We start from the raw sequence: 125695 nt of genomic DNA, 5'->3' as shown, positions 1-125695 counted from the left end.
TATTTACACCTTGTAGTACACTGGCATTTCTTTCATGTTTGAATTAAAAGTTAAAAGCATCTGTTTTTTTATCTGGTCACTTAAAAAAAAAAATCGTGTTTTTTTTTTCTCGTTATTTAACTATTTTCTTATTTATGGACTTTACTCACTCATTTTCTTTCAAGTATAGATTTAAAATATTTTATAACATTAGTCTTAATCACGAAATGGTTTAAATAGTATTATATAAGATGACACCACAGTAAATCAAGCAAATGATTGTATAGTCTTTCATTTTTTTTGGCATAAATGAACAAAAGGCTTTCCAATTACAATAAATCAATGTTTTTGAATAGTTTAAGGAAAATTTAATTTACACATGCGTTTAAAAAAGAAAATACTAAATAAACGGATTTTTGTTCCCTATTTTTTAAAAATTCTTGTGCGTGCTGTTTTAAAAATAGATACTTTACATACATTCATCAAATTGCACATGTATATAAAAAATATTTTTATCAGGCCAATTTTCATTTTTTATTAATTAATTCCTTCGTAAAAGCTTTAATTGATAAAATGAATTGAGAATGGTGGCTTCGACCGCTTTCTAGCTATACGTAATAAAGTATTAAAGCAAATGCAGTTGTAAAATGAACCCTTAAAAGAATACCCATTACATTAAAAGAAGAAATGCATTGTTTCCAACCAGTTATTGAGGAAGATTTTTTTAAAGATTATTTAATAGAAAATAATTTACTTTTATCTAGAAAGTAAATAATATAATTTAAAACTAAATTATTTCTCTTCAATTATTATTTTGTACTTTATAATAATATAATTTATTTTAGATGCTAAAATGGTTCAATAATGAATTTTATTAAAATTTTTCAAAAGGAAAACAAGCCTAAGAAAATGTATTAATTATATTTGTGATTCAGCATTTCTGGGGGGAAAAAAAGAGTACATTTTATTCATGTCCGAAATTGTTTAGAATTTCATTTAAAAGCATGATTTGCAGATTAATATTTTTTTTCTGGAAAATAGCTGGCAAATTAATCAATTATAGAAATAAAACTTGCCTAATAATTTTGAAATATATAAACAGAAATGACTTTAGTCATTTTAATTTTCTATGTCCGACTCATTATTTTCTATGGTTAATATATAAAACCTTAAGATTAAAGCTTTAGACTTCGCAGTTTAAGTAGTTGTAAAAGAATTTTTGTTGATTCCGGACATATGCTTCAGGGTAAGTGTTTGTTTTCGCAATTGTCGATTGAACTAGGCATAATTTCGGGTTAAGCCCAAATGATGACATTATAGTGATATTATTTGGAACAAACTTCAATAATCTAAATAGCAATGCACAGCAACTGCAGCTACATTACGACGAAATATAAAACTATATTAAACTACACATTAGATTAGATGTTTAACAGTTCAGGATTTTACTATCATTGCTCTTTGAATACAATTTTTTATTATGGGGGGGACATAAATGGATTAGATGGTCCATATTTAAAGCTCAAGGTTACTATTCTGAACAGATATCATAAAAGAAAACTTAGATGCTATTCTAATCAAATGACGAGATTGACATCTGAACTGATATGCTATAACAACGGCAGAATGTTTGACATACAACTGAATATTAAACGTACATCACGTTTTTCTACCAAACGATTATGATCCCATTAACAGAAGAAAAAAAATACAGAAAAGAGACTGAGAAAGAAGTTAGGAAAATCGACTTTTAAAGAAATTTGAATTCGAATTCCATAAAATTATTCGTTTTCATTTAGCAATATATTCCGTTTATTAAGAAGATATTGATATGCAAAAGGCTAATGCACTTTAGAAAAAAGAATTTTCGGATAAAAAATACATTATTTTGGTTTTATTGTAGTGTGAAAATGATTTTGTTTATCTATAAATGTTCTTGGAATAAAGGAGGGAAAAAATCATGTTGCTTTATGGCTCTGTAACTGCTGATTTTAAAACTAATTGCTATAATTGTCTGAAAACTGACTAATTTACTCTGCCAAATAGAACAATTCCCTTAGAGAAGTGATAACAACGTCGATGCCTGTTTTTGTTATAGGCAATAAGCTCATAATCTGTTTACACACTAAAAAGTGGAGAATTTACATCTACTTTTTTTCATTCCAAGTGCAATTATGAAACAAATATATAATCACTTTGATTTAAGTAATCGAATAATAATGTTGTGACATTTTCTTGCTTCAACATCATTTATGGTGGGCTGTATGCTCAGATCGGTTCATACATTTAAAAGACGTGTATACATTTTAAAGATTTAAATTCCCTCATTAAGTGATCAAGAAAATCTGAAGCGAATCGATTTGAAAAATCTTTCAAACATTGAGATTTTATGTAAAACTAAGATGGACAATTATCTAAGTTTTATATAGCTTTTTAACTTTCACATATAGTTAACTAAATTTTACACAATAGTGAATTGATGAATCATGTAAATGATTTACAGCCTTTCTTTTGTAGCAACATAGTACAGAAAATTATGATAAAAATCTGTCTTGTCTTTCTAAAGTAAATTTGGGCTTATCAAATCTTAATATCCTTTTCCGGTTTATTTAGTTCATGCTGGGAAAAGACAAAATTCCAGAATGAGTTTCAAGCTTTTAAGATCTATAGAATCAAGCCTAGTTTGCTTAATAAAACAAAAACTTAAGCTTACAGTTGTTGAAAAATATACTACAGAAGGCATCTGAATGCTCAACAATGGATGTTTCTTTGGTACTTACTGCTTTCAGTCAACATTATTATTTGTTTTATTAAAGATTTTGTTCGTGATGTAATACTAATTCGTTACTCCAACGTAAAAAATATGTAATATTACTAATAAAATACATTTTAGCATTTTTCAAATTCTTTAATTACATAGTAGGGACTATTTACAACTAATAATAACTCTTGACGAATAAAACTCTGAGAAATACCACCTTTGAATCCGAAATTGCATTTGCATAGATTTTCTGTAGACAAAATGCTGTATGAAGCTAATCTTTGCTGAAATTATTGAATAAAAGTTGTAATTACTCTGTTGGCAAGTAAGACAAAGAAAAAAATAATAAAGAAATGCGTGCTAATAAATAATCCAGAAAAATAACAGCTAATATCATAATAATTATATAATGGATAAAGATAAAGCAAGATATAAATAATGATTAATTATTATAAGCATATCTATGCCATTTTGTTTCTTTGACGTATCATTATACAATTATACAATACTATTATACAATTTAGAGAAGAGTCAAGCTTCACATGTATGAGAAAAAAAAAAAGGAATATCACGACATTTTCCCGTAAAATGAGCATGAACTTTTCAGATCGGTTTGTATAGAATGTAGTACTGTCATATGTATTTATATATAAAAATAACAATTAGTTCTTTAAATATTACAAGAATAAGAAGAGATTCGTTATTAATTGATTACAAAACGCGCTGAAAGGATTAATCAAGGGAAAAACACTTTTTTATTAGATTTTAAATCATAATTCTAGGGAAGAAAAAAATATTAGTTGTCTGAAACCTAATTATCTAAAATTTGAACTGATATTCTAAGTCCCAGTGTTCACAGGTTTTCATGTTTGGGACTCAGTTTTATCAATTTTAATCAACAGTTCAATGAAATTTATTAAATTCCTACTTCAATCAAAACCTTTTTAAGTTAATTGTTTGAAATGATTCATTTTTAATATAAAATAATTTTAATAATGTATATATTACAAAAATTCTTTTGGTGGACCTTTTTCTGTTCACTAAGTATTAAAGAGCCTATTTCGTTTACAATTTGTGGTTCGTATTAATAAAATTAAAACAACTTTTGAGTGCTGTTCGTAAACTTCTTACATATTTATGACTAAAAAGAAAGAAAAAAGCAGTTAATTAAATAATGTCTAAAATTTGCCATCGTATTATAAAAAAATAATGAAAATAAGCATTTATAAAATCCTTGAGAAAGTTGATTTATTTATATTTTATTGAAGATGTAATAATAAACAAAGTGATTAATAAATACTGTAAAATTCCAGAAAATGAGCAATAATTTTAATCGTATAGTAAAATAATTTATCTCACTTTTTCTGCGATTTCCCACTTTTTATTAATTCAGACGACTTTTTGTATAAAACAAAAATGTAGAATTATTTTAAAGATGAAAGTCAAAGGTATAATGGTTAAAGAACTCATCGAGTATAGATTTTCTGCAGGCAAAAGTTTTAAGTAATTAAAATGCCTTAGTTTCATATTAGAGTGTTTACTCTTTTCTATTTTGTATATGCAAGGTAAAATTGTAAAATATTTATAACGGTATTATTTATTAATCAATATTTAAGTATTGTACTTTCGAATCTCATTATATCGTTCACTAAGTATTAACGAGTTTATTTCGTTTACAACTTATGGTTCGTACTAATAAAATTAAAACAGCTTTTGAGTGCTGTTCGTAAATTTCTTACTTATTTATGACTAAAAAGAAAAAAAAAAGTAGTGAATTTGACTATATTTTTTGTTGTCAGAAATCTGTTAACATATTTCACATTGCATAAGAACTAGAAATATAAATAATTTTCATACTTTACAGTAGATGGCGCCACGAATTAGAGAAAGTTTGTTTGCTTTTGCTCTACTACGAAGTACGAATCGATAAATCTCAGCCGCTCCGGAGAGTCCCAAAATTCAATTTTCTCAAAATACTTTCAGCGTGTGCATTTATCATTAGTTGTTTTGGGTTTATTTTTTGTCTGTTTTGAGTCCAATACTTTCTGCCTCTGATTGAATATTAATTTTCTGAAAGTTTTAGTATGTCGTAGTCGTGCGGAAACTATGATATAGAATTAAATTCGTTGGCTACTTAAAGGCATCGTAAATCTTATGCCATTAGCATTCAAAAACCTATTTTTAAAACTTTTGATTGCGGAAAACCTTTTTATAGTAAAACAAGTTCTATGTTCATAAGTTAAAAAAAAAAAAAAAAACTAGTTTAGTAAATGAGAATGCTGAATTTAAAATAAATACTACTCTACAAAATGAAAATTATAAATTCCAAGAATAAAACTGTTCTTTTTCTTGTAAAGCACAATTGGACTTTTTAAGTCATTTAAAAAGCAGTCATTTAATTGGTAGTAACTAGGAGGGGAAAACATTTCAAACTTATGAAGGTAAAATTCTTATTTTAAAAAAAAAAAAAAAAAAAAGGCTAAAATGAGTAAAATCAGAGCAGAACTTTAAGAGAGTTGATTTTAATGCTTATTTACTTTTTTAATGAGAAACCTTATTATGTGACATGATGTTGTAAATATTGTATATATTATTATTATATACACAAATAATATTATATTATTATTTTATTGAGATCATTGCCTAGTATATATTCAATTTTTTCTTTATATATTTAATTACTACAAATGTTTCAGTGTTCTAAAGTGTACCGGCTTAATCTCTATAATTCACATGTATTTTAAGATAAAATTAATCGATTTTAGAATTAATGGTAAAATTTGTCAAACAAATGTAATATGATTTGATTCCATAGATTTTATAGATAATTTCCACAGAGCTTATTTTTTTCCAAGAATTATTTGTTTTATTTATTGCATACAAAAATAATAATTTTGACTTAGAAAAAGAAACAACCAAAGGCTGATATTAAAAAGCCATTAAACTTTAGATTAATAAAAATGCTAGATAAATATAAAAGTAGAGATAATAAATCATTGCAGAATGAAAATTTATATATATTCATAAACCAAAAGTTTTTAACTTCTTTCTGTGAATGTTTTCATTGAAAATTTACTAAAAATAAATAAAATTTAAAGTGTATATACAATTTTGTTTTAAATATATTTTTTTCTTGTACTATATATATATATATATATATATATTTGGATCCTTCTATTTTCACAATTATATTGGCAATTTATATTTATTGTATTGGTATTTATTTATTTTTTGATATTTCTAATTTATATTTTTTTATTTGTATGTACTCTAATGTATAAATCAGCTCTGTACATATGTCAGCATATATTTATTGAAAGTCTAGTCCATTTGGAATCTTTAGGAATGCATTGAATTTCGAATACAGTAAATTTTGAAAAGTAATCTGCAACTAAACAATTAGCATGTATTTGTCAGTGATGAATCTTGCAACTCAATCACTTGCATGTAGATTTTTTCCCAATATTTTTTTTAAATAATTATCATCTTATTAAAAATATTATTAAATAAGCAAATACTATTCTTTGAAAAAAAATACTGCAAATTGACTATCTGTTTTCAGTATTAGCTACTGGTATATATATATATATATACTTATGCATGTATTATGTATGTTCAGTAATTAAAGCCATTTTTTATATTTATGTTATTCCTGTTTTAGAGTTTGAAGATTGGAAGGAGCAATATGAAAGGTTTACAAAATCTGCCTTTAAGATTTTTTAAGTGAAGAAAACGTTGAGTGGTACACAAAAGCATTTTATCTGCAATCGCTGAGGATCATTCACTTCTCAATCTACTGGAAAACGTGGAATAAGCATATCAGAAATCAGAAGATGCAAAATATCAGAAGCATGCAAGCATATCAGAAATTGAATTTAATTGCCCAGCTTCCATCAAAGTCCATTTAGAAGAAAATTCATCAGTTGTCAAAGCTACTATTTGTAATCTTCATTATGCTCATGATAAAGAAGGTAAGTATCTTAGAATTTTTAAAAGTAAAAGAACACTAATTGCTAACTAATTATCATTAGGTATATTACATTCCCTATTCAGAGAAATTTGTATACTTTATACCCATCTGAATTGCAAAGACAATATTCAACAACAAAAGTCAATTTTAAAAACATTGCCAAAGCTTATGGAATTAATAAAATTAAAAAAAAAAAAAAAACATTTTGCTGATCCTCCAAGTGTCAAGGCTTATGTAGAGGAAAATATTGAACAACAAGGAAGTATTTTTCTCTCTAAAAGGCAGGGTGAAACTTTTTTACATTATCTCCAAGAAGAAAATAATACATTAGAAAATGAAGATTTTTGCCTTAAGGATAATGACTGATTTTCTGTACCAAATGTAATAAAAATTTGGTGATAATATTACATGTATGGATGCAACTCATGGAACCATTTCACACAACTTTAATCTCATAACTATATTAGTTGTCAATGAAATCAAAGAAGGTATTGCTGTTGTTTGGTTGATATGCAACAGAGAAACATTTGAAGTGTGGTGAATTGCATATAAGCCAGTAACAGCGCTTCTACCTGAACAGCTGTTTTGGTATAATCGAATCTTTACTGGACTGCTAACCAAAAGGTCCCAGGTTCTATTCTCCTGCTTCTCATACCACTTAAGAAGCATTAAAGTTTTTATCATCATTAAAGAAGAAGCAAGTAGGAGATATAAATCCAAATGTCATCATGACAGATAAAGCTCCACAGTATTATAACTCATAAACCAATGTATTTGAAGGAATGCCAAAAAAAAAAAAAAAAAAAAAAAACTTTTGTGTCACATGCATGTCCATGATTGGTAGATAAACCTTAGTATAATAAAGAAGAAAAATCTGCTTCTTATGTTTATAAGGGCTTATGCTTATTGCTAGATGAGTTAGATAAAGATAAATTTCTCTCTTTTACAAAGATGCAGACAAGATTTGGAAGAAAATGAAAATGGCCTTGAATTTTCAAAGTATTTCAAGGCAGAAGGGGGGGGGGGATTACAGAGCAGTGGGCTAAATGCCATAGATATGATTCTGAAATTAATACGAATATGTATTTGGTGTATTTTCACAAAGCTTTCAAATATGGTGAAAATTATTATAAAGGAAAACAAAGAATATATATTGACAAATGCCTTTATACCTTACTTCAATTGGAGCAAGATCTTTGTTGTTAAATTAGAAAAAGGGAAATGCAGTTAAAAAATAATTGACATAAATAATCATCAGCAAACTGCCTTATGTCTGCCTGCAACTTGAGTAAAGCAAACTAGTCCAGAAACCTGGTTAGTCAATTCTGAGAAGTCTTTGACTTCCAAAACTTCATCTGTATATGTGGTAAAAAAACAAACCGAATGCATTAAAAACTGTCAAATAAAATGTCAGTATTGTTGTATCTGCCTTCATTCATATGCATGCAATTGTCCAGGTGCAATAATGATGACTACAATTTGCAAGCATATACATCTTGTTGTTTGATACCAAAAACCAGAAAGTAATGCTACATATATTATCAGATAGAACATAATATGAGCAATTCTGAATTTGAAAATACAAATGAGGTCAACAGTAATAATGAAACAAGTATTATAGGGTCTGATTAGATTGATAATTATGGAAATAATTCTCAATTGCAGTCAACTAGTAATATTTGTGAAAGAAATTCTGAGTTGCAGTCAATTAGCAATGCTAATGAAACAAATTCTGAGTGTCAGAATTTTGATAAAGATTATACTTTCAAACTTATTAAATCAAATTTAAATACAATTATAACAGAACTACAATCTAATTTATTATCTAAATCAATGACTTTATATGATTTAATAAAAAAACTGTAAGTCTAAAGATTTACTTTTAAGAACAAGAGCACATATTAATAATATTACTTCTATGTTAAAACAAAAACCTAATACAGAAGTTACTTTACATTCAAGTGATAAAGTGAAAATAATTCCAGCTAAAAGAAATGTGGAAAGGCAATTTAGATTTCATTCAACAAAGCAAAAAAGAAAAAGACCGAAAGTAAAATTTTCTAAACCTACAAATGATCAGATAGTGAAACTTGAAAAAGAAATTTTTCATGATTATCATAAAATCAAACATAATAATTATTCTTATTCATGAAAATAAATAAATATTCTACTTATAATTGATAATTAAATATTAATACAAAATTAACTATTAAAGCTGAAATATTTAATTTAAATACATAAAAGATATAGTTAAAAATAGTAATAACAAGAGACTTTTAAAAATTATTCTTTACTTTTCTTTTCAAATTCTAATTTAAAATATTGGCAAATATAACCTTTGATATAATTTGAATTGTCAGTTATTATATTTATATTCTATGCTCTATTCTATTCACCTGCTCTTATTTGCTGGTGCTTTTAATTATCTATTCTATTACAAAGTAAATAAAGGCAATATAAAAATATATAATTGTATCATTACGTTATGTTTATTAATTATTTATAAAAAGTTTGATTAAATGTAAGCAAAAGTGTTTATCAGAATATGTGTTATAGATATAATATACAATTATTTATTTTTGATTTATTGGAGATAAGGTTAAGGTATGGATATATTTATTTTCATGCTTATCTTTCTGTTATAAATTAAACTTTAAAATATATTTAAAACTATTTTATTCATCTTTAATTAATTTATTATTAAATTAATTAAAGCCTATGAACCCTATGAGTACATACAAATGGATGAGCATCAAAAATAATGTATATGTTTTGCAACTAAAATCTTCCCTGGGAAGTAGATTTTTATAATTCTGATAAAGATTATAAGAATCTGCTGAAAAATATATGTAAATTGCTGTTAAAATATTTATGTATTACATTCTGACTAAAATGTTATTGTTTTTTCTCAAAAAGTGAAATTTCTTGTTTATGATCCTACAATTATGAGGTATGTATGCCAAATAAATTTCTTTTTTGCTTGTAATCTGAGTCATTGTTTAAAAAATCCTCAAGAAGGTTCATTCAAGTTTCATATTTATATAAATACCTGTATGAATCTATGATTTATATATATTATTACAGTGATATGGAAAATGAAAAATTTCATTATGAATTGACTGGCCAATGTCTGATATTTTCTTGAATATGGATGACTAATTTATGAAATTATATAAAGCAATTTTGCAAAGTGAAGAAAGAAAAAACAGTGGACAGATTTTGATGTATGATTTTATTTATCACAGTGTTAGTTCTATTTCTGTAACTATTATTAAAAGATAACTAAAAAAATATTAAATTAAGTCCGATAATTTAAATGTATTAATCTCAATCATCACTTTTTGAAGCAGGGCAAACTTTTATAACATGTTGAATGGCAAAACAATTTATTATTTCTAGGTTTGCTGTACATTTAATAATGCAGTCAAATTGAGTACAGTTTAGATCATAAATCAATAGTTTTGCATCAGCATATAAAATTTTTTCCAGAGATTTCCAGCAAAAATAGCATATGTAGTGTTCATTTCAAATACATCAGACATTGGTCATATCTCTCGATCAAAATGTAAAGTATCCAAATTTAAGATTTTGTTTTGTTTTGTTTTGCATAACACACAACTTACATTGATTCTCTATTATTTCTCAGGGTGGGAATAGGGTAATTCCTCATATGCCTTGTTTGCCTGTTTAAAATTAGAATGGTCGTTCCAACTGTATATTTAATTTTGTCTAACACTGTAAGAAAAAAAAAAAAGAAGCCTGAAGCACTATCACTATGAACTGAAAGGCAGTATCAATGTAAACATTTTCTAGCAAATATTTGGGAAAATAGAAGGCTTACTTTTTTTTTTATTGTTAAATAAAATCTTTGTAGTCAATTTTTATTTAGTAGCAGCATTTGCATCATATTTTTTAAAAATCTTAATTATATTTGAATATATAAAGATTTACTAATTAACATATTGATTGCCTGATACATCTTATATTTGGCATTATGGATAAGAACCCCCATAATGAATTATTCCTTAGAAATTTTAAGAAGATTGCAAAAATTAATGATTATTTAAGGTAATGATTGCTAGGAAGAAATTAAAAAATCAAGCTTGTCTTACTTACTCAAAGAGAAAGTTTATTAACAAATCAAAATTAAATATAAAAAAATTAGCCATTTTGCTTGTTAAAGAAGACTTTCTTATTTTTGAAATATTATCTATATTACATTTCAAGTTAAAATAATCTGACTGAATTAAATTGGCTTTGGAACTGGAAACCTGAAATTTAAATTGGCAATGAACATGTAAAAGTTCTATATCTGAAGTTTAAAGATTTAAAACAGTTTTCGCTTAATAAAAGTAAGTAAATAAGTATTACTTAAAATTGGAAAGTAGATACAAAGAAATATAATTAAAATAAAATGAAATTAAGAGTAAGTTTTAACTATCAAATGAAGAATTTCTTAATCAAATATCTTTAATTGAAATTCAAATCACATTGTAATAAATTGTATGCTAAAACTATTTTCAAAATATTTAGAAATATTACTCTTGATAGTAAAAATTGGTAAATGTGTTTCAATCACTTTTAATAATTTTTTTATCATCAGGACAAAAAGAGTTAATCTTATTGACTTAATATAAGACAATCCCTTATGCCCAGAAAAGGAAACATGTATCTCATATTACTGCATGCAATACTAAAAAATTAGTATTTATAGATGATATGATGTAGTACCTTGTAGGATGTAGTACCTTACCATCATTTTTTTTTAAGTTTTTCATTCACTTAATTTATCAACACTAGATGGCGCTACCAACCTTGTTCTTTGCTTGTCCCCTGATACTAGACTCCGATGCTCTGGTGCGCATGCATAAATGGCAATATGAGAAAACTGGACTTTGGGACTCCGTAAGGGTTCAGATTTATCTATTCATCTACAGACTTGCTCAATATTCAAAGTGAATATAGGGATGACTATGCAACGGAAACTCACAAGCAATGGCGAGTTTTCACAATATCAGACCACAGGCATTGAATTATTCTGAGGCCCCCTCCTTGGTAAACTCTATAAATGAGAAGAAAGTAGAATGGATTAGATTCATTTCAGTTTATGACTTTATCTTTAAGTTTATTTTTTGACATCATTACATAGTTTAAAGATAATTCCTAATGCATCTATAGTTTTTATTTCTGATTTGCACATAGAATATACCTTTTATTGACACAATTTATATACTGTGTCCTTATTTTAAATACTTTTAAATACCAGTATATATATATATATATATTGATACACACATTCCTAAAAATCCATTTCAATAAGGAAATGAGGTATAAACATATAATATATTTGTGAAAATATTAGGTAAACTTAAATAATCAGCAATATTAACAAGAGAATAATAATAATAAAATGTACAACATAAAAATAATTTTCTGCAGAAACTCAGTTGATTGTCTCTATTTGATATGAAATGTCTCTAGGGAATGCTTGCACACAGTGTCCTTTAGTAGTTGAAAGCTCTCCAAAATTATCAATTTGGGTATAAAATGATAGAATAGTAAATTGAAATCATACAATAATATAATATCAACATAGTTCTGATTTTATATAAAACATTTAAGTATGAAAATAATAAACATGAAATTCAAAATACTCTTATTATAAATATTAATATTGAAGCAAATGACATAAAAATGTGTAATTTTGAAAAGAGAAATATTTGTCCCACTAGTTAGCTAATTAGTGGGTGACTAATTAGACCTTGTCTCCTAGTGGGTGACACTCAATGGCCTAAAAATTAGGACATCAAAAAGTAGGATGTACTTCGTATTCTCTTTCTACTCCTATTCAGAAATATTCATTTCCAAAGAGAGCAAAATTTCTGGGATAAAAACAGAAAGAGATAGAAGTTAATTGGGAGGTTGACCCTATACTCATGTCTCAATTAAGACTGCTATGTTTGAATACACAGCATCATCATGAAGAAAAAGAAAAAAAAAACTCTTACAAGCAGAGACAGTGGGCCAACCTAAATTGGGGTTTATGTAAAAAAAAAAAATAAAGTGGGGGGGATAAAGGATTTTTTTAAATTTAAATTATTATTCGTGATTTAATAACTTTGGGTAATAGGTTCTTAATTTTGACACATGGACAATATCAGTAGCTTTGTTTGTTAATGCATTTGATTTAGTTATTTCATAATTTACAACTGAAAGTTTACTTACTATTTCATATGGACCTGAAAATATTGGAGATAATTTTCCTTTGATTTGAATAGTTGAATTTCTCATACATTACAATGTCACTAGGTTTGAATGGAGAATCTATGAATCTAGCTTTATATCTTATTTTATTTTTTTCACGATATTTTATGGTATTATCTTTGGCTAACTTTCTAGCTTCTTCTACTGGAGGCTAGAATTGATTTTGAGCTAAGGGAGGAGACTAAGGTAAAATGCCAAATAACAAATATGCAGGAGGAAATTTTGTAACAGAATAGAGTATTAAATTATATTCATTGATTACTTGTTTTAAAAGTCTAGTCCAAGGAATTTTAGTTAAAGAAGAATTGACCTTACACTTTAATTTAGTTACTATTGACTGATTAACTCTTTCACATTTCCCATTAGTTTGTGGATGATGTGAAGAGGTTAACAGATGCTTGGCACTGTAATTTCTGAGGAAATGCTTGCATTTAGGTGAGATAAAAGCACCATTTCTATCAGTCATTAATTTGGAAAACCTGCTTTAATATATTAATATAAGTTTCAGAATTTTCATTTTTGGAAGGAAAAGCCCAAACATATCTAGCTGCATGATCAATTACTATATGAAGAAATTTTTTAGTTGAATTGTAATAATTAAATCCACCAACAGTATTGACAATAAGACATTCAAAAGGACGATCTGCGGGGGACACAGCCTGTAAAAAGCCAAATCGTTTTTGCCTTTTCTTTTTATTTAGTTGACAAACATCTCAATATTTGACAAATAGTGCAATATCTTGAGTAATATGGGGCCAATAATATTGAGGAGTAATTAAATTTATCATTTTTTGAATGTCTGGATGCCCAAATTATTCATGAGCATTTTGTAAAACTTTCCTATTAAGAGAAAAAGGTTTAACTATTTTAAACAAATTTTTCTTTTTAACTACATGTACACAATTAATATTTTTATATTTAGTATTGTCCAAATTGTCTAAATTTTGATAGTATTTTATATCATCTAAACCCAATAAATGCATAGAATGCTGGAGATACTGAGCAGTAGAGTGCCTTGATAACATATCATCTCCAATATTAGATGTTCCTTTTAAATATTTAACTTCATAATCAAACATGCTTTGTTTTAAAGACCAACGAAATAATCTTCCCTTTAAATTTTTAACATTTTAAGCCAAACAAGAGTAGCATGATTAGTATGAATTATGAATTTTTTCCCATGTAAATAGCAATAAAATTTATCAAGAGCATCTGCTATTGCTAAATATTCCAACTCAGTTATACAATACTTTTTTTATAAGAGCATAAAGTTCTTGAATGATGAGATATAGAATGTAATTTGGCAGAACAGCTCCAATGGCTACCTGAGATGCATCACAAAAAACATGAAGAGGTAAATTAGGGTTATATAGATGGTTTAGTTATCAAGTTATCGTTTAATACTTCAAAAGCTTTGTGACATTTTTCTGCCCACTGCCACGGTGTATCTTTTAAAAGAAAATTATTTAAGGGTTCTCTAATTTTCCTAAAAATCGGTAAATTTATTGTAAACTTTTGCAGAACCAAAAACACCTTGAAGTTGTTTAACATTTTTTGAAGGTTATAATATTTTTATACTTTCAATATTATGATTATCAGGAGAAATGCATCCTTCTTTGACTTCACATCCTAAGAAATTAATTTTATTTTGAGCAAATACACATTCAGAAAATTTTAATTGGATATTTTCTTTTTCACACATTTGGAAAATCTGTTTCAATTGTGTTGGCAGTCTATCATCAGAGAGACCTTCCAGAATCACTTGTGGAAATCACTGTCTGCCACAATTTAATTTTTTATGAAAATAATCAATTAATTTATCATTTTTTGTGTCAAACATATTAGGAAAAGTCAGCAAAATTTACACTGTTGGACTGAATAAATTGCTCAGTTAAAACACAGCATAGATCATAAAAATTATCAATATTTAAGCAACAATTTATATAATGAGTTAGAGCTGACCCTTTAAGAAATGTGTCAATATTTTTAATTTCCCGCAAATCAGTTTTGCCATTCTCTCTACAAATTTTATTGAAATATTCCAACCATAATTCCATTTTCATCCCATTTTCAGAATTAAAAGGGATTATGGAGGATTCTTAGGCTATTTGCTCATTTTCTTCGTTATCATTATCAATCTTATTTTCTGAATTTAGACCCTGAGGGTTAGACACATTTGTTTTATCTGAATCAGTCATTGTTTCTGATCTTAAAAACATTAAGGTAAATTTCAAACAAAACACATTTTAAATTTATGCATAAAACTTTGAAAATAAATTTGGTAAAAGTCTCAAAAATTCAATATTTTAAATAATACTATAAAAAGATCATTTGCAATAGTACTAAAATTTAAATATGCAATTAAAAATAAAATAAAAATACCCAATATAAATCTTGAATTTCTGCAAGGTATAATAATATTATTGATGAATTTCCTTATTATCTTTCAACTGTTGAGTCAGGAATTTCTAATGGAGAGTTATTTTATTTATTTTTTTTTTTTACATTAATCACTTCTTGATGAATTACAGGAAGGCAAAATTTTCAGCACTGGATGTAGAGCAACACTTTTAAACTTGAAGGAAGGTGATTATTATCATTGTGGTGAGAACGTAACACAAAATGATATCTTGAGAATTCAGATGGCTCATTTGCCACAGGCAAGGCTGAATGGAACTTCTGTAAGATGAAAAGGAACATATCAATGCTCAAGCATTCGAATTTTATATTAAACAGGAACGAAATTTAAAAAAGATTCTTAATAAATATACCATTTTTGTTCATTTAAGTTTTAAAAAATGGAAATTTATTCAATTTAATCAGCTGTAATGGTCACCCCAAAACTTTCTAGTATGCTCTTCTAATAAAGATGTCACCCCCTCATCCCATAAAATCTTGAAATTTGGCAATTCCGTCAACGCTACATGTGCTCAGTTTTTTATTTTCAGGCAACCTTATATGACAGTTTTATGCTTCATAATATAGGAAAGAAAATCAAATATGCATTGTGATTGCCTTTTTTTTTTCAATCGATTGAAGTCAAAGAAGAACAGATCAGCAGATGATCAACTCTTTGACGGATTTAATTCAAAATTCAAGCCTTATCTTTAGATGCTAATTTTATGTGCTAAATTTTATTCATATAGCTATTTACATTTTGCATTTTTCGAGTTCACTTGTAACTCGGACAGGCAGACAGATAGACTTTAAGTCAATGAATGTCGTTCAAATTTTATAGAAATCTAGAAATTTGGTTAAGGACCACACACCTTATTTCATTTTTGTAGCACAAAGCGATTTTGAGCTAATGTACTTACAGACATATAAACAGGTATAATTCCCAAACTATGCTGTACGTACTCAGGGTCTGCGATTTGCCAAAAATCTAAGGTTCGAATTTTTTTTATGATGACAATATTTTGTCTTGGCATACTTCGTTATAAAAGTAAGTAAAAATAGACCTGAGTTCATAAATCACTAAATGTTTTATGAATGATAATAAATTATATTATGAACAGAAAACTATAAAGGGAAAATTTGATATGCTTTCTGAACTACGAGCTAAAATAAACATCGTCGATTTCATATAACCCGAAGATTGAATTGCATATTCTGTATTCCAGCGTAATTTCTGATAAAGAAAATAACGATAAATAAACATTTTTGGAAAAAAATTATGGAAATATTAATGCCAAATAAAAAACAAAAAATAAATTTTAAAGGAAGATACAAAAGAGTATATTAAATTCGATTAAATTTATACTTTTGATAAGGTAGTAAAAGAAATGAAAAAAATGAGGGCAAAATTTTGCTAAAAACAGCTATTGAAAAGCATCAAAATACCAAAATATCATTTTCCTTACTTTTAATTGAGGTGAACTTATCTATAATTTTTTGATAATCCCATTTCAATAAATAAGCAAGGCAGCTGATTTACACTATTCCAGAAATAGTTCTTGACTATTTTAAAACAGAAAATGATTTCTTACGCCTTGTATTACAGATTCGACATGGCCCTAGATCTAAATTTAAAGAAAATTAAACAAAAAGCAATTGAAGAAGTTTTTACTTAAATGTTTAATTACCATTTGTAACTTATTGCATTTAGATTGTTTCCACAAAAGAAAAATAAATGTTACGAATTTACTCTTCCTAATTTAAGTAATCTGACATTATTTAAATGGAAGTACCCGGCATCAGCAACGATTACACTTTTGGAAGGAAATTCTAGCAGGAAAAAAAATCGTCCTGTAGCACTAGAATTCGATGATTAAAGTAAATGATTATTACTCAAAATTAATCTCTTTCATTGGTTAAGCAAAAGACTGATCAATGTTCTTTCTGTTTTAAAAGATAATCATTTTCGGCAGACAGCTGTTCGCTCATCGTACAAATAGTAATAATTTAGGCATGCCAACTAACTTTAATCAACTGCATTTTACCGTAACAAATAAAAATAATATTTAAAGCATTCCTTCACAGTAAACATAGAGCATACTATACTCACTGATTAGCTGTGCATGCGAAGTGGTGAAATTAATTGGCGGATAAAACTAACATAATTGGTCTTGTTGCTAAAGGTGAGAGCTACGCTGTAGTTTTATTTTGAGATTACTTTCGAAATGGGAATGGTAGGGGCAGGAGACAAGCATGCTTCATGATTTGTCTAGGGTCCGTGATCATTCATGTGAAACAGAAATTAGCGAAATCGAAGCAGTAATTGAGTCTGGGTGACTGATTAATTTTTTTCTTATTATTTTAAATGTATAGATTGTTGATTTAATAATATCGTTTATTTGTCTTATTTATATTTTAGAAACTCCTTGAATACTACGATTTACGAAATCATTTAGTGATTTTGTTTTTTTCTATTTACGTCAGTATCCCTCCTCCCCACATTTCATTTAGTTCTTTTTGTTCAATTATTTTCTTTCTTACTTATTTTTTCTTTCAAAAAATAAAATAAAAAATTATGAAAATCAAACCGAAGAGGAGACTGTGAACAATTTAATTTGCCGCAGGCTTAGCACTATGATATACGTCGAAATAAATTTTGAGGCCTCTATAAATCTCGAGGAACGAGACGACCGCCTCCAATACCTGTGTGGAAAACTGCAATCGATCACAAAACCCATTCAACCAATCAATATATTGGAGATTTCATATTTTGGTATCGGAATACAACAAGTTGGATAATTTATGAAGAAGCATGTTCATTCACAATGAGAAAAGGAGGAAATTATCCCAATATCCAAATCCTTTCAACTGCTATTTCAATTGCTAAGTTTTGCACACAAAAATTTAAGACCATTATTCATTTCATTGCCAGTTTATTTACTTGGTTAATTTCTTTGAGTTTAAAACAAAAAGTGGTGCTATTAGTGATTCTTAGTTCAGATTTATAATTTGCCAGACAATACGCTTAAACCAATTTCTACAGGCATTCGCACAAAAAAACTATAAGTTACAATACGCATTGAACATTTCAAAAATAAATTCAAATTTGAGATTTTAAAAGCATCCGCAAGCTGCAGTAATTAAAAAAAAAAAAAAGAAATTCAAATATTCATGAACATCACCAGATAGCGTGTAGAAAATTTGAGGATTTTGACCGAACCGGAACTTTACTCCAGTTTATCAGCGAAACAGAAAATTAATTCATATATTAATAAATAAAACAAAAAAAAAACTTGTCTCTAGTAATAATCTATGCAGTATTAAAAGAACGTTTATGCTTCTTTTTATCGGAATACACTTGGTTGTTTATAATATCATAATGGCAATTGTATCATCAACGTAAGCTTTATCTTAAACAATCACCTAACAAATCATTATTGATGTTAGTACAAAAATAAATAACTTTGATCTCTAAAATCTTTTGTTCAAGGCTCTTATAAATTTTTGGGGACTACAGCCGAGAATTGTTTAAAAGCTATTGAATGTGGGAAGAATCCTTCTTAAAGATATATTGTCCATTAGTAACTAAATGTGTGCAAAATCTGATAATGAATAAATCTTGCAGAAAAGAAATTGCATGCAAAACGAGACTGCGGCAGCATGATGGTAAGGTCTCGGTTGCAGGATTGAGGAACTTCAGTTTCAAAACCTGAATCCACCCAGCGTAGACACCATCTTTGTCATCTAAGTGTTGCTAAAAATTGCGAGGATCTGTCTCAAAATAACCTTAGTGTTGCTTCAGAACGGAACCTTAATCTGACTAAATTTGGTATATGCTCTTGAAAATCCGACCATTTTTATTTTGAAATTAAATTTTCTGAACCAAAACTTTTTCTTTCTGCATACTTTTACAAAATTCTTCCTTTAAGTACGAGAAGAAAAACGAGTACGTCATTTAGTTACTTTGTTGACTGTATTCATTAAATTTTCTAGAAATTCGACATCTTTATTCTACTGTCATCCTTTATACGACAAAAAAACGAAATGATTTTCTGAGAAATTTGTTTCATCACAGAACTTCATGCCACAAACAAACGGGACAAAAAGGACTTCATAATTTATAAAGCCATTTCACTCCTAATCCTAAAGTCAATGCAAAAAAAAAAAAAAAAACTCTGTTTTTAGCGCCTTTTATCCTTGATTCATCTATACTACAAATATACATCTATTTCAAAAAGTGTCTGTTATTGTACATTCAACAGCCAATGAATTTTTTCTTAAATGCAATCTCTCTTCCCCCCCCCCTTTACTTTACAAATTTGAATCTTTAGTGTAGATCCACTTGGGAAAACTTTCATCATTTGATTACCAGACTGGTTTCATGGTTTATTACGGTAATTATCGGTAATCGGATCCAGAGCTATATAAGACTTTCATGGACTTTGGCCAAATGTACTTTCCACTTTCTTATTCAAGAAATATAAAAATAGTGAATGTTGTGATCGTCAAAATATTCAAGCTCGAAATTTTGACGAATCTCTACGTTTCAGGCTTACCTACGTTAGAAAAACATATTTTTGGAATTATGTTTGTCTGTCGTGAACACGATAACAGAAAAACTCTTTGAACTAGATGTATGAAATTTGGTATTTATAACATATTTATAGATTTCTATACATTTTCTACGAAATCCACTTAGTAAAATCCTGTTTGTCTATCTATTTACGAATAAACACGATAATTACAAAACGTAAAGAGCAATATTGATGAAATACAATGCACAGTTTTTGCATCTAAAATACAGATCCATATCAAATTTTGAAGCAAATGCGTCAAGATATTGACCGGCTATACATTTGCATGCATGTAAACATAATAGCTCAAAAACTCAATGCGTTAGATGAATGAATTTTGGTAAGTAATCTTGTCTCTAAAACTGTAGTTCTTTGTCAAATTTTGGTTTTAATCGATCTGAAAAAAATGCATTCAATCGGTTTTCTTCACTATACTACAAAGTACAAAATGATTGATCAGATACTGCACTCTGAAAATAAAAATCTGAGCATTCGTGGCGCTCAAGTTCTTTTTTAATGCATGCGTAAAGGAAGGCAGATGACATTGTTATTAGAGAGTATTTGAGAAAGTTTTGGAGAAACCACTCCTATTGATTAAGCTGCAAATTTCCTGTAATTATCGATTCCTGTTTTAGTACATATGCAATTGTATCCATTAAATCAATCTACAATAACATAAAGAAAGGAAAGAAAAGTATCGATGTACCAGAACCAGTCCTGGGCAAGGAGCCGCGAAGATAAAATCGCCAGATATGAGAAAAATAGAAGCTTTAAAAAAAAAAAAAAAAAAAAAAAAAAAAAACGTGTACATTCTTGACATCATTTACATTTGATTCTTGCTTCGTCACGCCTCTCTAACATTAAAAAAAGAAAAGAATTGTTTCCAGAGTGCTGCACTAACCAAACTCTTGAAGAGTGAATCAAAATAACTAATCACTGAATTTTATATATAGCTATGGTATTTTGAGATATTTATTTGTCGGAGAAATTTGCTTGATTTGAAATCTTATGATTTCGTTTATGTTCTTTTACGCTTTTACATATTACTTAATCATTGTAAATCAGAAAAGACAAGTAAGCAGTCTAAACTTGAAAGACGTGATTAAAGATATTAATTAAGGCATTCCATTTAATTTAACCGGAAACTTACTCATAGAAATTATAATTATGAGCATATTATGTAAAGTAGTGAATCGATTTTAAAAGTAAATTTCCTCTCTCACTTTTTGTAAACTTGTCATGAGAAGAGATATTATGAACATGTATTATATGACTCGATAGCTTGGTATGAACGTATTTCCTGTTTAATTATTCACCCACATATATGCATTTTTTTTTTCTGTTGGAAGATTTATGGTCATCTGATTTTTTATATTCAAAATATCTTCAGTCCACTTGAGCTGTTGACATTTCGGGACTTTCTACGTTTCATTTTACATTCTCAAGCTTAATATCAATCTGAAGTAATTTTTCAGAATGTGAAACATAGAGGCATTTGATGAACACTGAAATAAGAGCGTGACAATTTATTTATTTTTTAAATTCCAAGGTGACTTTCAATTCTATAGAACGGGGCATTGAAAGTTAGAGTACACGAGTGACTTTGGAATAGAAGCAAAGAGATTTCCCAATCTCGATCTTTTTTCTGGTTCATTTGTGAATTATATCTACTAATGTATTCGGTTGAAAGGATGTTTAGATTTGTTTACGAAGTTACACAATTTATGGAGTACTGATATTTATTCCAAGACAAGACAAAGAAACAGATGAGAAGTACCTAATTCCTTCAGTTTGCCTGCAGAATAACTGAACAAAATGCTGATAAAAGAGAGAGAAGAGGCATACGCTAAGAGAGAAGGAGATAAATTCAGTCCGTGATAAAAATTCGCCAATTCAGTTGCAATTGTTTAAGAAGCAAAACTCCTAGTCAGACGGATATTTGTTTGTTATTACCAGATTTCAAGAGGCCTTAAGATAGACAAAAAAGTCATATCAGATCAAAAAGGTAATCTTATTCACGAAACTACTGAATAAATTTCATTTTAGGTTCCATTTTCTTGTAAAATAATTCATGATAAATATTTCAGGACAACAAATTTACTGCAATTGAATAAGCTCACTGAAATTCAGATGGAGATGAATGAAATATTAAAAATTTGAAATATATTCGTGTATTTAAATTTAGCTTTACATTTAAAGACATATTAAATAAAATATAGTATTTTATGCGGCATCATTATTTAATTTTTAAGTAAATATTTTTAAATTAAAAAAATGATTTCGAGTTCAATTCAGGCTATTTATTCTTTGAGATTCCTTAAAATTCTACCACTTTCAAAGAGACTGTGTTTAGTTAATCATATCAAAAACTATCCAACTTTGTCTTATTACTGAGATAAAAAGTAATTTGAATAAAACTTTTGGAATGGTGAAGATGTAACTACAGTCTAAAATCCATTGTCCTCAATCATAAATTTTTTCAGAGTATCTACATTTTTGTGTATCAGTTCGACTTTTTTAAAAAAGTAAATAGTTTAATTTTAAAAAATTTCTAAAAACACATTAGTGGGAAAGCGTATTAAATCGCAGTTCCGATTTTATTTTACTTATCTTCTACTGTTTAATTTTGAGATTGATTTATTGCTTCTCAAGTTTATTATTAGATTGCACTACTAGTACGAATCCAAAATTGTATTTAATTGATGATTAAGTCTTCAAAATATTAAAATAAAATATATTCATTAACAATGCAATCTGTGAAAAATTTAAAATATGTATCAGGAAATGAAAAAGAATCGATTAGAAAATTTCATCATTACAAATATAAAATAAGTAATGCTCATGTAAGTATACCTGACAATCGAGAGACGAACATTTCATGTGACCAGTTGTTATTAATCATTTAATTTTTTCAATCACTTTGCCAACAGTCTTAATAAAGTGCTGAACATAATAATAATAATAATAAAGTGGTTAATAATATTGGTGAACAATAGTTAATAATGCCAACGATGTGCTTCGTGCACGGTGTTGGGGTGGAGTGCCGTATTAAAAGTCTTAATAAAGTAAATGCACATATTAGCTAAATAAAATTTGTTAATTGCAGTGACTCTGTTTTAAACTGTTATTTACTAAAGTCATTTGAAAGCTTAATAGTAAGTAGATGCTTTGATTGAGGATAAACTGAAGAATAAAATCCCACAGAAAGTAATAGTAATTTACACCTCAGGAAGTAGTCGTAAATATAATTTTTCATTTTCAACATATTTAGTCATTTCATTTTCAATCTAATATTAGTCATGACCAATGATAATGCTTTTTTTTTTTTTTTTTTTTTAGAGTTTTAGGACAATTTGATTACTGTGGTGTAGTTGTTTCAAATTAAAATGTAAAATAATTTTGCGAAAAAAAGACATATTATATTTCAATTATCTTACTGATTTGGTTGCAATATTAGAAATACATAGACACACATTTTGGTATTAGTTTGAAATTATTCAATCAAAATGGTATTAATTATTTAAAACGATCAGTTAAACTTATTGAAAAATTTAATGATAGAAGTTAAATATTATTTTAATAAATGAAAATAGGATTATAACGATTAAACCTTTTTGTATGTATACCAAAAGTGATGACATAAAAATCAAAAATTTAAGTTACACAAATAGTTTGGCTTTATTAACCTCTGGCGGGAGAATTATGGATGAATAATTATGAGGAAAATGCTTTTAAAGAGCAAACTAAAAAACAATCGTCTGTAATAATGATCAAATTCAAAAACATTGGTTTTGAAACCGACCTGAAATAACATGGACTGAAATGTTATAAGCAGAATAAAGAAATGCATGTATCATGATAAATAAGCGAATCCATTCCCTGATGCTGTCAATGACACGCTTAGACGTTACTTATGAGATCAACTAATATTAGTCCTGTGCTAGTGCTAAAGATTTCATTGCAAAACATTTTTTCAGATTGGAGGGTTACGAACTTTTGATTCAATTCCACATAATTCCATTTTGACAAAAATGGTTGAAAAAAATCAACTTTTATGAAGTCCGAAATTAGTTAACATAAAATTTATTCTCCTTAATTGTTTGAAATGACGTTTGGAAACCGTCTTGCATTTTCGTTGCAAATCGGATACTTTCGGTTTTTGTCGGAAACATTCGGAAAGTAGAGTCATTACCGAAGACTTTGAATATTAGCCAATCACAGTACAGAGAACTGACTGGCGCTAGTTGCGAGAACGGCTTAATCAGCTGAACGTCTGTTTTCATCTGTCAAGCCTTTTTTATGATGGGGACTAAAGAGTGTGAAGAAAGTTTCCGTTATATATATATATGAAAAAAGTATGCGGGTTAATTTCTACCCGTTCAATCATCTTGCCTAAATTAATGGAGTTTTCAATTATGACGAATGATCTTTTATACAGACATGATGGAAAGACCGTTGAATATATTCTTTCAGTAAGGTAATATATCCTACTTATACCCTATTAAATGATATTTACTCCTTTTTTGTGCTCTGTAAGAATCTTTTAAGATTATTCTTAAGTCGGAACTTGTTTTGGAATTTTTTGACGAGGAAGAGGGAGTTGAATGCATTTTCAAATAAACCATACGATTTATTCATATTATGGTAGTTATTTTGTGAAAACTTTTATAATTAATGTTGCTTCAAGACGTTAAATATTAAAATCATTTTTTTTCCTTCAATATAAATTTATGAATATTGTCGTTAATTTTGGTTTGCTTATCTATGCATTTCTAGCTTTTCACATTATTATATTTATCATCAAACATACACTGTATGCTATTTTTGTTAATATTCAGTTAAAGCTATTCATTTGTTTGACAGACAGTAAAGTTAAAAACTAATTTTACTACCTGTTCGGAATTTGTGATGCATTGTAAGCTACTCTATGCAAGACGAAAAACCAATAGCCGCATGATATAAATTTGATTTCTTGAATAACTGAATTACAACATCTGGATTTAGAGTTTCAAATACTCTAATCAGCAACAAGTCACCAGATGGGAAATGCTATGAAATATGTTATGCGTTATTTTATTACCTTGAATGGGATTCTAATATATTTAAGAGTGATTTCTTAAAGCAGAATTTAATATTAAACATCCACTTTTTCTATATACTCTGACCAAGCAGACATATATTTTATTATTCACCTGTGACATGGCTGTTCAGAGCTTTCTATCCTATATTACCTTGAATTGTCATTGATCATAAAAGAGCCTGACATAAATATCAACAAGGGTTTTATTTCATGATGCATATATTTTGGTGACCAATTGCAAAATTGCATTATAATCTGAAAATATATATAGAATTTTCAATGATTAAATATTATCTTAGATTTATTTTGTATTTTAACTCATTGAATATGAAATGTACATGAACTTGTCAAACAGGGTTTAAAAACATTTCAGTATAATAAAATTCTAGACTGTGCATATGTAGAAACATTTATGAAATGGTTTTTCTCCTAATTTTGAAGCCACGTTTTTATTAAAGAAGGAATATTTCCTAATGCTCTATAGTAAGAAATAAAGCAATGACTACATTTTTAAAACATAGTTTAGAATAGTATTTCCTTAAATTTTAAAATTTAGTGTTAGGAAGCACATCTAGAATATCCATTTTCTGTAATTCTTTCATATAAACTTTATTTTTTAAGAACTTTATGGTCAAATTAATTTCTAAATTCACAAATGTAGTTTGGCAAAGAACACGAGAAAACCCTTCCTGACAGAATATGTGCCTACAGCAATAGTTTATGAATTTTTAAATGAGAAAAAAATGTCTATTTGGATTACATGCAAATCTACTTTTACACAGAAATAATTCAAACCCTGAATAGGTTATATTATATTTAACATTAAAGTAATTAATTATATGCTGTTACATAGCTAGATCAAATAACCGAGAACTGAAATGGAAAATTGTGCGAGTGATGAAAGTGAAAATGGTAGGAAATTGTGAAAAGCTGTTCACACTTTTACATCCTTTTTCAAACTAGTTAAGGTACTATCAAGTATTATTAAAGTTAACTATATCATAAAGCATTGCTTATTTTAATACTATAACATGAAAAGGAATATTTGATTTTTATAAAAAAATGACATAATTTATAACCTTTAATCTTCATTTGAGGGTAGCAGTTAAATCCTTTGTCATAAAATCTTTCCACTTATTAATTTTCTCTAAGCATCTCCTTTCATCAAGTAAATTGTGTGTATACCTGAAATGAATTTATGCCATTCTTCAGAAAGCTGGATAAATTCAAGCTTAATGAAGTTGTATTTTGTTGTGACATGCTTTAAAAATCTAATTATTTTCGAATTAAAATTTTGAGATCTTACTGTATCTGAGATAATTGAGATACTCGCCTCAAATGATTAATCAGAAATGACATTAAACTTAACAACTTTAAAATCTCTGTTTTGCTTACTTTTTTTAAAGAAGAAAACAAAGATTGTTTTATCTATAAATAAGCATACTAACTATTTATAATGATAAAGTTGTAATTTTGAATCGGGTTCTGTTTTAATCATATGTCAAGGGAAGGGAATATCCCTATGCATTAGGTAAAGTTATGTTTTGCATGGCTCTCCGGTTCACGTACAGAATGTGTGATCACTATTAATAGTTTAATTCTTCAAGTATTCAAAGCTACTTCAAGCAGTGAGAAAGTAATAATTAAAGTTTTCATCTGAAATTAATATTTGGTATTGTTAGAGATCTGATATTTAATCAAATAAAAACAAAATACTAAACTGCTATGCCTAGAGAAAGAATATCTTATAGGCATCTATCTGTTGTTTAATGTCAAACAACACTATCTACAAAAACTGTTCATGAGATATTATTTAGTATGAACTTCAATGACATAAGTAACAGTTGTTATTCTATTTTTTTTTATTTTTTATTTTTTATTTTTTTTTTATTGAAATAGGATCATATTACGAAAGAAATAGTTTCAGCTGTTTGAAATTATTGAAACCTTTTCTTTTCTTCCCCCTGCCCTCAATCACTATAGTACATAATTGTAAAATATTACCATTAAACTTTCAAATCATAATCTTCTTGCTTGCAGAATTACTTAATATTTAAATTACACAGGAAACATTGCAAACTCCATTTAACCAATATTGGGCCGCTGTCCTATTTGCAGGACAGTTGAATTAATTATGGATAAAAGAAAAGAAACAATTAAAATCTACATAAAACGTGTTGTAAATTACTTTAAATAGACTAAATTTAATAAATTGCTGAGAAAAATTGAATTTCGGACAAATTTAATTAAAAACATTCTTTAAATTCACTTCTTAAAATGTCGTAGTTTTAACCCATTAAATAATAATAGAAATTAATATATATTTTTATGTATATAATAAAAATATATATTTTTATATATATAAATGTATATAAATAAATATATACATTTTTTTTTTAGTAGATGCCATGTTTGATAAAGCTAACAAAATAGCTTCTATTCGCTGGAATGATAAATGTCATTTCATTATTAACATTTTGAAATTAGAAAAGTGCATAGCAAAGTACTGCACTGTGTGAAAGAAGGCAGAAATGCCAATGTACTATTTTGTGTTGCTTCCTATAAGAAATATAAAAATGAAGTAGACTTATTTGACAGTCATATGTGAAATTACTTTACTTTTATTCAAGGAAAAAAGTGATACTAGGCACTTCTCATGAATTGCTTTGAAACCGTCCTCATCGCAGCCTGGAAAATTTCAAAATTATTTTCTCCCTGTGATGCACAGGATTTACCAACATTTTGCATGTCAGTAACAATAAGTTACCTTGGTTAAATAATTTTGAAAAACAATATTAGATAAAGAGGTATATTGCAGAATGGCAAAGAATTTTGTGTTTTAAATTGTGAGCATGTATTAATGAAAAATCTAGATGGCTGTCATTGACCATCAAAGATAAGATATCTATTAAAATCTTGCAATGAAAAAAAAAACTATTACAATTTGCAAAATGGCGATATTGGACTATGTAGACTTTTTTTTTTTTTTTTTTTTGATTGTCACTCATAAAAGTTTTTTTTGCAAAGTTGTAACTTTTCATAGTGTTTAGACCATTGTCCATTTATAGGACAAATCTGTATTTTAAAAAATAAATAAATAAAAATTTTGTTTTATATGTATAAGTATCTTGTTTTGATCATGTTTTTAAGCGTTTACATTTTTCCTATGGTTGTTTTTATGAGTGGTCCAATATAGGTTAAGAATATATTGATTCTTCAAATTTGACACATTAAAGAATGCTGCTTTTTTTTTTTTTTTTAGAATTTGTAAATGAGGATCTTTCTTTTCTTTCCCTGTAGCTTCAATAAAATTCATTAATTTTATTTATTTGCTTTAATTCTATAATGATTATGAAAGTAGCTTCAAATACATAAAAAGTGCTTACTAAAAAAAATGAAAATAAATTTAGAATAATTTAAAATTCTGGATTGTATTTGTTAAATGAGAAATCATCGTCTTACAAACTTGATTACAATCGCATAATATTATCTTCTACTAAATTTATAAATTCTGTAAAAACTTTAGATTTCTGATTTTTTAAAAAAATTTATTTTCATAGCATTCTGCCTTCATTTTTTGTAACATTTCTTATACTTATCCAATATTCATATACAGAAATATTTTGCTAGTAAATAAGTATATATGATGTTTATATAAGTAAATATGATATCTTGTGAATTATTTTGTCTTTTCTTCAACTTGTTACTTAAGTTCTTTTTTTTGTTATTGGTGATTAGTATTGATCATTTAAGTAATAATGTTACATTGTTGTGAATGGAAATAATATTATGCATTGAAAAGGGTTCTTTATTGTTTTGTTAAATTATTATGCTTAAGTGTAAATATTGCAGTTATGTTAATAATTCTTTTTGTAAAATACAGTATTACATTTTCAGTCCTATGAAATGATTGTTTATTAGTGACAAGAATACTGATTCATCTTATGTTAGTATGATATTTACTCTTTGCCTTTTATAGTATTTTAATGTAACAGCAGGAAACCACAGAGTTTAGCATTACTCTGATATAATAATATATTTAATAGGCCAATTATGGAGAATTACTTACACTTTTTAATATCAAGTGTAATCAAATGTAAACAAACATTATAGGGAAAAAAAAATTCTGTGATTAAAACTTTTCTTATCTTTCTGACTACTAAATATTTAAATCTTTGTTAACTTTAATTTATACATATTTGTATATATTATATTAAGATTTAAGTAAGAGATAGTATGTAAATTAGAGGATTTTCGTATTGTATTCTCAAAATTGAATATAAGGTAAAGCCATTATTTGTAAACAAAGATGTTAATCTAGTGTGTTGAATACATTAGCATATATGTGTGCATTTACAGGAACAATTTTTATAAATATACGTGGCAATTTCTGTTCTTTGATCATTCATGTACCTGCATATTTCCTATAATACTTTTAATTTTATAATTTCCAATAATTTTGTATGCATGTGTTAAAAAAATATACACTGTATGATACTGGTGAATTCTAAGTAAGAATTTTTATAGCTTAGAGTGACAAGAATATGAAGATGTTTAATCACTATCAATAAAATATTCCAAATAAAACTATTCAAATTATCTCTTTCACTGAGGATGGAATAAAATAGCAACATTGTAAAAGTATTTGACATCTGCATATATTCCATATATATTTATTTGATAGTATTTAATATACTTGCCATTGCTTGTTAAGAAAATACTTTTTTATTAATAAAAAAATTAACTAATTGACATGAAATCATCCTTATGCTTCAATATTTATGTGAAAAATTTGAAATAGCCTGTACTTGAAATAATAAATGCTGTAGCCTTTGTCATATCAAAGGCTACAGTATTCATATATGAAATCAACTTTTCGACAGCCATGTGTCTTTATTTGTGAATAAGCAAAAACTATTTATACGAATTATTAATTATTCACTTATATAGATTATTTGTCAGGAATCAGTTGAATTACAGAATGGCAGTAACCTGTTTCATTTTCATTATCAATTTCTTTTTTGAAACTGCTGTTGCCTTGAATGTTTAAACTTAGTTTAGGAAGTTGAATTGGTTAACGAAATATTTGTTTTATGCAAATAAATTATTAAAGAATAAAATATTATATAGAATTGTATATTACTGTAAACTCTATCTGCTGGTATTTGTTTATATTTTCAGATTACATTTTAAAATAGGAAAAATTTTATTAAAATAAATTATGGATATGATGTATATCCTCAATATATTTCTGCGTTTCTTTTTTCTCTAGATCCTAGATCCTCCTAGAATTACTTTTTATATGAGACCAATAATTTTGTGCAAGTACTTGAGAAGAATCCTTGATTGAATATTCTATGAATAGAACTAAATTATGTGATAAGTATAAACATTTTGTTAGTTCTTCCAACATAAGTGCATGTAATAAAATGAAGATATAATTGACTGATTAAAAATGCTGTTTGTTTAAAGTATATTTAGTGACGGCTTAAGTTGTTAATTTAAGAAAAGGTGCATATTATATCATTACCCATTTTAAATAGTTTTGAATATGGTTCAGACTTTTTGAAAGTTATTGATATATATTTCATTTTAAATATTAATAATCAATATTTTGTGTTTTAAAACTATTTCAAATAAAAATTGATGGATTCAGGAAACTTTCTCAACCTCTCATACACAAGTATAAATTATCATTACACATTAATGCAACTGCTTTTATCTTTCTGTATACTGTCAACTTGAGTTGTCATTTTCTATAGGATCATAGTTTGCTATATAAAGGGGAAGAAAAAAAAAATTCCAGCTCATTTTTAATTCATGCTTCACAATTTCATTCTTTGATTCTAAAGTATTTTTATATTACACAAACTGTTCCCAATTGGATATGTAGAGTTTTCAGTTGCATTATTACTTGATTTGTTTAATGAAAAAATTGTAAGATGCTTCTTAAATATTTTATGAAAAAACTGCAAAACTTTAATGAATAAAATGAAGAAATTACTGTAAATGACTTTTATCAATGTCGTGTAAAAAGAATGAATTTCCTGTTTGTAAATAATCAATTGTTTAAAATTTCAGAAAACTAATAAAATAAACTATAGAAAAATTTTTGTATTTATTTTTAGTGTTCAATAGTTCTAATGCAGTTTGTTTTACAGAATTTTGTTTAACTGAATACTTTGTTTCAGCAATAAACTCACTCACAGTTTTGGGTGCAACATTCCATATTTTTTCACTATATATTGTCATTTTACTTAACTATAGAATTTATTAATTTTTTAATAGGATATTTAAGTTAAATTGTTGATCTTTAAATAATAGGCTTGAGGAAAACACAAAAGCATGGTATTACAATAATTTTTGATAAAGAAATAAAGTGTTTTCCTCTCCTTTAAAACAATTGCTAGATAAAGCCTGATGTTTCTCTAGATTTTCCATGGAGTTACTTTTTTTGTTTCAAACATTAGCAATGAAGCAATTCATCTGGCTGGGTTGATAGAATAAGACAGGGGAATTAAAGGATCAAATAAGTGATTGATAAATGATTTTAAAAAGTGTGAGGTCCTAATCATTTAGTGATACTTCATCTGCATTAACCCATAAAGAGAAGGTTAATTGTTTGTGATAATAATAGGATATTGTTTTTAATTAAATTCTTAGGAAATCTTGTAATTTTTATTATTTTCATTCTGTTTCTTGGCTTAGATTGGATTGGAAGTTAAATTACTTGACTGAAGTATCCATGTTAATGATAAGATTTATTGTTACTTTTCTATTCAATTGCTTTAAATTCTTTTGCTTTTTGGTTTAAAGTTCAAAATTCCCGCAACTGAATTCCTATCTGAACTTTCAGAATTTAATAAAATGTCGTTTAGATTAATTTATTATGTTGCATTTTTTACGGTATTATTTATTACTAACAAAATGTTCTTTTCAGGTTTCTCTGACATGTCTGTTTTCCATCATTGAACTTAGATTCCTCAAACTCTATTAACTGATGTCTTCAATTTGCAACCTTTCTTTACATTTGAAAACAGAAATATGATTTGTAAGTGTTTTTATTGGCTACCAGATTGAAACATAAGAAATTAGTGTGCTTGGTAATTGAACAAAATTTTAAATAATATTTGATTAATTTGTTTTGAAGTTGGTATTGTATGTCACGAATTGTATTTTTTTGATATCTAATTTTTTAACACTTTCAACGCTACCGACGAGGTATCTCGTCTTTCAGATACTTCCAATTACAGGTTTCTGTGGGCTAAAATTTGTCTATTATGCCAGTTTAGATAGGTTGATAGATATGTATTAGAAAGTTCAACCCACAGAAACCTATAATTAGAAGTATCTGAAAGACGAGATATTTCGTCGGTAGCTTTGAAAGTATTAAGCAGTATAGTTTTTAAATGTTTATTTTGAAGTTTTATTCAAATGTTGCTTAACTGCTCATAGACTTTTTGAAATGATTAGCTATATATATATATATATATATAATTTTTCAATCAAAAGGCAATTTCGAAGACAGTAAAGAGACTTTCGATTTTTTTTTTTTTTTTTTTACGTTTTATTTCATCTCAGGGAGGCACGCATTATGTACAAGCAGGAGCGACGAGCACACACACAACACAGAGTGAAAATGAGGGAAAGCTCATGAAAATTTTATCCCAGGTCTTATATAACATGGGATATTGATAGGGAAAATATTTCTTCACATTGCTTATATACAATGAGATTTCTAAAGGGATTTTCTCTACACGCGCCGAACCAGGCAAGGGAAACACAGGGATCTTTTATAAGAATTTACTTGGCTGTCAATTTTCTATCCGTTCACTCAGAGTGTGGGAACGCCTCGGCTTTTAGCTGATTCAAGGCAATTTTACAAAGCTTCTGTTGAATTAATTAGATAGAAAGAGTGGAATGGTATCAGGAAATAAGAGAATATTTTAGAATGAAGTTAATATGGGCTAAATTGAGCTAAAAATTAAGGAATTAAATAACTTTAAATTATATTTTAAAATATCATTACACACACACACATAATAATAAAAATAATTGGCTTAAAATAAATCTAACTTGATTTGACACTTGTACCTTAAGTACCTGTAAATTCAAGAATTTGTTTTTTGTTCTTAGCTTGTTTGTGAAGTTTTCTGAAATTGATCTACTTATTTTGTTACCTGTAGGTAAGACTTATCCAGTTACAGATGAATGATTCAGGACTGCTTTCAGTACATTTCATTACATAATATCAAAATGGCAGTTATTTAAATGCAAAGTAGGTAACAGGTCTGTTCCCTGTTATGCATAAAATGGCTTATAGAAAAATTGAAATAGAACTTGGATGTTGATCAAAACTACATGGTAAGTATATAATTTCTTATTATCTTATTTGGAATGATAGATTCCTAACTGGAGCTGAACTGGAATGTTTAAGTCATTAAATACCTTTCTTTTGAGTTTCATGATCAATATTTAAAACGTGAAATAAAATTCATCAGATAAACAAAAATATCCTTTTTCTCTTTTCATATTATATTTGACATTGATTAATGTTATTATATGTCAACTTTTGATTATTTTCTTTTAATTGTTCATCTGAGGTTTACAAGTGTTCAATTTTGTGTCAGTTAAAAATACCCACAATTATTTCAACTTTTAACAGGTCTTGTGCAACAATTTAAAGGTAAGTGTTTTCCTTAATAAATGCTGTTATTTTTAATATTTTTAAGCAAACCTACATAGGGAACTTCATAGTGTTTGTTACTCTGAATTCAACTTCACGGTTATGTGTTAAATGAGCAGAGCTGCTCCCTCCCTTTCTTTGAAAAAAACTAGAGTATAGATTAAATTTTAGCATCTGGTTCAAACATTTTTCATTTGATTATGTTAGACTTGATTTTGAAAATCTTCACAAGGAGGAGCTTAATGGTAATGGAGTCAGTTCATTATCATGTGACACATTTTAAGTGCAGTATGCCAAATGCAAGTTAAGTACAGTATCATACAATCCATTCTGTGTTGTCATGTCTTTTTTATTATGTTAGAGCCTACTGTAAAACTACATATAGTGAGATGACTTACTGAATTACTTCTTTGTCATGTAGCTGTGGCATGTGAATTGACTTCATTATGATATTTCTGTTTTATCATTCATATCTATTACATTTTTTACAGATTACAAAATCAAATATGAATGTTTGACACCAGTATGCATTATATGTATGCGTGCTGTCAGTCTATATATTAACCCTTTAAAGGCTGACAAAATCTTATGCAATTCATTCTCTAGTGCTATCTAATTCAACATGATATTTCTTTTTACTGTTACAATCGCACTTGTTCCCTATTGTAAGACATGAGCATACTTTAGTCAAACCCCTATTCAAGATCGTTTTGTTGCATTCCAAAAAAGTAGGCATTGTTATATAACAACAAATTACAAAGGAAGGTATATTGTAAAGTTTATGAAAGGCATATATATGTGCCTTTTGAAGTTAAAGGATTAAACTTAAAAGAATTGCAATTGGAAATAATATTTCAATGTTTTTTTTTGTGTTGTTTAAATAAATTTCATGTGGTATGTTGTCATTTCTTGCACAAATTTCAGCTACCAAGACATTTATCCAGTGTGAAAAGTGTAAGTACAGATGAACACCATCCAAAATGATGTATAATTTAGTAAATGCGTAAAATTGTGAAAATGTTAATTTTTTTATCTTTCTGATAACTAATAGTTCATTTCTTCTGTAAACATTTGTAAATGAGGTATTAAATAAAAGTTTCTTTCTTAAAATATTTCATTCTGTCTGTCTGTATTTTGTGACTGAATCACAATTATGTTATTTCTTTTGTAATCAAATTTTAATGTTTTTCTGAACTTGTGTTTTAAAATTATCTGTATTTGATTTCAAAATCATACGTGTTATAATTGAGTGTTACTTATCCTAACCTTAGAATTTCAAATTTACATTACGAATTAGGAAAATGTTCATAAAATAATTTCACAAGATGGTGAACTGCAAACAGTTTTATTTAAGCAATTTAAAGTGATCAATAGTTATGTTTCTTTATGAATCAGAATATGCTTATCCCTCTAATCTTATCTTCTGTGGGAAAAATGGGAAACCTATTAGTCCTGTAACTAACCAACAGATGCTTCTTCGTAAAATTTTTATGCCAAGTTCCCCAACATTCTATTGTACGCTTTTCATATTTTGAGGGAGGGGGATAGTTGCCTCTTTACTATCGGAGCATAAACTAATAACCAGAAGTTTAAATCAGAAAAGAGTTATGGTTAAATTTTCATTTGCTTAATCACATTAATTGGATCCAGTATTATTATTTACATGTTTTTTCCCCTCCAGTGAGATGAGTTTCGGCTGCAAGGTGGATAAACATAAAATAAAATTAGATTTTTTTTTTATTATTATTTGAAAAATAATAATAAAAAAAAAATCTAAAAATAATCTATTTTCTTAGATTATTTGAAATGATCCATTCATTTTTAAAACTGGTCTACATAAAGGTTGTAGGACATAAAAATCTTATGTAAAATTAAAGCTGGTATTGTATGTTTTGCTGTGCAGAAGTTTCAATATTATATCTTATTAAAATTCTTATGTTTTCCCGGGTTTTTTGAAAAAATGTTTTTAAGGACGACTCATATAGTGAAACGAGTAATCGAAGTAGTATGTAAAAATATTTTTATATTCATATACATATGTTCGTACAGAGCGCTGGCCCATTTCATTAATCAAAGAAAACTTGAAAAATGCCTCATTTCACCTCACTTTTCAACCCTCCAACTAAAGCTCATATCACCGGAGGGACAAATCTCGGATCATCACACTGATACCTAACAGAAGTGATTACAGCGATAAAGTTTTAGTCATAATTTTTTTTCTGTTTTAAGTTACCCAGTCACTGCTTATGCTCACATTGCTAAGATGCAATTTTTTCTAGATACCCAAAAATATAGGAATCGTACAGCAGTATTTTGGAGATTTCTGAGATTTCATTTATAATGATGTAAATAAGTTTTCATTTAAAAAGAAAACCTCTCTGCTTAAGAACTTTTTACGGAAAAATTTTAAGTTATTGAACCTTGATACCTAAAAATTCAAGGGATGCATTTTCAGTTGAAAAGCCATTACGTCTGTGGTTATTATTTTAGCAAACACGACACATTTCAGCGTTTTCGGAAATAATTTTTACATTCTTGTGTTCGATTTTTTTTTTTATTGTAATGATTCTACAATATTTTTATTACCTTTGGTACTTTTTGTCCAAATTAATTTATTGTTCAATTAATCACATTCAGAGTGACCAGCCGACCGCGAATCGTCAGTGAATTCCTGGAGGTCGGAAAAAATCAGAGAAATTTACTATAAAACTGGACTTTTTTTTATAAATATGTAATTTTAATCAAATATGATAATTCGCTTTTTTTTTTTGTAAGTAGAATGAAATATTGGTGGCAACTAATGAAAATCAAACTTTTACTGATAGTCAAAAACAGACTATGGAAGAGAAAGGTCAACCCCCTCCCCCCATGAGTAATTTATTGTATATACATACATAGATACACGATATTTTTGTTGAAAGTTTTTGTTCTTTTTTCCAGAACGTCAAGTTGTCGACATAATTAGCGAAAATGGTTTTTCTTGCTATGGGAAAAGGCATCCTAACTCAAGCCCAGCTCCTTTTTTTCTTAGGATTTTAAGCATAATGGGTCTCTTATTTAAAAAGATATATCTGGAGCTATTCACTCCCCCCCCCTTTTTTTTCTTTCTTCGGACGTAAATTCAATAATAAGACAATCAACGTTATAAGAGCGAAAGTATAGATTTTGTGTTTTAACCCTTTCTAGGGCCGTGGGAAGTATGCTTCCTACCAAATTTATCAATCTTTGTATGAATTTATGTAGGTTGGCATAAGTTCTGACAAATTTTTTTAGAAAGACTGAAACTTAGATGCTTTAGTTCTTTATCTTGCACAAAATGATGTGTCTTGATTTGATACTTAATTATTAATTAACCAAATTAAATTTATCTAATAAGCTAAATGAATCCCTTTTCTTATTTTAATTTCAAGTCTAAAAATATTTTGACATAATATGACTAGAAAAAAAAATGGCCCTTTAAAGGGTTAATATTCAAAACTGGTTGAAAAATATTGATCCATTATTACAATTCCTAAACAATTTATTTTAATTAAACAAGTATTTTCAATAATTATTTTTTCCCTCTTCTCGGAGATCTTTTTGTTGAATTATGAAGTATCGGACTTATTGTTATTATTTCTGTAAAGCATTTTTTTGTTTATTTTTAAAATTACTAAATTCTTCATCTGAATGGATGCTATGCTAAAATTTTTCATACATTCAACAAAATGCTCTATAATTAAAAAAAAAATATATTAAACATGAGAAAATCATGTCTCGTAATATTTTCAAAAATAATTTTTAAAAAAAAGAGAAGGGCAGCATTTTATGCAGTTTGATGTATATACAACTGTTTGCCACAAAAATTTACAAAATTCATTCATACTATCATTTTTGAAATTAATACCTCTGAAACATTTTTTTTATGCAATAAAGAAAAGAAAAAAAAAAGAATGATGATAAATTTTCCATTTTTTTGTCTATTTTACAGGTTAAGCCAAAGTGGGCTTAACTCGTGGTTTTATTGAGCCAACATGCAAGCGATTTTATTATAATTGGTGAGCTAAAAGTCAATGCAATTTTGATATCATTAAAAAAAAAATCTTATTTTGATGCAGAGATTTCATTTTCTATGTGTAAATGATTTTTTTTTCTGTTAGTAAAATTATTATTCAGTTCTGATTGGCATGTTGGTAAACAGTATGAAAAGGAAAGACCCCACTGGGAGGAAACAAATCATTTCATTCTTAAGCACTTTGCCAATGTGTATATGTTAATGCATATTTGTATATATTGAGTAAATATGACAAACAGTACTGAGATATGACTGACGGCTAAAAATCGGTCTAGATGGCCATGTATCTTCTAGCCTTGGTTAATATATTTGCAAAAAAAAAAAAAAAAAAAAAAAAAAAAAGGAAGAGTCTTACATAATTGAAACTTACCTGAAATTCAATAAGTAAAAATGTTTTTGTTTGTTTGTTTTCTGAAAATTAAATTTTATTTTACATTGCTTTTAGTTAATATAGTAGAATAGTTCAGAATATATCGTGCAATAATTAAAGAGGATAAAATAAAGTGATATCGTTCTGAAGATATTAGAAACATCCGAAAAATGTCAGGGAAATTCAAACGGTAGAAATGCTGGCCACCCTGTTACTAATCTTATTTCTTGATGTTTATATTTTAATTTGTTTGGCACAATTCATCATTTTATAAAGATTACCCCCCCCCATCGGTCAAATTACTGCATAATGACTTTTTAAAATGTTTCCTACTTTGGACAGTTACTTTATTGCATGAATATTTTTCTAAGGTATATACTTTTTTTCCCAAGGAATCTAAACTTTGTGTAACTTTACAGTATTTACAACTCATAAGTAGTTACTGTATTGAAAATAAAAGCAACCCTTTTCCTTAATTATTAAACACTGTTTATTTTTATTTTTCTATTAGCTTTCTGTTTACTTCCACTTAACTGAATAGTTTGACCAAATTTATCATAACATCCTTGTTCTGAATGTCCTGGGATAAGGGGTGGTTTTAAAGACCATAGAATCATGGTCTGTCCGACAGAGGAATACGATCTGCTGTGCTGAATGAGGGGTGTAATAGTGACCCTTTAAAATTTTCACATCTTTATTTATTTTCTAGTTGAAAAGCCCGTGACGTGTGCGGTGGTGTATAAAAATATTGCCGAAATTCCGAGGATTTTTTTTCTTCCTGTATTCTTTGATTATTAATCTGGTCGTACATATTTTTAAGGAACTAGTTATCCCTTAATCTGATAAAGTTAACTTCAAATCACAGAATTCTATTTCCTTAAGTAGAGCTATTTTAAATGCAACTCTGGCTCTAATAAAACACAGAAATAGAATCTAATTTTCAAATTATACATCTTAGAATTCAATTATAATAACATGCATTATTTGTATATTCTCAACAGTTAAGTTTAACCAATATTTTTAACGTTTTCCTAAAAATATTCATCGTGACGGTTTTACATTTAAAGATATTAGAACGATATATTTAAACTTAAGATAAAGCATGTAATTTAAGTATTTACTGATGGATAGTGCAGTTTTACTCCCATTCCCAGCTGTGCAATAATGCATTTCATATTACAAAAATGACTGATTTTTAAATTATAATACATATAATAGTGTAAAATGGACATAATCACGACAGTTTATTGAAAATATGATAAACTAGCTTATAGTGACATTAGTACAGTTGAAATTTTGAATATAATTTGTGAAACTTTTCTGTTATATGATGCAAATCCTTTTTTCTTGACCTGCTACATGCCTTCCTAAGATCATGAAGCCTTGAAACCTACTTTGAACCATGGTAGTGCTTGAATAAATTTTAATAATCGCAATGCACCGAAATAATTTTCACATGCACTTGCTGACTCTGGTTAAGTGTGTGGAATTTTTATCATTCTAAATCATTTCGTAAAATGCGTCAGTAACTGAAGAATTTTACTGTTGCAATTGTAATAATGTTTTGATTTAGATGCATCTTGCTTCATAGTAAAAACATGACTCATTCCCTAATTTAATTTTTAAATATTGGGATTTACTGCTGGGCAGTTGACCAAAAGCAATGATATTGTCTTAAAAACTGTTAGAGACTTTGATATCAATGTTTTTATGCCATATGTGTCCAAAACTCAGTTCAGCGCGTAGTAAAATCTCGTAATATCGCGCCCGAAATTTAAAAAAGTTAAATAGGGAGAAAACTCGCAAAACTCATGTCCCCCACAAAATGTGACAATTTTTATTTTGTCAAACTAGATGAATTTCCCTATGTTCTTTCCATTCTTTTTTTCCCATGTTATTGCAGATTATCAGTTTAAATTTATAATTGTACAGGACTAAGGTAAGAATATTCATATAAATTTCCTATGTCTCTGGATTAAAAGTTTTATATGAGTAATACTATCATAAAATTACATCGGATATCAGAAGAGCAACAGCTTTATAACTGCTGAAACTAAATATGAATCTTTATACAAGTGGGATTTTCTAGATGCGGTGACTGTATGCGCTCGAAATATATTTTGCCTCCTCCTTGCAAGTATGACCCCCCCCTTCAAATTTTCAGTGATCTGTTTTGAAAGTGATTTTATTAACCCTTGTTTGGGACAGAACATGCTCTAATTCAGTTTGCAATGGATTTTAATTTAAAGTATCTGATGTAAAACAAATTGTCCTAACTGTACGATCATCAGGATTTCCAAATTTGGTGAAACTATATTTCTAAGATTGCATGAAAAGTAAAATGCATGGAGGTGACTCCCATATAGATGAAATTAATATGAATAAGAATAAACTACATTTTAAACTGTAATATATCGCATTTGTATGTAATTTTTTTTAAAGTTTTTTCTATATTCTTGGGCATATTATTTTATTTGAGAAAGAAATGTAAAGTAAATTACTGATTCATCAAATGATAGCATAAGCTGATGTCAATAAAATCTGAAATTCTATGAATACAACTACAAAACTGAAGGAGAAATCGTGATCAGTTGTAATGTTTACATCCTTGTGCTTAACTATCTGAAAGAAAATATTTAACAGTATCAGTTTTTTTTTAAAGTTAGATAGCTCATACCAGTAATATCTTAAAGTGTTTTGTTTAGTTAGAGAATTTAACGCACATTTCTACAAATGAAATTTCTCAATAGCAACCATATCGGCAAACTTGTCTTTGATTTACACATTAATGGGAATGAAGCAATGTTTAATGGCTACCTTTCCAAGATTTGGACTTGTTAATATTGATAAAAGTCTCTTTTAGATAAAAATTATATCGCAAACCAAATCAAAGTCACTCTGATTAAAAATTTTAATAAAATGTGTTTTGCATTTTTTCAGTTGATATTATTATTAAATTGTAATTAATGCTTCACTGTCATTTTATTTCCGAATTTAATCATAACCGAATATATAACATAACTCAGATCGCGAAATTTTTTTTCGCCTGGTAGAGTTCCATGTGAAAAACTTAACTGCACGAGTACCCCATGAATAGTGCTCTTCCTGGCCTGTTTTGTTCTTAACCCCTTAATAGAATTATTTTCCATCTTATCTAATTCGGTACCATCTTTTTTGTCGTTTCGAATCAAATGAAAATTCATCGAATATTTTAGACATTTGTGTAACCCACGTATTTTTGTATTGAATCATAATTTGTGAATAGCTTCATTGTTGTTTAAAAGTGTAAAAATGCAGTAATATTCGCACACGCATAGAATACAGCCAAACCCTTAAGGGTTTAATAGTATCAACTCCACTTTGAATAATCAAATATACTTCGATAGTCACACTGAAAATTGCTGAAACGCATCTGTTTTTATAAAAACCGAGATACGAAGCTCGCACTTTTTGACATGGAATTGAAAGGTACTTTGTTGAAGCTTGTCATTTGTCTGATTTTTTAAAGCCGGTTTAAACGGTTAAATTTTGCTCTATACAATTGCATATGTATTTATGTGTGTTGCCACGCAATTTGGTACACGGATATATTAAAATTTGAGAAAGTATATAGCAACATATCAGTATGGAAAATATTTGAATTGTGAATAAGAAACAGAATATAACAAAACGTATTAAATCATGAATCGGAGATAATGCATTTATCTTTAAAAACTCTATCTAATACGGAAGGGGACCACCTTGCACTGCTTTACAAGCCTCACAATGAGTTCTCATACTGTTTGAGAATGTTAATAAAGGTTTGTGTCAACAAAGCCCATTCTTCCAAAAGTATGGTTTTTAACTCTTGGGGGGGGGGGTTATGCTGTACAATGGTTCTTAGACCATTCATTGCATGTTCAACTGGATTGGAATCCGGAGTCATATTGTGAATATCCTCATTATTAAGAAATTCATCAATAAGCTGGACTCTGTGTGGCCGCGCATTATCGTCCTATCATACAAGCCAATAGCATTAGCACCCCAGAGCAACCTCACATAGGCTTGAAGGACTTCTTCTCCATAGCAATGTGTGGTGACAGTATCCGCATCGAAGACGTGTAGTGGTTTACGATTACCCAACATTATGCAGATACAGACAAGAATTCCTTTGCCACTAAATCTGTCGAATTGTTTTGCGTTGGAAGAATGTTAGCGATTCTTCGCTCTCTCTAGATGAAGACTCGACGAGAATCACTGTGTGGTGAATCTCAACTCATTACTGAAAAAAACAAGCCCTAATTCATCTTGTGTCCAAGATTTATGTGCTCGGCTCCACAATAACCAAGCTTTCTCACTGAATGCAGTCAAAGGGACACATACGACTGGGTCCTCTCTGCTAGACGTCTATATACTGTTTGCATGGAAATTCTTATTCCAGACGCAGCATCACAAGGTCACGAGCAAGTTGAGGAGCCGTTTTTAGCCTATGTCGTCGTGCGCTTAATGCCAGGTAGCATGCAGGCCGGTTTCTCTGTTTCGGCCTTGGCCGACCTTCTTATTGACAGTATTACTTGTTTAGAATTGATTTCACAACCTGAATACCACTTTCGCTGCCACTTGCAACCATCGAGCCACCTTCGCTTGAAATTGACCAATTTCAAACTTGCCAACGGCTCTCCATCTCAAGGAATCATGTAAATGATTATGAAAACTCATTATTACTGCCAACGGGCTATTTGTTTGTTTAAATGTAACATTCGCATAACTGCTGGTAAAAATCCTAGATGCTTCAACAGTCTTATTCCAGTAGTTATGCAAAACCTAAAAAACTTCTTTTTCTCAATCGGAGGTTGAAATTGTGTTGCCCTTTCTTCAAGATATATAAAATACAAATTCTATCAATTTTACTGGTAGCAGTTTAGAATTATTTTGAAAAACCTTTTTGTGACCTTAATCTGGGATATTAGTGCAGATAAATTATAGAAATACGTTCATTATGTATCGATTGTCTGTAATTCAAATACCTTTTCTCATAAACGTAGAATAAAAATGGGTTATCGCAATATCACTACTACCAAAACATTAGAAAAGACAAAAGGACACCTTACTGTTCAGTTTTTCTTCTCCTAAAAATACTTTTGGTAAATTTCATTTGGCTTGATAATTCTCAAAAATCATCTTATTTTCTGTCAGTTTATAGATTTAGCAAAAATTCTGCTTATCATAAGTTCTGGATCTTCATTAACTGCTTCCTACGTACCATTTAGATCGGCAAAATCCGGGTTGAAGCGTTAGGAAACGACGCACGGTACATAGACCAAAGTACTTCATTATCATTGTTTTCATGTAACCGTTACGTATGCAATCTTGTAATTTGCTAGGATTTATTAAATTTTACTTCAAAACCTAAAGCACAAAACCACTTGCACGCCTGCTTTATAACGTAGATTTTTAAGAATTGCGATTAACTCTCGTAGCGTATTAGTAACTAATAACAACTAAAAAAACATTCCACGAGTATGTGATATTTATGTTTGGCTCGATTTTTAATCCGCAAGTCTAACTCGAACTATGCGTCTTGGGGCTAAAATCAAATACGGAGTTTGATTCGTAATAAAGATTTTGGCCCAAACATGATTAGCATAAGTTAGGCTTGTGGACTAAAAATTGGGCCAAACATAAATATCACGAGTTAGATTCCTTATAATACGGAAAGGGATTAAAATAGATATCATTTCTGATACTATGTATTCACTTTGAAATGGATTTTGTGACTATAAAATGAATCGTAAAGAAGCTCGAATCGTTTTGTATTGTGGGTGCCTGCATGACTAGATTCATAAATCCGGTTATTTGATAATTGTAGAGATAATGTTTAATAGATTAATAAGAATTAATAAATTTTGAAAATGGTATAAAGTTTAATTGTCTCTATTTTCGTATTTGAATGACGAAAACTGACCTATTTTTGATTAATTAATTAAAGGTGGAAAATTGAATTTTATATCTTGTGTAGTTTCCCTTTGCTTAATAATCATGGATATCTTGAGAAGAGAGTAGCAAGAGAAAGGGTTGATTATACGATACTATTTAACAACCGGGGTCAATATAAGCTTTCATTATGCGATACAATCAGTCATTATGAGTTATGCATTTCAAAATAGTCACAAGCCGTCGATACAATTAAGAGTACTATATTATAGCACAAACATAATAACGCAAGTTTTAATTTTTTATAACTGTGAATAAATATGAATTTACTTATCGATTTTTAATAAGGATCTTGCTTTTCATTGGAATTCATGCTCCCTGTTGATAATAACATAGAATGATGGTATAAGATGCCCCCTGTCGCTGTTTTGTTAGGTTTCTTTTCTTTTCTTCTTATTTTTAGCTTTCTGATTATCGGATTCTATAAAACTATTCGGATGAACTATAAACTTCTTCATTCTTATGGTTGTCCGAGTTTGTAATGCGTCCATCAGTGTCAAACTGTAAATTTGTAGTTACTTGAGTCATTCGCAGAGTAATCGCGTTTTTCTGATTTCATGGCGGAAATGGCTTTGATATGTAAGAAAGACATTTAGCATTTTTGCAAGCATCCGTCTTAGCCATATAATGCTGTTCATAATCGGTATGTTTGAATGCTGCAAAATTATGAAACAAATGTTTAAAAATAAAACATGTAGATTTGCGCTTTTCGAATTAATAGAACAAGCGCTATCGCTTCTTTTGTTACTTTTCGACAAGGCTCCCAAATACCCCTTGGGACACTGGGAATCCTTAACTTCAGAAGTACTTAAACATTTGGAGGAAAATGGAGCTGATTTCTAATGCGATTCACGCAATTACGATGGATTGTGTGATTAATAGAGCACTGTGACATATAATGCCTGTATATAATGTAGTAAGTATGTATATAATGCCTGTGGAGTTTAAAGCATAGTATTTTGCAAGGAGTGCTCTACCGGAACTTTTACAAGAATTTTAATTTTTGGATTATATTCATAATTGAAAAATATTTTAGGTTCCATTGTAATTGTATTAATTGCAACTATCTACAATTTACATTATTGGTGTTACAAAACTGCACTTGGTGAAATATCTTTTTTTTTTTGGGGGGGGGGGGAGCCGTGGTCATACAAGAACTTCCTTTTATGCAGAGGTTATTTTCACGCTGCTTAGGGCGTAGGATGGCATACACTATTATTCGAGAATATCATCTTGTCCAAATAGTGCAAAGATTCTATCTATTTAATAAAAGGTTTAAGACCTTCATTTTCTCAAAAATTAAAATCTTTTCTGAAAATATGATATTTTTCAATACGATCCGTTTCTAATGTAAAATATTTCGGCTGCTTATTGTTAAATAATGTCTTAGAAAAGTCAAAATATGGAAAGAGATTTATTTATAGATAAATGTAATAATACACTCTCATCTTTTCTGAAAGCTTGCAACATACTTTAAAATGAATTTTAGTGAGGAACACCAGACTTTAGACCTATACATAACGTACAAAGAATGTCTTTTTCTAAATTTTTTTCAAAAATTATTTAAATATTTTTTAATGTACTATGTTTTTAAAACGTATAAAATAATTTCATCTTGCCCCATACTGATTGTCTTGAAAATTAGTCATTGTAAATTTTTAAAATTCGTAATCGCAAATTTTATAAATCTGTATGGCGTTAAGATAAAATATTTTATATATTTTAGTTCGTTATGAAATAATAGTATATTAAAATTTTTTTAAATAATTATTTTCTGCTTTTTAATCATATGTTTGAAATTTTGCAATCGATTTTAAATTAACTTCCCGATGAGCTTGTCATGACACTACTGTCCGTAACGAAAATTTTCAATCGATTACAAAATTCATACTGAATAGACAGACACACAAGAAAGCGAGTTTATATTGTTTTGCCCTCCAATTCTGTACTGTGTTTCAAGTCTCAAGATCTTTGGAAAGTTAGTTTAAGATAGATTACAATATTTATACAAATAGATAGAAAAGAAAGCTAGTTAATAAAATAAGCGTTATTGACAAAATCTACAGCCTTAATCTTACAAAAACAGCCCGTGGTTGAGTTATAAAATACTAGTAGATGGAGATAAGATTAGATTTCTGCCAATAGAATGGCAGTTGAAATAACTTGAAGTGTGAATTTTTCTCACCCGTGGTCTTTACTCGAGTTGTACAAATTTTATCTTCCTCATCAACACGAGAAAGACTTTTCCAAAAGTCAAGTATTTATAAACATAAAAAAAATCAAAAGAATAAACCACTGAGAAGTTTTGATGATAAACAAGAAACAGTAATCATAACAAACAGATTCTAAAATTACAATTTTGTTCAGTACTATTGAATTTTGAAAGAAACATGAGCAGTGCGTGGTCTCGGAACCCTATAATTTCTATATCCAACTTCATTTGAAGTCGACATCCTAACTTTATTAAAGAAACCTACAATTATCTGATTTTAATCTATCTTTATGAATATGAAATTAGTCAAAATAAAGTAAAATATGAATCAATTTATGTGCTTTCAGAATAGAATGATTGAAAGAATGCATTTCTAAGTATTCGGAAGAAGTAATGAAATACATTATTTCGATAAAATGTGTTCAAGATTATTCTCACTAGCTTTGTTCTCTAAAAATAACCCCATAAAAAATTGTAATCACCAGTGTAGTAGGGGAGGAATCACTGTTCAGTCTTTTCATACTCTTTTGCTTATTACTTAACTGATTACTTTTTCTCTTATATCAAAATCAAATTCCTTTTAAATTGTTTTTGTTATGTGATAAGGAACTCAACTGCAATATTTGGTTGCAAATAACTGCATTTATTTGCTTCTATCGAGATCAATTTAACCTCTGATACAGTTTTTTTGTTTTGTTTTGTTTCAGTTTGTGACAATATATCTGAAAATAATTTTTTTCTTGTGTTTTTCCTTATTGTTTTTGGATATATCTGAATTTCTTTTATGTGTCAGCTGCTTTTGTGTTTGACAATATTTTTTTGAAATGTTTTTTCCTCATAATTTATTTTTAACTTCTATTTTATTTAGATTATATAGTTATTGGTTTCTGTCTGCAGATTTACATTTTAATTTCAAAATTAACTTTTTATTTCGTTTAGAAATATAAATTTAAAATTTCTTAATTCAGCAAAAAATTTAAAATTTTTGTGTTTTAATTGAATTTACGAGCTCCTAGTAGCTCTAATATGAAGGGTGGATTACTTATGTATTAATATAATATAACGCTTCTACAAGTCTACTAAATAGATTTTCAGTCTGAAATCTTATACCATCACTTAACTTTAGCTATGTGTATTTTCATGTCCCTCAAAACTGAATTGAAATATGTTCAGAACGTGTCGTTTGTCTTTGCTGTTATGTGTAAACTGTCATGAGTAGACGACGAAATTTTATTTTATTAATTAATATAATATGTGTTATGTGAAACATTTTTTAAAAACATGTTGAATGTCACAAAATATGCAATAAGATTGCAGAGAAATAGAATTTGATAACATATAAAGATAATTTGAAAATATTGTATTCTGAAATTCATTTGGAAAAAAGAGAAAATGTTCTCAGAATTTCATCTCAATGGATTTTCTGTCTTTTTGGTGCATAGACAAAAAAGATCTCATCGCTAAACAGGAAGTGTAATTTTTATCTGCCGATTAACAAACGCTGATATATTATGTGCATTACTTCCGAACCAGTTATAAAACTAATTTCAAATAAAGATTAATTTTATTTTATCTACTGACAGTGCGTTATGTAAATTTCGAAATATTTTGCATAAAAATTCTTCGAACCTATTTAAATATTTGGTTCGGTCAGTTCCATGAAACTCATTCAGAAAGTTAGGAAACAGAAGAAAAAAAAAGTGATAGATCATCATCATCTTCATCAAATTTTTCTCTAGTTGAATCTAAAGAATTTCCAAAAATATTATCGTAATAAAAAATATATCTCTTCATTAAAAGTGATGCTAATAAATAGTAATAACGGATAGTCAATTGAAAGCAAATTTGGTAAACTTTATAATGGTAGACTTTTATATTAAATGTGGTATTTCCATTACAGTTTTTTCAGGATAAATGTATCAATGCTTTGCTTGCTCCTTAGTCACATTAAATAAAAGATTAATGTATTTTATCGCTGTTTCCTCTATAAAAAATGTGAGTTTCTTTTACAATAACGTAAGAACTTTAATGCTATCAGTGATAATCAACTTTAAAAACTGTTATAAATTGGTTTTTAAAAATACACGAGTAAATATATATTTCTGACTGATTTTTTTTACCTGTAATTTAAGTATGAGGGCTTGAAAATTTTTTCTAATCAATAAATTTCTGTAATCTTAATGGAACTTTTCTTTTTGCAATATTTCGAACCATTATAAAATAAAAAAAGAACGCTCGATGACATTAAAATTTAAATTTATTATTCGTGCATAGAATTTCTTTATTTAAAAGATTTTTGAAGTACAATTATAATGAAAAAAAAGTTACTTTCAAATTCCAAGCACAATAAATATGATAAAAATATTCCTAAACTTGTAGAGAGCAGTTTGGTCTTCTGGTCTAGATTTTATATTTGTTAATGCAACATGAAATCTTTTTTTACAAATTATTTTCTGGATTTTCGTCATATTTTATAGGAATTAATCATTACAAAATGGAAAATTACAGATTATAGTATTTAAACCGAAATTTATAAACTAAAGTGACCAGTGAAAGTTATCTTAATGAAATGAAAAAAAGTTTCTATCTCGTTTATAGAGTATTAGTTAATAATTGTGTTCACGACCATTCAAAGCTCTAAAAATTATTAATACTTTATGATTTCCAATCTTATAACCATAACAAATCATTATGATTACGACTAGGTCTGCTACAGAAATGTCTTTCTCGAGATATATCTTCTATTTGGTTTTTCCAGTTAAACAAACTTCACCGAAACGTAATAAAAGCATTAGTCCCACTTGTAATACTTCTTTCAAATAATATTTATTTACAATGCAAATCACAATAATTAGTCGCAGCTGATTAATTATTTAATGTGTGTGTGTGTGTGTGTTTTCCATCTATATGTCATATTGAAATTGTATAATTTTGAAACTTTACACAGTACGTTAGAAATATTGAATCGATCTTTGTCTTGCAATTAAAACAATGTCTTTTGTTTTTTTGAAGATTGAAAGATGCAAGTAAATTTGTAAATGCTTAGCTTGTGTTTACGCTCAACGAGAAAAAAAAGAATTGGGAAGAGGTCCAGTAATGCTGTTGCTCTATTATTTATAGAAACAAAATTCTTTTTCTATAAATTTGATTTTTCTTATTCATCTTTATATTTACTTACCTCTAGCACTAACGTTTCAAGCTACACAATTGAATCAATGTTGAAAAAGATGTGATTTCTCCATTCTAAAAAAATAGTTATTTGTCATCTTTGAAAATTATAAATATAAAAATAGATTGGCACAATTCATAAAAATAGTTAACTTCATTTCTGCTTAGCAATATAAGTTTTAATACTTAATTCTAAGAAATTTTGGAATCCCTTTTTCTCTGAAGTACAAGTTTTCTCTTAACAACTTCATTCGACATACTTTGTAAAATTTAGAGCGTTAGTATCAGGAAAAAGCTCTTACACTTCACGAGTATCAGTGAATAAAATTTTGCTTGATTAAGAGATGAAGTTAAGTCTGCTTTTTGATGAAAAATTATAAAGTTGCTTAAGACTGAAGTTTTGTATAAATACAATACAATTAAATTATATCGGAATATAATTTAAGATACAATAGGAATAGGGAAAGCTATTCTGTTAATGTCTGTTAAAGTAATTGAGGAGAGTGAATCCCAGCAACTTTAGACGCTCTTCCATTGTTCATATTCGAATGAGAAATTGAAAATACTTCGATTCAGAGAATCCGCCACTTACAAGTTAAATAAAATACTAATGATAATTGCAAAAGCCGATGGATATTTATAAATTTAAAAGCTACGAAATTAAATATCAGATATTAACATTTGATTAAATAATTATATGTTTATGCTCAGATGAAAAATTGGCAGATAAAAACGTTTAAAAAAACACCTCAATGTTGATTTCATCTGATTGTCTTTCAAAGTTCCCTTATTCAGTTGATAAATAGCTTCATAAATACAAGAACATATTTTAAAATCAGTTATTTGTTAATATTGATATATTAAAAGATCCCATTATAATTATCAAGAATAAAATTTGAAATTAAATAATCGAATGAGTTCAGGAATTCGCAATTTTCATTGGGGGGAAAAAATCGTAATGGGCGATCGCTGATGATGTTTTTGTTACGATTTTTTTTAAAAACTAAATCATTATTTTTTGCGCCAAAAAATAAATATGTGTTTTTGGAAAAGGCTTGTTAGGAAGTAATTCCTTAACGGACGAACTGGATTGAAGTGGTTAAAGAAAATTATCGCCTTTTCGCAAGCATCAGTATAGGTGGGTTCAGACGAGACTTATTATTGCGCGCAATAGAAGGTCACGCCTACTTCAGGAAAATCACGTGACTGCAACGGGACAATGGCAAATGGTTGTCCCGTCGGGACAACTATTAGCCATTGTCCCATCAACGTTGTCTCAACTGTTCACACGGGGACAATAGAGGGACAACAGTAGAGAGACAACGATTGCGCGCAATAAAAAGCCTCGTGTGAACCCACCTTATGAGGAATCGTTATTTCTAAATTGATTCTTCATCGGTTACCTATACTTATACGTTTATTTAGCATTGATTGGTTCTATTCTAAGATGCTAAATTTAGAGACGAATTTGAAACTTAGAAAAGCATTAATGAATGTGGAAAAAATATCATTTTAAAAAATTGAACAATATTAAAATGTATCTTCCGCTTTAATATAATATAAAAAATTTTCTTTCCCAACTGTGGTCTAATTTCGATAGATTGTGTTGGGTTAAATATTTTCTAAAAGATAGGCTGATCTTATTTTTTTTTCACATCTTAAATATCATATTGTTTTAAAATACCACGTAATATTTACTTGATGCTGTGAAATTTTGTAATTGAAATACATTTTCAAAACTTGAATTATTCCAAGTTGTAATTGTCAACTAAATAATAAACAAATAGTTTCTGTATTGTTTGTTAATTTGTTTTTCTTTCAAGTGGCTTTTTTTCACCAGTATATACCTACTTAGGCATAAAATTGCTGCTTCATCTGAGTCACATAGTGGCAGTTCTTGTGTCTTAAAAATTGGTAATAAACCTGAAAGTGCAAGGATAAAAAAAATGATCGCTGTCTATTTCTGTTTCAATATATATATTTACACAATGAAAACACACTATTAGTTTTAAATATATGTGAATTTGAAAATATACCTTATTTGATTATAATAAACTCAATTCAAGTAATTTCTATTGATTGTGAGGCATGATATATATATATATATATATATATATATATATTATAGTTTCTATTTATTTCCTCTATTTGATTGCTCTCTGTTTTAGAAAGATAAACATTTCTTGAAGTAGATGAAAGGAGAGCTGAGTAATAATAAAATAAAATTGGGTGAATGATTTTCATTAATAGATAGGATTAATTTATAATTGATATTCCTTGCATTTCAAAGTGATGCATATGTATTATAGGCTAATTAGAAATGTATTTATTTTTAAATTCAGATAAATATTTTCATTTTCTTGCATATAACCATTATAGAACGTGAATTTTTTATTTTTTTTTTATTTGAAAGACTTCTTCAAACTATTAAATGCAATTTTAAAACAGATACTAAAACATCTCCAAAGCCAGTAAAATTCCTTTTCAACAGGTTATAATTATCTCTAAAGCAGAACATTTGAAATTATAAAAATTATACTTGATTGCCCAACAACTATCATATTAAAGCAAAAGTATGAATTAGTAATTTGATTTGAAGACTTGAAATCAGCTTTAACATATTGAGTATTTTCTACGGAGAATCAAATCTTATCATTCTGTAAATCATCTTTATTCTTTGCTTACATTTCATTCATTTTCTGACCTTTAATTCCTTTTAACATTTTCTAAAGATATATATATATATTTAAAAAAGGAAATTTTATTCAGCATTATTATTTAGGCATTAGAACTGGGAATGACTGATATAATTTTATTGTTTTAAACATTGTTGTTAACTCTCACACAAATTCAAAATATTTGAGAAATAAGGCAATTTTTTTCACTATTATTATTTTCTGACATTTATTTATAAACTTTTTCAAAAATGTGATGGAATTGTTATATTGAATTTTAGTATTTGTAATTTATTTCATTCTGTCTAAGATTTTCAGAATGAATTGTAAGATAATATACATTAAGAAATGAAGTTTAAATAAGATATTTATCTATTATGAGGATATATGATTCTATTAAAATTAATAAATTCTTAAATGAATTATTTTTTACAAATTTTCATTTTTTTTAAATAAAAGCAATATTGGTGAAGAATATAATTCTTAAAAAATACAGTGAATTATGTTATTCTGTGATCAGCTACAATCAAAATCAAATTATCTATCTTTTCACGAATCAAAAATAATATTGTTCATTATTCAAAAAATATTCATGAAATAGTATCTATGATTGTCGTGAATTGCATTCTTACTATCTTTCAAGAATAACAATTAAATATGATTGCTTCTAAATGAGATAGTAATTACAATATACATGAAAAAATATTTAAAAAATATAATCTTAGATTAAATATATATATATACAATAGTATATACTCTATATATTCACATGTTGAAGAGGACAGAAAAACTAAGACGTATTTGTTCTGTCACTTTTTCTGATAATTACTTTTTTTTTTCTTCTCAAATGTAGTAACTTAGTTAGATTTAGGAAGTTTAAATAAGAGAAATGAGCAAATGCATCTGTTGGTATTATGAGATGGAGATCTTAAATTTCTTAATTTTTTGTTATATTAAATTACCCATCAGAACTTTTTATCTGTTTCATTTATTAGTTTAATTGCAGTATGTAATGCATGAATTGGTCTGTAATTTTTTAAAATTTAAGGTTCTATCATTACGTGACATTTTGTTGCTCGTTGAAAAATATACAATCAAATTATTGCTATGCATTGTTTTAAAATTTTCAGTAAACCTGTAAATATGAATTGTATGCAATACTGAAATTGGAATAAATATCCAGTGACAACACATTATATTACTTGAAATTGTCAATTATCTTGAAGCATTATCCAAATGTGGGTTAATTTTGATTATGTTGAAAATATTTTAGATAAGATGACTTTTCTTTCAGAAAGTGCATAAACATGAATTTCTTTTGTCTTTAAAGTGTTTTTGAAAAATTCCTTATTAATTACTATTTTAATGGAAGTTGGAAAGAGAGGGAATGTCTGGAAAAGTGTGCATAAATCTACTAAATGCAAAACATGCTGTTATAAGTTTAGTATAAATAAAACAAACATTGGTTTGAAAATATTTCTTCAAGTGAGAACCAAAAATGATTTGCTTTACAAATGGTAAAATTAACTGCTACGAGAGACCACACATACACATCTCATCAAAAAGCATCATTGTTTGCAGCATCAGTTAGTAGCAATACTTAATATATGTATTATCCAAGTGTAGTTTGTTATCTGTGAATTAAGCATTTTTAAGCAAAGAATGAAAGCTTTTGTGATTCTTGTTTCTCTGTAAAGAATCCATTTTTTACCATTATTTTTCTTGTTCTGTCCATTGTATTGTTATTAATTTTGCCAGTCAGCATGAGATCGTCTTTCCCCAAATGATTGAACAGTTCGAATTTTTTCTCGTATCAATTCTTCCAAATTCTCAGACTGTTGCTAATTATTTGTTAGCATAGCTTAGTGGTTATTTTCACTGGGTATAATAATTTGGATTAGCTGTTAATTATATTTTCCTGTTGTATAAAATATGTCTAAGGAAATATTTTCATTTCTTTGATAATTGACATGTTTTTTTATTTAAAAACTGAAAAGGAGTCTTAGAATGCATTTTCCTATATGCTAATCTTTATTTAGCATGGTATGTTTGTGATATTAGGGATAAGTTGACTGGCCAAGATTAATGGTTGAAAAAATTTCTATTAAATATTTTATGTAACTTCATCTTAATGGTTTCTTCAGCAAAATATTTTTAAACTTCAAATTTGAGAAATATTACTTGCACTTTTCAAAAGCTTTACACCATTCTGTTTGTTGTACTTTGCATTTTCCTAATTTTACAATGCAATTATATCACAAGAAAGAACAGTAGTATTTGAAAATGGATATACTTAAAACAATTTTTTTAATCATTGTTTGATTCTAAAGTTAATCTTTAATTGCAAGTATAACAAAAAGCTAAATTTAATTAAAAGTATACCTTATACTGAAACCTACTGAACATGAAAGAATAAGCTACATTTTTATTTATGATCATCAACAACAGAAAAAAAGCGAAGATGAAATATTAGAGGCAATAATGAGAATTATTTGAATTTTACTTATATTGTAGTGAAATATGCTTAAAATATTTTTAAAAAATTAATTGAAAATAGAAAAAAAAATGGTATAATTGAAATGATTTTTTTTTTAAATTTTAAAAGTGTAAAAATAATTTTTGTGCTATTATATTTTTGGAAGCTATTGCAGAAAAATGTTAAAATTTTGCTTAAATTTGGATTAATTAAATTAAAATAGTAAAAATAAATAAATAAATACAGAATGCCTTAAATGTACGTTACCACTCTCCAAAGTATATAGAGCCAAGTTTCGTAGCTCTAGGTCAAAACTGTTTGGTCTGTAGATCACTAACACTTACATTCATTTTTATTATAAGAATTTAAAAAAATTATAATGTGTTTTTATGATATATTATATTTATTTTATTAATAGATAGAGTGTACTGGAACTTACTTAACATGAAATAAATGCCAAATGTTTATATCTTGTTCTTCAAAACAGAGTAGATTAAACAAAATATTTAATAAGCAAGAATATAATTAAGAAACTTCCTAATAATGGTACAATGTAATTTTGAAATTGTGCATTAATGATTCATAGATGATTTCATAATATTAAGGTTCTGTTGATTGAGTGGAAATGTTATATCATTATTGATTTGTGGCAATTAATCACTTATCAATTTGTACAAAAATGTAACTATCAGCTAAGTCATTAACCAAAGAAATTATCTAACAGAAAATATAAATTTTTCACAAAGACTAAATTTTATTTAAAAAAAGAAGAAGAATGGAACTCTATCCTCTCTAAGAAAATAAAACTATAAGATTTTAATAGGAAAAAATAAAAAATAATTACAGAAGTTAAATTCTATTAAATTATGTTAATAAAATTTAGTTTCTATTTTATTAAATGCTTGTTTCTCTATAAATAAAAAACATTATTCAAAATATTATCTGGACCTTTTTTTATTTTCTGTTTGTTTATTTTTTCTTTGTTTCCCTACAATTAAAATTTTTAACTACATATCTATATATTTAAATTCATCATATTCTGCTCTGTTTAAAAGCTGTTCAGATTTTTTTTAAGGCTGCATTGGTTAGTTTTATCTCCTTTGATCAATGTATGTCTTTATAAAACAACAAGGATCTTTTATAAAACAACATAGATTTTGACATGTATGAAAATATATAAATTTAGTCATGTAACAAAGCAAATCTTTTAGTCAATCTTTTTGACTCTAAGAACATTTTGGGGTTGAAGTGCTTTCTAAATTACCTCAGGATACAGGGTCTAAACAGAATAGTGAGTAATGCCTCAGCCAGGAAAAAAAAAGTTGCTGGAATGAGCTAAGCAATATATTGAAATGGAAAACCTTTTTTCTTTACAGACCAGAGAGAATCATAAAAAGTTTGAACTTTCTTAATCTATATAGGAGCATTTTTCAAATGGTTAAATTTCAGTGTACTTAAAATATGATATTTAGTTATTTAATAAAAATCATGGATTGATCCATTCTGATTATCAACACTTTAACTAATAAACAAGATGTAGTATCTTCAGTTAATGCCTTACATATGCATTTTTTTATAATGTTTTGATCAGTTCAGTTCAATGTCATATACTTTGTTAGACAAAGTAAAAATAGTTTTTTTTTCTTTATTTTTTAAAATGTCATTTTTCATTTAGAATAACATTTGATTCTGTCAATACATTCAGAAAATCTTTGACATAACTATTTCAGAAAACAGTTTATTTTGATTTAAATTGAAGCAAGTATAGCATTTAACAGATCAGCTTTCTTTTCATTAAATAATTCTATTTCTGTTGTTTGAAATTTACCTTTAATAGGCAAATGTGTACAGGTGCATTTTAAAGTACTTAAAATACTTTATTTTTTATTGCTCTCATAAAATTAACATTTTGAGTTTCATTGCAATGAAATATTCCTTCAATTATATATTATAGCCTGCATACTTGTCCCATATAATAATTTTATGGTATATTGAAATATATTCATCAAATGTGAAGACTAGTGATTAAACTGTGGTTATATACAATGTCCTTTTTGAAGTTAGTTGTATATCTTTCTTTACATAACTTTTTGTGGGTGTTTTTATGGTTATAACTTGCCCATCTTTTTTTTTTTTTTTTTGTCAAAAATTAATTTTTAAGGTGTTTAACATTTAGCAAATTCTTATTAAATGTATGTCAAAAGATATTAAGTAGATACTGATTTACTTCAAATTGACAGATACTTATAAAATTTGCTTTAAAGTTCAACATATTTATTTCAGTTTTTATTTTAAATAATATAAATATAAATTCAATAATTCAATTTTATAATGGTTATAAAATTGAACCATTTCATAATTGGTTGACATGAGATGGACTATATTTATATTATAATTTTTCCAATAACGTAATCAAAATAGAAAGTGAATTTTTATTTTATGATTCCTACATATAATCAGATAAAAACATTTGAGATCTAAAAATAGTTAATGTATGCTGTTTGATTTTATCCAGTTGTAACAATAGTGGTCTAATATGGCTAGTGAGTTCAAAATCTGATGATGATAACACATTTCAGTTTTCTTTATCAAGGAAACAGAGTTGTTAAATTTTTAAGTCATAATATATATATTTTTAGTTCCAATATACATATACTAATAGAGCAATTTTTAAGTAGAAAAAATTAGATATTTGAAATTTTTAAGTCATAAAATTTACTTTTTAGTTCAAATATTATTAGTGTATATATATATATATATATATATATATATATATATATATATATATGCACTAATAGAACAATTTTTAAATAGTAAACATTTAATACTGATGTCATTTTCCTTGTGATAATTATAAAATCTCTTCTCTAATAACTTTGAGCAGCTTTCAGTTACGACAGTATTGGATATGGAGGGGGGAAAAAAATGAAAGAAAATTTCCCAAAGAGTTTTAAATTATATAGAATTAAGATTAAATTTTGCTTTATTTTACCTGTCCTTTATATAATAAAACATTAATAATTTCTTTCTTTTAACAAATTATAGATGCATTAAAGATTGCTGCAAAGTGGATAATTATTCGGGCTGCTTTTTATTTTAGCAAATATTGTATTCCAAGGAGATCAGAATTCTTAAATTTTTTACAAATAATTGGTAAATTGTTCTTCACTGGAATGCCAAAAACAATTTAATTCTTTGAGAGAATGTGATATTTGTGTTCACTTTGAAAAGAATTATATTTCTGCTTTATATAAAATATTAAATTTATCCAATGTTTAAAATAATATAATAAATACCTGTTAACAGGAATTAGAACAAACTTATTTTCTTTAATATGCAGCTATTAAAGCCACTAAAACAACAGGATACATTTCAACTACCATTTGAGGGAAAGGTTTTTTACCAAACCATAAAATAGCTATAATGAAACATAGATGATCAAAAAATTTCCAGATCTAGGATATTATCTGCAGTATGATTAACATCATTTTCTTTTTTTTTTTTTTTTTTTTTTTTATCTATGACATATTTATCAAAAATGTTTTTTATGTCATGATTTTACCAACTATAATAAGTGCTTGTATTTATGTATTAAGAGTACTTATTTTATTTTTATTTATCTTTCAAGTTCCTTGTAATTTTCTTAATTCATACTTTAAGTTCTTTGACAAATTCATTTAAATACTTTTTTGCACAGCCTGTTAATCATGAAAACAAAATATATGTGATGCATTTACAGGCAAATGCAGTTATGCAATTCAGCTATTCATTAATTATTATGCTTTATATTTACTTTGTATATTGTATACATGTTATAATGTAATGATTCATTTAATATTATTTTGTAAATGTTGTTAATTTTCTATCTGAAAGTCTGCATAGTTATTTGAAATTTGAAAAATTCTTACTGATATTTTGATATAAGGTGGAAACGTAGCTTTAAAAAATTAAGTTTCCTAACAGACGAGTTTTTCTCTATAAGAAAGTCAATTATTTTCTAAAATAAGGACAAAATTACGTTTGATATGCAGTTTTAGTTTGTTTTCTGGAAATAAATTCAAAAAATACTAAACAAAATGTGTCGTATTAATTTCAAACTATTTTTAGTTGACTATAGATTTTTATTTACGTAATATTATTTTTCATTTAATCTCATTTGCGAAATAAATAGAATGTATTATAGAAAGAGGTATATTTTGAAGAATATGTTATATTTACCCTTGTTCCTTTGTAAGCACCATTTTTTTATTGTTATGTATTATATGAGTTGTTATATTCATTACATTAATCTGAATAATATGTAGTACAATATTACTTCTGTATTGGGTTTATATGCTTATATTAGAGCTATTTTCAAGCTGCACTTCAAGGATTTAGTAGAATCAATGAGGAATTCATGTTACTACCTTTTCATATATGTTTAGTGCAAGTCTAATTTAACACTCTAAAATTAAAACAGGACTTTAAAATTATTTTAATGTTTTATATTCTTGTTTGATACATGTCAAATTTGGTTATAAGCAACTTTTTTTAATCATATCTTTAATATTTCCTCTTCCCTGCAATTGAGGGGCCTAGTAATTCTGACAAATAATTAAAAAAAACTTATTCAAGTTTTTTATAGCAATTTTTTTAATCGAAGCAATAAATTATTAATACTGTCATTACTTTTTCATTGAATGATTTCAGACTCTAAAAAAAACCAATAGATATCTATATGATTTATTTACTATGTACTAAAGCAATAAGTAAATACAATTTATTTTATTTATTTTTCTTCAAATCAATTTAAGAAGTTGATTTTATAAAATTATGGATATTGTTTATTTAACAGTCGAATATGAATATGTGATAGAATAATCTATCAAGTTTTATACTGATTATAAAATTTTAAATTTTTGTGCTTTCTATACTGCTCATTGCCCGATTTTGTTTAATATGTAGAGAACATTGTATTCATCCAAAATATATTATTTGCAAATTCTTACTTTGGATTGAAAAACATGCCGACACAGAGTAATTTAAACACGATATAGTTCAAAAAACGAATGTGATTTCAAAATATTAAAATATATAGTTTATTTCGATAGGCAAAATGTTTACAATTATTGAGAGAGCCAAATTCCAATACGAATAATTTCTGCACTCCACTGTTTATCTCAGCCCTTTAGAACATCCAAACACAGATAATGTTGCGACAGTGTCAGCTAAATAATATAACTTCATCTAGCTGCAGTCAATAAAGTAAGATACTATAACAGATCATCATTATCTTCAAAAATTTTATTTGTATTGAAAAATCCATTCACCTCTTGCATATGAACCCCATTAAACGCATAGAGTTATTTTGTCCGGCAGTAGGATGGAAATATTAATTCTCCCATATGTTTGAAAAATTGTTTACCTCCTAATATGTTTTTAAAAAACGTCCTCTCGGTTATCTTGTTTGAAAACAATTGGAAGCATCATAATATTAATGGTATTGAAGCGAGGAATATACTGTTTTGTTCCATTTATACTTTTAAATTCAGAAGTAATTTGTAAAATATTAGTGCATTTATTCCTCTCATTAACATGCTTCTTTTTTAGTGACTTGCAGTTATCTTCTAGATTAAGAGAACGTCTTTGTTAAACCGAAAAGGAAAAAAAAAAAAAAAAAAAAAAAAGGTCGCCAGAATAGAAACTTTACTTTTGAACTATACTAACTTCCTGCTTCTCATAACTGAAAGATGTCTGTCATCTATTTTCGCAGTCCTCGGTAGTATAGTGGTCAGTATCCCCGCCTGTCACGCGGGAGACCGGGGTTCGATTCCCCGCCGGGGAGGTTCATTTTACGGTTTAAAATGCATATTGTAAATCTTAATGTCAAAAATATTTTAATTTTTTCGAGATATTAGAATTATTTTTATTGTGCTGACATGTTGCTTACAATCTCCTTATCACAAAGTTAAGAATTTTTTTTTAGCAAATAAGTTCAATTTTATACGGATACAGTTTATTAAATAATTAATTCTTATTCTGAATTAAGGTCTTTTGCCTTATAATATTTGCTTTAAAGAAATTTCAATCACAATTTCCATTACTTGACACGTTGAATACAGTAATATATGAATTCTACCTAGACATACTGTATACTTTTATCCAATTTTTCATACCATTAAATATTAATCAGTATGATAATTAAGTTAACATTTCAACAAGCCATGCATATTCGTTAAGCTCTCTTTAAAATTATTAGCGCCTGTAACCAACCACAAGGGTAGCACCGCGCTTTACTGGAATAGTTGACATACTAAGCGGATGTTTACGGATGATTAAATATCTGAAAATAAAACTCTTAACAACGTGGTGGTGGGAGAAATTACTTTCTTTATCAGTATTGAAGAGTTTGATCTATAAATATGTTAAATTAATCAAAATAACAATTTGGATAGTTATTTTACTATTTGTCTACTGTTATATTCACTACTAGTATGTTTACTATTATTTACCCAAAAGTAGGAGAATATGTTTGGATTCACTGTTTGTTTATAAATGATTTGTTCATTTATACAAGGAACATTTATGCATTCAGAAATTCTTCAATATTAAATTGCTTTTGAATAGTTTAAATTAAAAAATAATTTAAGTTCTTTTAATTTTACTTTGTCTTAAATAATGTTATTATTTCAAATTTCTTGACCTTAAGCAGCGTCTAATACGATGCGAGTGCATTTGATTCAGTCCATTTTTCTGACCGAATTTAATCAAGAATCTGAAACTGTGTGAGGTTATTGTAAAACTTCAGTATTGTATGTTTATTTTAAAATGATGTCCTCCCAGAAGTATTGAATTAATCGTTTTATTTATTTCTTGAGGAAATTATGTTTAATCCACTTCGAAGACAGGCAGGCGATGCTGGCGCCTCTCGATCAAGAGAGAAATGGGCGGACATGCCAACAGCGCCACTCAGTTAATTGCTTTATTTTGCATTTCACTAGGTATATACTAATAAACATTAATGAACGGATTGGAATTCCAGTATTTTGCTACTTTGTAGAAATTTAAATTGTATTATTGGATATGCATATGGAAAATATTTATTTCTCAAAGAGAGATTGAAATTAGAATCACAAAAATAAAAATAACATAACAGAAGCTTAAATTTCTTAAGCGACACTAAATAATTTTCCGAAAAAAATCTGTATGTATCACAACATTTTTCGAATTTAAAAATGTTTCAGTAGTTACACTTTTCTTATAATAAAAGTCTAAGTTAAATGATTATATGCATATATTTTCTTATATTTTAAAACATACTGCTTGAATTAAATATGTGAAGATCCATAGTGCCTTAACACAGCCATTCAGTTTGATATTTGAAGTTACCGAGGTAAAATAGTTAGAAACTAGGAAATATTGGAAAAGAGAAAATAGCTGCAAATTATTTTGGGTAAAAGTTAGATTGTGTTTTAATGGCAATATCCATTTAACAATAGAATAAGAAAATGTATGTTTTGCCATTACATTGGGCATTTTTGATTTGCTGTTTAATTATGTGAGTTCAATGAGATTGGTTTGATGAAGGAATTATCGTTAGAATTCTTTTCTGAAATCATCAAACGTAGAGATTTTAAGTTCTCAGTGTTCTGAATAAATCAGTGAGTATAGATGATAGTACGAAGTATCTTGTTCAGGTTAGTTTTAGCCGCAATTTCCCGTATTTGAAAAGTTACCTGGCTGATTTGATTTTTTGAGCTGTAAAAAAGATTTTAATTATTGGTTTGTAGTCATAAAGTTGAAGATTATTTGAATAGAAGTATTTTATGCCGTTCGTGGCCAGAATTCGGGTTGTTGGTATGTTCTTTTTCGTGAACTTTCGATTTGTTTAATAAAAGAGATTTTGCTGAGAGCTGCGGTTGAGAAGCCAGTCTGTTCAAAGTTCTTGACCAAATGTATTGATATTTCTTTTGAGTGAGGTGCTAATCTAATAAATTTATCCTTGAACCTGTGATAAAATGTTATATGTTGTCTTTTTCCATACTTATTTCCCTTTTCATTATTTTTCTAGGTGAATTGGAAGAAGCTTTCTTTTGAGACCGTTTATTACTGTTCACATGAGATCAGATTGACAGCTGCTAAAATGGAGCTGGTGAGCTTTACCATATTTTTGCCGATTTTGACAACTGAGACGATTACTGTATATTTAGGGAACAAGTTTATGATGATTTGATGGAATTTAGCCCAGTAAGTATATTTTTATATAAAAAATGTTGGCATTAATATGCAGGGAAGTCGTATTATGATCTCTATTGTTATCATTAATGGAATCGACCTTTCCAGAAAAAGAAATTCTTCAGGATTCCAAAATAAAGTGTTCTGGGACTACGGACATTATTGGGAAACAATATTGATAGGAACACAACCAACTCGTTTAGATTATTGCAGAAAAAATTATAGATGATCGTTCCTTTTCTGATTTGTTTGCTTGAATTCCATTCGCATGAAGTCGTTAATTGCTATTCATTTGCTGTTTGAATTGAAACTATTGTTTTATTCTTGGACAGAGATATTACCACGCGGAGGTCTGTAAAATGCTTTGAACGTTGTTTCGTTGACATGTAGAAAGTTGGATCGGGCAGCTTATCTTTTCAAAAGGAGAAGGGAATAGATTGAGGGGTAGACGAATTTCAATAAGAATATCCACGCCAATACTTTCGATGAGTGAATTGATCAATTCTACATATAGATTAGTGTGAGAATTTCAGCTCTCTACGTGGAATTCAGGTGAGATTCTTGGAGAGCAACTATATAAGTATTGTAATCTGATAAAAGTTGTAACAAAGTTATTATTCTTAAAAGAACTGAGCAATTTTCTTTCAGTTTGACAGGTCTTTTCATTATAGCTAAGTGGTAAATTTGATTCAGCTTAGAAAAGATATGGCGCGTGAATCATAACGAAAAGGCAAAGACGTATGATTTGAATATCCTCAATATTATGGTTATCGGTGAACGTCGTCCTTATCAAGTAAAAGACGAAAAAAGAAATTCTTTAAAAATTATGAAAAGAAATGCTACAAAAGAATTTCCCAAGAAATTCTTTCGGAGTATTATAGTATTTTTTGTTATATTTTTAAGTTATCTGTGATTTTGATTTTGTAAAGTATCTTGATATCGTGCAAAGTTTTATGCTTGCGGGGAGAGGAGTTTTTTTTTTCCCCTTCACTCGGGAAGTAAATGATCTGATATTTTCAATATTTATTTTTATTTTTTTTCTTCTGTTATTGATTTAATAGATTCAAATATTTGGCTGTGTCTTAATGAATAATTTTAGTCTATTTGAAGGAATTTGTTTTACCGTTTCATTAATAAATAGGTAGAGCTTATTTCCTTACTGATGCATTTTTCACCATAAAAGTGTCGTAGAATTTTTCTTTATAAATTAAGAACAAATGTGTGGACAGAAAGTTTTACTTTCTTTTGAGGAGATCAATAGAAAATGTGTGAAATAAAATACATCATTTGAATTTCAAGCTATTTTTAGGTGTCTTGCATTTAAGCAATGATTTTTTTTCCATCTCACTTCTGAAGTAAATAGAATGTATGAAGATATATATTTCGAAGAATGCTATATTTCTTTCTTGTTCCTTTGTAAATCAGCGTTTTTTTAAATGTCACAATGCTATTAAGGACGTCAGCCTTTTTTTGCATTTATAGCAACGGGCTTTGTCTTTCAGGGGGCAATTATTTACGTTATGGCCACGGTTTGTGCATAAAAAACAACGATTACTATTTTTAAACTTTTGTTTACGACTATCTAAAGGTCCCTGGTTCGATCCCGGTTTTCGGCACCATATATTAAGGACGTCAGCTTAGTAAAGCATACATTTATTCTTCACAACAAGTAGACGTACAAGCATATAAGTAGTTTTAGAATAACAATAAAACAAGGTGATGCCACTCAAGCTAAAGTAATTATACAAAATTGTTTGCTTGCTCTCCTTCCGCGACATCCTCCCCACCCTGGTCAACCTCCAGAGGTATGACCAGTTGAATTGGACGGGTAATCTCCTTTCCTTTGACACGAAGTATGCAGGTTCGAATTCTTCCGTCCCGGCCATCGATTAATTTCACTACGAGAGCTTTCTTCCACATTTGTCGTGGTCGCAGATCTTCTTGTAATAGTACCAAGTCACCTACTCGTACTCGTGGTGATTGCTTTACATTCCCTACTTGATGAAATGTGCGTAACTCCAAAAGATATTCTTTGAACCATCTTCTCCAAAATGTATCCAGTAAGTCTTGCTGTTGCCTGTAAATATTTGTGAGCTTGTCATTTCTAGACTCAGGTCCAGATGGGACAGTGGTCAACTTTCGACCAGTTAGGAAATGAGCTGGGGTCAAAGCTTCCTCTGTATCATTCTCACCACGCTCATAAATCAAAGGTCTACTGTTGAGTGAGGCTTCTATTCCCACTAATACCTTAGTTAAGGCTTCCTCATCTAGTAATGAGCTACCAAGGGATTTTCGAAGGCATCGTTTGGTTAGACCTATTAGTCGCTCCCGCCATCCTCCCCACAAAGCTGCTCGTGGTGCAATAAACTTCCACTTTATACCATTGTGAGCATAGAATTGCTGCACTTTTGCTGATGTCAATGTATTCCAAAGGAAAATTAGTTCTTTGTTTGTGGCATGGAAGGTAGTGGCGTTGTCACTGTATATAGTATGTGGAAGTCCTCTTCTACTGACAAATCGTTGCAAGGCCAAAAGAAACTTGTCTACAGAAAGGTCAGAAACAAGTTCGATATGCAAGGCTCTAGTAGTAGAACATGTAAATAGCGTGATGTAAGCTGTATTTGAAGGTTTAAAGGTCCTAATATAAATTGGGCCTGCAAAGTCTATTCCAGTAGTATCGAAAGGCATACAAGGAGTGAGTCTGTCAGCTGGAAGAGGGGCTTCTATTTCATTAGAACTTAAAGCATGAGACAGTTTGCACGGTAAATAGGTTTTAATCACTCGCTTGATGGCTTGACGACCACGGAGTATCCAAAACTCGGAGCGTAATTCTGAAAGAACTACACGAACACCCATATGATGTAGACGAATGTGCGTGTGTCTAATCAACAAGTGCACAAATTAATGAGATCCTTCAAGTAGTATTGGGTGTCTTTGTTCAACTGATATTCGTGCGAATTGCAGCCTACCACCAAGTCGTAAAATGTTATCTTTTAGAAATGGGTGAAACCGAGAAATTTTTGAGGATTTAGGTAAGGAACGATTATGCTCTAGTGCGTTGATTTCTACAGAAAAACTCTGTTTCTGTACAACTGAAATCCAATAGTTTCTTGCCTTATTCAGTTCATCAGTTGTCAATTCTGAAGTAAAATGTTGTCGAGATTTACAGTTGTTCAGAAAACGATAAATCCACGCTGTAATTCTCAAAAGTTTTGTGTATGAACTGAAGCGGGATATATCGATTAAAGTTTGGATAGTCGATGTTTGGTTCTTTACTTGACGAGCTTCTATATCCATTAATAATTTTTCTTCATTTGTCAAAATGTTTTGAACTGGCCAGGTGCCTGAAATTTGTGCTAACCAACTTGGGCCGTTCCACAAAGTTTCTAGATATGGTAATTCTGCTGGGAATACACCACGGGAGAGATGATCTGCTGGGTTCTGTGTGCCTGGGCAATGTCGCCACTGCGATGGAAAAGTGTATTGAAGAATTTCAGTTACTCGGTTACATACGAATGTTTTCCATCGATTAGTATCATTTCTTATCCAACTTAATACAACAGTTGAATCACTCCAAAGTGTTGATGTTTGATTTTCTAAACCAGTTTCTTTGCAAAAATAGTGAAGTAAACGAGCTCCTAGTAAGGCTGCCAAAAGTTCTAACCGTGGAAGTGTCACCTTTTTAAGTGGAGAAAGTCTATTGCGACTGCAAACTAGGCGAACGTTTGTTTCGTTAAGCTCAATGAAACAAATGTATAATGCGGCACCATAGGCCTTTTCCGAAGCATCGCAAAAGACATGGATACTCATGTGAGAAGTAGCAGAAATTCCAATCCAGCGAGGAATATGTATCTTGTTTAAAGATGATATTTCAGATACCCATCTGTTAAAGCTTGCGGCAATGACTGGAAGAAGAATTTCGTCTCATTGAACTCCCATGAGCCACGTGGTTTGAAAAAGAATTTTTCCAATTACTATTGCTGGTGCATAGAGGCCTAAAGGATCATACAACTTTGATACAATTTTAAGAAGTAAACGATTTGTTGCAGGAACAGCAAACTGATAAACACTTTCGTTTATATCTGTATGAAACACGTCTTCTTTGGTATTCCAGTTAATTCCTAATACTTGCGTATTGCATTTAAAGATGATATCCTTTAGTTCCCAAATAGCCTGTAGGTTCTTGGAGTTTGTACTCCATTTAGCCAAAGGTAAACTTATCTGTGTCATCAAATCTTGCATTTCTTGGTAAAGAGTTGTTGCTTGTTCAGCAGTATCCACTCCCATAACAAAGTCGTCCATGAAAATATTATTCTCCAAGTGTTTAGCTGCAGTAGGGTAGGAATCAGAGTACATATTAACTAATTAACGAAGAGTGGCAGAAAGCAAAAAAGGACTAGAAGTCAATCCAAAAGGTAAACGTGAAAAACGATAAGTAAGTATTTCATTTCGCAAATGTATTTTTCCGTTTGCATCCTTTTCTGTCCTAAACCACAGGAACCTAGTACAGTTTCTATCCTCTTCATCCAAAATAAGTTGCAAGAATGCTTGACGTCCGTCGCTCGTGATTGCGAATTTGTGAAGTCGAAATCGTAACAATGTTGCAAATATTTCTGGAAGCAAATTCGGACCCTGCTCAAGAGCATCATTTAAGGAAGGATGTCCTGGTGTATGAGAAGAAGCGTCAAATACAATTCGCCATTTCTTTTCGTCATTCTTTTGTTTTTTCAATATATGATGAGGCAAGTAAAATAGTTTTGATTCGTTGCAAGGACAATTATCAGCAAGTTCAACATGTTGGTTATCGATATAATTTTGCATATGTTCTGTATAAATATCTCTTAAGTCTGAATGAGTAAAGAGTTTGTTACGGAGTATTTGAAATCGTTTGAGTGCTATTTCGTAATTATTCGATGAAAGAATCACCTCTGGTTTCCATGGTAACTTTACAACACGGCGGCCATCAACTTTGCAAAATGAATTGTGAAAATCACTTAAAATTTCAGAATTATGAATAGCCATCCCTTTATCTTGCATAGTTTTAATGCCAATTGTTTCCAAGCCCCAAAATCGTCTCACGTGATCGTCCAGATCCCGTACCAAAGTTTCTGAGCTGATGTTGTGAACTGAAGAAACAGAAAAATATGCTATAGTAGTGAACGAACGGTTTCCGGAAAGAATCCATCCAAATAGTGTAGGTATTAACACATGAGTCGCAGAAAGTCTATTAGGGGATTTAGTATGCCCTATAGTCCAATAAAAATCAGCACCTATCAGAATTTCTATAGGTAAGTCGTTTAAGCTGTCTGATGGATCAGCAAGTTTCAACTTTTGACTATGAGCAAAAGAAGAGACAGGTTGGGGAGCAGATGGATGAAAGGCATAAGTATTTGAACTTTCAAATGCTTGTATATTTATTTTTGAGTTGCTCCAAATACTTGACAAGATAAATTTGACCTTCCGTCTCGTTTCAGTGTTTGTTGAAATGGATTCGAATGCTTGAAGATTCAATATTTCTGAGCTAGTGATTTCCAGTTGCAAGAAGTCGATCAAACTAGGATGAATGAAGCTAGACTGACTCCCTCCGTCTAAGAGACACCTCGTTACTTTTGTTTTACCAGTTGGGCCAATTACATATACTCGAGCTGTTTGCAGATGAGTAAATTTGGGAGTTATAATATCAACGTTATTAGTAGATGTAACTGGAATAGTAGTTAAATTTGGATTCTCAGTTACAGTTTTGCAGATGGAAACATGATGCCTTTTTTTGCATTTATAGCAAGGGGCTTTGTCTTTCAGGGGGCAGTTATTTACGTTATGGCCACGGTTTGTGCATAAAAAACAACGATTACTATTTTTTAACTTTTGTTTACGACTATCTAAAGGTCCCTGGTTCGATCCCGGTTTTCGGCACCATATATTAAGGACGTCAGCTTAGTAAAGCATACATTTCTTCTTCACAACAAGTAGACGTACAAGCATATACGTTATTTTAGAATAACAATAAAACAAGGTGATGCCACTCAAGTTAAAGTAATTATACAAAATTGTTTGCTTGCTTGCTTGCCGCAACACAATGCATTAAAGGATTGTGATATTCATAACAATCATCTGCCTCAAATGCAACAAAATATCACTACTGTAGTGGATTCACTTACTTTTACTTGAATTATTTAAAGATTGCAGTACAAGAATTTAGCACAAGCAGTAGGAAATTTTTGCCACCTGCCTTTTTATATACGTTGTGTTCATGTTTCATATTTTATTATTAAATTGCATGGATTTAAATTTAAAAATCTTATTTTTGTTTCCTGACATATGATTTTATATATTACCAACAATGTACTTTATCCTTTTTACTAAAACATTAAGCATATATTTTAAAGGAATTGAATTCAGTATAATAAGGTTGTAATTTATTCAGTAGTAAATTCTTATTGTAAATAATTAATATCTTGGATGAAGAAAATCTGATTCTTAGAACTTCTATTCCTATAGTAGTGAAGTTGTTGATTTCTTTGCAGATAAAAGTTAATAATGAAATACCTTGCTTTGCAGAATAATTTTAGTTTAAATATTGTAAAATTAACGATTTCGATATTTCACTTCTTTTATTAAGCAAGGGAATGAATTCTGTAATTGATATTTAAGGGAACATACTTGTTAAATATTAAATTGCTTTTATTTCCTCTTAAATGATACGGCAAATTTATTGACCTTAAATGGCGTCTACGACGATGCAAATGCGATATGATTCAGGTTTTTTTTTTGTTTGTTTGTTTTTTGACTAAACTTAATCAAGAATTCGAAACCATGTAAAGTTATTGAGAAGCATTAGTATTGTATTTTTTTTTTTTGATAAGATATACTTCCAAAGGTAATCCATTAATCGTTACACTTCATCAAATTATATAGAATTAACATTCTAGACAGAGTGGCGCTGCAGTGCCTGCCCATAGAGGAAGAAATGATTGGAGACGACAAGAGCGCCACTCTGTCCATTGCTTTATTTTGCATTACTCCTCATTTTGCAATTCAATGAGAAAATATTCACAGACATTCATATTGTATTTTAGAATTCTAGAATTTTGTTGTTTTAGCATAGTTTGGAATTTTAATGTTGAACATGTTTATAGTAGAATCGCTGGGAAGATTTTTAATTCTCAAAGACAGATTGAAATTAGCTTCACAATAATAGAAATAATGTTATATGCACTTTACAAATTCTTTAAGCGATCTCTTATAGAATAATAGTTTTCCAAAAATATGCTCTCTCTATCATTTGATTCTTCAAATCTTAAAATAATCTCTAAATATAATGTTATGTTCTTATATTTCATTTTTTCTAATTTTAAAACCACTGCTAACTTTAAATAAAATGCTTGCTTTCGCTACGCAAAGAGCGATACAGACTTCACTCTTTTAGTCATCTTGATATTGAGAGTAGCAGACGAAAAAATAATTTGAAATGTTCCATTAGTATATCATATAGAAAAGTAAAAATATTTCTTATAGGCGTTTGAAATGAAAAAATGTGAAGAGAAACGCTGGAAATTGAAACAACTTAATTTGGGATGAGATTAGATGATTTTAACAGCAATGTCTATTTAACAGTAGAATCAGAATGTATATTTCGCCATTGCATTGGGCATATTTGATTTGTACTTTAATTATTTGATTTTCATGAGCTTTAATATGTTGAAAGAATTTTCCTTAGAGTTCTTCGAAGAAATCCTCAAACTTTGAGAGTTTAATTTCTTAGTGTTCTGAATACACCAGTGAGCACTGATGATGTTACGAAGTATTTTGTTCAGGTTAGTTTTAGGCACAAGTCCTCATATTTGAGAAGCATCAGTTAAAATAGGTATTGAAACTTTGTTCGTATAAAAGTAATTTATTCTTTTGGAAAAGTGGCAAAGTTTGCCAATCAGAGGAACCATGCGATTAAAATTTAGTCCAGATATTTTCTGTGTGTTAGTGGATACTGCATTTCAATGTGAGTTTATTGCATGGAGTCGTTCAAAGATACTGCAATTTTTCTTCCCATATTAAATCATCAAAGAATTGAGTTGTCGGTAATGGCTTCCACGGTTGCGCTTCCCTTCCCATGATGGCATGAGTCTTTTCAATATTGTTAGAAGCATACAGCATATTTCAATATTCAGTTGTCCTCGCTAAGGAATTTTGTGGTTTCCGTCTGTAAGAATTGCACAGTGGCCAGTATCCCACGTGGGAGACCGTGGTTGAATTCCCTGCCCGCGAGATACCTTTTCTGTTTCAAAACTATTTTAAAATTTTCGAGACCTTAGAAACTTTTATAATGCCGACATGTTGGTTTTAATCTCATCATCACAATATTAAGAATTTTTAAGCAGATAAATTCAATTTTATTTTCAATCATTAATTCTTATTCTAGATGAGACTCTTTTGCCTTGAATCTTTGATTTGCAGAAATTTCATTCATAGTTTTTTAATTGCTTGAAATATTGAGTACACTGATATATAAATTCTACCTGAACATGCTGTTGGATGTGTAATTTTAAATAATCTTTCAAACTATGAAATATCAAACTGTATGTTAATTAAGTAAAATATCCAACATAATATGTACTGAAGTACATAGTGATACCTACATAGTGCAGCTTTCTTTCTTATTACTAGCGCCTGTAACCACCACAATGGCAGTAAGACGCTTTTCTTGAGTAGTTGATATACTAAGCAACTGATTTCGGAAGACGTAAAATATCAATAATACACCTCTTATTAATGTAGTGGTGGGAGCAGTTGCTTCCTTTACAGGTCATAGAGTTGTTTATGACATATCGTCCTGCCCGCACGAGTTGCTTCTTTAAATATGTTAAGTTAGTTAAAGTAACTGTTTGGATATTTATTTTACTATTTGTCTACTGGTATATTTACTTGTAGTAAACATAGTAAAGAAACTAATACTGCTGCTACGTTTACTATTATATAAACAAATGAAGGAAGATATGTTTGGATTAACCGTTTGTTTATAAATGATTTATTCGATTATACGGGAACATTTATGTATGCAGAAATTTTTCAATAGTTAATTGTTTTTGAATGGTTATAATTACATTATAATTTAGAATAAGTTCTTTAGCTTTGACTTTGTCTTAAATAGTGTTGTTATTTCCAATTTCTTGACCCTAAGCAGCGTCTAATACGATGCGAGTGCATGTATTTAGTCTATTTTTCTGACCGAACTTAATCAAGAATCTGAAACTGTGCATGGTTATTGTGATACTTTAGTATTGTTTGTTTATTTTAGCATGATGTCTGCCCAGAAGTATTGCATTCATCGATTCATGTATTTCTTGAGGAAATTATATATAATCCACTTCCGAGACAGGGAAGCGATAATGGCCCCTCTCAATCAAGGGAGAAATGGACATACATGCCAAGAGTTACTTTCAGTTATTTATTTTTATTTATTTATTTATTTTGAATTCCACTAATAATATATTTATAAACATTTTTACATGAATTGGTATGGCAACATTTTGTAGTTTCGCAGAAATTCAAATTGTATTTTTGGATATGCATATAGTAGAATAACTTGAAAAATAATTAGATCTCAAAGAGAGATTGAAATTAGTATCATAAAAATAAAGTATCAGAAACTTGAATTTTTGTAAGTCATCTGCTGTGGGAAAATAATTTTCCGGGAAAATACTATATGTATCGTAAGATTTTTCGAATTTAAAAACCTTTCAGTAATTATACTTTTCTTATAAGATAAGGTTATGTTCTTATATGTATATATTTTCTTATATTAAAAGAGACTGCTTGAATTAAATATGTGAAGATTCATTGTGATTTAACAATTCCATTCAGTTTGATATTTGTAGTTACCGAGGTAAAATAGTAAGAACTGTACCAGTGTCGTATCCGATTAGAAAAGAGAAGCAGTACAATAGCTGCAAATTATTTTGGATAGAAGTTAGGTGAGTTTCAATGGCAATATACATTTATAAATATAATGAGGAAATGTATCTTTTGCCATTCCATTGGGCATTGTAGAGTTGCTCTTTAATTATTTGATTTTCATGGTTTTTGATTTGATTAAGGAATTATCGTCAGAGTTCTTTGCTGAAATCATCAATTTGAGATTTTTTATGTTCTCAGCCGCAGTTTCCCATATTATAGAAGTTACCTGGTTGATTTGGTTTTTTGGGCTGTATAAAAGGTTTTAACGATTGGCTTGTTGTCATGTAGTTGAGGATTATTGAGAAAAGATGTACTTTAATCCGTTCGTGTTCCAGAATTCATGTTTTTGTATGCCTTTTTTCGTGAACTTTCTGTTTGTTCAATGAATGAGATTTTGCTCAGAGCATAGGTTGAAGAGCATATTGATATTTCTTTTGAGTGAGTTGCTAATCTAATAAATTTATCCTTGCACCTGTGATAAAATGTTATATGTTGTCTTTTTCCATACTTATTTCCCTTTTCATTATTTTTCTAGGTGAATTGGAAGAAGCTTTCTTTTGAGACCATTTATTATTGTTCACATGAGATCAGATTGACAGCTGCTAAAATGGAGCTGGTGAGCTTTACCATATTTTTGCCGATTTTGACAACTGAGACGATTACTGTATATTTAGGGAACAAGTTTATGATGATTTGATGGAATTTAGCCCAGTAAAGTATATTTTTATATAAAAAATGTTGGCATTAATATGCAGGGAAGTCGTATTATGATCTCTATTGTTATCATTAATTGAATCGACCTTTCCAGAAAAAGAAATTCTTCAGGATTCCAAAATCAAGTGTTCTGGGACTACGGACATTATTGGGAAACAATATTGATAGGAACACAACCAACTCGTTTAGATTATTGCAGAAAAAATTGTAGATGATCGTTCCTCTTCTGATTTGTTTGCTTGAATTCCATTCGCATGAAGTCGTTAATTGCTATTCATTTGCTGTTTGAATTGAAACTATTGCTTTATTCTTGGATAGAGATATTACCACGCGGAGGTCTGTAAATGCTTTGAACGTTGTTTCGTTGACATGTAGAAAGTTGGATCGGGCAGCTTATCTTTTCAAAAGGAGAAGGGAATAGATTGAGGGGTAGACGAATTTCAATAAGAATATCCACGCCAATACTTTCGATGAGTGAATTGATCAATTCTACATATAGATTAGTGTGAGAATTTCAGCTCTCTACGTGGAATTCAGGTGAGATTCTCGGAGAGCAACTATATAAGTATTGTAATCTGATAAAAGTTGTGACATAGTTATTATTCTTCAAAGAAATGAGCAATTTTCTTTCAGTTTGATTGGTCTTTTCATTTTAGCTAAGTGGTAAATTTGATTCAGCTTAGAAAAGATATGGCGCGTGAATCATAACGAAAAGGCAGAGACGTATGATTTAAATATCCTCAAATTAAAGTTATCGATGAACTTCGTTCTTATCAAGTAAAAGACGAAAAAAGAAATTCTTTAAAAATTATGAAAAGAAATACTACAAAAGAATTTCCCAAGAAATTCTTTCGAAGTATTATAGTATTTTTCGTTATATTTTTAAGTTATATGAGATTTTGATTTTGTAAAGTATCTTGATATCGTGCAAAGTTTTATGCTTGTGGGGAGAGGAGTGTTTATTTTTTTTCCCTTCACTCGGGAAGTATATGATCTGATATTTTCAATATTTATTTTTATTTTTATCTTCTGTCATTCATTTAATAGATTCAAATATTTGGCTGTGTCTTTATGAATAATTTCAGTCTATTTGAAGGAATTTGTTTTACCGTTTCATTAATAAATAGGTAGAGCTTATTTCCTTACTGATCCATTTTTCACTATAAAAGTGTCGTAGAATTTTTCTTTCTAAATTAAGAACAAATGTGTGGACAGAAAGTTTCACTTTCTTTTGAGGAGATAAATAGAAAATGTGTGAAACAAAATACATCATTTGAATTTCAAGCTATTTTTAGGTGTCTTGCATTTAAGTAATGATTTTTTATTTCATCTTATTTCTGAAGTAAATAGAATGTATGAAGATATATATTTCGAAGAATGCTATATTTCTTTCTTGTTCCTTTGTAAATCGGCGTATTTTTAAATGTCACAATGCATTAAAGGATTGTGATATTCATTACAATCATCTGCCTCCAATGCAACAAAATATCACTACTGTAGTGGATTCATTTACTTTTACTTGAATTATTTAAAGATTGCAGTACAAGAATTTAGCACAGCAGTATGAAATTTTTGCCACCTGCTTTTTTATATACGTTGTGTTTATGTTTCATATTTTATTATTAAATTGCAAGAATTTAAATTAAAAAATCTTATTTTTGTTTCCTGACATATGATTTTATATATTACCAACAATGTACTTTATCCTTTTTACTAAAACATTAAGCATATATTTTAAAGGAATTGAATTCAGTATAATAAGGTTGTAATTTATTCGGTAGTAAATTCTTATTGTAAATAATTAATATCTTGGATGAAGAAAATGTGATTCTTAGAACTTCTATTCCTATAGTAGTGAAGTTGTTGATTTCTTTGCAGATAAAAGTTAATAATGAAATACCTTGCTTTGCAGAATAATTTCTAGTTTAAATATTGTAAAATTAACGGTTTTGATATTTCACTTCTTTTATTAAGCAAGGGAATGAATTCTGTAATTGATATTTATGGGAACATACTTGTTAAATATAAAATTGCTTTTATTTCCTCTTAAATGATACGGCAAATTTATTGACCTTAAATGGCGTCTACTACGATGCGAATGCGATATGATTCAGTTTTTGTTTGTTTGTTTGTTTTTTGACTAAACTTAATCAAGAATTCGAAACCATGTAAAGTTATTGAGAAGCATTAGTATTGTATTTTTTTTTTTGATAAGATATACTTCCAAAGGTAATGCATTAATCGTTACACTTCATCATATTATATAGAATTAACATTCTAGACAGAGTGGCGCTGCAGTGCCTTCCCATAGAGGAAGAAATGATTGGAGACGACAAGAGCGCCACTCTGTCCATTGCTTTATTTTGCATTACTCCTCATTTTGCAATTCAATGAGAAAATATTCACAGACATTCATATTGTATTTTAGAATTCTAGAATTTTGTTGTTTTAGCATAGTTTGGAATTTTAATGTTGAACATGTTTATAGTAGAATCGCTGGGAAGATTTTTAATTCTCAAAGACAGATTGAAATTAGCTTCACAATAATAGAAATAATGTTATATGCACTTTACAAATTCTTTAAGCGATCTCTTATAGAATAATAGTTTTCCAAAAATATGCTCTCTCTATCATTTGATTTTTCAAATCTTAAAATAATCTCTAAATATAATGTTATGTTCTTATATTTCATTTTTTCTAATTTTAAAACCACTGCTAACTTTAAATAAAATGCTTGCTTTCGCTACGCGAAGAGCGATACAGACTTCACTCTTTTAGTCATCTTGATATTGAGAGTAGCAGACGAAAAGATAATTTGAAATGTTCCATTAGTATATCATATAGAAAAGTAAAAATATTTCTTATAGGCGTTTGAAATGAAAAAATGAGAAGAGAGACGCTGGTAATTGAAACAACTTAATTTGGGATGAGATTAGATGATTTTAACAGCAAAGTCTATTTAACAGTATAATCAGAATATATATTTCGCCATTGCATTGGGCATATTTGATTTGTACTTTAATTATTTGATTTTCATGAGCTTTAATTTGTTGAAAGAATTTTCCTTAGAGTTCTTCGAAGAAATCCTCAAACTTTGAGAGTTTAATTTCTTAGTGTTCTGAATACACCAGTGAGCACTGATGATGTTACGAAGTATTTTGTTCAGGTTAGTTTTAGGCACAAGTCCTCATATTTGAGAAGCATCAGTTAAAATAGGTATTGAAACTTTGTTCGTATAAAAGTAATTTATTCTTTTGGAAAAGTGGCAAAGTTTGCCAATCAGAGGAACCATGCGATTAAAATTTAGTCCAGATTTTTTCTGTGTGTTAGTGGATACTGCATTTCAATGTGAGTTTATTGCATGGAGTCGTTCAAAGATACTGCAATTTTTCTTCCCATATTAAATCATCAAAGAATTGAGTTGTCGGTAATGGCTTCCACGGTTGCGCTTCCCTTCCCATGATGGCATGAGTCTTTTCAATATTGTTAGAAGCATACAGCATATTTCAATATTCAGTTGTCCTCGCTAAGGAATTTTGTGGTTTCCGTCTGTAAGAATTGCACAGTGGCCAGTATCCCACGTGGGAGACCGTGGTTGAATTCCCTGCCCGCGAGATACCTTTTCTGTTTCAAAACTATTTTAAAATTTTCGAGACCTTAGAAACTTTTATAATGCCGACATGTTGGTTTTAATCTCTTTATCACAATATTAAGAATTTTTAAGCAGATAAATTCAATTTTATTTTCAATCATTAATTCTTATTCTAGATGAGACTCTTTTGCCTTGAATCTTTGATTTGAAGAAATTTCATTCATAGTTTTTTAATTGCTTGAAATATTGAGTACACTGATATATAAATTCTACCTGAACATGCTGTTGGATGTGTAATTTTAAATAATCTTTCAAACTATGAAATATCAAACTGTATGTTAATTAAGTAAAATATCCAACATAATATGTACTGAAGTACATAGTGATACCTACATAGTGCAGCTTTCTTTCTTATTACTAGCGCCTGTAACCACCACAATGGCAGTAAGACGCTTTTCTTGAGTAGTTGATATACTAAGCAACTGATTTCGGATGACGTAAAATATCAATAATACACCTCTTATTAATGTAGTGGTGGCAGCAGTTGCTTCCTTTACAGGTCATAGAGTTGTTTATGACATATCGTCCTGCCCGCACGAGTTGCTTCTTTAAATATGTTAAGTTAGTTAAAGTAACTGTTTGGATATTTATTTTACTATTTGTCTACTGGTATATTTACTTGTAGTAAACATAGTAAAGAAACTAATACTGCTGCTACGTTTACTATTATATAAACAAATGAAGGAAGATATGTTTGGATTAACCGTTTGTTTATAAATGATTTATTCGATTATACGGGAACATTTATGTATGCAGAAATTTTTCAATATTTAATTGTTTTTGAATGGTTATAATTACATTATAATTTAGAATAAGTTCTTTAGCTTTGACTTTGTCTTAAATAGTGTTATTATTTCCAATTTCTTGACCCTAAGCAGCGTCTAATACGATGCGAGTGCATGTATTTAGTCTATTTTTCTGACCGAACTTAATCAAGAATCTGAAACTGTGCATGGTTATTGTGATACTTTAGTATTGTTTGTTTATTTTAGCATGATGTCTGCCCAGAAGTATTGCATTCATCGATTCATGTATTTCTTGAGGAAATTATATATAATCCACTTCCGAGACAGGGAAGCGATAATGGCCCCTCTCAATCAAGGGAGAAATGGACATACATGCCAAGAGTTACTTTCAGTTATTTATTTTTATTTATTTATTTATTTTGAATTCCACTAATAATATATTTATAAACATTTTTACATGAATTGGTATGGCAACATTTTGTAGTTTCGCAGAAATTCAAATTGTATTTTTGGATATGCATATAGTAGAATAACTTGAAAAATAATTAGATCTCAAAGAGAGATTGAAATTAGTATCATAAAAATAAAGTATCAGAAACTTGAATTTTTGTAAGTCATCTGCTGTGGGAAAATAATTTTCCGGGAAAATACTATATGTATCGTAAGATTTTTCGAATTTAAAAACCTTTCAGTAATTATACTTTTCTTATAAGATAAGGTTATGTTCTTATATGTATATATTTTCTTATATTAAAAGAGACTGCTTGAATTAAATATGTGAAGATTCATTGTGATTTAACAATTCCATTCAGTTTGATATTTGTAGTTACCGAGGTAAAATAGTAAGAACTGTACCAGTGTCGTATCCGATTAGAAAAGAGAAGCAGTACAATAGCTGCAAATTATTTTGGATAGAAGTTAGGTGAGTTTCAATGGCAATATACATTTATAAATATAATGAGGAAATGTATCTTTTGCCATTCCATTGGGCATTGTAGAGTTGCTCTTTAATTATTTGATTTTCATGGTTTTTGATTTGATTAAGGAATTATCGTCAGAGTTCTTTGCTGAAATCATCAATTTGAGATTTTTTATGTTCTCAGCCGCAGTTTCCCATATTATAGAAGTTACCTGGTTGATTTGGTTTTTTGGGCTGTATAAAAGGTTTTAACGATTGGCTTGTTGTCATGTAGTTGAGGATTATTGAGAAAAGATGTACTTTAATCCGTTCGTGTTCCAGAATTCATGTTTTTGTATGCCTTTTTTCGTGAACTTTCTGTTTGTTCAATGAATGAGATTTTGCTCAGAGCATAGGTTGAAGAGCATATTGATATTTCTTTTGAGTGAGTTGCTAATCTAATAAATTTATCCTTGCACCTGTGATAAAATGTTATATGTTGTCTTTTTCCATACTTATTTCCCTTTTCATTATTTTTCTAGGTGAATTGGAAGAAGCTTTCTTTTGAGACCATTTATTATTGTTCACATGAGATCAGATTGACAGCTGCTAAAATGGAGCTGGTGAGCTTTACCATATTTTTGCCGATTTTGACAACTGAGACGATTACTGTATATTTAGGGAACAAGTTTATGATGATTTGATGGAATTTAGCCCAGTAAAGTATATTTTTATATAAAAAATGTTGGCATTAATATGCAGGGAAGTCGTATTATGATCTCTATTGTTATCATTAATTGAATCGACCTTTCCAGAAAAAGAAATTCTTCAGGATTCCAAAATCAAGTGTTCTGGGACTACGGACATTATTGGGAAACAATATTGATAGGAACACAACCAACTCGTTTAGATTATTGCAGAAAAAATTGAAGATGATCGTTCCTCTTCTGATTTGTTTGCTTGAATTCCATTCGCATGAAGTCGTTAATTGCTATTCAAAAGGAGAAGGGAATAGATTGAGGGGTAGAAGAATTTCAATAAGAATATCCACGCCAATACTTTCGATGAGTGAATTGATCAATTCTACATATAGATTAGTGTGAGAATTTCAGCTCTCTACGTGGAATTCAGGTGAGATTCTCGGAGAGCAACTATATAAGTATTGTAATCTGATAAAAGTTGTAACATAGTTATTATTCTTCAAAGAAATGAGCAATTTTCTTTCAGTTTGATTGGTCTTTTCATTTTAGCTAAGTGGTAAATTTGATTCAGCTTAGAAAAGATATGGCGCGTGAATCATAACGAAAAGGCAGAGACGTATGATTTAAATATCCTCAAATTAAAGTTATCGATGAACTTCGTTCTTATCAAGTAAAAGACGAAAAAAGAAATTCTTTAAAAATTATGAAAAGAAATACTACAAAAGAATTTCCCAAGAAATTCTTTCGAAGTATTATAGTATTTTTCGTTATATTTTTAAGTTGTATGAGATTTTGATTTTGTAAAGTATCTTGATATCGTGCAAAGTTTTATGCTTGTGGGGAGAGGAGTGTTTTTTTTTTTTCCCTTCACTCGGGAAGTATATGATCTGATATTTTCAATATTTATTTTTATTTTTATCTTCTGTCATTCATTTAATAGATTCAAATATTTGGCTGTGTCTTAATGAATAATTTCAGTCTATTTGAAGGAATTTGTTTTACCGTTTCATTAATAAATAGGTAGAGCTTATTTCCTTACTGATCCATTTTTCACTATAAAAGTGTCGTAGAATTTTTCTTTCTAAATTAAGAACAAATGTGTGGACAGAAAGTTTCACTTTCTTTTGAGGAGATAAATAGAAAATGTGTGAAACAAAATACATCATTTGAATTTCAAGCTATTTTTAGGTGTCTTGCATTTAAGTAATGATTTTTTATTTCATCTTATTTCTGAAGTAAATAGAATGTATGAAGATATATATTTCGAAGAATGCTATATTTCTTTCTTGTTCCTTTGTAAATCGGCGTTTTTTTAAATGTCACAATGCATTAAAGGATTGTGATATTCATTACAATCATCTGCCTCCAATGCAACAAAATATCACTACTGTAGTGGATTCATTTACTTTTACTTGAATTATTTAAAAATTGCAGTACAAGAATTTAGCACTAGCAGTATGAAATTTTTGCCACCTGCTTTTTTATATACGTTGTGTTTATGTTTCATATTTTATTATTAAATTGCAAGAATTTAAATTAAAAAATCTTATTTTTGTTTCCTGACATATGATTTTATATATTACCAACAATGTACTTTATCCTTTTTACTAAAACATTAAGCATATATTTTAAAGGAATTGAATTCAGTATAATAAGGTTGTAATTTATTCAGTAGTAAATTCTTATTGTAAATAATTAATATCTTGGATGAAGAAAATGTGATTCTTAGAACTTCTATTCCTATAGTAGTGAAGTTGTTGATTTCTTTGCAGATAAAAGTTATTAATGAAATACCTTGCTTTGCAGAATAATTTCTAGTTTAAATATTGTAAAATTAACGGTTTTGATATTTCACTTCTTTTATTAAGCAAGGGAATGAATTCTGTAATTGATATTTAAGGGAACATACTTGTTAAATATTAAATTGCTTTTATTTCCTCTTAAATGATACGGCAAATTTATTGACCTTAAATGGCGTCTACTACGATGCGAATGCGATATGATTCAGTTTTTGTTTGTTTGTTTGTTTTTTGACTAAACTTAATCAAGAATTCGAAACCATGTAAAGTTATTGAGAAGCATTAGTATTGTATTATTATTTTTTTTTGATAAGATATACTTCCAAAGGTAATGCATTAATCGTTACTCTTCATCAAATTATATAGAATTAACATTCTAGACAGAGTGGCGCTGCAGTGCCTGCCCATAGAGGAAGAAATGATTGGAGACGACAAGAGCGCCACTCTGTCCATTGCTTTATTTTGCATTACTCCTCATTTTGCAATTCAATGAGAAAATATTCACAGACATTCATATTGTATTTTAGAATTCTAGAATTTTGTTGTTTTAGCATAGTTTGGAATTTTAATGTTGAACATGTTTATAGTAGAATCGCTGGGAAGATTTTTAATTCTCAAAGACAGATTGAAATTAGCTTCACAATAATAGAAATAATGTTATATGCACTTTACAAATTCTTTAAGCGATCTCTTATAGAATAATAGTTTTCCAAAAATATGCTCTCTCTATCATTTGATTTTTCAAATCTTAAAATAATCTCTAAATATAATGTTATGTTCTTATATTTCATTTTTTCTAATTTTAAAACCACTGCTAACTTTAAATAAAATGCTTGCTTTCGCTACGCGAAGAGCGATACAGACTTCACTCTTTTAGTCATCTTGATATTGAGAGTAGCAGACGAAAAAATAATTTGAAATGTTCCATTAGTATATCATGTAGAAAAGTAAAAATATTTCTTATAGGCGTTTGAAATGAAAAAATGAGAAGAGAAACGCTGGAAATTGAAACAACTTAATTTGGGATGAGATTAGATGATTTTAACAGCAATGTCTATTTAACAGTAGAATCAGAATGTATATTTTGCCATTGCATTGGGCATATTTGATTTGTACTTTAATTATTTGATTTTCATGAGCTTTAATTTGTTGAAAGAATTTTCCTTAGAGTTCTTCGAAGAAATCCTCAAACTTTGAGAGTTTAATTTCTTAGTGTTCTGAATACACCAGTGAGCACTGATGATGTTACGAAGTATTTTGTTCAGGTTAGTTTTAGGCACAAGTCCTCATATTTGAGAAGCATCAGTTAAAATAGGTATTGAAACTTTGTTCGTATAAAAGTAATTTATTCTTTTGGAAAAGTGGCAAAGTTTGCCAATCAGAGGAACCATGCGATTAAAATTTAGTCCAGATTTTTTCTGTGTGTTAGTGGATACTGCATTTCAATGTGAGTTTATTGCATGGAGTCGTTCAAAGATACTGCAATTTTTCTTCCCATATTAAATCCTCAAAGAATTGAGTTGTCGGTAATGGCTTCCACGGTTGCGCTTCCCTTCCCATGATGGCATGAGTCTTTTCAATATTGTTAGAAGCATACAGCATATTTCAATATTCAGTTGTCCTCGCTAAGGAATTTTGTGGTTTCCGCCTGTAAGAATTGCACAGTGGCCAGTATCCCACGTGGGAGACCGTGGTTGAATTCCCTGCCCGCGAGATACCTTTTCTGTTTCAAAACTATTTTAAAATTTTCGAGACCTTAGAAACTTTTATAATGCCGACATGTTGGTTTTAATCTCTTTATCACAATATTAAGAATTTTTAAGCAGATAAATTCAATTTTATTTTCAATCATTAATTCTTATTCTAGATGAGACTCTTTTGCCTTGAATCTTTGATTTGCAGAAATTTCATTCATAGTTTTTTAATTGCTTGAAATATTGAGTACACTGATATATAAATTCTACCTGAACATGCTGTTGGATGTGTAATTTTAAATAATCTTTCAAACTATGAAATATCAAACTGTATGTTAATTAAGTAAAATATCCAACATAATATGTACTGAAGTACATAGTGATACCTACATAGTGCAGCTTTCTTTCTTATTACTAGCGCCTGTAACCACCACAATGGCAGTAAGACGCTTTTCTTGAGTAGTTGATATACTAAGCAACTGATTTCGGATGACGTAAAATATCAATAATACACCTCTTATTAATGTAGTGGTGGGAGCAGTTGCTTCCTTTACAGGTCATAGAGTTGTTTATGACATATCGTCCTGCCCGCACGAGTTGCTTCTTTAAATATGTTAAGTTAGTTAAAGTAACTGTTTGGATATTTATTTTACTATTTGTCTACTGGTATATTTACTTGTAGTAAACATAGTAAAGAAACTAATACTGCTGCTACGTTTACTATTATATAAACAAATGAAGGAAGATATGTTTGGATTAACCGTTTGTTTATAAATGATTTATTCGATTATACGGGAACATTTATGTATGCAGAAATTTTTCAATATTTAATTGTTTTTGAATGGTTATAATTACATTATAATTTAGAATAAGTTCTTTAGCTTTGACTTTGTCTTAAATAGTGTTATTATTTCCAATTTCTTGACCCTAAGCAGCGTCTAATACGATGCGAGTGCATGTATTTAGTCTATTTTTCTGACCGAACTTAATCAAGAATCTGAAACTGTGCATGGTTATTGTGATACTTTAGTATTGTTTGTTTATTTTAGCATGATGTCTGCCCAGAAGTATTGCATTCATCGATTCATGTATTTCTTGAGGAAATTATATATAATCCACTTCCGAGACAGGGAAGCGATAATGGCCCCTCTCAATCAAGGGAGAAATGGACATACATGCCAAGAGTTACTTTCAGTTATTTATTTTTATTTATTTATTTATTTTGAATTCCACTAATAATATATTTATAAACATTTTTACATGAATTGGTATGGCAACATTTTGTAGTTTCGCAGAAATTCAAATTGTATTTTTGGATATGCATATAGTAGAATAACTTGAAAAATAATTAGATCTCAAAGAGAGATTGAAATTAGTATCATAAAAATAAAGTATCAGAAACTTGAATTTTTGTAAGTCATCTGCTGTGGGAAAATAATTTTCCGGGAAAATACTATATGTATCGTAAGATTTTTCGAATTTAAAAACCTTTCAGTAATTATACTTTTCTTATAAGATAAGGTTATGTTCTTATATGTATATATTTTCTTATATTAAAAGAGACTGCTTGAATTAAATATGTGAAGATTCATTGTGATTTAACAATTCCATTCAGTTTGATATTTGTAGTTACCGAGGTAAAATAGTAAGAACTGTACCAGTGTCGTATCCGATTAGAAAAGAGAAGCAGTACAATAGCTGCAAATTATTTTGGATAGAAGTTAGGTGAGTTTCAATGGCAATATACATTTATAAATATAATGAGGAAATGTATCTTTTGCCATTCCATTGGGCATTGTAGAGTTGCTCTTTAATTATTTGATTTTCATGGTTTTTGATTTGATTAAGGAATTATCGTCAGAGTTCTTTGCTGAAATCATCAATTTGAGATTTTTTATGTTCTCAGCCGCAGTTTCCCATATTATAGAAGTTACCTGGTTGATTTGGTTTTTTGGGCTGTATAAAAGGTTTTAACGATTGGCTTGTTGTCATGTAGTTGAGGATTATTGAGAAAAGATGTACTTTAATCCGTTCGTGTTCCAGAATTCATGTTTTTGTATGCCTTTTTTCGTGAACTTTCTGTTTGTTCAATGAATGAGATTTTGCTCAGAGCATAGGTTGAAGAGCATATTGATATTTCTTTTGAGTGAGTTGCTAATCTAATAAATTTATCCTTGCACCTGTGATAAAATGTTATATGTTGTCTTTTTCCATACTTATTTCCCTTTTCATTATTTTTCTAGGTGAATTGGAAGAAGCTTTCTTTTGAGACCATTTATTATTGTTCACATGAGATCAGATTGACAGCTGCTAAAATGGAGCTGGTGAGCTTTACCATATTTTTGCCGATTTTGACAACTGAGACGATTACTGTATATTTAGGGAACAAGTTTATGATGATTTGATGGAATTTAGCCCAGTAAAGTATATTTTTATATAAAAAATGTTGGCATTAATATGCAGGGAAGTCGTATTATGATCTCTATTGTTATCATTAATTGAATCGACCTTTCCAGAAAAAGAAATTCTTCAGGATTCCAAAATCAAGTGCTCTGGGACTACGGACATTATTGGGAAACAATATTGATAGGAACACAACCAACTCGTTTAGATTATTGCAGAAAAAATTGTAGATGATCGTTCCTCTTCTGATTTGTTTGTTTGAATTCCATTCGCATGAAGTCGTTAATTGCTATTCATTTGCTGTTTGAATTGAAACTATTGCTTTATTCTTGGATAGAGATATTACCACGCGGAGGTCTGTAAATGCTTTGAACGTTGTTTCGTTGACATGTAGAAAGTTGGATCGGGCAGCTTATCTTTTCAAAAGGAGAAGGGAATAGATTGAGGGGTAGAAGAATTTCAATAAGAATATCCACGCCAATACTTTCGATGAGTGAATTGATCAATTCTACATATAGATTAGTGTGAGAATTTCAGCTCTCTACGTGGAATTCAGGTGAGATTCTCGGAGAGCAACTATATAAGTATTGTAATCTGATAAAAGTTGTAACATAGTTATTATTCTTCAAAGAAATGAGCAATTTTCTTTCAGTTTGATTGGTCTTTTCATTTTAGCTAAGTGGTAAATTTGATTCAGCTTAGAAAAGATATGGCGCGTGAATCATAACGAAAAGGCAGAGACGTATGATTTAAATATCCTCAAATTAAAGTTATCGATGAACTTCGTTCTTATCAAGTAAAAGACGAAAAAAGAAATTCTTTAAAAATTATGAAAAGAAATACTACAAAAGAATTTCCCAAGAAATTCTTTCGAAGTATTATAGTATTTTTCGTTATATTTTTAAGTTGTATGAGATTTTGATTTTGTAAAGTATCTTGATATCGTGCAAAGTTTTATGCTTGTGGGGAGAGGAGTGTTTTTTTTTTTCCCTTCACTCGGGAAGTATATGATCTGATATTTTCAATATTTATTTTTATTTTTATCTTCTGTCATTCATTTAATAGATTCAAATATTTGGCTGTGTCTTAATGAATAATTTCAGTCTATTTGAAGGAATTTGTTTTACCGTTTCATTAATAAATAGGTAGAGCTTATTTCCTTACTGATCCATTTTTCACTATAAAAGTGTCGTAGAATTTTTCTTTCTAAATTAAGAACAAATGTGTGGACAGAAAGTTTCACTTTCTTTTGAGGAGATAAATAGAAAATGTGTGAAACAAAATACATCATTTGAATTTCAAGCTATTTTTAGGTGTCTTGCATTTAAGTAATGATTTTTTATTTCATCTTATTTCTGAAGTAAATAGAATGTATGAAGATATATATTTCGAAGAATGCTATATTTCTTTCTTGTTCCTTTGTAAATCGGCGTTTTTTTAAATGTCACAATGCATTAAAGGATTGTGATATTCATTACAATCATCTGCCTCCAATGCAACAAAATATCACTACTGTAGTGGATTCATTTACTTTTACTTGAATTATTTAAAAATTGCAGTACAAGAATTTAGCACTAGCAGTATGAAATTTTTGCCACCTGCTTTTTTATATACGTTGTGTTTATGTTTCATATTTTATTATTAAATTGCAAGAATTTAAATTAAAAAATCTTATTTTTGTTTCCTGACATATGATTTTATATATTACCAACAATGTACTTTATCCTTTTTACTAAAACATTAAGCATATATTTTAAAGGAATTGAATTCAGTATAATAAGGTTGTAATTTATTCAGTAGTAAATTCTTATTGTAAATAATTAATATCTTGGATGAAGAAAATGTGATTCTTAGAACTTCTATTCCTATAGTAGTGAAGTTGTTGATTTCTTTGCAGATAAAAGTTATTAATGAAATACCTTGCTTTGCAGAATAATTTCTAGTTTAAATATTGTAAAATTAACGGTTTTGATATTTCACTTCTTTTATTAAGCAAGGGAATGAATTCTGTAATTGATATTTAAGGGAACATACTTGTTAAATATTAAATTGCTTTTATTTCCTCTTAAATGATACGGCAAATTTATTGACCTTAAATGGCGTCTACTACGATGCGAATGCGATATGATTCAGTTTTTGTTTGTTTGTTTGTTTTTTGACTAAACTTAATCAAGAATTCGAAACCATGTAAAGTTATTGAGAAGCATTAGTATTGTATTATTATTTTTTTTGATAAGATATACTTCCTAAGGTAATGCATTAATCGTTACTCTTCATCAAATTATATAGAATTAACATTCTAGACAGAGTGGCGCTGCAGTGCCTGCCCATAGAGGAAGAAATGATTGGAGACGACAAGAGCGCCACTCTGTCCATTGCTTTATTTTGCATTACTCCTCATTTTGCAATTCAATGAGAAAATATTCACAGACATTCATATTGTATTTTAGAATTCTAGAATTTTGTTGTTTTAGCATAGTTTGGAATTTTAATGTTGAACATGTTTATAGTAGAATCGCTGGGAAGATTTTTAATTCTCAAAGACAGATTGAAATTAGCTTCACAATAATAGAAATAATGTTATATGCACTTTACAAATTCTTTAAGCGATCTCTTATAGAATAATAGTTTTCCAAAAATATGCTCTCTCTATCATTTGATTTTTCAAATCTTAAAATAATCTCTAAATATAATGTTATGTTCTTATATTTCATTTTTTCTAATTTTAAAACCACTGCTAACTTTAAATAAAATGCTTGCTTTCGCTACGCGAAGAGCGATACCGACTTCACTCTTTTAGTCATCTTGATATTGAGAGTAGCAGACGAAAAAATAATTTGAAATGTTCCATTAGTATATCATGTAGAAAAGTAAAAATATTTCTTATAGGCGTTTGAAATGAAAAAATGAGAAGAGAAACGCTGGAAATTGAAACAACTTAATTTGGGATGAGATTAGATGATTTTAACAGCAATGTCTATTTAACAGTAGAATCAGAATGTATATTTCGCCATTGCATTGGGCATATTTGATTTGTACTTTAATTATTTGATTTTCATGAGCTTTAATTTGTTGATAGAATTTTCCTTAGAGTTCTTCGAAGAAATCCTCAAACTTTGAGAGTTTAATTTCTTAGTGTTCTGAATACACCAGTGAGCACTGATGATGTTACGAAGTATTTTGTTCAGGTTAGTTTTAGGCACAAGTCCTCATATTTGAGAAGCATCAGTTAAAATAGGTATTGAAACTTTGTTCGTATAAAAGTAATTTTTTCTTTTGGAAAAGTGGCAAAGTTTGCCAATCAGAGGAACCATGCGATTAAAATTTAGTCCAGATTTTTTCTGTGTGTTAGTGGATACTGCATTTCAATGTGAGTTTATTGCATGGAGTCGTTCAAAGATACTGCAATTTTTCTTCCCATATTAAATCATCAAAGAATTGAGTTGTCGGTAATGGCTTCCACGGTTGCGCTTCCCTTCCCATGATGGCATGAGTCTTTTCAATATTGTTAGAAGCATACAGCATATTTCAATATTCAGTTGTCCTCGCTAAGGAATTTTGTGGTTTCCGTCTGTAAGAATTGCACAGTGGCCAGTATCCCACGTGGGAGACCGTGGTTGAATTCCCTGACCGCGAGATTCTTTTTGTGTTTAAAATAGATTTTATAAATCTCAGTTTCAAAACTATTTTGAATTTTTCGAGACCTTAGAAACTTTTATAATGCCGACATGTTGGTTTTAATCTCTTTATCACAAAATTAAGAATTTTTAAGCAAATAAAATCAATTTTATTTTCTATCATTAATTCTTATTCTAGATTACATTCTTTTACCTTGAATCTTTGATTTGAAGGGATTTCATTCATAATTTTAATAACTTTAAATGTTCAGTGCACTAATATATAAATTCTACCTAGACATGCTGTTGGATGCGTAATTTTAATTAGTCAAACTATGCAATATCAAACTTTCTATAAATTAAGTGAGATATTCAACATACTATGTATTGAAGTACATACTACATGCATACATAGTTCACCTACATAGTGCAGTTTTCTTTCTTAATCCTAGCGACTAGACCTTAGTCCGCGCCCGTAACAATTTGCCAAAGGCAAAACTCTGCATGCTCAAGCCTCGAGCGTGCCAAGTTGTTTTGTATAATTCGCTATCGAGCCAAATGTAGAAGCTTCTAGGGGCTGCTCCAGAAATTCTGCTCCGCAGGGAGAAGTTGCGAGGGGATTGTTGTTTGTTTTGAAAATATTTGAATGTAGTTTCGATTATTTTTAAGCATGACAGAAATGTGAATGTATATGATTAATTAAAAAAGGGTTTTTATTCCGTGTTCATATATAAAATCCAGCATAAAAAGCATTAATAATTTAGTATTAGCGATTTGAAATATTTTCAGTTATTTATAAATGCAATTTATAGATAACTGAAATTTGAAAAACTATTATCTTTCAGTCAATTATAAATATATATATTTTTTGAATTAATATTTAATATGAATGCAAGAATTGCAAATTGTACACAATTTAAATAGTTTGAATCTTGTACGACTCATCACATATTTCTATTTGTAAAACTGTCCATGTCATTTAAGCAGATATAGATGTTAGTTCTATGCAAGGTGAATATTAGTAATTCTGCATCGGATAGAGAACTTATTTCATGTGAAATGAAAATAGTTTTTCATATCTATAAGCTATTCAAAACAGGGAATATATTTAAATATTTCAATTTTCAAACCTGTTTGAGAAATATACATTCTATATCCATGGAGAAAATTTAGAGAAATGCAATAAAACTATATTTCGAAAGATTTAAAATCTTCAAACTTGTTTCATATACAACTCATAATAAATATTTCATACAAAATGTTTTTTCCCTGTAAATTTTTCATACTATGCAGTTTCTACTGAAATTAATCTATTAAGGAGTTTAATTAAGAATTTTAAAAATTATAATAAAAACATTTTATTTACATTTTTATTATATACTAATATGGCTAATGGCCATTAACATATTTACTGTGGCCCTGAGAGATAAGAAATGTGATAATTTAAAAATAAATTATTTGTTCACATTTCTTTCTCCTGAAATTTCTAAAATCATTCAGTAATAGAATTCACAAACTTGTATGATAAATGTATACTTGCATACTTCTGAAAAATTCTCATCAAAAATGTTGTATGTTCACAATATAATTAAGATTATTCTCATCATTATTACTACCACTGCTTTTGCTATACACAGAAAATTATTATTTTTAAAGTTCTGTATTTTTTAACAGGATTTTTCATCCCAAGTGTTGAAAGAAATTATAAAGTAAATAAGTATTTATTTGTAATCTAATTTCTTAGAAATTTTATATTAAGCACATAGAAATTATAAGCACATTTACAAGACAATTTTTAATAGATGTGTTTATGAGAATAAATTTTCTAAATTTAAGTCATATTTCGGTTATTTGTTAGAAAGTATACAGAAATTTTCTTATAATATTTCACCTTTCTTTTTTCATGCCTCACCAATTAGATTAGTGCTGTACATATAGATTTACTTATATTATACAGAAATAAGCAAATGTTAAAAGAAATTAATCTTTTTAATAAAGTATGTTATTTTTAATATTTCCTTACTTTTTTTGTAATGAATTTAAAAGGAGGGAATAATTTATTCACAGTAAATATATTTCTGGGGAATTAGCATTTTCCTAGTTCTTTAAATTTAAATTCCCGAAGGAATTAAAAAAAAATTCAATGTTAAATAGATTAATAGAATTTACTAAGTGATTGATAGATCACAGACTTATGATTAAGTAAACACATGAAAACATTTTCTGCCATCATCCTTCTTTGGTTTATAGCTTTCATTTATAACTTCTTTAATTTCTTAAGCCATCAAACTCCAAATTTTGATCCCAAAGATTATTACTATTACAGATTTAAACTTATAAACAATAGATATTGAACAATTAAATAAATATTAAAAAACACTAATTTTTCACCTAACTGATGTGGTTAACATAATTTGAAGAGGAGTAATGATTTTTTGCCAATCTTTTTTGAAATATTACTTCTACACTTCAGGTAGTAAAACATATGCTTATATAAACCTCTAAATAAGGTATTGTTTAGATTTTTAAATAATAAAAAAAAACACCTCTAATATCATAAAAATTCATTTTTTATTGGGTTTTTTTATAATCTGTAACTAATTATCGTTTAATTTAAATTAATTTTTTTCCTTTCAATATATATATTTAAATACTATTTTAAATAACATAATAAATTATTTTGCTGTCAGAAAAGGAGGAAGCACAAAATTTATCACTCTTGATCCATTTTTTAAAGAATAATCTCTACTATGATAATAATAAAGATGAATGTATGTGTTTTGAACCTCTACAGGTCGTTTGACCTGTACTATCAAATTTGAGAAATGATTGAAATTAAATACAACCAATATCTTGACAAACCAGTCTGTCGACAAAGGTAGCTAATATATAATAAAACTGATGATTAAGTTTTAAATTTTAGCATATAATTTTTTTTATTGGCTATATTTCTATATTAAATTTTGATGAATATAATCACGACTTTTTTATTTTCTTCTACTAACACTGTTTATTTAGATGCACTTGATTTTACAATGATGAAATTCTTATTATATCTTAATATTTAAGAATTCTAAATATTAATCTTTATGATTTACTAATTTTGTCAGCAAATAAAAGTATTAAAAATTATTTTATTAATAAAAATTAATATTTACATTTCAAATCATAAAATTTCAATTATATATAATATTTCCAATAATTAAATCATATGCAAATTTAGAATGCATAGTAATTTTTAACTTTTATTCTGAAGCATGAATTAGGCTCTTTTTTTATGTTATTTAAAAACAAAAACTGAATTCAAAAATTTAAAAAAAGATAAAAAGAACCATTAAATTATGTTTGAACTAAAATACATTCTTATTTCAGGATAAGCAATTAACTGCTTCATGAGCATCTGATAGATAATAACAGAATGTATTTTAACAATAATTTAATAATGTGTCAATCAAATGAAACGTTTCAATGATACAAATATCAAGGCTAAATATGCATTATTCAAAACTGTTTAATATTAATTTTTAGCTTTTCTGTAAAATGATAATATGAATAACTTTAAAAAATTAAAATATCATTTCATTGGAATTTAACATAATTCATTTGAATTATGCAACTGAGATATATATATTTTAATATACAAATTTATTTTTTATTGATACGATCAAATGATTAAACTCGTATGTATTCATATTTCTTGATAATTACACTGTCAGATCTATGTATTTAATAGTACCAAATACCCAACTATATGTTTAAAAATATTCCTTAAAAATACATGCTGGCACTGAAATATATGTACAGTACATTAATCAAATCATCTTTTTCTTTAAATAAACAGAAAAATTTCAATTGATGCTTATTTATAATAAACAACAAAAAATATTTGTCCGTATGTTACAAAAACTCCACCTAAACAAATAACATACATTGCATTTGGTATTTTGGGATATGTTTGTAAATAAATTGTGCTATTCTCAAATTAATTTAGGTATTTAATTAAATAATAAAAAATAAACCAATCAATTAGTTGACACAGAAATTTATAATGTATTCTTTACTTGGGCCATAACTTTTTCCAGCATCATGTTTTTCATATAAATATTGTCATTTACTTTCATAAAAAAGAACGCCATAATCTGTCTTTATGTTTAATTCAATAACACTGTCTTAAAAATAAAAGACATCTACATTTCATAATTCCAAAGACACATTTCCAATCATTTTTGAACATGCAGCATTAGCAATACAGCTCGGGAATTTGACAAAGAAATCATGTGGACTGAAAAAACGGTTTTTCCCTATGAGCAAAATTTTGGTGCTGGCTCTAGAGTCTAGTACCAAATATTGTGTCATTGAAGGTTTATTAAAAAAACACGTCTTTAAACAAAACAGCCTTGATTATTATAGACAAACATTATTTATTTGCACAGTTAATTTTTTCAAATACTTTTCATATATGACTGTATTAATAAAGCACATTTTGTTTTCTATGTTCACATGATAGGCATTAATGCTTAAGTTTTTAAATAATATGAAATTTCTTTTAACTTAGGTTTGAAAATTAATGCTTTTAAAATAAATACTTTTCACATGTGAAACTTCAAGTGATATTATACTGTTCCTTAAAGAATTATGATTACAAAAGAAAAAAACTAATTATTAATATTTTTATTATTCCTATAAAATTTATTAATAGGAAATTTGAGATGAATAATTACTCACATGCATTTATTTATTTGACTCAAATGTTTTTATCAAGGCCCTATTAGGGCCGTTGGTTTGAAGATTCCTGAAAAGACATTCAAAAGCAAAGGAGTGTTCTCCGGCGTATGCTCCAGAATCGTCGTTCTTCTAAAGCAAAGACTTCAAAAACGAAAAATAAGGCAAACAAAAAAGTAAATTGGCGCGTTTACTGCTCGAGAAAGCTGTGCATCTTTTGGAGCATGCGCAGTTTTGCCTTTGGCAAATTGTTACAGGCGCGGAATAAGGTCTAGTTTCCTAGCGCCTGTAACCAACCACAAGGGTAGTACCGCGCTTTTTTGGACTTCTTTCTGATACTAAGCAACTGAATTCGGATGACGAAAAATATCAATCTTACACCTCTTATTCATGTAGTGGTGAGAGCAGTTGCTTCCTTTACAGGTCATAGAGTTGTTTATGACATATCGTCCTGCCCGCACGAGTTGCTTCTTTAAATATGTTAAGTTAGTTAAAGTAACTGTTTGGATATTTATTTTACTATTTGTCTACTGGTATATTTACTTGTAGTAAACATAGTAAAGAAACTAATACTGCTGCTACGTTTACTATTATATAAACAAATGAAGGAAGATATGTTTGGATTAACCGTTTGTTTATAAATAATTTATTCGATTATACGGGAACATTTATCTATGCAGAAATTCTTCAATATTTAATCGTTTTTGAATGGTTAAAATTACATTAGAATTTACAATAAGTTCTTTAGCTTTGTCTTAAATAGTGTTATTATTACCAATTTCTTGACCCTAAGCAGCGTCTAATACGATGCGAGTGCATGTATTTAGTCTATTTTTCTGACCGAACTTAATCAAGAATCTGAAACTGTGCAAGGTAATTGTGATAGTTTAGTATTGTTTGTTTATTTTAACATGATGTCTGCCCAGAAGTATTGCATTCATCGATTCATGTATTTCTTGAGGAAATTACATATAATCCACTTCCGAGACAGGGAAGCGATGCTGGCTCCTTTCGATCAAGAGAGAAATGGACGTACATGCCAAGAGTTACTTTCAGTTATTTATTTTTATTTATTTATTTTGAATTCCACTAATAATATATTTATAAACATTTTTACATGAATTGGTATGGCAACATTTTGTAGTTTCGCAGAAATTCAAATTGTATTTTTGGATAAGCATATAGTAGAATAACTTGAAAAATAATTAGATCTCAAAGAGAGATTGAAATTAGTATCATAAAAAATAAAGTGTCAGAAACTTGAATTTTTGTAAGTCATCTGCTGTGGGAAAATAATTTTCCGGGAAAATACTATATGTATCGTAAGATTTTTCGAATTTAAAAACCTTTCAGTAATTATACTTTTCTTATAAGATAAGGTTATGTTCTTATATGTATATATTTTCTTATATTAAAAGAGACTGCTTGAATTAAATATGTGAAGATTCATTGTGATTTAACAATTCCATTCAGTTTGATATTTGTAGTTACCGAGGTAAAATAGTAAGAAATGTACCAGCGTCGTATACGATTGGAAAAGAGAAGCAGTACAATAGCTGCAAATTATTTTGGATAGAAGTTAGGTGAGTTTCAATTGCAATATACATTTATAAATAGAATAAGGCAGCGTTTCTCAACCTTTCAGTATTCGCGGCCCAGTTTTCAATCATAATTTTCATCGCCCCCCCCCCCCCCGCTTACAATAAAATGTATACAACAATAATGTACATTGAGTATTTTGGATTCTGTTTTTAAATTATTTTTAGCTTACTGTCAAAACAAGAGTAAAAGCGAGCCAACGTTGACGAGAAACCACATCTTGCATTTTGGGCAAGTGGGCGGTAAACAGATGAAGCGAATGAAAGCGGGGAAAATTTAAATATTATATTTGAAATGAAAGCCAAACAGGGAGATAACGTTAAAAGAATATGAAAGTAGAAAAATTCGTCAATGAAAGTTAACCTAGACGGAGTGAGCTAAATTTAGAAACTGGGAATACATTTTTTCAAATAATAAAAAAAATAAAACAGAATCATGACTAAACAAAAGTAAAAAAAAAAATTAGGCAATGCTTGTGGAAGAGAATCCACACGACCTATGACATCTCGAGCATGCGCGGGGAAATGTTTTCTCGTAGGAAGAAGGAAAATGTTCGATAATGCAAGTTTCAATTCCAGCCTGTCACATTCGAGTCGATCATTTTATCGCTATCGAATCTATCTTGAATGTGTATGTTATATATGTTTTCGTGTTAATTGCAATTCGCCATATTAAATATTCACGGCAGCAGATTTATGCAGACTCATGGATAAATTTTTAGGCGGAAGTAAGCAAGCACTAGACGATAGGCAAGCATCAACAAATACACAGACGAGAGTAGATCCGAAAATAAAATCAAGGAAATATTCTCAAGAATACTTAAATTTTGGGTTTACCAGTACTGAAGTAAATGAAGAAGAAAGGCCCCTGTGTATCATTTGCTCAAAAATGTTGGCCGCAGACAGCATGAAACCTAATAAAATTAAACGGCATTTGGAAACGATTCATAGTGAGTACGTCAGTAAACCCGGAGAATTCTTCGAATTCAAATTAAAAAAATTAAAATCATATAAAAAGCAAAAATCATTTTTTAAAGAAACTTTGTCTGTGAATAAAAAAGGTTTAATTGCATCTTATAAAGTTCATATAAAATAGCCAGATGTAAAAAATCTCACACCATTGGTGAAGAGCTTATTTTGCCAGCAGCAATTGAGATTGTAGAAACTATGTTTGGAGATAATTTTTCAAAACAATTGCAGTTCATACCTCTTTCAAATGATACTTTTGCTCGTCGAATTGGCGATATAGCTGAAGATGTACAGTGTCAGCTTTTCTCGAAGTTACGTAACAAATTGTTTTCAATACAGCTTGACGAAGCAACAGATAGTAATAAAGATGTTCATTTAATTGCCTATGTTCGAATTTGGGATAATATGTCAATAGTAGAACTACTTTTCTACGAACCAATAGAACTCAAAACAACAGCACTCGCATTATTTGCTACTTTAAATGATTTTATGAACGAGGCAAACAGAATGGAAACATTGCATCGGAATACGCACCGATGATGCTCATTCAATGTCCGGAAGATTCCAAGGTATGCAAGCACTTGTAAAGCAAAAATCGTCTCAGTGAACACATTGCATGATCCACAGAGAAGCTTTGACTTCGAAAGAGTTCTGGTATGAATATTGTGTTAACTACGGTTGTAACCGTAGTAAATTATATAAAAACGAGACCCCTGAAATCGAGAATCTATTCCGCACTTTGTAGGTTACATAGGTTCAGTACATTCAGCGTTACTATTTTATTGCGAGGCAAGATGGTCATCACGTGAGAAATTTTTGAAACGTGTTTATGAATTAAGAGAAGAAACCGCCATTTTCCTAGAAGAAGAAAACAGATCGGAGGCCGAGAATTTTCGCGATGGTTTATTTGTGATGAAATTGAGGTACTTGGTCGACAAATTCGAGAAATTAAATAACTTGAATCTTGAACTCCAAGGATCAAATGCACATATGTTGGATACGAGGAATAGAGTTAATGCTTTTTGTAGAAAATTGGAATTGTGGAGCAGAAAATTAAAGTAAAAAACCTAACAATGTTTGCAAATGTGGATGATTGTACTAAAACTTACAAGGCTGAAGAAGAAAATATAAAAGTTGATTTTGTAACCATTGAAAATCATTTAGCCATGCTGGCAAAGAATTTTAAAAAGTATTTTCATGCTGACGACAAACTGATAGCAAGTTACGAGTGGGTTAGGGCTCCATTTCATAAGACTCTCGAAGGATTCTCAATTGATGAGGAAGAAAAATTCATAGACTTCACGACGTGGAGAACCTAAAAGACAATTTAATAATAAATCACTATTTGAATTCTGGGTAGGAGTAAGGATGATTTTTCTGCACTAAAAACAAGGGCATTTCACATTCTATTACCATTCAACATTCTGCCTTTGTGAAACTGAATTTTCTGCTGTGGCTTCTTTGAAGACAAAATATAGAAACATAACTGATAGTGGCTGTTTCTAATACTAAGCCTTCCTTCGAAAAACTTTGCTCTTCAAGACAGGCCCAAGGAAGTCACTAATAATTATTAAATTTGTTTTTAATTTAATATGTTTTGATTAAGTAAGTTTTGATTTAGTAAGTTGTTTTACTTTAATAAGTTATTAAATATGTCGATATAATAAGTTACTAAATATGTATTTTGTTTTCTATGTGTATGTGTGCTTTCCTTTCAGTCAGTTTATAAATTTTTTAAAATAATATTTTATTGTGGATATTCTCGCGCCCCCCCCCCTCTAGTGTGCTCGCGCCCCCCTAGGGGGTCGCGTCCCACAGGTTGAGAATCGCTGGAATAAGGAAATGTATGTTCTGCCATTCCATTGGGCATTGTAGAGTTGCTCTTTAATTATTTGATTTTCATGGTTTTTGATTTGATTAAGGAATTATCGTCAGAGTTCTTTGCTGAAATCATGAAGGTTAGAGTTTTTAAGTTCTCAGCCGCAGTTTCCCATATTATAGAGGTTACCAGGTTGATTTGGGTTTTTTTTTTTGTGACTAATTTTCAACTGTTACATCATTATATCATATTAATACAGTTATTTTAATAATTGCATGCATATAATTTTAATATTATTTGCAGAATTTACTGTATTATAAGTGGGCTTTTTGTTGAATGATGTCCTTTGTTGATGATGTGGGCTCTTTGTTGAATGATTTCCTTTTCTTAAAGTTCAAATTAATAGGATATGGCATATTATTTATTTTTCCAACATTTGATTTGCATGATATGGAGTTAATGTCAGTTTTATATTTTAATTATTGAAGATGGAGTGTTGAAATTTCGATTTTTTTAACACACCCACACACGCAGATATACATATATATTTACACACATAAACATTATGAACATTTGCCTAAGTGTAGCATTTTGGCACAATTGAAGTTTTTATGGAGGCAAATAAAATCAGATCTTCAGATCTAAGCAACAGAAATAATCATTAGGCTTAGAAATAATTATTGAATTAGTAGTTTGTTGTTCATTAAAAATTGTTGTTGATTATGACGTAGATGATATAAGTTAGATTAAGTTATTAATTTTAAACTTATTGTGGGTATAGTATGTAAATGTGAGGCTCAGTTTGAAATCACACGGAGTATATTAATTCTTTTTACCAAGAAATTCTTTAGTTGTATTTAGATGTTATCCGTTATATTTTTACTGTGCTTGTTATTCTGAATTTTGTAAAGTGCCGCATTAATAATGTACTCTCTCTTGTGCTATTTGGATAGAGAGGAGTCTTTTTTTTTTCTGTAGAAGTATATGGCCTGAGATTTTTTTTTAATACTTATTTTTATTTTTCATCAGTCGCCTTTCCTTTAATGGATTCAAATTCTTGGTTATATCTTAATGAATTGTGCTCGTTTCTTTAAAAAGTTTTTAGTTTTATTTTATCGTTAAAGAATAGGCAAACCTCTCCATTAGTAAATTTGACAAAATCGTAAACATATAAATTTAAAAAAGTGGACGTAAAATGTTTTTCTGAGTAATTCCTTCTTATATTAATCCAATAGTGGATAGATTTATTCGTGATCCAATTTTTGTTTGAAAAAACCTATTAGTAAAAGATATTGTATTATATCCATGATGCTCAACATTTTGAATACTGAACAATATCCAGATGATATTGAACTAGGTTAATGGGCGTTTTGTGTCAATAAGAAGGAGTTTCAGAGAGTCAGATAATAAACCGGTAATCAGAGCTTAGACTTAATCTCTTAATAGCTCTTCCCATACTCATATATCTAATTTTCTCTTTTCAAACTTATAAAGTGAGTGTAAATTAAAGGTGCTATAATTCGGTACAAAATGTCCATAATCCATGAATACCTCATGCTGAAAAAGATTTCATTTGAATCAATATCATTAAGGCAAGACATTCCTCAAACGGAAGGTGTCATTTAATTAGATGATAAATTAAACAATTAAGGTTTTAATCAAATCTTCTACTACATTAATAAAAATTACATCTATATCTCGACAGAGACACTGGTGCAGTTCTCTTGTTTCTGGTACCTTGAAGAATAATTTCTATCATTCTCATTAACCGATGCAAGTTGAGTTTTTCTATAAATCGAAATTAAAATTGAATCAAAAAAAGATTTGTTACTGGTGGAAGTTATTATAGATTACTTTTTTAACTCTTTTACTGAGTACCTGTAAAAGAGTTATCGGTCTGTAACCTTAAAAGTGATGCAGGTTATGATGGCCTGGCTTTAAATTTTGTTATACTCTAAACAAATGTCACACATATATATACACTAAACTCTTTTTTTCATAGATTGATTTTAAATAAAAATTCGAGCAATATTGGGTCAAAATAAGAGAAATATTTGTACAATCAATACTGAAAATGCAACACCATGTATAAAGGCTCCTCAGCTAATAAATCACCGAAATGGTAGAGATTTTAAGCATGTTATTGATTGAAAGAATGAACAAAAATATGCAAAAATAACTGCTCATGATGAAAGAAAAGAGACTCATATGTCATAAACAGTGACAGTAACATATTGAACCACGAACAGTAATGAGTTACCAAGTCGCTTCTACTACAGCGCTTACTTTATTTACTATATATCTCCTGTGTTGGCTGCTTAGCATGAAGTTTCATGAAAGTCCACGTTACATATATTTTTTTCCATACAAAAAAAAAAAAAAAAAAGAAAGATGCAGAGAGGAGTTGGCAAATAAAAGATTGCATTTTCGATAAGAACTGTTTAGAGTTCGACGAGCGACTTGCTGTCGGGCACTGTGTTACCTTAACAAAGATTCAGGGAGATCTGCCTACATCCGCGACTGAGATCGGTTGCAACAACTTGTTTGAGATGTGCTCAAAATACAGGCAATATACGCAAGGGTATCCTTATTTTCACAAGATATTATACATTATTTCTACGATGTTTCTCGGATTGAATATCGGGAAATATCACAGCAGTGTTGCAGAAATTCTTATACTTTTTTAGATAAGTTACCTCTCGTTGGGACATTGGGAAACGCAGTAAGATTATAGGCCACGTGCCGTTTCCTTAGATGCTGTTATACTCGACCAAGACTGTCTTCTATATATATATATATATATATATATATATATATATATATATATATATATATAAAGATGAGGTGAGTACAGAATTTAGTTTATATTCAATCCACTCCTTCTCCCGGTTTTTCCTTGCGGTGGTTTTACTATGAGTTTGATAGGGATTTCTTTGACACGTGTAGCCTTAGGATAGGGAAATTTAGGTATATTTAAAAGAATGTGGTAAGCGTTAAGGATTTTTATCCCTTCACTCGGAGCGCAACAAAATACTGAAGTTAGCAGTTGTGAATAGGGCAAGTGTGGAATTAATTAAATAAAAAAGTGGAATTGGATCAGAAAATAAAGAGACTATTTTAGAATGAAGTTAAAATTAAATATTAGGAGCTAATGTTAGATAAAAATTTGGAACTTAATTAAGATTTAAATTAGATTAAGAGGTATTATTACACACACACACACACATATATATATCCGACAGGAATTTCTTTGACATGTGTTGAATTAGAAAAGGGAATCTTAGGTATTTTTGAAACAACTGCGTAGGCGCTAGGGATATTTATCTCTCTCTTGCGGCGTGAGAAGCAAATAAAAGGCAATTTTTTGAGAGCATGTTGGCAATAATTAAATTAAAAAATAGAATTTGGATCAAGAAGTAAGAGAAAATTTTAGAATGAAGTAACATAGACTAATTTAGGGTAAAAAAAATATGAAATTAATTAAAATTGAACTAGGCAATATCATTACATATATATATATATATATATATATATATAGTCATTTATTCTACTCTTATCCCAACAGAATTAAAGATAAAAGGATTTGAATAAAAATAAGATTAGGTTTTAAAGTTAAAGCAAAGTTATAAGTTAAGTAACGATAGAGTTATTTGGAAAGAATAAAAGCCAGATTGTTCTGCTAATTTATAAATGTATTTTTATGAAAGAAATTTTTGGTGCATTTTATTGATGAGAATATCATCAGCAGCCCAAATTATCACCTGTTTTTGGAGGAACAGAGAGCTAAAGAAATTGCTGGCAATGGCATAAAGAAAAGACACAATTTGATTCGGCAGTCTCTTCACCGAAAAGTAAATCTCTCTTAAGAAAAGAAATTGCTGGAATTGAATGTAATGCTATTGTACTTCTCAACAAGCTGATTAAACCAGAGACTTTTTACTGCTAAAAATTCGAATGAGTGGCGAAAAATTATGAATGAGAAAATTGAACATTTGAAAGAATTAGATAGTAAAATTTCTTTTTAAAAAAAAACGGAAAACTCTTTTTTTTTTTTTTTTTTTTTACGTAGTTGATAAAATTTTACATGTTTTTTTTATTCCAGATTTGTCTACTTATATTCTTATTTTTTTGCCTATTAAGTAAATGAAATGTTGATGAAGTAGAAATGCAGTATTTTTCTTCTTCTTAATACAGACTGTATTGTAAATAAAGTATTTCAAATGTAGATTGAAAGTGCTTAAATTAAATTTTCATGAGAGACTTGCAGAAAAACATTTTAAGTAACTTAGCTTTAAAGTTCATGAAAAATATGCAGTACTTACTGGTGGTATTCTGTTTTTTTTTTTTTTTTTTTTTTTTTTTTATTATTACTGAATAGTATTTTTGGTCATCTTAGTGAATTTCATCGTAACTTAGTTCCATAATCAAAACTACTGTGCTAATGTTGGTCCTTAATTTTTCTATCAAAGGTGCTTAAAAAATGCTTGCACACCGCTTATTTTTTAAGCTAAAATTTGACCACTCTCCCTGTAAAGGGAAAATAATTAATTTTGTGCTAATTGTTTCTAGTATATAACTTAGGGCAGAGCAGGAGGTGGTTGATTACTGAACTTGACCCCTATCTATTGGAAAAATAATATTATAAAAGTTCTTAAAAGTACAGATTTTACTTAGAAGTCCATTTTAAGAACAAATATTAGACATTAATATATAATAATCAGATATCACCTCGAATATCTCTTTATCACAAATGTTATACAATGTTATGCTGTTATATGCTGCTACGTTGTATCGTGTTATCCCTGTATGCAAACATTTTCATTCCTGGTTTTTTCGCTTATATCCATTAGTGATTTGTATTTTAATGTTATATTTCCTTCCTCCTCCAACCAGATACATCATAGAAGTTTCCATGGAAAGAAGAGGTAAGAATGTATCGCTTTTTTTAATCTTGTTATGTAGCAACAGTAAGCTTAGCAATTTAGAGCTAAAATATATTCAATTTAAGCATTCATAAATTTTTCTTTAAATGATTCAATGCGAAAAGCATATATCAATACATTCGGTAATGTTAAAAAAGTTGTATTTATAATGGATAACGACATTCACCGCCGACTAATTGCATATGAACTATCAAAAAATTATCTTGAGATAATTGTTTCCTTTCAAATGCTGTATTCGTAGATAGACTGTATGATACAATCGGCAAACAATGCTATTAGCTCAAAATTCTTAACAATATTGTTTTAACATCATCTCGATATTGCATGACATGCAGAATATTGAACAATATTGTGGAAATATAGAAAAATGGTAAATTATTGGTTACACCTTCCCTTACATCAAATTAAAGGAGTAGTTTCTTTTTTATCTTAATTATGGCTCATAATGTAGTTATATTTATTATTTATTCATATGATATAATCTTATGTATAAATAAGTTAGACCCACTACTAACAAGAATAGAAGATAAACCTGTGGAATAAAATGGGAGAATTCATGAGCACAATTAAACTCTTCAAATAGAGTTTGAATATTCCTTAAATTTTTTTTTGTTGTAGATCATCACAGACGCTTTTTTGACAGCGATTATGTAAATTTCTGCTCATTAGAAGAATGGCAGTCTGCCAGGTTTTCCTAAAGATTATCAAGGAAGCAATACTATGCCCATTAGTACATTGCAAGTATTTATTATTATTATTTTCCTTTTAAGGTTTATTTCTATACCTAGCCAAAGGTTATTAAAACACTTGTTTTTCACATTTCACCATAAAAGTTTTATTAATTATTTTATTTCAAATGAATTTAAATTCATTCAAATTTGCTTATGTACATATGTAATAAGTAAAATTAATTCTTCTATGTCCATTCTGTGACTTTTAGAGGCAATGTAGAAAGTAGTATTACTAATAAGGTAGATTTGTAGCAGAAAATAGATAGAGAAAATCGCTTGAAGTAACACAAAGGAAATATATTTATTTTATTTATTTATTTAAAGTAAGCGCACTGCAAATATGACTCCATTTACAAAATGCATAAGCCAAAAACAAAAGAAAATATAAGCCACAAAACAAAATAAAACACATATAAAAAGTAACAGCTGAGAATACATTTATTTTTACAAAGTTACAAAGTTCAAAACCATATTAAGTATGAAAAAAGCCAAATACCTAAATGATTAAAACGAAAACCCACAACTATAAAAGCACACCAAAAACGCTCCTCGCAAATGACCCTCTCATTAAAATCCCCTATTTTCATTTTTTAAAATTTAGAATATCAAATTAAAAGACAAATTAAGAAAGCAACGGTTAAAAAGTAAAACTCACACAAGCACAATACCGACAGAGAAACATGAACATTCATAAATATGCCAATATGTATAGACAAAAATAAATATAGTCAAGCATTAAAAAGAGAGAGAGAGAGAGAGTAGTTATGTCAATAGTAAGGCCAGGTAATTAAAAGTTAAAACAGCTCGTTTTAAAAACATTATGATGAATGTCAACTTCCCCAGAGATTTATAAAATTTATAAACATACAAATGTAATGTATGTATTATTAAACATACAAATATAATTAAATTTAGAATAAACATTTGGAAAAGTACTTTGGTTCCTTAAGGATCTTACAGACACAGCGAAATCTATATACAGTTAGTAAGTCATTAAAGTACTGGGATACTTGTCGTGCATAATGTGCAAAGTTATTTTAAAAAATGAAACAAAAACAAAATTAATCAAGAAATGCTTTAACAACCTGTTATACAGAATATAAGAAAAAGACTGCTTATTATTTTGAATTATAATTCGATCTAGCCTTTTAAATATAATTTAAACGCTATCAGTTGTTAAAGAAATACTAAGACACTTTTGAAATGGAAAATTTAAGAAATATATTATGCTTTAATAATATTTAATTTCCCACTACTTTTTGTAGACTATAATTTTAGACATAAATATCTGCAGATAAGGTTGTGTGTAGAGATTGCAATACCGGACCAAAATTTCAATACCGGTATTCGGTATTTTTTAAATCTTAATACCGGGATACCGGTTTTAATACCGGTATTAGAAATTTTTAAAAAAGAAAGAAAACACAGGTGTTCCTTTGTTTTATTTGTCAGTTTTGTTAGAGAGTGTAAATATCACAAAAATTAATTCGTAACTTATAAATTATAACAGTATAAAATCACAAAAAAGTAAAGAAACATCTTATTTATTTAAATCACAAAAAGTATAAATATCACTATTAAGTCTGTGGTACTATTACAAATTTTTGAAATGTGATCTTAAAAAACATAATGCATCAATTTTGCTGTCATTAAGACTGAAAAGTAATTTTGTGTAAAAATTACCAGTTGTCGAAAACGCTGTTTCGGCATATTCGCTAGTTGGTGGTACTGTTAGCAATGCGCGATATACTTTATCCAAGTATTTACCTCTAAATCCCTCGTTTTCAAATGAATCGATTTCTCGTCGGATGGTTTTGGATATAGCTGATTTCTGTATTGTATTTTGGTTCATTGAAATTTTTTTATTTATAGCTAATTCTAATTTTTGTTTCAAGAGACAATTCCTTTTCACTATCGACAGTAGTGACATCATAATCTTCGATAATTGAACCGAATTCTTCTGAATGTGGATAGGTTTGTGGGTTAAAAATTTTAAGAAAATTTATTCTAAACTTAATTAGATTTGAATCAGTTATTTTCTTTTCTTCTTTTTCATTTTCATTTTTTAAAATCATTATAATTATGTAAATACCATAAGACATTTTCTATCTCGGAATGCCTTTCTCCTGTGCTATTTTTCAATGTAATATATAATTCTTCAGATAGTAATGTGTGCTGTTCTTTCAGTGACTGCAACATGAAATTTATTGTTGTATCAGCTGTTAATAAATTAGAATCTCTTCGACGTAATGCCTCAATAGTCAGTTTTATTGGAAGTAGAGCTGATATAGTTTTGGATATTAAGTCGAATTCCCTATCTGAAAAATTAAATTACAGGTTTAAGTCAATTATTGCTTTTTGGATTGGATTTCTCAGTTTCAAAAATCGTTCCATCATTAGGAGTAAACTGTTCCAACGTGTTTTAGAATCTAATATTTACATATATTCTGTTTTATTTTCAGTTAGTATTTATTTTAGTAATATATCCTTTTTATAGGGGAACGTTTAAATATCTTAACAATTTTTTGAACTTTATAAATTATAGGAAGCAATTCTTGAGAGGTTAATATTTCATCCTCATTAGCAATATATTCTTCAACAATTACATTGTCATTATCTTCATTGTCAATATCACTCTGACTCTTATTTTTTTTGAAAGTTGGAATCCGAAATTTCTATATCCACAGTATTTGGATTCTTCTGTTCTTTATCTTTTTGATATAATACATCTATTACTCCTAATTGAATTCCATGTGCATAGCACAACTGCTGATTTGCATCAATCAACTTCCCAACTTTTTTCATAATTGTTGCTTCATCAGTCGTTAAGGATACAATATTTTATTTCAGGGATAATCCATGTTTCGCTAATTTAGAATTAAGCTATTAATTAAGCCATTAATTAGCTAATTAATTTTGCCCGTTAGGGAGACATAAAAACAAAAACGTATACTATTTTGCTATGTTCGCGCTATCTGAACATATAGTGGAGACAATTTTAAAAATTTCTAGTAAATACCGAAAAACCGGTATTTAAACTTGTGAATACCGGTATTACAAAATTGTACAAATGGCTCAAAATACCGGTATTCGGTATCCCGGTATACCGGTATTGCAATCCCTAGTTGTGTGTGGAACACTGGAGGGAGACAAATATATTTAAGCTGATGCGCGAAATCTGTATATGACATAGGAAAACTTGAAAATCAATTCTTTGTATAGGACACTTCTTGAAACTGTCTATTGTTTTTAATATTATTCGCAGGCTCACGAAAAAAAATAGTGTCGAAAACAAACAAAGTTCAGGGCATCTAAAGACATTTCGTAAAATGGAAGACAGGTGTATTGTGAGACAAATTCTCATGAGTCTAAGACGTACCACATAAAAATTTGCTCTGAAATGTAAAAATAGGTTCTGGAAATCCTGAAACTGCTGGAAATGTTTAAAGAAAACGAGTATCATGGTAGAGTATCTCGAAGAAACTCCTATATCAGCAAAGCAAACCGAAATATTAACATGACATTAACTAAAATATTTGCGAGCCAACCAACGGAATTTTAAGAAAATGCCATTTTTATGAATGAAAACAAATATAAAAATTTCCGAATCGGATGACAACCAAAAGGTTTGGTACATACCAAATACAGCATTGCATATCAAAAATTTGAGGCTTGCTGTAAAATATAGAAGTGCAACCAATTAATCTAGGGTTGCATAGTAAAGTCTGGTGTGGGATCTTTGATTTTATAGATAATATAATGAATAAATATGTGTATTTTGACAGTGTCAAACTAAGTTTACAGCAAAGTGCAAACAACTTGGGAATCTAAAGATATTTTAAACTGTACCAGGATTATAATCCAAAACATACTGCTAATTTTTGCAATTTATGTATGCTCTACCACTATCCCGGCTGTTTAAGACCCCTGCTCAGAGTCCAGACTTGAATACCATTGAACATGTGAGGGATTATTTGCAACAAAAAATCAATGACACGATATTTATAACAAGCGGGAGTTATGAAAACATCTGATCAAATAGTGATTCAAAATAGACAGATCATTTTGCGTGCAATTGATCGAATCTGTGTTTAGTTATAAAGTGTCAGGGGGATTCAGCAAGATATTAACTATAAAGATGGGGGTTTTTTTCTTAATTTATTGGACATTGTCCCGATACTTTTTTTAGCAGAATTTTTTACTTGATTTCTTTTACTTTAAACTAATCATAATTTCGTTAATATGTGAATTTTGTTTTACTTACTATGATTTGCACTTATCAGAATGTGATATATTTCATTTTTTGTTCCATTTAAATATTTAAGTAAAATATTATAAAATTCTATAAATTTCTATTGTGTTCCAATACTAGTTTCAGTGATTGTAGCTCAGTATATCAATATAATCTATCTAAATATTGATTACCTTATATAAAAATGATAACACATGAAACATCTGATCTATAACACAAACCAGGCAAATTAAACATATCACGTAGAGAAAATATATTTAAAGAGTTAACTCTATTTTTCTTGTAAAGCAAATACCAAAAGAAAATTGTTTGAACATGCTCAATAATTCGAATTTTTTTACGGTAGTAAGTATTCCAAGCATTGCAAAAATGTTCTAGGTAAAATACAACATGAGCATAGTATATTATTACTATTACTGCCATTATTACTGTTGTCGCTACAAACACGTATTCTTGTCTTATTGCTAATAAATTTTTAGTAAACCCCTGAACTCTATTGTTTCCGTTTGGCTAACAATATTCCTGTATTTAGCGAATCCATTTTTGGTCTTTCTCCTGGCAGCGCCATCTATCATCACATTTTGGAACTTTTTTCCCTCCCCAAACAAAATTCCGTTGCCTTACGATTGTTGTTCTAAAATATCAAGACATTCTGACAAGTAGTTTTAAAATTATCGATTTTTGAAATCGTAACTTTAATTATAAATCAACTTTTGCATGCATATATATATAATATTAATAAAATAGATGTGTTCAGTTTTAGTTGTATTCTCTAAGAAACTGAGCAAATCAACCGTACTTCAAAATGTATTTCTGAATGAACTCGAATTAATCTATCATAATCCTAAATAACAATTTGGTTTCATAGATGTATTCAGATTTGTTTTACACACTTTAATAGCATCTTTCAGGCATAGAGTGTATATGATAATAAAAGGGATTATTTTATTTTTGGTTCTAAATAACATGAATAAATCAATCCTTCTTTTATATGGATTCGAACTAAGTTTCGTTTCAGTTTTAACATCTCATGCTCCTTGAAATATGCTTTTGAATTTGCAATGTTAAAATACTCACCCATCCTATCAATTTTTCTTTTTTCTTTTTTTTTTTTTTTTCTAGATTCACTATTTTATTTGAAATTTTATATTAATTGGCCTTTTGAGGTTAACCTTCCATAGCAGGCGACAAATGTTCCCAAGCATATCGATAAATTCTGTAACACGTTCTCAACTTCTTTCTCTCACCCTCCTTGTCCATTGCATATTTCTCACAGAGCTAAAATTTACAAGCAGTTTTTTTTTTGTCTTGTTCTTTGGACATTGTTGAGGGGCTTGAGCTTAGTTATTTCTCAGTAACTTTAGAAAATTGTCTTTCCCATTATGTTAAATTAGATTGAGAAATTAAGTTTGAACTTTGTTTCTTTTATTGACAACTACTATTTAGAAAAGTAGTTTTGAAGGAAGAAGTCGCTTCCCGCTAACTAGTACCTGCTTTTCAGCCGAGAGATGTCGCTCCGATCGATGAAGGTGACGCTATTATTCATAAATTTATTTGTCAGTGTCGCTATGTATCTTTGCTAAATATAGTGAATTTTAATTAATGGCTCTACCGTGTCACATTCGATATTTTTGTTATTGCTATAATGTTTATTTTATATTTCACATTGTCAACGTTATGCACAATATCTACTAGAATTTTAAGTAAAGCAGAATGGAGTACTACATCTCTTGCATCTAATCAAATAGTAGAAATCTTTGCATCTTTGGTAGAAATTATTAGAAAAGCAGACAAGATCAAATAACCTTTAAATTTTTGCTTGGCATATAAATATTCACAAAACTGTTTTATTTCTAAATGAAATTTTAAAAACAAAATTTATTTCTAAACGTATTACTCATATTTTGTCGTAAATTGCTTATCTTAATTTTACTTTTTGACGCTGATGTCTGCATACTTGTTCTTGGAGAACTAATACTGTTATCAGTTCCAGAATAGTTTTTTAAATATATTTTAATTCAAGTCATTGTATATGGAGTCCCCATCTCCTGCAGGAAAAAAACAGCCGGTAGATAAAAGAAAATTGGAATGAAGAAAGAGAGTTAAAAAAATGTATACAAATTAATTCACAGCACCGACATTTTTTTTTCCTTCGTTCATTTTTTAAAACATTTCTTATTAATTTTGCTAGTGTAGATAGATTTTTTAATTAAACATGTATTTATAAACCCAATCATTTAATTACTGATTATAACTCGATATACATTTTTTTCAATGAATGTAGACTCATAAATTTTCCTATTCTCAAGTTTTTTTTAGTTAAATTATGGACTAAATTTAAACATGGCTACTAGATTAATGATGAGTCAGATATATCTTAATATGGCACATTATAAAAGAATCTTCTAAGATATACTTTCGTTCTTACTATTGCAATTCGAACAATAAAACTGTTACTGAGGATAACGAAAATTTGCTTTAGTTTGAACAGTTTTATATATAAGGGATGAATTTTTTAAAAATGTATATTGGTAAGAATTTTCTTTCCAGATTCATGTTATTGCGATTGCATTATTTTGATATAAAAATTAAACTTATTTCTTAGTTTTGAGTCTGATTCTGTTGAAACTCTTCTTCTTCTTTTAATGAAGCTATTTGGGAAGATATAAAAATTTCAGATATCATTTTTAATATATTTAATGCTAATGACTTCAAAAAAAGAGAGGAAAAGAATAAAATGCTATTGTATACAATTTTTTAAAAAAATCTAATGAGTAAAAATCGCTCTCTTTACTTGGCAGATATTAGTGAATATTATATATGTCGATAAATCAAATTTGAGAATTTTGATGTTCAGAGGTTATATCTAGTTTATTATTAGTTGAAAATTAGACTGAATCTGTTAGATATTTTATGTATTGTGTGTTTAGACTATTAAACCTTTGCACTCGGAAAAGTAATTCGATCCACAATTATTCACTTAATACAAAGGCTTGTTTATTACTCCAATATATATATATATATATATATATATATATATATATATATATATATATATATATATATATATATATATATATATATATATATATATATATATATATATATATATATATAATAGTTTTAAGTTGAATTTCCCCGAAAAATTAATCTAACGTGTTTTTACCATTCTGTAGGTATTTTTAATAATCAAAATTGAAAAATAAATACATAAAGCGTCAAAATAATGCACCGTCTTGAATAGTGCCTCAAAGGATTAATAAGCATCACATAAGAATTCGACCTTTTCTTTTTAATCTTGTGCATTATATTTTTTGATAAGTTATATGAAATAGGCTCCCATTTGTTTCATAGTAGCTTCTTGCATAATAATTGTAGAAACATTTCTAATTGTGATATTGTGCTATTCTAAGAAACGACTGAGTTGATTGTAAAATATCCATAACTAGGGAAATAAATTAAATTTAATAATGTGCATTTTGTCAAAATCTTTCTAATATTTCTATATTATATGATTCATGGCAGCGTATTTTTTGTGAGCATCCTCCATAGTTAGTAAGTTACCAATAGAAAGCAGAAATCATCAAAGGATTATTACATCTTTCGTTAATCATTGAAAGTTTATATATCTAAAAAAATCTTTATTCTGTATTGATCGATTTATGGTTCAGTTGTTATACTTTTCGTTTATAGAAATAGATGGCGCTATATGATCATGCTATGAATGTTTTTAAAGGCAAAAGAATAATTAAATTATGATTTTATTTTACTTTTCATAAAAATATTCATTAGTCATTAAAATAAAATATCATTATTAATTAAATAAATAACTTTTTTCCAGCCCTTCACGCGGAGTGTGGGAAAGTTAGGCTTTTAGCCGATTCAGCAAATTTACAAAGCTGCTCTTGAATTAATTTAGTTGAGAAAGTGGAATTGGATCACGAAATAAGAGAATATTTTAGAATGAAGCTATTATGGGCTAAATTAAGATAAAACTTTGTAAATTAATTAGAATTGAAATCAGAGTTTAAAATATCATTTCACACACACGCGGAAAATAAACAGTATTAATTTTCTTGCTTTTTCGGTTTGTTGAAACAAATCAGTTATCTCCATATCAAATTTTATACCTTCTTAAGATCAAAAAGGCTTCTATTTCTCATTCAATATCAAACAGCAGAGCAGTTTTTTTTAAACATACGAAATGTAATTTCACGAGTGTTTTTGTGAGATTAGTAAACCAATTCTCTTTAGGAAATAGTTTTTCATTGTTTAAAATTGGCAAACAATCTTCCTTTTCTTATTCAGAGTGAAATCTGCAATATTAATCCTGTCTCCTCTTAATCAGTTTTAATTAGTTGTATTGTACGATAGATATAAACTCTTTTATTACTGCTATAACTTAAACAAATGTTAGTGAAACTTACACCAGTGTGGAATGTAGATTCAATAAACTTCTCTTTAAAAACTCTTGTTACTGTTTTCATGAATGCTTGGGAGAAAGGTATCAATTTTTTAGGAAAAGTGTGTAATTGATTTAAAACTAATTAAATTATTTATATAAGATTTATGGTATATCTTTGAAATAAATGATTTTTTTATTAAATAATTTTTTTAAGTATTTACTTTTCCCGCTGTGCATATGTGGGAGGATCTCTCTTTAAAGAATCATTTTCAAACTTTTGGACTTAGTTTCATTTCACATCGCATATCACAACTTTTATGGAATTCATGTATAATATGAGTGTATTTATGTATTTATTCTAAATGTTTCTTTCTGCTCTATCTCATAAAATTCCTGAATATTCTTTTCTTTCGAAACGGCGCAACTAGACACTTAAGTATCTAAAATGTTTTTCATAATGTGAAAGCCAGGCTGAGAATAAAATGCAAAGGTATTCTAAAATTTTAAACACCTTCAACTTTCAAAAGCAACCTTGAAATGAATGCCATAATTGCTTTATTAAATCTGAAAACTATATTTATTTTTGCACAATTTGCTAATTTTAATCATTAGATATGAAATAACATCAATTTTGATTGTGTTCCTATCGCTGATAGGTTATTGTTAATAATCTATGAATACCTATTCAGCTAATGTTAGGTTATATGCAGTGGGCACAATTAGATTTTTAAATGATTAAGATATAATTGTATCTTGCAAGGTGAACAATAGATGTATCTTAACTGTTTCTATTATTCATCTACGAATAAATTCTATATATATATATATATATATATATATCGATTTGGAAAAAATTCTTATAATACAATTTAAGTATTATAAAAGTAATAACTCCGTTCATCTTCATTGAAACTTTTGTTTTATCCTCTGAATCAGTCAAACCACAAACAAGTTGATAATTCCTTGCTTAAGAAGTACAAATGCTGGGTTTAAGTAGTCATTTCGTTGTGATATAAGTATTTGGAGACATTTAATTTAAGGCATTAATTTGGAAATCTTAAAATAACGATACTACCCATCAAAAATGCTTTAATTATATAATTAATAATATTAATTGTTAACAATTTACCAGCAGTTAAAACTATTTTGTGTGTCTAGTTGTCTTTTCCAGTAATCTTTGATGAGTCTATAAACAAATTCCCTTCTCCCCCTTTTTTTTGTACAAAATAAAATAATACTCTATGATCTTGTACTTTCAATTTTATTGTTAGAGCAGGTTGTAATAATTTATTTTTAAATGGGCTTTAAAATGTGAACATCATGGTGGTGTGTAAAAAAATACTGCTATTCGAACCCTATATTTTAAAAGTAATTGTATTTTTTTATTTTTTATTTTGCGAAATTCACCATTTTTATTTTCAAAAAACAATTGTTATATCTAAGAATTAAGAATATGTGTATCTTTCTTAATCGTAACAATGAAAATGTAGCGATAATTTAAAAGTGACTTTCAATATGGAGTAGCAACATTTAATTTGAAATATATTGAATCAACGCTAAATTAATTCTACTAATTTATCAAAGTCAGTATGTAATTACATTTTTATTTTTCTATGTTCGTTATAACTGAAGATATTTAAAAAAAATAGTTATTTTCCTTGTAAAAGTAATCAGTTATTTGTCTTTTTTGTTACTTTTGGAAAACAATCCATCCTAAAACTCATAATTATTTTTTATGGATGGAAGAATACTGTGAGCGCGCTTGAACAGTCCTATTACTAATGCAATCGAACACATTTTCCCCTTAATGTTTAAAAGTTGAACAAATTATATATTTCTTTCAAAACATTTGGAACATTGGATAATCAAATATAATTTCAGTTGGTTTATGATATTTAGAATTCATAAGATAAATATAAAAATAGGAGGATTTTTTAAGTTTGGCTTTAAATTGTTCATAAATGTACGAAGGATACTGGGAACGTTTTGCTATATGATGCTACAATAAATCGCAGAAGGCTCCTTGTTGCTACGCGTTGCCATACATTTATATTTGTCCTGAGTTTGTGTTCTCAGTTATTCATTTGTTGTGATTGTTTGCTATGCATTAGGCTTAAATCTTAACATCTAGCTCAATGTAATTTCATTTTGTGCTACGATTTCTTGTACATTTTGCTTCAAGATACTCAATGGATTCCAAAATTAAATTAGAATTTTTTACTTGTCATGCGACAAGTAAAAGATTGATAAGGAAAAGTTGAATAAGGACATTGACAAGTTGAGTAAGGATTGATTTCGTAACGTGTCTGTGATCTTATCTATAAATTCAAATGTTGAAAGCATAACTAATCCAGTAATGTTCTAGGTAAATATTTAAATATGCTTAAAACAATATAAGAAAATAAATAATTCAAAAAGAAGTAAGTTGTTCAGCATTAAAGTTGTGGGTACACTACCTCATTCCTAAAATGATTACTATTATGTTCTATTTCATTATAAAAATATATGAAATTATAAAAAGATTTCCCATGCAATACATCATTATTACATTTTAAAATGAGTACAGTTTCTTGCTTCATTGCAAATTTATGTTGCATACATCAAAGGAAATAGAGTTGAGTCTGGTTGTTTGCTAATTTACATTCTAAACCGAAAAAGGACTGATATTTGCATTTCAGTTAACTTTTGATAAACTCTAAATAATTTTAAAGATTATGCTGCTGCTGCAACTTTTTTTTCTGAAGTGGTTTTTAACTGTTACCATTCGGTTAAAAGGATTATTTGGAAATTAAACATAAGCAAGTCTAATAAGTTCGACACTATCAAATTTTTTATTGCAGTTCCTATGTTTAAATATCTTCTTATCTAATTGGATATGAATATCACACAATTGTACATGACGACGTTCTTCTTGATGGTGGACGTATAAACTGAAAAAGACTAAAAGCTTTTAAAAATCTCAAAAAAGTTAATTCTACAATGGTTTAAAAAATTACTTATTTAAAGATTATAGTGTTTCGAATAGATAACATTTAATTCTCCCACCTCTGGCTACCTAAAAATGCATCTTAGTTACTCACACAATATTAATAATTATTATATTAATTAATTATATTATCTCATTCGGCAGAATTTACTAATAGCTGCTTATATGTAGCGATTTACACATCCTATTAGCCTTCTGAATAATACAAGATATGCAGACAAAACTAGATTATGTTATAGAGAGTCATTTCAAAGTATTAAGAGAAAGATATTAAATAACAGTGAGACTACTTCTTTTGACAAATATTTACTATTAAAAATGAAGCTGCTTTTTATGATATATTTGTATTTTTTTAAATTGACATTCCTGATATTTTCTTCTCTTTTATTCGACCATAATCATTTTTGTGATTTATCTTTTACTATATATGAAAGAATACAACTCCTCTGGAAATAGATTTCTTGTATTAACCATTGTGTTTAACGCATTAGAAGGAATTAAACGACTTCTCTGAACATATAACCTCACTTTCAAATGCCTTAGCAATATTCAAGAATACTATATCTATATAATTCCTATTGCATCAGACAGATCTGGAAATATCTAAAGCCATACATAACTCTAAAGCCAAAATTTTGTGGCATTAAGTAAAGCTCAATTTTGGACTGTTTAATGGTTTAAAAATCATGCTTCGAATCGGGGTAGCCTAACAAATCCCTATTTTAAAGTTTTGTGTATAATAAACTGATAGCAGTTTTTTAAGTGCAGCAACACGAATGGTCGGAAAGAAAGCCTGAACTCGAAGTGGGTAATATATGCTTTTATATATAAAAAAACCTGTTTTTATTTATTTAGATTTATGATTTTGAAATTATAATAGTGTTAGGATAATTGTTTACAATAATAAGTTTCATTCCTTGAAGTTCTAATATATTTTATGTCAGTTAGCTGTTTCATAAATTCGATAGAACTCTTATTTAAATGTTATTTGTTTCATTAAAAGCTGGTTAGGAGTAGGAAAATAATTTATTTGTATATATTCGTTAAATAATTTGTACAAGTTATATTAAAACTTTTAGTGTATTTTTATTTATTATAATCTTATTAAAACTGTGCAACTTTCCCATTATTTGAATTTACATCCTTGTTTTGAAGAATATTGGGAAAAAATGTTCGTGGTATTTTTCCTTATTGGCATTCTATTCCAAACATGTTGCAAGCGTATAAAATTTCAGTGAAATTCTCGAAATGAATAATTGATTCTTATTAATTATTAATAATCTTATTAATCTATTAATAATTAATAATCTTAATTATTCTTGGGAAATCTCTGTTAATATTAGTGATTTTACTGTATGGTGATTTCTGTCTGTATTTTAAAATCGTAGCTTATCTTTTTATAAACCCAGTATTCTATCTGAATTCTTTATTCATTTAACATCAACAAATCGAATCGTATTATATATTATCATTGGATCGTGACTGCCTGGAGCAATGCCCAAGTTCTTCAGAGTAAAAAGAAAAAATGATTTTTTTATTATATTGAAGATGTTATTTTAAAAATTGAATATGCAAAATTCATTAACGTTGTTTATATTTTCACTTCTCGAAAGATCAAATTATTTATCTAATTAGAAATAATTTCTAAATAAATATGAAATGATAGCCGCGAATGCATTGATGACTTATCAGATTAGAAAACATCTAATAGCTTTGGATATCTTATTTATTACACATCATCAAGACATTAAATTTAGAATTTTTTCATTGGATTAAAGCTAATAAAGCTACCTTAATTAAGAAATTGATCAACTATAATTCTTTTTTAAAAACATTGCTTATATGTGGGAGAAAAAATAGAAATGGTAGGCGTTATTACCGTTGCCCCGGTGCTCCCAAGATTTTCACAGCCTTACTTAATATGCTCAAGTTATATTCTAATAAAAAAGCTTATATTTTTTTCGACCATTTATTTATGAAATAGTTTTTTTTTTACATTTATTTATTATTTATTTTATTTATTTATTATGAAACATTTATTTATGAAACTGTACATTTATTTATTATTTCAATGCCAATCTACCCAGGTTATTTAAGAATTTATTTCTTAATATTTCTGGGGGATTTAAATTGTGAATGTAATAACAATGTGTAATGGGTGTATGCGCATTTTCTTTTCAGGTAGCTTTCTATTTGCAGTAGCCACAATTCCGTTGAATGAAAAATAATTATAATTTATAAGAAGAATATCTGGCGGAGGAGGAAAGAGAGAAAACTTATATTTATTCAGCAAGATGATCTGCTTTTCTGTGATAGCATTTATTTATTTGCATAACAGAATTTGGCAGATTTTCTTGAAAATCTTCTATCAAATCAAATCACTGCCTATATTTGTTTATCAGCTGAGTATTTTAGTTTTTATACCATTATCCATGTGATATTTGTATATTAAGTATATATTCGTTTGTGATTTTATATGAAGGCATATGCTACAAACAATTGTAGTCAGATATTTGCATTATTTTGAAGTATGACTTTAAAACTATTTAATTAAATTTGTTACAATAACCTTAAAATTAAAAACGTGCACTGTTAAAAACTTTTTTCATATTTAGTTGTCAGATTTTTTTTAACCCATAGCAAATCTGTAATTCAGTGATGTTTGTGAAAAAAATTTTGATGTATTTACATATGTAATTTTGCAATATTTTAATCCTTTTTAGCTTTTTAATTGTTCTCTTTTATATTATCTTTTTGAATATATGTATCTCATTTTTAAAAATGCAATCACACGGATGTAGCTATTGCATTGACAAGAACATACACTCAGCATAACTGCATTAAGTAAGCCCAATGCAGTAAATATGATTCAAGGTTTTTGCATAAAAGGTAAAAATACTAATTACCTTTCAATAGTTTACTCCATTGTGATTCTGCCGGTATTGCAAAATTTCCATATAAGATTTTTTTTATTATTTTTATTGAGGGCATTCTTTGGAATATTTATAAGGGATTGTAAAAAATATTCGATTTCAAATATTATTGCAATTTGATTGCTCTCTGTTGAATTTTCTTTTTCTGTTTAAGTAGATTAACTATTATCCCGATCCTATGTCCTAAATGTCCTATTCGGCGTGGTCCTTGCTAATTAAACACAAAAATCAAAATAAATGAGAATTTCTCCAGGTTTTGTAAATCATAGAAATCTATTATGTTTTCTTAATTGTTTTTTTTTTCTTTTTCTTTTTTGTATAATATATATTTTTTTTTATTTTGAGAATAGAAGATCTTGAATTTTAATGCATTCATTTTATATATCAGTCCCTTAAGTCCCTTAAAACTGCGCCCCTTCCCTCTAAAAGTTACATCCCGTATGTTACCTCATCCCCTTTCGAAAGAAAGCTGCCTTTCTGCAAATTTTTATTATACAAATGAAGCAAATTTTATAATTTTTTTTGTAAGTTTTATAAAAATGATGTATTTTTGAAACATAATTCCTTAATTAGGTGTATTGATGAAAAATATGATACATAATAAATTAAGTTGATAAAAAATAAATTTACAACAAATAAAATACAAGTCGTTAATATTTTGAATCATTGAAAGTCAAAATCGTTATCTATCTGTTTATGATAGCTACATAATTTTGATATTTGTATGATGTATAATGAAGAATTTTCATTTGATGTATAATGAAGAAGAAGCCTTTTCTATCTTACCATTATTTTTTTGCCAATATTTTCTGATTATTGATTATTTACCAATATTTTTTGATTATTGATAATAGTTTTAAAGTTGCTAAAAAGTGAATAGAGAATTAGCAAGCAAGAATCAACTTTATTTGTTTAATAAAGAATGTGAATCTATCTGAAGTGAGGACGTTGGATGCATTTGAAATGATGGTAAATATAAGTGTTTATATATTTTCAACAATATAATTGTTGATCTGATTATTTGCTTTGCGTATATTACTGAAAATTAGGCAAAAAGTTTTTTTTTTTTTTTTTTTTTTTTTTTTTAAATTGTCGAAATTCGGGAGAAATTTGAATGATTTTTAAATTTGTAACATCAAACAAATATATATTTTTTTTTTTGAGTTTTAAGATGTATAAAAATTGTTTTGTGCAATAATAGTTCCTTTAATTATCGTGGGTAAGTACTGAAATTTTGCCTGATAAGATAACTCCTAGCTGCATATTTCCACCTTTCGATGTATATCTTTGCCATATTTGGAAGCTCTAAATTTAATAGTCTACCATACACACAGGTACACACACAATTATCTTTATTAGTACTGTGTGTCCACAACGATACTTCCAGCCTACTGTCTGTGTTTACGGCAAGCGTTATAGAAACAGGTTTCGGTAGGAAAGATCCATTTCGAGTAGGATGAATCGGACGGAAGTCTGAGGGTTACTATTTTAATTGGCGTCAATTTGAAGCTATAAAAAAGCTATTGATAATTCGTCTTCTCGTTATAGTCGCAGTGATACGTGTCTTTATATTCGCTTAGCTTATTTCTTTTATATTTTATTAACCTTTTCTTTGGTTAATATTAATTGCATTTCAATATTTAATAATCCTTGTCTCTTAAATTTTGACATCCTTTAAAATGCGCTTTCAATTTAAGAAAGGTGAGAATTTAAAATCTCAAGCACCTGAGTGAACACTTGAATTATTTTTAAATTCAGAATATGTTTTACATATAAACTTTTTGAAGTTAATTATGTTTCAGATAGCTTGTGCAGATCGAAAACAGCTTACCATAGTTTTTATGTTAAATCAGACAGATTACTTCGCGTTTGCTCTGGAAAATTTGAAATTAATTACTTACATAAATTTAAAAGAAATGAAATGAAGACGAATAATTTTTTTGTCACGTATTATTCTACTTTAGATTTCTTAATTGATTATTTTCTTATTGTGCAATCGTTAGAGATATGAATTATTCAGTGTCACCATTTGATTTGTGTTGTTCTTTTTATACATATGACAGAAATATCGGGTATTTTCAAGATTCCAAGTAATCAAATAATTTTGAGTTTAATGAATCATTTTTGAATTTATTTTCAAAAATTGAATGTAATAATACAAAATATCGCCAATTTGGTGTTAAACGTGCCGATGTAGGAAACATGACTGAACTTCTGCCTACGCGACATGAGCTCTTCCTTCAGTAACCTGTTTCTTTAGCAACCCTCATAAACATAGAAATTTGGTGGGAAGTGGTCTCCTGATGGACACACAGTAGTAGAGATATGTTTCTAACTCTTGTTTTGGATATAAGCTTGTTTATTCGGAATATTGATTATTTGGCTTTAAAAAATTTATAAAAAATGCATTTTACCTTTCATTTGGTAAGATTCGAAAATATAAATTAAATTACAATTTATCTTTATATAAAATTGATTTACCTTTCTCCTCATTTGCTTGAGAAGTAAAGCATTTAAATATTATCTAAATGTCTGTGTCTAACCTACCTGCAAAAAAGTAAGAGAGGAGAAAGTTACAACAGATCTGCCTGTCATTGTACATTTTCTGTAGAGGTATATTATGATACTTAGAAAAATTGAATGAAATAACCTGAGATTGAAACTAAATTTCCAAAAACAATAACAAGAAAATTTTTTTAAATATTATTTTAAAAAGTGAACTGCAAGGAGTTTTCAAATAATACATTTTATGAAGAGTAAAAAATTTTTTTTTTCTTAGTTTAGATGTCTAAAAGAGAGGGGGTAAAAAGCCGAATTTTAATAATTGCATGATTAAATTAAAAGCGAAAATATGTAATTAAAAAGCCAAACAAGAAGCAGATGACCATTTTCTCATTACCGAAAGTATCGATTTGAAGTAGGTGCGAGAATATATTTCGCAATACAAAATTTATTAAATGAAATAAAATTCTCTTCCTTGGAGGAGTTGGAGTCGAAAAACTTATTTTAAAAGTATATAATATAAAAAGGTCGGGCAAGTGAAAGTTTTTTTTAAACTTAATGCATTGAATTTATTAATAAATGTATTAAAGAAAACAAATTTTTTTAACCATAGTTAGAACAATGGAGAAGTACTATGTAATTAAATGATTTTATGAAATAATGAAATTAATTTGATTCACATTATTATAATGAAAAATACTGACACGAATGATGAAAAAGTATTTTAAAATATTTGTTGAAATTGTGGGAGAAATTGTACGGCATTTAAAATGATTATGATTAGAAAAATTATTTTTTGAATTTTAGAATGATGTAAAGATAATTTTTGGGAGGCCATATTTTTGGATGTTACAGAAAAAAAGCCAAACTCTTGAATAGTTTTTAATTAACTGAAATTTTATTTAACTTATGGAAGTTGACTGTGATTTCTCTCATATTTAGAATAGCATATATGAGCTACATTTTAGAAAGATCGGAAAATACTGTTAATCTGTATACAAAACAAAATAGCATTCATCTACATCTATTGATGTTAGCAATTTTTTCATGCTAAATCAATAATATACGAGACAAATAAAATTATGAATTTAGTGTAGTTTCATATGATTTTTTATGCTATAAATTATAGCATGAAATACCAGTGTTAATTTTATGCTTGCCTTCTAAGATTCTAAGATAGAGCAAATTTCTATTCATAATTTCATTTGATGTTCGTTATAAAAGAGATTCCTTAAATAAAAAGAGAAAGGCAGCTAGAATTTAATATTGCAAAAACAATATTAACATAATTATTTGTAGATACCAAACCGAAATATTTTCTTCTTAATATAAAAAAACGCGCAAGAATGTCTTTCGTGCCGGCTCTCTGATGTCTAAAAATAGAAGTATTACTTTTCGCAATAATTTGCCACTAAAGAAGTAACATAGATCAGTGCAATAAGATTGTGATTCCTTTCTTCATTATAAACATGATAAAATAAACACTTCGAAACACATAAATCTGAGAAAAGTCATGAGTGTCCCTTTAATCCTTTTGCCTGTGTGCATCAAATTCCTCTTATAATGGTTCCTCTCGCTTTAAAAGGCCGGCGAAGTCACTTGTCCATCAGTTAGTTATACAGTATCAAAATGCAGACTGGGGGGGGGGATAAGGGAAGAAAGAAAGGAAGCCCTTCTGCGGAGAGATATCATCACATCCCCTTCGTCTGAGGCTTCTGTCAACAATCAAATCTTGAAAGCTCATTACATCACAAAGAAGACTAATGGTGTGGGAAGCATAATCCTGGTTTCTAACCTGTCAGCTCTGGCTGCTAATGTGCACTGGCCAATGTTTAAACTACCAAAAACTCTTTATACCTAAACTCCTTTTTTAATTTATTTTATTTCTTTTTTAATGCACACAGCAAATTGTACCAGTTCTATGTACAAGCAAATTTTCCTTCTCATAATTGTTATTAGCTTTTGATTAATTTAGAAAAACGTGTGTTTAGTATACATGCTCCAACGTACTGCCGAAATGTACATGATTCTACAGGGTAATCTATACTTATAAATAAAGCTCAATGTGTGTGTGTGTGTGTGTTGGCGCTCTACAGGCCAGGCCATTTGACATACAGCTACCAAATTTGGTACATGTATACCTTAGAGGTCGAGAATGTGCACTTGGGGTCCCTTTTTTGAATTTTTAATTAGAATTTTAATTATTAATTAAAAACTAACTTTCCCGCCAAAATAATCTTCCATTTTCCCCACCGCCAAATGAGTAAGGCTTCAGTTTTTTTTTTGTTGTTTTTTTCTCCCAACAGTAATGAGGCTAGGGTTAAAATTTTTCGGCCGATTATTTCAAATGATTCTGTTTATTTTCTTAATGTTTTATACATCTAAAATTAAACATTGTTAATTAATCCATGTTTGAGATTCATTCTGAAGTACTTTTGAATTAAAATAACACAGAATAAAGGAAATTAAAAATGTCTAATCTGCATAGCGTTACCCCAACTGGCGTAGAAAAATTCAAGCATTTGCGTTACCGTAACTGGCGAAGAAAATTCACGCATGCGCATTGTGTTCTGATTGTTGCCATGACAACCATTATCAACGGATGATTTAAATTATTTTTAGGTTAGTTGCATGCTTTTGTAAGCAAATTGTATTTATATTAGTTATATATTTTTTGTATATGCTTATAGTTTTAAGTACATCGTTTTTAAGTAGTTTTTTTTAACTTGTTTTCAAGGATTTAAATTATTTTTTAGGTTAGTTGCATGCTTTTGTAATTAAATTGTATTTATGTTAGTTATATATTTTTTTGTATATGCTTATAGTTTTAAGTACATCGCTTTTTAAGTAGTTTTTTAAACCTGTTTTCGACCGATTATTTTAAACGATTCATTTTATTTTCTTAGTGTTTGATGCATTTAAAATTAAACATTTTTAAATAATCGATCTGTTTATGATGAATCTGAGAAAATTTTGTTGACAAATTCTTGAGATATTACATAAATTAAGAAAGATATTCTTTAGTGCCCATAAAGTTTAAACGCTCCGTGACTCTGTTATCAGTAATCATATTATTATCAGTAATTATATTATATTATAGTTATTATTAATCATATTATCAGTTATCATATTATTAAAAAATGCTTTGTTTCAGTAAAAAATATTATTATATTAATTGCAGATTAATCATTTACACTTTAATTTAAAGCATAAATTCTACGAGAGGTAACAGAAAATTAGAGAGATACATATTACGTTATGACTGAAGGCCTTTATAATATTATGAAAGAATTATATAACTCTCTAATATAAATTTGAAGTTTTAAAATATTTTGATGAAGAATCTCTTAAAGTTGGAATTGCGTAAAATATTTAATGGTACGACCGGAGTTTAATCCCCTGCTTTGCGCAATTTTTAAAAATTGCCAACAACGGCCTAGCGAAATGTTCAAAAGCAAAGGAGCAGATGTTCAATTATAGTGCATAATAAAGATTGCCAGCTTTGGCGCGTTATCGCAACTTGGCGAAGAAGGGGGTTAAACTCTGGTTCAACCTATTTAATTATTAAAATTTAAACGAACATTAAGATTGGCGAACCGGCTGGTCGCCAAAGGCGGCTAGTTATAATTAAAGTTGCGATTTCAAAAATCGATAATTTTAAAACTACTGGAAGAATGACTTGATATCTTAGCAGAATAATAGTGAGACAATGGAATTTTGTTTGGCGAAGGAAAAAAAATAGTTCCAAAATGTGCCGATAGAAGGCGCTGTCAAGGGAAAGAACAAAAATGGATTCGTTAAATACAGGGATATTGTTAGCCAAAAGGAAACAATAGATTTCAGGGGTTTTACATGTTTATGGCGACAACAGTGATTAATAAAAAATAAAAAAAAAATTGCGTCATAGAACAAACACATTACTGATGGGTGGTTAAGGCATAAGTTGTTCGATATGTCCTCCGCCTTGTTCCGCTACTAATTGGAAGCGCAAAACGCATGCTCCACAACAGATCGGAGGGTATCTGTACTGATACAATAGATGTGGTGTGTGATACCTGATTAATTTAGAAAAATGTGTGTTTAATATGCATGCTCCAACGTACTGCCAAAATGCACATAATTCTACAGGATGATTATAATTAAAGTTACGGTATCAAAAATCGATAATTTTAAAACGACTGGTCAGAATGACTTGATATCTTAGCAGAACAATCGTGAGACAATTAAATTTTGTTTGGCGAAGGAAAAAAAAAATAGTTCTAAAATGTGCCGATAGATGGCGCCATCAGGGTTAACATTGTCTGGAGATATGCTAATTACTTATGCATGACATGCCCACCGCAAACATACCTGCCATAAAAATGCAGAGCACCAGCTCTTTGTCTGAATGCTTCATCATGACTCCGACTATGAAGGATCGCGCTCTGCTCTAGCAATTTTGAAGTAAAACATCACACACCACATCCATTGTATCAGTACAGATACCTTCCGATCTGTTGTGGAGCATGCCGTTTCGCGTTTCCAATTAGTAGCGGAACAAGGTGGAGGGTATATCGAATGCCTTAACCACCCATCAGTAATGTGTTTGTTCCATGAAACTTTTTTTTTGTCATTATCAGTGTTGTCGCTATAAACATGTATTCTTGCCTTATCGCTAATAAATTTGTAGTAAACTGAATTCTATTGTTTCCTTTTGGTAACAATATTCCTATATTTAATTAATCTATTTTTGGTCTTTCCCCTGACAACGCCATACATCGGTACATTTTGTAAATATTTTTTTCCTTCGCCAAACAAAATTCTATTG

At 28.6% G+C, this 125695-nt stretch overlaps 3 protein-coding genes, 1 long non-coding RNA gene and 1 other non-coding gene across 6 annotated transcripts; 2 read left to right on the top strand and 3 right to left on the bottom strand.

The window, feature by feature from the left end:
* Positions 1-24206: 24206 nt before the first annotated feature.
* Positions 24207-34823, top strand: LOC129959623 (uncharacterized). Of its 2 annotated transcripts, XR_008783474.1 has the most exons (5): positions 24207-24422; positions 30298-30408; positions 31966-32076; positions 33212-33389; positions 34636-34823. It is a non-coding gene; the product is annotated as an uncharacterized LOC129959623 (long non-coding RNA). The 2 variants fall into 2 exon arrangements; XR_008783473.1 differs by having other exon boundaries at positions 33212-34823.
* Positions 34824-60391: 25568 nt separating this feature from the next.
* Trnad-guc (transfer RNA aspartic acid (anticodon GUC)) lies at positions 60392-60463 on the top strand. Its single transcript has one exon. It is a non-coding gene; the product is annotated as a tRNA-Asp (tRNA).
* Positions 60464-64593: 4130 nt separating this feature from the next.
* LOC129959775 (uncharacterized) lies at positions 64594-65709 on the bottom strand. The gene has a single exon (XM_056072668.1). It carries the CDS (start codon positions 65707-65709, stop codon positions 64594-64596), a length of 1116 nt encoding a protein of 371 aa, XP_055928643.1.
* A 45-nt stretch (positions 65710-65754) lies between these two features.
* Positions 65755-66663, bottom strand: LOC129959774 (uncharacterized). Its single transcript, XM_056072667.1, has one exon. It carries the CDS (start codon positions 66661-66663, stop codon positions 65755-65757), a length of 909 nt encoding a protein of 302 aa, XP_055928642.1.
* Positions 66664-67218: 555 nt separating this feature from the next.
* On the bottom strand, positions 67219-125284 carry LOC129959773 (uncharacterized). The gene is made up of 2 exons (XM_056072666.1): positions 125239-125284; positions 67219-68555 (listed from the first exon to the last, which is right to left on the bottom strand). The coding sequence occupies exons 1-2, from the start codon at positions 125282-125284 to the stop codon at positions 67219-67221; spliced, it is 1383 nt and encodes a 460-aa protein (XP_055928641.1).
* Between the last annotated feature and the right edge of the window lie 411 nt (positions 125285-125695).

The sequence above is a fragment of the Argiope bruennichi genome, chromosome X2, assembly GCF_947563725.1.
Source record: "Argiope bruennichi chromosome X2, qqArgBrue1.1, whole genome shotgun sequence".
NCBI classification, from domain to species: Eukaryota; Metazoa; Arthropoda; class Arachnida; order Araneae; family Araneidae; genus Argiope; species Argiope bruennichi.
The sequence above is the reverse complement of the archived record's forward strand: the minus strand, read 5'-3'. Positions and strand labels throughout refer to the sequence as shown.

Bases quoted from the DNA above. Each gene is read 5' to 3' on its own strand.
- LOC129959775 (XM_056072668.1), bottom strand. From the start codon at position 65,709: ATGGGTGTTCGTGTAGTTCTTTCAGAATTACGCTCCGAGTTTTGGATA.
- LOC129959774 (XM_056072667.1), bottom strand. From the start codon at position 66,663: ATGAGTATCCATGTCTTTTGCGATGCTTCGGAAAAGGCCTATGGTGCC.
- LOC129959773 (XM_056072666.1), bottom strand. From the start codon at position 125,284: ATGAAGCATTCAGACAAAGAGCTGGTGCTCTGCATTTTTATGGCAG. The intron at 68,556-125,238 runs GTATGTTTGCGG...CTACTATTCCAG, and splicing joins GCTCTGCATTTTTATGGCAG to TTACATCTACTAATAACGTT.